At 40.6% G+C, this 144,179-nt stretch overlaps 5 protein-coding genes across 5 annotated transcripts in view; 4 read left to right on the forward strand and 1 right to left on the reverse strand.

Moving 5' to 3' along the window:
• Window positions 1-13,956: 13,956 nt before the first annotated feature.
• On the forward strand, window positions 13,957-103,018 carry LOC311035982 (uncharacterized protein; the record flags this gene model as incomplete). Its single annotated transcript, XM_084044510.1, has 5 exons — window positions 13,957-14,092; window positions 98,153-98,239; window positions 98,388-98,431; window positions 99,321-99,488; window positions 103,010-103,018. The coding sequence occupies 5 exons, from the start codon at window positions 13,957-13,959 to the stop codon at window positions 103,016-103,018; spliced, it is 444 nt and encodes a 147-aa protein (XP_083900636.1).
• Window positions 27,049-30,081, forward strand: LOC311035578 (uncharacterized protein). Its single transcript, XM_084043854.1, has 4 exons — window positions 27,049-27,056; window positions 27,252-27,285; window positions 28,138-28,252; window positions 29,286-30,081. Exons 2-4 carry the CDS (start codon window positions 27,253-27,255, stop codon window positions 29,456-29,458), a joined length of 321 nt encoding a protein of 106 aa, XP_083899980.1. The 5' UTR covers window positions 27,049-27,056; window position 27,252; the 3' UTR covers window positions 29,459-30,081.
• A 251-nt stretch (window positions 103,019-103,269) lies between the features above and the next one.
• Window positions 103,270-106,828, forward strand: LOC311035901 (uncharacterized protein). Its single transcript, XM_084044382.1, has 4 exons — window positions 103,270-103,454; window positions 103,656-103,865; window positions 105,489-105,532; window positions 106,301-106,828. Exons 1-4 carry the CDS (start codon window positions 103,415-103,417, stop codon window positions 106,640-106,642), a joined length of 636 nt encoding a protein of 211 aa, XP_083900508.1. The 5' UTR covers window positions 103,270-103,414; the 3' UTR covers window positions 106,643-106,828.
• A 13,209-nt stretch (window positions 106,829-120,037) lies between these two features.
• On the forward strand, window positions 120,038-124,334 carry LOC311036357 (NF-kappa-B inhibitor alpha-like). Its single transcript, XM_084045000.1, has 6 exons — window positions 120,038-120,462; window positions 121,789-121,894; window positions 122,328-122,538; window positions 122,932-123,020; window positions 123,148-123,411; window positions 123,707-124,334. Exons 1-6 carry the CDS (start codon window positions 120,125-120,127, stop codon window positions 123,740-123,742), a joined length of 1,044 nt encoding a protein of 347 aa, XP_083901126.1. The 5' UTR covers window positions 120,038-120,124; the 3' UTR covers window positions 123,743-124,334.
• Window positions 124,335-125,912: 1,578 nt separating this feature from the next.
• The window catches only part of LOC311036271 (proteasome subunit alpha type-6-like), a 20,025-nt gene continuing 1,758 nt past the window's right edge, over window positions 125,913-144,179 (reverse strand). Inside the window, exons 2-7 of the mRNA XM_084044864.1 lie at window positions 136,853-136,947; window positions 135,024-135,105; window positions 128,992-129,147; window positions 127,795-127,973; window positions 127,471-127,565; window positions 125,913-127,179 (exon numbers count right to left, since the gene is read on the reverse strand). Coding sequence (XP_083900990.1) covers window positions 127,122-127,179; window positions 127,471-127,565; window positions 127,795-127,973; window positions 128,992-129,147; window positions 135,024-135,105; window positions 136,853-136,947 — 665 coding nt within the window. The 3' untranslated portion in view covers window positions 125,913-127,121. The remainder of the gene's footprint in view (window positions 127,180-127,470; window positions 127,566-127,794; window positions 127,974-128,991; window positions 129,148-135,023; window positions 135,106-136,852; window positions 136,948-144,179) is intronic.

Genomic DNA, 144,179 nt, shown 5'->3' on the forward strand with positions numbered 1-144,179 from the left:
TCAATATCAGCTTATTTATGTAGCAAAGTTTGAGGTAACACTTTGATAAAGTTGTTGCATCTTAACAGAATGATGAAATGGAATTTCCATCAGAGGCACACTTCAAAACCACAGCCGGTCGTTGTGGTTTTGAAGTCACAAATAGACAGTTGGTACAAGTTCCATTTTGTAGAGCAAACTCAGACAAGTTACCAGCCTATGGTAGTACTTTGAAGTTATCTGAAGTTCATCATTAAATGTGTTCTGAACATAATAGGGTACAGTAATTAATCGATCGGTCGGTGAGGAGGACCATCATTGTATAGGCTTCACTCTATTCAAAACGGGAAACTTTGTATGGCTTCAAAATGTGTATTTCCTTTGTGTGTGTGTGTGTGTGTGTGCGTGCGTGCGTGCCTGCCTGCCTGCCTGCCTGCCTGCCTGCCTGCCTGCCTGCCTGCCTGCCTGCCTGCCTGCCTGCTTGCCTGCCTGCCTGCCTGCCTGCCTGCCTGTCTGCCTGCCTGCCTGTCTGTCTGTCTGTCTGCCTGCCTGCCTGCCTGTCTGTCTGTCTGTCTGTGTGCGGTAGAGATCAGAGGAAGTGGGTGGAGCAAATGTCTGGTTTTCGATTATCATAAAAATATCCAAACCTTTCGTCAAAGCCTGAGGAAGTCACACATCCTCTCTGACAAGTCATCTGCAGCTCATTGTCATCATGAGAAATGGTTACATTTATTGTTTGCTTTCTGGTGAGTGACCTCTGCTTGTTTTCATCTGATTCTCTGTGTGGTTCTCTGTCTCTGAGCATCTGTCTGCATGATGCTCTCAATGTCTCTGTCTCATCCTTTGTCTGTCCACTGTTGTGTAGAATAATCTAGACACTTTATGCAAAAATACACTCTTACACTCTTATACACATCATGTTCTGAATTAATAATGTGTGTGTTATACTGAAAAGCTGTTGTTTTTGATACCTGTTGTTCTATAGTGTTGAGTATTGTGGAGACAACACCTCTCACCATAACCGGCCATGTTGGGGATAGAGTGTCTTTCAACTGCTCAAACTGGGGTTGGACCTCCACTGAGTATGCAAAGTACTTCTGTAAAGATCCATGCAGCACAGATGAAGACATCATTGTCAAGGCAAATTATGGAGAAACTACAACACGAGAAAGAATAACTTTGAGAAACTCAGGAACATACTTATTTGTAATCATCAATAACCTCAATAAGTCAGATTCTGGAACATACTTTTGTGGACTGGATAGATATTTCAAGGATTCATTTATAAAAGTGCACCTTAATGTTAAAGATGGTAAGTCTGTAACTACCGTTCTTCAATTATAAACTGTACATCACTGCAAGATAAACTACTGCCTGTGTTCCATATGTATCCTTCTGAAAACAATAAGTGATGAAACCAAAAGTAAGCAGACAAAATTGAAAACTATAGAATTGATGCTGATAAATAGGTACTCTCTCCTGATTTGATTAAATTGGCAACACACCTGAAAATGTATTATTTATTATTTTCTGTTCATAAAATAACTGGAAAGATGGAGAGACTCCTGGTATTGAGCAAACACTCTATAGCAATGACTACTATAATAATATAGCGTTAACCTTTTAACAAAAAACAAAAGAAAGTTTAGTTTTAGCCAAAAAATATCACTTATATAAACCCTATAATATACTTTGTTGACAGGGGTCCCAAAGGGCTCTATACTTGGTCCGCTGGTAGTTCCCTCTACTCGCATCCCATCTACAAGCTCAGAACATGTCGTAACACGATGCAATTTGAGCTTGTAGATCTGCTATTTTCGCCAAATGTTTGCCCCAGAATAGGGACACTAGGGTTCATGTTAAACTTAATTTACTTGATATTCCTCTATTGTTCTCAAACATGCTTCTAGCTCCAATTGCAACAGCTAAGATGGCCACTCCTGTTACATCAGCTAAGATGACCACTCCTGTTATAACAACTAAGATGACCATTACCACATCTATGCTTCAACATCCTGATGTTTCTACAACCATCACCGTCGTATCCACAACAGCCATGCTTTCCTCCTCATCTTTAGGGACTGGTATGGTGTCTATTTACTCAAATACTATGTTTATAATTGTCTTTTTCTGTTTTGTTTGTGAAGCACTTTGTTGTTTAGCTTTCAGAGCTGCTGTATACAAATCAAATATAATATTTATATATTATGATGATGATCCTGATAGGGCGCTCGGGTGACACAGTGGTGTATAGCTGCCCACCCCAGAGGAGTCTGGTGGTTCGAATCCATCGGGGTGCATCCAGCTTTGTTGAGTGTACATAGTATATAGTCTATACGAACACAATTGCCCCGTGTTCGGTGTTATGTCCATGTTTTACAACTGTTAGACCTACTATAGTCTGTGAAGGACATGCAGTAAAGAGGAAACTGGGGTCACATGGTTGATGATGGTCTGAATATGACAATGATCCTGATATGTTTTATCAGATGGTTAATATTTGCATTACTTATTCTTAGTGTTGAATAATAATAATTTGTTGTGCCATGTTCACAAGACAAATGTAAATTATATTAGTCTATTGTGCAAAATATGATCAAATCTACATAAATATATTATAGTATATAGTGTATAAGGTACAGTATATAGTCAGATATACTGAAATGTGCCTGATGTTTATAGTCTTATTACTTGAGGCACACATTGATTCAAAGCTTTTCTAAGGAGGATGTACTGTATGTTGGTTTGTCTGTGCATGGTATGTTGTGTCATGCTGATGTGGATCAACTATACACACTTTTAGGTTTGCTTGTTGGTTTAGCTGTGATGTTAGCAGTGACACTGGTGGCTCTGCTGATGTTCTACGTAAAGAGAACCAAAAAAACACATGGTGAGTTTCACACACACACACACACACACACACACACACACACACACACACACACACACACACACACACACACACACACACACACACACACGACACGACACGACACGACACGACACGACACGACACGACACACGACACAGACCATGTTCTACATAAAGAGAACCAGAAAACCACATGGTGAGTTTCATCACTCACTCACACACACACACACACACACACACACACACACACACACACACACACACACACACACACACACACACACACACACACATATACATGCAGAGAGCGAGAGCGAGAGAGATGGTGGGGGGTGCCTGTAGCCCAAAAGCAAAATACCCTTTGGCTCAGTTAGATGAACACATCTTGCATATATTTTTCAGTGGCCGTGCTCAGTGCCAGGAACCCCACTGAAGATGATGGAGAAGTGAGTATTATGATTGTTTTCTTATGATTCTTCATTGTTCTTTGCTCTGGTGTAAATTGGGTGCTATTTTGTTGTTTTCACTCTACATACTGTAGTTTTTATATTGTTTTGTCTGAAATGTGTTTGTGTGCTGCTGATTTTTTGGGCCAAACCTCTCTTGAAATGGTTGACATTTAGCTCAACTCAAGGTCACTTCCTGATTAAATGAAGGTTAAATCAAACTGACTGGAACTAAACAGTTGGTTTCTGGTGGGTGTCCTGTCCTCAGACTTGCACTGCTGAAAGTGATGATATTGGTGATAATCATACAAGTTGTGCCCTATAACTGCATGGCTCTGCTCCTTTTATGGCCTGATTACTTGCCACATCCACGGGGTTGCGATGGTCAATTTGATGTCATCCACGTGTGCACTACACTGCATTGCACAACAACAAGAAGAGCTCCTGTGTTTAATGCATTTACTGTAGTTCAATAAGAAAGAAAAAGAAAACATAGGGTAGAAATGTATATGAGTGATCAATCAGTAGGAGAAGGACTAGGGAGTTCAAGCTCAAAGCAGAACATTTCTGGGAAATTATTGTAGCCTTTGTTTATCTCAGTCTTTCGTTTCAAATTTAATATATATATTTGTTTATACATATTCCCTCTTCCTCCTATTTTCTAGACTCCTACAAATGAAGAAACGAGAGGTGAAGACCAATCAACAGGTCTAACCATGTCTCCCGTCTACTCGACCATCAACCTGCCTGCTATTGACACAACCTTCAACATCTATGCTAATGATAATGATTACATCTACCAGGATCCTTCAGATACAGTTCATGATACTGTAGTCACCTCTGAAGAAAGAGTTACTGTTGATTTGCAACGAAACCAAGATACTAACATGTCTCAAATCTCTTCACTGGTGCCATCAGTCACTGTGTTTCCTGATGAGGATTTTTATTCAATGGCACAGTTACCTAAAGATCAGTAAATTCCAATTCCTCAGTAAAGCCACTACCACAGAACAAGTATTGCAAGTATTGTCAAGTAGTAATATTGCGTGCGGTGTACAACAGATTTGGCATTGAAAATCCACAGCTGGTTTGCAAGATTAGCCACAGACGCACACAGACAGACATACCTTCTTCTACAGCTGAACAGAGATGGCACAATCTCAATGCTCTGGCTGACCTAGTGGCCAATCGAATATCAATGTAAACATAATTGAAAGTATACCAAAGTAGGCAGTTCAAAATCAATTATTGTCCCAGGTTTGGAGGCAATTTGACAACAGGTCTAGTAGGAGAAGCATTCTGGACACACACACAAATGCTCACCAGAAGGGATCAGCAAAAGATAGGCTAAGGTTATTCAAACTTTGAATAATCCCGCAAGTTATGTCCCATTATGTCCCAAAAGGCCAGGCCTTTTCCCCCTCTAATGAAGGGCCGGCAATTACATCAGTTTTCCAGTCCAATAATGGCTCTAGTCTGTCATCTTCATTTTCTTTTTTTAAATCTAGCTGTGGGAGGGTTCTGGTTTGTGTTTTTTCATACATTGGATCAGATTGATGAGCTGGACATATGCAGCAAAGAAACCAGTGTAGCTGACGGTCCTTGCAGAATACCTTCCCTCAATTGTCTTCTCTCACAACAACTGTCCATCCCTGTCCTGTATCACATCCCATTGTCCTAGTAGTGTCTACCCCCTCTACTCTATCTATCCCCTCTTTATAGTGTGTACCCCCTCTACTCTGTCTATCCCTCTGTCTATCCCCTCTCTATAGTGTGTACCCCCTCTACTCTGTCTATCCCCTCTCTCTAGTCACTAGAGGTATTGTTTAACTTCAAATTGAAGTAGTATTACAAATTGAATTGTTTGATTTCAATGTAAATAATTAAAGAAGCTAATCTTCATAAAACATTTTTAAAGTGATATACTGTTATATGTCATAGCAGTGACTGAGATGTAGTGGAATAGAAGTAAAAGTACTGGAAATTGGAAATACTCTAGTAAAGTAAAAATACGTAAAATCTTTACTTAGGGTACAGTACTTGAGTAAATGTAATTAGTTACTTTACACCACTGTTCTATGTTCTATGAATCTAATTATTTAACCACCCACTTCAAATTGAATTATTCTACTTAAAATTGTTTATTATTATTATTATTATTATTATTACAAATTGCATTGTTTGTTTTTAATGTCAATAATTAAAGTAGCTATTCTTCTTAATACATTTATTAAAAATATATAAAAAAGTGATATGCATAGTTAGTAGCAGTGTCTGAGTGCGTGAGAGCGCGCATGTGCGCCCGCAAATGGTTCCGGCCCCCATCAAGTCACCATTTGACCAATCCGGCCCTCACCCCAAAATGAGTTTGCCACCCCTGCTCTAGTGTGTATACCCCCTCTACTAGTGTCCCCTCTCGTCATCCCTCAGCATCAGTCAGTCAGCCTGGTAAACATCCTTCAGCTCAGCCTATGTGGTGGCCATGCCCATGCTACACCTGTAGCTTTCTCTGCATTGGGTGTAAGAAAAAAAAAAGCACTGTTTTCTAGCAAAAGAGGAAGTGCAGCTTTTGTCCAGAGCACCACATGTGTAGTGTAGTGTAGTATTCTAGTGTACTAATGTCTATTAATGTCTATTAAATAGGGAACACCAACCATCACTCGTACACACTGAATAAGGCCAGATGGCCGAACAAGTTTTCTGGAATGAATAATTAAACAAAGCAAACAGTTTCTGACTGTGACTCTTTCTTTCTTTACCTGAATGTACATAGATGCACCAAGGTGCACCAAGGTCGGTGCAGTGGTATACCTACAAAAGTCATATGGTCAATATCAGCTTTCAAACTTATCAAGTTTGACTATTCTATTATACACCAGTGATATGTTTGATAATGTTGTTGCATCTTAACAATGAGGAAATGTCATTTCCAACAGAGGCACGCTTCAAAACCACAACCAGTTATTGTGGTTTTGAAGTGACAAATAGACAGTTGGTACAAGCTCCATTTTGCAGCACAAACTCAGACAGGTTACCAGCCTATATGTAGCACTTTGAAGTTATCTGAAGATTCAATGTGTTCTAAATTCAAGATCCAGTAATTAATAGATCTAAAGATACATACGCTACTATCAGTCAGTGAGGAGGACCATCATTGTCACTTTGTATTGGCCTCACTCTATTCTAATGAAAGTGAAACTTTGTACGGCTTCAAAATGTGTTTTTCTGGGAGTCTGGGTGTAAAGAGTCTGTGAATGACGTATAATACAAAAGAGATATAAATGAAACTAACGTGCGTGCGTGCGTGCGTGTGCACGGTAGAGATCAGAGGAAGAGGGTGGAGCAAATGTCTTGTTGATTATCATAAAAAACATCAAAACCTCTAATAAAAGCATGAGGAAGTCACACATCCTCTCTGGACAGAACTTGACAAGTCATCTGCAGCTCATTGTCATCATGAGAAATATCTACATTTATTGTTTGCTTTCTGGTGAGTGACCTCTTATTTTCATCTGTCTCTCTGTCTGTGTGGTTTTCTTTGTTTCTGAGCGTTTGTATGACTCTCTCAATCTCTGTGTCTCATCCATTGTCTGTCTGTGTAGAACATCTAGAAACCTTCAGCAAAAATACACTCCTCACATCATGTTCTGAATTAATACGTAATTTGTTACCTCTTGTACTGTAGTGTTGAGTATTGTGGAGACAAGACCTGTCCACAAAACCGGCCATGTGGGGGGTAAAGTGACCTTCACATGCTCATGGTCAAGGTCAAAGGATCTCTGGACTCTGAGCCCCATAGAGAGTTCTACAAAGTACCTCTGTAAAGATCCATGCAGCAGAGATGAAGACATCATTGTCAAGGCAAAACCTGGAAAAACTGAAAGACACGAAAGACTAACTTTACAAAACGCAGGAAAATCCTTATATGTATCCATCTCAGAACTCAAGAAGACAGATTCTCAAACATACATGTGTGGATTGGAAGGCTTCATATATGATTCATATATACAAGTGCACCTGACTGTCAAATATGGTAAGTCTGTAGGCCTACTGTGCTTCAATGAGGAAATGTACATCATGTTTACACTACTGCTTGTGTTCCATATTTTATTCTTTATATCTAGAAAGAACTACATTATTGATGTGTAAAAATAATATTAGAATGCTTAAATATAAACACTTGACTTGATAAAATATATTTCTCTGTTGTTCTCAAACATGTCTCCAGCTCCCATCACAACAACTATGATGACCACTCCCATTGCAACTGCTAAGAAGATCCTTACCACATCTACGCTTCAACATGCTGATGTTTCTACAATGATCTCCATTGTATCCACAACAACCATGCTTCATGAATCATCTTCCTCCTCATCGTTAGGGACTGGTATGTAATTTGTTAACGTAGATTATTTGTGTGCAGTCCTGCAAAAGCAATCGTCAAATTCTATTTTTCAGTTTGATTCAATTTATGTTTGCGAAGCACTTTGTTGCTTTGCTTTCAGAGCTGCTATACATAAATCGAGTTTGTATTATTATTAAGACAACAATATACTTAAAGGTACTGAATTTACTAGATTAAGTAGAATGATACGGCAAGCCGATTGTCAGAAGACCATCCACATCAACTCTCCAGCCCATAGTAGAGCATTCTGCTACCAGTCCCGGAGACACCATATGAAACGCAAGGAACTTTAGTTGGAAATTAATCCTGACAATAGATTACAAGTTAAGATTGCAAATTAAAATTCCACAACAGGTCCTATGTGTTATTGTATCCATGTTTTAAATATTTTAGAGAGAGGGTATTGTTTCAAGCTAGCAGTGGTGTAAAGTAACTAAGTACATGTACTCAAGTACAAGAGTTTTTTTTTACTCTACTGTATTTCCGATTTTCTGTACTTTTACTTCTACTCCACTACATCTCAGAGGCAAATATTGTACTTTTACTCCTAGAAATGGTGATAGTGTTCCGTGGAGAAATATTGTTAGTGGGAATGAAAACATAGGTGCACCTCTGGAAGTGGAGGGCTGAGGGCAGACCAAAACCCCGGTTTCCAGTGAGCATAGGTCTACTTACCTGGGAGGACCAGGAAGCCCTGTAGAGACTGGTGCACTCCGTAGAAGTATAAAGTATTGAAAAATGAAATATTCAAGTAAAGTAAAAGTACCTCAAAATTGTACTTAAGTACAGTGCATGAGTAAATGTACTTAGTTACTTTCTACCACGGGTGAATAGTGAATGAAAACAAGCAGAGAATAGGTTATGGTCTAAAGTGCAGCAGGTACAGACGTGCACTGTGCAGGAAGGCTCAGTCTCTGCTCAGCAGCCTGATGGCCTGGCTGTGGAAACTGTCCCTTAGTCTGTTTAGCAAATTGATACTGTGGTATCGCCTGTCTGATGTTCATATTCTTCCTATTACTTATGTACGGAGGAGGATGTCTGTTGTTGGTTTGTCTGTTTATAGTGCATGATTTCTAACTGCATGTCATGCTGTTTACACATTTTTCCACCAGAGAATGCTCATGTAACTTAATTATGCACACTTCTAGGTTTGCTTGTTGGTTTAGCTGTCATGTTAGCAGTGACAGTGGTGGCTCTGCTGATGTTTTACATAAAGAGAACCAGAAAACCACAAGGTGAGTCTTACACACACACATGTGTAGGCTACTGTACATGTATAGGCATGCATGCATTCTCACTCACGTACACACAAATAGCCCTGCCTGTAGCCCAGAAGCCTAATATCTCACTTGGCCAGGGGGACCGAGAACAAAATTAATTTATATTATCAGTTAGATGAACATGTTTTGCATATTTCCAGTGGCCGTTCTCAGTGCCAGGAACCCCACTGAAGATGATGGAGAGGTGAGTATTATGATTGTTTTCTTAGGATTCTTCATTGTTCTTTGCTCTGGTGTAACTTGTGCTATTGTGTTGTTTTCACTCTGCATTGTTTTCATGTTGTTTTGAATGGAATGTGTTTGATGGCCAAATCTCTCTTGATCACGGTGACTTTCTGGCTTTCTGGTTAAATGAAGGTAAACTGTTTGTTGTCCTTGTTGCACTTATTTTAAGAATTGCACTACTGTAAGAGTGATATTGACATCACACAAGTTGTCCTTTCACGGGGCTCATTTTAAGGCCCAATTATACTTGCCGCGCCTGCGTGGCCACGAGGGTCTACTATAAACCTTCTGTTTATACTACAATTTGTTTGTCAGCGGGCGTGTATGAATTAAACTATTGAATTCAATTAATTATAATGTGTTGAATTTCAACACATGCTCACTACACTACACCAGTGTTGATTTCGTCGACTAAAACTATGACGAAAAATGTTCGGCGACAACCTTTTTTCACTGACAAAAACTAAATAAAAACTAAGCTATGATGACTAAAACTAAGACTCAATATATTGACAATTTTGTCAACAAATAAAACCAAGACTAAAATGTTAGGGAGGGACTAGCGGAGAAGAGATCCAGTAGAACTAAAAGACAAGTTGTTTTATGTTTGGTTGCGCTCAGGTATTGTGCGTTGTGAGCTTGTAGGTCGGCAATTTAAGCACGCAACCAAGTGTAAAATCAGCCATTACGACACCATCAAGGCACCGCCAAAATACATTTTAGTCGACTAAATCAACTGTTGATTTAGTCGACAATAATCTTATGACTATAATATGACTAAAACTAAATTTTATTCACAAGACTATGACTAAAACTAAATAAAAATTTGCTGTCAAAATCAACACTGCACTACACCAGTACAGATCAAAAATACTTAGCTCCTTCTTTGTTTCTTATACTTATACTACTCAAAAAGAAATAAAAAGAAAATATAAAGGTAGGAAATGGTATGTGAGACCACTCAATGAGAGAAGGAACAGGGATGGGCACATCACTTGACCATACTGTTACCAGCAGCAGAACTTTTGTGGTGATGAGAGTCACTTGAATGAAGTACAATGAAGTACAGATCAATGCAAGGTCTGTTAAGAGGATTTTAAACCCAAGAAAGCACTATGGCTTGTTTCCATTGGGGTCCTTTGTCCTCAATTCATCGAAATATTTAATGACAGACAAATACACACTACTATGCAAAAACATCATATAAATGGGTAGAAGTAAAAACAAAATATATATATATGTACAGTAAACATCATATCAAAGATATCATATAACATCACATAAACATATAGGCATTACCAACATAATGAACATAATACCATAATGAACGACAACAAAAAGGTGCAAAAATAGATAGAATACTCAGCAGATGTTATGAAAACAGTTGTGAGAGTTAATTTGTTCGCCTTTTTCTCTCAGGTGAATTCAGCTTCATCACTTCACATTTGACTCACATGTCTGGGAAATCTTGTGTGTTTATCTCAGTCTTTGTTTCAAATTTTAAAAGTTGTATTTGTCTATTTTGTCTATGGGGAAAATGTTTCAGAACCCCTGGTCTATATGACAAACTCCTTCTTCCTCCTATTTTCTAATCTAGACTCATACAAATGAAGGAAGGAGAGGTGAAGACCAATCAACAGGTCTCACCATGTCTCCTGTCTACGCGACCATCAACATCATGCCCGCTGTTGACCCAACCTCCAACATCTATGCTAATGCTAATGATGACAATCACCAGGATCCTTCAGACTCAGTTGTCTACGATACTGTAGTCACCTCTGAAGTTACTTTTGATGTTGATTTGCATCCAAACCAAGATACTAAAATGTCTAAAAGCTCTTCACTGGTGCCATCAGTCAATGTGATTCCTGATGAGGATTTTTATTCAATGGCACAGCTGCCTAGTGGCCATAGCTGAATGTGTAGAGAGGCCGCCTGGGAAAGAAAGGTTCCAGGTTTGATTCCCGGACTGGGAAAGGGTTGGGTGAACAGGCTCATAGGAACTGGAGTTCTGGCCTAACATGTTTGTCCACAGTAATGTAGGTCATCATATTTGACCCTTTAGTGCAGAGTTAATCATATTCAGCTCAGCACCACCCTCTGGTGGGCAGATTAGCATTTTGTGTATATGTATAATATATTGTATATATATTTTACACCAAAAGCAAAATTGTATTTTACACAGCTCTGGTTTCACATTTCTTTATTCTAATAGGGCTATACATTTAATTCAATACATACTAGAAAAAAATCACCCTTTGGGCGTTTGGCCCCTTTCTATTTGAGAGGTTTTTAAAGCTGCACTATGTAACCTTCCTCTTCTACCCCGGATTTTAACCTGGTTTCCTGTGCAAGTGCTGAAACCTTTACCATTGAACTAATATATTAGAGCCTGCCTGCTGGCTCAGGGGATAAATGTAATCTTAACCTTGCTTTTTACATTGCTTGTCATTGCTGCTTTACTTATTATTGTTGTGTACTTCTAGGGTGGTTCAATTATATTAATGTCTATTAGGAAACACCAATTATCTCTCGGACACTGAAGGTTGGATCGCTGAAAATGTTTTGTGGCATGAATAATTAAATAAAGCAAACAGAGGTTTCTGATTGTGATCATTTCTTTCTTTACCAGAATGTACGGTATATAAACATCTAGGATAATGTACCAAGATCAGAGAGCAGTGGTATACCTACAAAAGTCATATGGTCAATATCAGCTTACATTTGTAGCAAAGTTTGAGGTAACACTTCCATTACACACAGTGATATGTTTGATAAAGTTTTTGCATCTTAACAGAATGTTGAAATGGAATTTCCATCTGAGGCACATTTCAAAACCACAGCCGGTTGTTGTGGTTTTGAAGTCACAAATAGACATGTTGGTTCAAGCTTCATTTTGCAGAACAAACTCAGACAAGTTACCAGCCTATTGTGGTAGCACTTTGAAGTTATCTGAAGTTCATCATTCAATGTGTTCTGAACATGATAGGATACAGTAATTAATCGATCTAAAGACACTTTGTATAGCTTCAAAATGAGTCTTTCCTAAGAGTCTGAGTGTAAAGTGTCTGTGAATCTTAGAGCTATGATACAAAAGAGACATAAGTGAAGCTAGTGTGTGGTGAAGCTAGTGTGTGTGTGTGTGTGTGTGTGTGTGTGTGTGTGTGTGTGTGTGTGTGTGTGTGTGTGTGTGTGTGTGTGTGTGTGTGTGTGTGTGTGGTTATGTGTGTGTGTGTGTGTGTGTGTGTGTGTGTGTGTGTGTGTGTGTGTGTGTGTGTGTGTGTGTGTGTGTGTGTGTGTGTGTGTGTGTGTGTGTGTGTGTGTGTGTGTGTGTGTGTCTGTGCGGTAGAGATCAGAGGAAGCGGGTGGAGCAATGTCAGGCTGATTATCATGAAGAGATCTAAACCTTTAGTCAAAGCCTGAGGAAGTCACAAATCCTCTCTGACAAGTCATCTGCAGCTCATTGTCATCATGAGAAATAAATGTACATTTATTGCTTGCTTTCTGGTGAGTGACCTCTGCTTGTTTTCATCTGGTTCTCTGTCTCTGAGCATCTGTCTGCATGATGCTCTCAATCTCTCTGTCACATCCTTTGTCTGTCCACTGTTGTGTAGAACATCTAGAAACTTTATGCAAAATATACACTCTTCACATCATGTTCTGAATGAATGATTTTGTGTGTTATACTGACAAGCTGTTATTTTGGTTATCTCTTTTACTGTAGTGTTGAGTATTGTGGAGACAACACCTCTCACTATAACCGGTCATGTTGGGGGTAGAACGTCTTTCAACTGCTCAAACTGGGATGTCTGGACCGCCACCAAGAGTAATACAAAGTACTTCTGTAAAAATCAATGCAGCACAGATGAAGACATCATTGTCAAGGCAAATCAAGGAGAGACTACAACACAAGACAGAGTAACTTTGCGAAACACAGGAAAATACTTATTTGTAATCATCAATAACCTCAAGAAGTCCGATTCTGGAACATACTTTTGTGGACTGTATAGATCTGTCAAGGATTCATATATAAAAGTGCACCTTGATGTTAAAGATGGTAAGTCTGTAACTATTGTTCTTCAATGATAAACTGTACATCATGTTTACACTGCAATATAAACTACTGCCTGTGCTCTGTATTTTATTCTCATTGATGTGTCAAACTAATATTAGATGCGCATAAACAAGAGCAAATTACTTTATAAAATGTATTACGGCTCTACGAAGGCTCTACGTCCTCCCGGTCCTCCCGGCTCCTCACTTTCATGTGAGTCAGTAGGATACAACAGTAGTGACAACGGACAAATGTGTGTGGGGAGGAATTAATTGGCAGGACTACTAAATTGGGGATAAAAAAAGAGTGGGGGGGGGGGGGGGGGGAGTTAAATGAATAAAAAAATATTTGTAGAAGGCCCAAAATATGTTATCTCTACATGTTCGAATATACAACAGATGAAATGTAAATGTTCTTCAGTCTATTGTGCAAAATGGGATGGATAGAATTGGCATCCTTGGTGAATCATAAATAAAAGTTAAAGATGGTAAGTCTGTAACTTATGTGCTGCAATGATTAACTGTACATCATGTTTACACTGTAAGTTAAACTACTGCATGTGTCCCATGTGTTATTCTTCATACTTTATTATTGATGTGTCAAACTATTGGAAATGCATAGACATGAATTGACTTGATCAAATATATCCCTCTGTTGTTCTCAAACATGATTCCAGCTTCCAATACAACAGCTAAGATGACCACTCCCATTACAACTACTGAGATGACCATAACCACGTCTACGCTTCACCATCCTGATGCTTCTACAATGATATCTGTCGTATCCACAACAACCATGCTTCATAAATCCTCTTCCTTTTCTGTAGGGACTGGTATGTAGTCTGTTTACTCAAATATTTTATGTCCTGCAATAGAAATACAGATTCATTTACTGTTTGCTAAGTACTTTGTTGCTTTGCTTTCGTAGCTGCTATACAGTACATAAAGTAGATTATTTTTATAAAAAGAATAATAATAATAATTATTATTATTAGTATTATTATGATCATCATCATCATCATAAAGAAAACCAGTCAATAGTCCAGTCAATACCAGAGCTACTGAATTAACTGGATTAAGTAGACTGATACTTACTTACTTAGGCCCATCGCTCCCAGTGGAGCATAGGCCATCTACGACTCTTCTCCATCCAACACGGCTTTGGGCTGTCCTTTCTGCCTCCCCCCAGCTGGTTCCTTGTCTCTTGAGCTCCGCCTCAGTGTCCCGCCTCCAGGTGTTCTTAGGCCGCCCTCTCATCCGCTTCTCCTGGGGATTCCAAGTCAGGGCCTGGCGTGTAGTGCTGGTTGTCGGTTTCCTCAAGGTGTGGCCTATCCACCCCCACTTTCGTCTCAGGATCTGCTTCTCTACTGGTTCCTGTCTTCCTCTCAGCCATAGTTCCTCATTCTTAATTTTGTTTGGCCACCTGATCCCAAAGATGCGTTTCAGCTGTTTATAAAAGTCTGTATCTTCTGCAATGTTCTTTTCGTCATTCTCCACGTCTCTGAACCGTAGAGAAGGACGGATTTTACATTTGAGTTGAAGAGCCGCACTTTGGTTGTCATGGCAATGTCCTTGGAGGACCAGATGTTCTTCAGAATGATGAAGGCTGCTCTGGCTTTGCCTACTCTGGCTGTGACGTCGCTGTCTGTGCCGCCCTGCCTATCTAAGATGCTGCCTAGGTAAGTGAATGAGTTGACTTCCTGTATGGATTCCTCGCCTACTGTGACTGTGTTGTTGGTAGAGGTGTTGATCATCATTAGGTTGGTTTTCTTCCTGTTTATTCTCAACCCGGTCTTAAGGGATGTATTTGCCAGCTTAGTTGTCTTGTCCTGCATCTGGTTGTAGTTGTGTGACAGGAGAGCCAGGTCATCAGCAAAGTCGAGGTCATCCAGTTGTGTCCACTGTATGCCGTTCTTCGTTCCTTTTGTGGTGGTCTTCATAATCCATTTTATGACTAGGAGGAAGAGGAAGGGTGATAAAAGGCATCCCTGACGCACACCAGTCTTGACCTCAAAACTCTCTGACAGTTGGCCTGCATGTAAAACTTTGCATGACGTTCCTTGATAGGTGTTTTGAATCAGCGTGATGATTTTCTCTGGGTTACCGTAATGCCTCAACAGTTTCCACAGAGTCTCTCTATCCACGCTGTCAAAGGCTTTTTCATAGTCTATGAATTTATATATAATGGGGAGTTACATTCGATGGATTGCTCGATGATGATGCGCAGGGTGGCGATCTGGTCGGGTGCAATACGTTAGTCCGACAGCGCATTCCTCCGACAGCGCAGTGCTCCGACATTAAACAGTAAACCCGAACCAAACCCGCACCCTAACCCTAACCGCACGCGGATGCCACATAGTCGGAGAAAAGGTCTGTCGGATTAACGCATGCCTCCCGATCTGGTCCGTACAAGATCTGTTGCTCCGGAAGCCTGCCTGCTGGTCTCGAAGCATGGGATCAACTGCTGCACTCATTCTGTCCAGTATAATTCTGTTGAGAACTTTTCCCGGTACTGATAGAAGCATTATTCCTCTGTAGTTGTTGCAGTTGGTGAGATCTCCCTTTTTTTGGTAGTTTGATAAGGATTCCATCTTTCCATTCTTCTGGAATCTTTTCTTCCTCCCAGATCTTGGTGAAGAGGCTATGAAGCATGTCCACCGCAGTCTTCAAGTCGGCCTTGATGGCTTCTGCTGGTATTTCATCTGGCCCTGCAGATTTTCCATCCTTTGTTGAGATGATAGCTTTTCTGATCTCCGCTTTGCTGGGTTTCTCACAGTTTATTGGAAGTGTTCTCTCCGCTGGTGTAATGTCCGCTGGTTCTGTCGGGGCTGGTTGGTTCAGTAGTTCTTTGAAATGTTCGGCCCATCTTCTCCGCTGCTCCTCTGTTGTGAGTGGGTTTCCCTGTTTGTCTTTTACCGGTTTGTCTGTCTGTTGGAACTTGCCTGCTAACTTCCTAGTGATCATATAGAGGTCTTTCAAGTTGCCTTGCCCTGCCGCTGTTTCTGCTTGTTTGGCTAGGTTGTCTATGTGATCTCTTTTATCCTGCTTAATGCTATTATGCACCTCTTTATTGGCTTGGGTGTATTCTTCCTGTGCCCTTGCTTTTGCTGATCTTGTTTTGCTTATGTTCAGTTTCTCTTTCCTCTCCTTCCTTTCCTTCAGTTTCTGGAGTGTTTCCATTGAGACCCATTCCTTGTGTTTTGTCTTCTTTTTTCCCAATATTTCTTTGCAGGTGTCCAGCCACAACGTTTTTGAGTGCTGCCATTGAGTCTCTATGTCCGCATCTGTGTCTTCATCCTGTTCCTGTAGTTGCTGGTATCTGTTGGAAAGGCTGATCTGGAATCTGCTCTGTATTTCTTTGTTCCTAAGAAGTCCGACGTCATATCTGGTCCTTGCGCTGGTGGTTGTGGCGTACTTCTTCAGACGTAGTTTTATGACAGTCAGCACGAGGTGATGGTCTGATGCCACGTCTGCCCCTCTCTTGACTCGCACATCTTGCCATGACCTCCTGAACTTCCTGTTGATGCAAATATGGTCTATTTGATTTTCCGTAACTTGATCTGGCGATCTCCATGTGGCCTTATGGATACGTTTGTGGGGAAAGATGCTGCCTCCTATTACCAGTTGGTTGAGGGAGCACAGGTCTGCAAACCTTTCTCCATTTTCGTTCATCTGCCCCAATCCATGTACGCCCATGATGTCTTCGTAGCCCGTGTTGTTGTCTCCTATCTTGGCGTTGAAATCACCCATGAGGATGGTGATGTCTTTTTCTGTCTGTCTGTCCAGTACAGCCTGCAGTTGTTCATAGAAATCGTCTTTCTTCTCGTCTTCGGTGTCGTTTGTCGGCGCGTAGCACTGAATGATGGATAGTTTGATGTTGTCCTTCTTAGTGGTGAACTTGGCGGTGATGATTCTTGAGTTCACTGGTTCCCAACCAATGAGAGAGCGCTGTGCCCCCGGAGCCAGCATCAGGGCCACCCCTTCCGTGTGTGAGGCACCTTCTTCTGTATGACCGGAGTAGAGCACCATCTCTCCAGATGTCAGTCTCAGTTGCCCTGCTTGTAGCCACCTTGTCTCACACAAGCCCAGGAGAGAGATGTTGTAGTTCCTCATCTCCTGTGCTACCTGGACTGTCTTCCCCGCTTCGTACATCGTCCTGATGTTCCATGTGGCAATTCTGGTGGTTTTCCTGGGGGTTAGGAGGGGGGTCGGCCTTACAGCTTCCTTTCGGCTTTCACTGCACGGCGCCATGAGCCTCCTGTGTGGGAGCCCTTCCTTTCCCAGGTCGAGTTGGTTTTGAATTTTCGTAGATGCTTTTGTAACTTACTTTTTTTTCCAGGTAGGGTTGTTGGCCCTATGCAAACCCATTTAACCTCTGGGTGAGGTTGGTCCAATTTGTCTCACCTCTACCCTTTGACCTGTCCAGCATGGGTGACCCTGCCCATGCACCCGCTGGCATAGCTCTCTGGGTCACTGAGGCACTCAAGCCACCACCCCACGACAAGGGATGGACCGTGTAGTGGAGATAGTGTTCATAGTGAAGATTATATTTCATATGCCACCACAGGTCATGTACGGTGTTGTATTCATATTTTCAAACATTTAGAGAGTGTTGGGTTTTGTTTAAAGAGTAATGTCAAGTGTTGCACTGCAGTGCAAAAGAGGAAACTGTGGAAAGAAAACAGATTATGGTGTACAGTTCAGCAAGTAGATATATGGTTGAAGAAGTACAGATGTGCAGCAGGGCTCAACACCTGTTCAGCAGCCTGATGGCCTGGCTGTGAAACATCTGTTTAAGATGGCATTTTATACTGCAATATCACTGATGTCTATATTCTTCCTATTACTTGAGTCACAAAGTGATTCAAAGCTTAATGTAAGAAGGATGTGTGTCTGTTTATAGAATGTACAGTATGTCATGCTGGTTGCACATTTGCCCACCAGAGGGTGTAACGCAATTATACACATGTCTAGGTTTGCTTGTTGGTGTAGTCATGTTAGCAGTGACAGTGGTGGCTCTGCTGATGTTCTGCATAAAGAGAACCAGAAAACCACATGGTGAGTCGCACGTATGCACGCACGCATGCACGCACGTACACACACACACACACACACACACACACACACACACACACACACACACACACACACACACACACACACGAAGCCCTGCCTGTAGCCTAGAAGCCTAATATCTCCTCAGCCAGGGGGATTCCCCTATGGTTCACATAAACAAAATAACATTTATATTATCAGTCAGATGAACAGAACATTTTTTGCATATATTTTCCAGTGGTCGTCCTCAGTGCCAGGAATCCCACTGAAGTTGATGGAGAGGTGAGTGTTATGATTGTTTTCTTATGATTCTTCATTGTTCTCTGGTGTGGTGTTGTGTTGTGTTGTGTTGTGTTGTGTTGTGTTGTGTTGTGTAGGGAATCCTCCATTCTGTTGAAGACCATACTGTTACCAGTAGAGCCCTGGTGGTAACAGAAAACAGTCACAGTGCTTTACATCTTAGAGTTATGCCTGGTGTTACGCCTAAAGTTTCATTACCAACATAATGTAAACAGTTGTGATAGTTGTCTATGACATACTCCTTCTTCCCTCTATTTTCTAGACTCATACAAATGAAGCAACAAGAGGTGAAGACCAATCAACAGGGACCTGTCTCACCATGTCTCCTGTCTACGAGACCATCAACCCAACCTCTGACATCTATGCTACTGTACAGTAGACCCCTCTGAAGAAAGCCATTCCAACATTGATTGATTGAATATTTTAGTGACATTTAGAAGTACAACATATGGTATATTTAATTAAATTAAACATTCAACACTCAAGCATATTGGACAGACAATCGTGCAAATACAAACATATACTAGAAAAAGTGCTCCTCGGAGCACAGGTCTGCGCTAGGTCACATAGGTTATTGTGGTCCAGCAATGTTCGGAATTCGGAATCAGGATGGAATATGAAAAATCGGACCAAACCGTCTTGATCACTTGACTATAGAGATAATGTGTACCGATTTGCATGATGTTTGGACAAAATTTGTAGGAGTTATATAAAAAATAAATGTTTTGCAAAAATCTGCCTCCTGGTGGCGCTATAATAGGGAAATGTTAAAAGGCTGGCATTTGTTCCTCAATGTAGTGCGAATGTGCGTAAAAAGTTTCACCACAATCGGACACTACGTTCATGATTTGCGGCATTTTGTTCAAAACGGGTCACTCCTGCAAACTTTAGCCAATCTTAGCCAATCAAGATTGAATGTGAAAAATCTAACAGATCCGTCTTGATCACATGACTAATAGAGATCTGAAATTTGGATAAAATCTGAAGGAGTGATATAAAAAAAAGTGTTTTACTTAAGTCGGCCTCCTGGTTTTTCCTTGGCCTCTAAGGGAGTGCGCATACAAAGTTTTACACAGATCGGTGCAGTTATAGGTAAAAACACAAATCGTCTGTTATAGTGCCACCATGAGGCTAATTTGAAAATGTTTAAGTGGTTCTTCCTCCGCCTAGTGGGAATGTGCGTGCAAAATTTATTGATTTGAGGCATTTTGTTCAAAACGGAGCACTCCTGCAAACTTTGGAAGCCAATGTCAGCCAATCAGGAATATGAAAAATCTGAATCAGTTTTGCTGCGATGGGGCCTACGATGAGGGAAATTAGCTGTTCACAGACAGAAGGACGGACACACTGACGGACGGACGGACGGACGGACAGGGTGCAAAACATAGTCTCGGCCATGCCAAGACAGTAATATATACATAGCAATGAACACACACACACACACACACACACACACACACACACACACAGTACAACTAATGAGTTCAGTTATAAATCATAACTCTATAATAACTGAAAAAAGTATTGTATACAGTAGTTGTAATGAGGTATATTTTTTTTAATTCACAAAAGGGAAATTCAAATTGTCACCAACAAAGAAACCACAGAGAAATAATAATAATCAACATAATCATCATCATAATGACAATAATATTAATTATGATTATTGTTATTATTATTAATAAACGCTGTGTGTTTAAAACATGTTTTATCATCGTCATTATACTCTTGGTTAAAAGAAAAGTTCGGAGTTAGGAGTCTTTCCTTGTTAATTCAGCCCAATTGCTGTGCGACATATTTCCAGCTCAGTTTTTTGGCAAAAGAGGAAGTGCAAGTGCTTTTGTCCAGAGCACCACATGTGTAGTGTAGTATTGTAGTGTCCTAATGTCTATTAATGTCCATTAAATAGGGAACACCAACCACACACTCGTACACACTGAAGAAGGCCAGATGGCTGACATTGTTTTGTGGCATGAATAATTAAACAAAAGCAAACAGAGTTTTCTGACTGTGACTCTTTCTTTCTTTATACTCAATGTATAATAGACATCTAGGATAATGCACCAAGGTCAGTGCAGTGGTATACCTACAAAAGTCATATGGTCAATATCAGCTTTCAAATTTAACAAGTTTGACAATTCTATTATACACCAGTGATATGCTTGATAATGTTGTTGCATCTTAACAATGAGGAAATGTCATTTCCAACAGAGGCACACTTCGAAACCACAACCAGTTATTGTGGTTTTGAAGTGACAAACAGTTGGTACAAGCTCCATTTTGCAGCACAAACTCGGACAGGTTACCAGCCTGTAGCACTTTGGAGTTATCTGAAGATTCAATGTGTTCTAAATGCAGGATCCAGTAATTAATAGATCTAAAGATACATACGCTACTATCAGTCAGAGAGGAGGACCATCATTGTCACAATATAAATGAAACTAACGTGTGTGCGTGTGCGTGTGTGTGTGTGTGTGTGTGTGCACGGTAGAGATCGGAGGAAGAGGGTGGAGCAAATGTCTCGTTGATTATCATAAAAAACATCAAAACCTCTGATCAAAGCCTGAGGAAGTCACACACCCTCTCTGACCAGAAGTCATCTGCAGCTCATTGTCATCATGAGAAATATCTACATTTATTGTTTTCTTTCTGGTGAGTAACCTCTGCTTATTTTCATCTGTCTGTCTGCCTGTGTGGTTAACTCTGTTTCTGAGCATTTGAATGATGCTCTCAATCTCTGTGTCTCATCCATTGTCTGTCTGTGTAGAACATCTAGAAACCTTTGGCAAAAATACACTCCTCACATCATTCTGAATTAATAATTTTTTACCTCTTGTACTGTAGTGTTGAGTATTGTGGAGACAAGACCTGTCCACAAAACCGGCCATGTGGGGGGTAAAGTGACCTTCACATGCTCATGGTCAGAAGATCTCTGGACTCCGAGCTCCATGGAGAGTTATACAAAGTACCTCTGTAAAGATCCATGCAGCAGAGATGAAGACATCATTGCCAAGGCAAAACCTAGAAAAACTGAAAGACACGAAAGAATGACTTTACAAAACGCTGGAAAATCCCTGTATGTATCCATCTCTGAACTCAAGAAGACAGATTCTAAAATATACGTATGTGGATTGGAAGGCATGTTGTGGGATTCATATATAGAAGTGCACCTTAATGTTAAAGATGGTAAGTCTGTACAGGTAACTACTGTGCTTCAATTATGAACTCTACATCGTGTGTACACTGTAAGTTAAACTACTGCCTGTGTTCTGTATTTTATTCTTCATCTTGAAAAGATGAATTAGAAAGAAAATAATATTAGAAGGCATCATATATGATGCATATATACAAGTGCACCTGACTGTCAAAGATGGTAAGTCTGTACTGTGCTTCAATGAGGGGAATGTACATCATGTTTACACTACTGCTTGTGTTCCGTATTTTATTCTTTATATCTAGAAAAAACTACATTATTGATGTGTCAAAATAATATTAGAAATGCATAAACATAAACACTTGACTTGATAAAACATATTCCTCTGTTGTTCTCAAACATGTCTCCAGCTCCCATTACAACAACTATGATGACCACTCCCATCACAACAACTATGATGACCACTCCCATTACAACAACTATGATGACCACTCCCATTACAACTGCTAAGAAGATCCTGACCACGTCTACGCTTCAACATGTTTCTACAATGATCTCCATCGTATCCACAACAACCATGCTTCATGAATCATCTTCCTCCTCATCTTTAGAGATTGGTATGTAATTTGTTTATGTAAATTATTTGTTTGCAGTACATATACTGTAAAAAGAAGGGACAGCGTTACACCCATAGACTTTACAGACCGTAAATGAAGCCTATTTTTCAGCAATTTCAAATCCGCCATCTTTCTATATCGCGTCATATTGCGTCATATCCTATGCAACCGGAAATTAATGCTATTGGTTGGGTAGCTTGTCAATCAAGAGCAGGGGCGGGGAATGAATGCTATCGGTTGTGTAGCTTGTCAATCAAATCATCCCACCCCTCCTAGAGCATACCCTACTTTATCATCAACACCATAATTTACCAAAACGCATATCATGGTGATTGAAAGAAGACTTTAAACTAGCGACTGGAAGCATATAGCATGACAATGTTTATTAAGGTAATAAAATCAAGTCTAAAGCCCAAGGCAAAAAACCACCCACTTGCATTGAGAGTTATTTCTTCTGACACCAGCAGGGGTAAAACAGCGAAACTTCAGGCCATTCATTTGAACTAAATAAGAAAAAGAGGTTGCGCATCAACAATGGGTTTTCTCAGTGGAGTGCTAGACCCAAAATCCAGTATACACATCAAAAGTAGGAATTTAAAAAATCCCAAAAAGGTAGCACATCTAAAATTTCAAATCAATGGAGGACTACTCACATTTCCACTTTTTGTATTGGCACACGCCGATAAACGAACGCTTATGCGTTTCGGCTATGAGCCTTCATCAGAGCTGATTACAGGCAATTACAGGCATATATCAGAAAGGCATTGTCACGGTTTGCAGAAAGACTGAACCCAAATGCAGAGCCACAAGCAGAATGGTTTCGAAATAGAGATTTATTAAAGCATAAGTTAAGCTTACAACCAAAAGCAGTAGTTGCACGCAATAAACAGCAAGTCTGAAAATGCTAACTTGTCTGAAGCACAAAACAACTAACCAGAACTCATGGCAGGGAGTTGCAGGCAGTAAACACCAAGTCTGAAAATGCTAACTTGTCTGAAGCACAAAACAACTAACCAGAAAACTCATGCAGGGAGTTGCGAGCAGTAATCAGGAAGTCCAAAGTTTCAAACTCTTCAGGAGCAGAAAAACGAGGAACAAGAAAACTCCACAGCAGATCACATGAACAACAAAATATGTACTGACAATGAGTGTGTGCAATGAGTCCAGTTTTATAGGGAGCAGGTTGATTGGAGAAGTGATCACAGGCTTGTAATGGGCCTGGCACTGCTGGGCTGATGAGGGAGTGGGGACAGGTGTGTAACCAGGACTGAGAGAAGGAATGGAAAGAGGGAGTGGCCGAAGAGGAGACACGGTCAGTGGGGGGGCAGACCGTGACAGGCATATATCATATATCATTCATATATCATAAAGTAACACATCTAATAAACAGTGCAGCATTTTATCGTCATTCGGAATGACGATTATAGCCTGTAATTGCCTGTAATCAGCGATTGTTCTTGCATACAAGTGATTAGACCTTGGTGATTGACTTGAAATTTCAGCTGTAGGTGAATTCTGACCTTTTGTATAAAGTGAGTTGAATCTATGTGATATGAATGCTCTGATGAAGGCTCATAGCCGAAACGCATAAGCGTTCGTTTCTTGGTGTGTGCCTTTTTTTTTAATGTTTTTAAGTGGAAATGTGAGTACTTTGTCCTCGATTGATTTGACATTTTGGATGTGCTATACCTTTTGGGGATTTTTTTCATTCATATTAACTGGCACTTCCTATATAGACTCAACTGCAAAGGCGGATGCAAAAGCAATCGTCAAATAATATATTTTTAAATTATTATATTTTTTTATTTTTCAGTTTGATTCATTTTATGTTTGAGAAGCACTTTGTTGCTTTGCTTTCAGAGCTGCTATACATAAATCTAGTTTGCATTATTATTAAGACAACAATATACTTAAAGCTACTGAACTGACTGGATTAAGTAGAATGATACGGCAAGCAGAAGAAAGTCAGAAGACCATCCACATCAACTCTCCAGACAATATGATGTAGTGTTCATAGCGAAGATTACGAATTAAAATTCCACGACAGGTCCTATATGTTATTGTATCCATGTTTTAAATATTTTAGAGAGAGAGATGGGTATTATTTAAAGAGTAATGTCTAGTGTTGCACTAACTGTGCTCAGGTGGTTGTTGATGATGTGAAGACGATGATACTGATATGTTTTTTAGAGCATTACTTAGCCTTAGTGTTGACTCGAATTTCTTTCATTTGTTGTGTCATGTTCACGAGTCAAATATAAAATGTTCCTCAGTCTATTGTGTAAAGTATCATCATATATACTGTATACGTATATGTCATAGTGTGCACTTCACTGAGAACTTCTCATGGACAATGCACCGCTGAGATAATTAAAAGCCTCAAAGGCAGCTACCACTAGATCATCCTGATGGGGCCATGGGCTTTATTATTTTGTTAAAATAAGTGTTAAATAGCTCTACATTCTGATAGTACTCATTGCTATAGACTGTTTGTTCAGTAAAAGGAGTCTCCCATGTCTCTTTAGCTCTTTATTAAACAGAAAATGCATTTTCAGTACTCTCTCCTGATTGGCTTAAATGTTGTCACCTACCTGAAAATGTATTATATTCTGTTGGAGAGCTGGAGAGACCCCTGTGACCGAACAAACGCTCTGTAGCAATGATTACTATCAGAATATAGTACTTTAACCTTTTTAACACAAATAAATAAATACCCAAAAATATCACTTACCCTACCTTTAATTATACACACTTCTAGGTTTGCTTGTCAGTTTAGCTGTCAAGTTTGCAGTGACAGTGGTGGCTCTGCTGATGTTCTGCATAAAGAGAACCAGAAAACCACAAGGTGAGTCTTACACACATGTGTAGGCTACTGTATATACGCACGCATGCATACTCACACACAAATAGCCCTGCCTGTAGCCCAGAAGCTTAATATCTCACTTGGCCAGGGGGACTGAGAACAAAATGAACTAGAAAAAGTGCTCCTCGGAGCACAACTCTCCGCCAGAAGACTTGTGTTGGTTCGAAGGTCGCGAAGGTCGCTATCCCTCTTGTATATGTAAGTGTCCTATCCATCCTGTCTGGGTAAGTGTCTATGGAGTTACATTTGTGTCTTTATAAACCAAACAAAAGAAAAACATTCGAGAGAGAAAAAATATAAACAGAGCAAAGAATAGTTTTGAATGAAAACAAAATAAAACAGCAAGCAAAAAATTATAATTAGTAAGCAAAGGAAATTATATAAACAGAACAAAAACATTTTTTTCATTAAAACAAATTAAAAACGCAATCAAAAAAAATATTTGCAAGCAAAAAAATATAAGATCGGAAAGAAAAGAAAAAATAATTGAGAGCAAAACTTCAAGATTAAAAAAATAAGGAAAAACTGTTTAAACTACATAAAACAAAATACTTAGTCAAATGTTTGGGTAATAAAATGTGTTGTGCTTTTCCTTGTTTGCCAATGAAAGTTTTTTTTTTCTGATTGCAAAACGTCTTCTCTCTCAAAACCTAAGTCTTTGGTCTCGATTTTTTTTTTCTCTCTCTCGGATTTTTTTGTGTGAGGGGTTGAAGTTCAGAAGGCGTGTCCTACGCTGAAAAGATGTAAGACACCTCTCCATTGGTCACTCGGAGTCTGAGTGACAGCTTGACAACTTCCTTAACCACCCCCCTCCCCCGGCCAACAACAACATTCTACTCCTGTCCAGTACATTTCTCCAGCTGTGGCAGATTTTTGTGGTGCGACACTTTGGCAGATAGTCAGTGCGTAAGTATTTTAACTTCCCTCCTTTTAACCTTTTCACATATTAGGCCTATGGCGACTTTATTTAATTGAATTATATAAGATAGTAATTTAAAATACATAATTGTGCTGCTAGTGGCCGTCACTCCGTGACTCGCGCGTCCAACGCCTATTGCCAGCCTGCAGCATGTCGTTGCATGTGTATTATGTAGCTACTCCAGTTACCAGGTCAATCATCCATAACGTTAGTTCATGCTCTTATTGTGATGTGCTGCAATTATTTTAGCGTTGTTTGATGCAACTATTATCATTGAGTAAATGAAAAGTGCAGCTTAGTGTGCTAGGCTCTCAACTACGACGCATCCAAATAGGTACATTCTGACGTTTGCGTAACTGTTTATATATTGACATAATTGTTGTTCTGGGAACCCAAATGAGTATGAAACTTAAGCCAGGGGTCTTCAACGCTTTTCAGGCCAAGGACCCCCTAGCTCAGAGAGAGATGAAGCAGGGCCCCAATACATAGTGTATAAAATGAAGATTAAACTTGTTCATATATTTCATAGATAGCTTCATAGACTTGTTTGACAGACACTGTCATGTTGGATTCATGTTAATGTGTATTTTCAGACATTTAACCACTTCAGCCCTCAAATACTAAGTATTTGAGGGCTGAACTACTTAGTAAAGACCTTTCACTCTGTACTTGGTCTGCTTTTTTCCCCCTCTACACCAAACATCTTTCCAAAAAATAGCAGATCTACAAGCTTGTAGTGCGAGGCGCTGTGAGCTTGTAGATCTGCTATTTTTGGCTAAAGTTCTCTTCAGTAGTAGGGAGGGATGCTAGGTTACGGTGACGGACCCCCTGTTGAAGACCCCTGACTTAAGCATTCTATTTTGTCTCACCACACGTGCTACTGTACACGGTACAGTAAAAGGGGAAACCACACCAATGTCCTAATTGACCGAAATGATAGTACCCAAGAAAAGTGTTTCTTAATCTAAATCAAAGCAGCCTAATCAAAAATATGAAAACAACACGGTACACATTCAGGCTCCTACAGCCTGTAGCCATGTATTATGGCCTCAATGACAATAACTTCTCCTTGTCTCCCTGGCAGAATGCAGAACCAACCATGCAGGCCAGAGGCCCAGGTAAGGATAATTTGTTCACATTCACATACATTTGGTCACCTTGTGGTCATTGCGGGACAACAGAGACAAAATATTAAGTTGTTTTCCAGTGTTGTCCTGCGTTTGTGTGACTTGAACAATAAGAACAAATCAATGTTAAATCCAATCGATAACTGCAGAGTGGCGACAGTCTCTTTGAATGAGTGCATCTGCCAATTGTAAAAAAGTAGCATTGTTCTTCATAAATAGCCAATATTATTTAATAAAGACGGAATGCACTTGCCCATCGGGCAACCTGAAGGCAAACAACATTTGCCTGAACGTTTTATTAACTTGCCACGGGCAGTCGGGCAACCGTTAGTGTCAACCCCTGCTTGTGTTTGCCTTACTTACTGTGAATCACTCTTAAGAGTGTCTGCTAAATGCCTAAATTGTAATTGTACATTTTAAAATGGCTGTCATAAAATTTGATGTCTGTTATTCTTTTCCTTTTGTAAGGGCTCTTGTCCTACACATGCGCACTAAACACATACCAATGCTGCAACAGCTTCATGAAGGCCTTGAGGTTTACGACCTCATCAAGAGATAGCCAATGGAGTGTTGCAGTAAACATCATGCAAATCGTTACACATTATCTCTATAGTCAAGTGATCAAGACGGCTCCATCCGATTTTTCATATTCCATCCTTATTGGCGCATTCCCAACATTGCTGGCCCACAATAACCTACCTTACCTGGTGGAGACCTGTGCTCCGAGGAGCGCTTTTTCTAGTCTTGTATTATTTTGAATGCCTTAACATTTCCTCAAGTGCCAAGTGGTATTTTCATTGTTGGATCAAACTGTTGGGCTGTAATACTCTTTTGTTTTCTTAGGTGGACGTGCATTACATTGTGTCACACCTGGTCCCAGAAATGTCTCCACAAGGCTCGGCAAATCATGTGGAGGAGTCGAAGATCTTGGATAACTTCCAATATCTTTTACTTGAGGGTAGGTAAAACCTTCCATAAGACATTTTGATATTGGCTTAGGTCCTAAGCTAAGTCCAAGAAGTTTGGGAACCACTGGTGTAGGATCTCCTATACCTTAGGAGATCCTACACCAGTGGTTCCTAAACTTCTTGGGCTCAGGTCACCCGTGTAAATAAACTTTTCATCCACGGCACCCCTGAATTACATTGTTACTTTACAGCACCTTACATTTATGTCACATTATGGTATGTATTATTTAAATCCTCCCCCCTAAATTACAGTTTGTCACAAGGAAAACTGAGAGAATATCTGTTTCCATTACAGGACACATTGCAAATAACATTATACTTGACGTTTAACCACTTGAACCCTAGCATTCCTATTCTGAGGGGAACATTCACCAAAAATAGCAGATCTACAAGCTCACAACGCGTTGTGAGCTTGTAGATTGCTAATTTTGGTGAAGAGATTACGCACCAAGTACGGTGCACCTCAACTCCGTTTTATTAAGTGTAGAGGTTCTAAGTGTTAAACTGAAGTGATATTGATACATTCCAAACATTATCAAAGTATTTTGCGGCACCCCTGGACTTGGACCTGGGCGTCACGGCACCCACTTTGAGAAACCCTGTCCTACACTCATACAGCACATCATATGCCCAGATTTTAACCAATTTTAGAATCAGAATAGTCTTCGTCACAATGATCTTTATTGTCACATCACAGGTTTACAGGTGTAAAACAATGGGTGAAATGTGTTTTTGTGCAAGCTCCGTAGTATTTTGTTTATTTTCATAAAGGAAAAAGAAGTGGAGCCACTAACTAACCGGGTACAGGGCAAGCAATGTTCTCAAGTGATCGTAGTGTATCTTGTCAGTAGCACAACACAATTTCATTATCTGGATATCGGACTGTCAGACAAATAATACAGTTTCCGATCATAATCATATTTGGTCCGTTGTGTATTTTATTGGTGATTCTTGTGAATGAGTTGTTTAAGCTTTGAAACTTGTTACTTCAGATGTTGATTCTGATCTCTTGTCCTTTCTAAGATGTACAACCAGAAGATGCGGCTGAAGAAGAGAGACCCTCTGTGCCCATGGTGATGCAATGGCTGACTGGGCAGGGACACAGGCATTTGCTGGTGTCGGAGAGAAAGAAAATCAAAATAGTTGACCACAACTGTCTAGTCCACAGGCCACACTGTTTTTTATCCAATTGTTAGTGCTTGTAACACTTCCAACAGCCCACCTTGAAGATTACGAGTCTTTTAAGACCAACTTGCTTTCTGACATTAATGGTGCAAGCTTTGACAGAGTGTAACTTGTAAATAACTGTACATTGTCACTTTTTTACTCCAGTCCATTGTCAATTTTTACTTGTGTTAAGGATACAAACTTAAAAGTGAACTTGGACGATTATGAACCTAAATTGCACTGTCCTGATGTGAGGACATCATATACTATGACATTTGGATGACATCACAGCAGGAGGGGGTACATTGTTTAAAAATGTCAGCTGTGGTGTAGAAATGAAATGCAAAGAACACCCTCTTCATTTTTATAGTGTTCCAGGTCCAATTGTGTCTGCTTATTTATTTGTGTCATCACTTCCAATTTCACTTCTGTATCTTGACTGAGGTTTCTATCTTGATTGGATAAAATTGGCATCCCAACCTGAGAATGCATTTTCTGTTAGAGAGCCGGAGAGACATGTTACTGAACCCTCTAAAGCAATGAGTACGATCAGAATCTAGAGCTAGAGCTATTTAACACTTAATTTAACGAAAGAAAATCACTTACCCTCCCTAACTTTTGAAATGTTTGCACCTTTCAAGGGCACTGGCAGTGTAACACTGACATTGTAACTGTTTAAAAAAATACATCTTTAAAATATTTTTCACTGAAAATGTAGTTGTATGAATACATGGTGAATTGCTATCTGTTAATTTGACCTTCAAATGCAGTTTATGCTAATTATAGGAAAGTCAATGTTGGATAAATACATTTCTGCTCAATTTAGGCCTTGTCTGTGTATACTGAAATGCTGGTTGAGAATGCAAAAACAAAAAGTGCTTCTGCATACTAAGTTAGAACTGCATTTGTTAGGATTTAAGGTATTGTTGGCAGGTTGAAAATATGCATGTAGCATTTAAAGCTACAGTCCCAAATAATCTGTACTATTACCTTTTTAATTCAATGGGGCAAATGAAATCCAACCCAAGTCTACCACCAGGTTTCCCTAGGGTATGAGTTTCAGTGAGTGAGTCAGTAGTCTCTTGATGGGTATGTGGGTCCCTCACCTCTGCTCTTGTGATGCTGCCAGCGTAATTCAATAGCCTCACAGAAAACTATACCTTACCTTAACCTGACACTAACTAACCTATCATAAAAAAGTGACCCGCAGTGGATTCGAACCCTCAGGCCTTGGATGATGGATCATAAAGTAAGCGCACAATCAGACTAAACGTTTCCAAAGCAGTCTATCTGGAATGGGCCTGGCCAGTAGGCCAGTCACTTCAGCCTTGCCTTAATTAGAATAATGAATATAACATGAAATAATGTATAGCTTTATTTTATAACTTCAAGGGTTCCCAAACGTTTCAGGCTGTGACTCCCTAAAATAATCATATTTGAACTGGGGACCCCCCAAAATAATCATACTTGAACTGGGGACCACCCACCCTGACAAGCACTTGAAATTGTAGGAATTACATTTAGTTTTACTCGGTTCCACAGATAAATAGTGAAAATAGCCAAACTACAAGCGCACTGCGCACAATGCCTTAAGAAGGTCTTAAAAGTCATTAAATTGTCACTTAAAAATATGTTACCCTGTATACACTTGGTATGTATAGGTTGGTTTGTTTACTGTTGAGAGAGAAAACTATGTTGCCCATAAAGCTAATCTGGGGACCGCCTCTGAGGGTCCCGGTCCCAAGTTTGGGAACCACTGGCCTACTATAACAATAACAACAATACAACAATTTTAAATACAGATCACAAACTGTAAGTAGAACAGAAACCTAGCATTAGGGAATCATCTGAATTGCTAATAGCCTAAAATGCTCAATAGTGTAGCGCCCAGAGTTGGGATGGAGCTCTGACCTCAGTCCCAGAGGACCACAATGGAAACAAGCCTTTGTGTGTTATCCTTATAACATCATTGTAAAAATCGTACCTCTGTATCCTACTGTTAATAAAGTATTCCATAAATCTGTTTACTCAAACTGTTTACTGTACATATATTTATGTTTTGTTTTTATGATGTTTTGCATAGTAGTGTATATACTGTCTGTCATAAATGTCTCTATGAATTCAGTAGGAAGGACCCTAATGGAAACAAGTCATAGGCTTTCTTGGGTTTAAATCCTCTTAGCTGACCTTGCATTAAACTGTACTTTCATGTTTGTTTGTTGTTTTTGGCAAACTGCTAATATTTCAATCAATCAAAAAACAGTGCTGGCCGTAACACACCTCCATCCCTGCATTCAACAAACTACATAAGGAAGGGAGGCGCTGTCACTCAGACTCCGAGTGACCAATGGAGAGGTGTCTTACATCTTTTCAGCGTAGGACACGCCTTCTGAACTTCAACCCCTCACACAAAAAAATCCGAGAGAGAGAAAAAAAGAATCGAGACCAAAGACTTAGGTTTTGAGAGAGAAGACGTTTTGCAATCAGAAAAAAAAAACTTTCATTGGCAAACAAGGAAAAAAAACATTAAAAACATGTTATTTAGCACAACACATTTTATTACCCAAACATTTTACTAAGTATTTTGTTTTATGTAGTTTAAACAGTTTTCCTTATTTTTTTACTCAAGTTTTGTTCTCAATTATTTTTTCTTTTCTTTCAAGTCTTATATTTTTTTGCTTGCAAATACTTTTTTTGATTGCGTTTTTAATTTGTTTTAATGAAAAAAATGTTTTTGTTCTTTTTATATAATTTCCTTTGCTTACTAATTATAATTCTTTGCTTGCTGTTTTATTTTGTTTTCATTCAAAACTATTCTTTGCTCTGTTTATATTTTTTCTCTCTCAAATATTTTTCTTTTGTTTGGTTAATAAAGACACAAATGTAACTCCATAAGTGTCCTCTTCCGTTCATTCTGTGTAAGTGTCCTATCCCTCCTGTCCTATCCGTCCTGTCTATGTAAGTGTCATATCCCTCCTGTCTATATAAGTGTCCTATCTGTCCTATCTGTCCAATAAGACAGATAGGAACAATTGGACTGCAACTACTTGACTACTTCCGGTTCGAAGGTCTGGGAGTGAGCTAGTGGCCGGATTTTCGGTATTGGAATCTGGCTTATCACAGTGACACATGTATTTATAGGTCGCTATCCCTCTTGTATATGTAAGTGTCCTATCCAACCTGTCTGGGTAAGTGTCCTCTTCCGTTCTGTCTGTGTGAGTGTCCTATCCCTCCTGTCTGTATAAGTGTCCTATGTCATATCCCTCCTGTCTATATAAATGTCCTATCTGTCCTATCTGCCAATTATGTATATCAGCCATGCAGCCATTTCATGGTTCCCGTCTTACCTCACTCTGACAGTGGCGGAGACACTGTCAGAGTGATGCCATGTATATATAGGCCCGGTGGCGTCACTAGCCAATCAGATCACAGTATTTCACGTGTCACGTGAGGCTTGACCAATCGGTGTGTCATGTTTAGAAAGTGAAAACGCAGTGATAACAATACTCTCCTGGCGGAGAGTAATAATAAATATTATCAGTTAGATGAACATGTTTTGCATATTTCCAGTGGCCGTCCTCAGTGCCAGGAACCTCACTGAAGATGATGGAGAGGTGAGTATTTTGATTGTTTTCTTATGATGCTTACTTTTTCTTTGCTCTGGTGTAACTTGTGTTGTGTTGTGTTGTGTTTTCATTTTACATAGTTTTTATGTTGTTTTGTCTGAAATGATTTTGTGCTTGAAGCTGCTCTTACGATTTGACCAAATCACTCTTTAAAATGTTCGATGTGGTTGATGACTTCCAGATTAATTGAAGGTTAAATCAAATTCAGGTCCTGCAGTCTGTTTCTCGTGGGTGTCCTCATTGTACTTCTGTTAAGAATTGCACCGCTTTAAGTGTGGTATTGATATGTCTGTCTGTCTGTCTGTCTGTCTGTCTGTCTGTCTGAATATGTTGGGGAGGGAATCCTCCACTCTCTTGAAGACCATACTGCTACCAGCAGTAGAGCTCTAGTGGTAACAGAATAGCGTGCCAGTCACAGTGCCCTATTTTACGTGTCAAAAGTACCGCCAGGTCTTATTCCTTAATTTAAGAATTAAATTATAACAATTGGTTTAGAATTGACCGAGTTGTGGTTTATTTAAATGTGAGTGCTGACATTAGCTTTTAGCTTGATATCGTTTGATGGAGAGACAATAAAATCATAATCCATACACCTAATGACATTTTTTATTCTAACAATCGGTTTAGAATTGACTGAGAACTGCTTAAACTGCCAGTGTCCTTACAACCTAACATTTCTTTTTGCACTTAAGATGTGGTCTGACCACGTCTTAGTGGTCTTTTTAAGTCAAGGTGCAAAATAGCATTGCGCCCTTAATTAACATATGAACACTCCCCCATGCGTAAAATATGCTGGTGAGTCTTATTCCTTAAGTGTTTGCGTTCAGCGCAACTTGCATAGACCAATTATTTGTTTACTAACATTGAGCCTGGACGCACAGGTGATTGTTTCACGCAATCAATTCCCAACCTGTTTCGGGGTGCACTGGTTTCAGCACACCCCAACCCCCTCTTGTGTGTGTTGGCTAGTGAGACGCGTCCTAACGAGACCTGATATAATGGGTTTCGTTGCGCGCATACTGGCTGCGTGCAGCCAGTGTGACGTCGTCTGTTAAGGGGTCTATTGGATTGCGCATAAGATGGTAGCGTTATCACTTAATTACCGCCTAAGACGTGGATTTAAGAGACCTTTTAGTAGGGGCCACAGTGATTTACATCTCAGAGTTACGCCTGGTTCATTACCAACATAATGTATAACATAATGAACAAAAACAGTTGTGAGAGTTGTCTATGACATACTCCTTCTTCCTTTTATTTTCTAGACTCATAAAAATGAAACAACAAGAGGTGAAGACCAATCAACAGGGACCCCCTGTCTCACCATGTCTCCCGTCTACGAGGCCATCAACCCAACCTCTGACATCTATGCTAATGTACAGTAGTCCCCTCTGAACAAAGTGTTACTTTCAATGTAGATTAGCATCCATTCTAAACCAAGATACTTCACTTTGAGATTGATTGATTGATTGATTGATTGATTGATTGATTGATTGAATATTTTATTGACATTTAGAAGTACAGTAGTACAACGGGTTAAAAACGACAAATGGAGGAGACTCAAAGAAGCCAAAGGCTTGTTTCCACTATGGTATATTAATCATTCAGCACTCAAGCATATTGGACAGACAATAGTGCAAATACAAAAATATATAATGTATACATAGCAATGCACACACACACACACACACACACACACACACACACACACACACACACACACACACACACACACACACACACACACACACACACACACACACAGTACACCTAATGAGTTCCGTTTTAAATCATAACTATAATAACTGAAAAAGGCATTGTATAGTTGTATTGAGGTATGATTTTTGATATTACTTTATTAATTCTCAAAAGGGAAATGCAAATTGTCACCAACAAAGAAACATCCACATGGAGAAATAATCATCATCATCATCATCATCATAATTTTATGTTTATTATTAGTGTGGTTGCCCGAATAGGGCAACCAGACTATAGTAATAGATAAACGTTATTGTCTCCGCCAGGCCGAAAGGCATGGCGAGAGAGTATGTTTTACCCCCTGTCCGTCCGTCCGTGTGTCCGTGTGTCCGTCCGTCATTCGATCTGTCTGTGTACAGCTAATCTCCGGCACCGTTGGCTTGCTCGCAGCCAAACTGTGCACACACAGTCCCTGGATACCAGAGCAGAACCTCTGCCCCAAATTTTTCACAGGGGCCTGTTATAGCGCCACCAGGAGGCCGATTTGTGCAAAACACATTTTTTGACAGTACTCCTACAGATTTTGTCCAAAAATCCCACAAATCGGTACACAGTATCTCTACAGTCATTAAACGAAACGGGTCTTTCAGATTTCTCATATTCCATCCTGATTGGCTAAAAATGTCTTCCAAAGTTTGCAGGAGTGCTCCGTTTTGAACAAAATGCCTCAAATCATGAACCCAGCATGCACTTTCCGAGAAATTTTGCAAGCACATTCCCATTAGGCCGAGGAAGAACTACCATTTGAACATTTTTAAATCAGCCTCATGGTGGCGCTATAACAGGCCGATTCGTGTTTTTACCTATAATTGCACCGATCTGTGTAAAACTTTGTATGCACACTCCCTATAGGTCAAGGAAAAACCTTTGCCCTGCATTTTTCACATCTGCCTTTTATAGCGCCACCAGGAGGCCGACTTGTGTAAAACACATTTTTTTATACTACTCCTTCCAATTGTATCCAAATTTCACGCAAATCGGTACACATGATCTCTATAGTCATGTGATCACGACGGATGTGTTTGATTTTTCATACTCCATACTGATTGGCTAAGATTGACATCTAAAGTTTGCATTATTGGCTTGTTTTGAACAAAATTCTGCAAATCATGAACGCACCGTCCAATTGCGCTCAAACTTTGCACGCACATTCACACTATGTTGAGGAACAAATGCCACCCTTTTAACATTGGCCTGTTATAGCGCCACCAACAGGTCTAATTCAGCAAAACACATGTTTTTGACAAAATGCCTCAAATCATGAATGCAGTCAGTGTCCGATTGTCGTGCAAGGCCTAAGAAGAAATGGCACCCTTTTCACGTTGGCCTATTATAGCGCCACCAGGAGGCCACAGTAGCCTACCTGACCTGGCGGAGACCTGTGCTCCGAGGAGCACTTTTTCTAGTTCTTTATTGTCTCCGAGAGTATGTTTTGCCCCCCGTCCGTCCGTCCGTCCGTCCGTGTGTCCGTGTGTCATTCTGTCTGTGTACAGCTAATCTCCGGCACCGTTGGCTTGCTCGCAGTGAAACTCTGCACACACACTCCCTGGATGCCACAGAAGAACCTCTGCCCAATTTTTTTCACATGGGTCTTTTATATCGCCACCAGGAGGCCAATTTGTGCAAAACATATTTTTTGACTACAGATTTTGTCCAAAAATCCCGCAACTCGGTACACAGTATCTCTATAGTCATCAAACGAAACGGGTCTTTCAGATTTTTCAAATTCCGTCCTGATTGGCTAAAAATGGCTTCCACAGTTTGCAGGAGTGCTCTGTTGTACCTACCAAAAAGTGACCTTTTCAAATGGCCCGGATTTACATAGGACTATGTCTAAAAATGCAAATCACACACACACACACACACACACACACACACTTCCAATAACAGTCACAAGAGAACCGACATGATAGTGTAGATCAGCCTTCAATTCCAGAGCCACAAACCAATAGTCACTGAACATGTTTCACTGCCACACCGGGCCCCAGCATGACAGCAACAGACCTACTGTACGTCTTGAGCAGTCAAGCATCAAACACGAACAGCATAAACAACAAAAACATCATACAACACAAACTGCAGCAGCAGCATCCAGCAAAGGAAAAGGAAAAATTAGGTATGTCACAAAAGAGGTTCCTACTTTGAGTCGTCTTCATCAGCCGTCTTCAGGGGAAACCCCCGAGAAGGACGAGGTCTTTGGCCGTTCGGACCAAGTCTTCGGAGGAATCCCCCATGCAGACAAACCCATGAATAGAGAGAGATCTCCAGATCTCCATCTCTAGGGCAGGGCATCCTCGGATGAGCCTTCCAGCGGGCGTCCCCCGTCATCTCCATCCTCCATACATCTGGTTAGCTTCACCAGTACTTTACATCTCCATCCGTACATCTGGTTGGCTTCACCAGTACTTTACATCTCTCTGGTTAACTTCACCAGTACTTTATTAGAGGTGGATGGTCTGGGAGGGTGTTACACTGTAGGTGAGAACCTCAGTCTGGCCATTTACGTATGTGTGGGGGTGTATGGATGGGTGGGTGGGTGTGTGTGTGGGGTGTGTTTGTGTGTGTGGGGTGTGTTTGTGTGTGTGTGTGTTTATAAAATAAAAAAATCACACCTGTGTGAAGGTAGCGGCGCCTTTGATATATTTTGTCATAGATATGTGTTTCTACTAGAGAAACAATATTAAATCTCTGTAAATTTATTTCAAGGCTTCCAGTGGCACTAAATAGTGCCATTGGAAGCGAATCACCAAATGCATTCCAAGGTAAGTGGCAAAAACTGATCTGTCATAGCTGATAGAGTGGGTACCTAAAAAATAAACTTTGTGTGTGCGTGTGTATAAATGTGGTACCAGAAAGATATGTATGTGTTATAAAATAATCTATACAATTTATAAGCCGTACCCAGAGTGTTTATGTTCCGGACTTTTACAGTTTATATAAACCATCTAATTTTGTATTCATGATATAATATTGATGTCATGAATAGTTCCCTATTCATGCCATCTATATTCATGACATCATAGTGATGTCATGAATAGTAACATAGTAACATGAATAGTGACCAATCAGAACGTTGACGGACCTGACCAATCAGAACGTTGACGGACCTGACCAATCAGAACGTTGACGGACCTGACCAATCAGAACCTTGGCGAGCCTGACCAATCAGAACGTTGACGCAAAAGCCAGGTATAGAGGGCTAATATCCGCTCTATACCTAAAGGTATAGAGCGGCTAGCGCCGCTAAAAAAGACTACATTAGAGAGTAATCTAGACCTCCTAGTTGTAGTAGTGAAGCCCAGTTCTTGCTCCCCTCCTCCACTGATGGCCTGTCTTCATAGTCCACGCTTATATTGAAGAGGAGGGGGGAGGGGGGCTGCAACACCTCTGCCAGCCTTGAGTATCTGAATGAAAGAAAGAAAGAAAGATTAATTCAAGTAACCGAGAGCCACATATATACTGTATCCTGTCACAACATACAGCCTAGTATAGAGCTTGTAGATCGGCTATTTTTACAATGTTTGCCTCTTTCTTACGGAATATTTGACCATTTGGCCAATTTAGTATTAAAAGTCATTAAATTGTAAACTTTATAAATGTGCAAATACCCTGTATACACTTATAGGGCATAGCAGTGGCGGCCATTTTGTGGTGTCACAGATTTAAAAAAAACATACATTTTTCCCATGGAGATTTAAGAAAATATTTATTAAGCCTGGAACCAAGCCATCCAGGATCCTTATGAATGTGCCCAGTGGTGCAGAAAGCACACAAAATCTTTACTTGAGTAAAAGTACCAATACAGCAATTTTGAAATACTCTATTACAAGTACAAGTCTGGTATTCAAACTTTACTTCAGTAAAAGTACGAAAGTATTGACATCAAAATATACGTAAAGTACCAAAAGTAAAAGTACTCATTATGCACAAAGCGTTACGATGTCACGCGTTGTGAGTTTGTAGATCGGCTATTTTCAAATAGCCTAAGTATATAGGCTATAGGGCTGAAGTGGTATGTTTTGTAATAATAATCCAAATCTACAAAGTAACTAGTAACCAAAGTTTTCAAATAATTGTAGTGGAGTAAAATATTTGTCTCTGGGATGTAGTGGAGTAGAAGTAAAACGTTTTTTAAATACTCCAGTAAAGTAAAAGCTCCTCAAAATTGTACAGTACTTGAGTACATGTACTTAGTTACTTTATACCACTGACTAGGCCTGCATAGCCTGTCTTAGAATCACAATCAAACACAGCTCAACAATACAACATGACATGTTCACTTCACATCACATCACACAACAATGCTTCATCCTGACTAGTTGTTGCTTTACCAAGTAAAATAAAAGTGAAATTAAACACACATTCCATCAATTCCTTTAACGCTAAGCCGCTAATTAGCTAAGCTAAGTCACCTGTAGAAACTCACCTCTGTTTAGTCAGATGGAGAAAATGTCTTGTCACAAGCGTGTTTATAGCAGCTTTCACCACTCTGTAAACACTGACAACTCTACTCAATGTTCATGTAGAGTAATGTTACATTAGGAGTTGTTTATTTTGATCTTTTACTTACAAACATAGCAGAGCTTGTAACAAACTGTGTGTGTCTGTTTGTCTGTGTGTGTGTGTGTGTGTGTGTGGGGGGGGGGGGGGGGGGGGGCGGGGCTGACAATTGGAGGACTTATAAAGCCCGCCCCTACCTCCCTGCTCACTAGGGAGTGTGGAGCAATAACTAATTACTTCCCAGGGCAGGGTTTCTCAAAGTGGGTGCCCCGTGGCCAGTGGTGTGAAGTAGCTAAGTACATTTACTCAAGTACTGTACTTGAGTATAATTTTGAGGTATTTTCACTTTACTGGAGTATTTACAAATTTCAATACTTTTACTTCTACTCCACTTCATCTCAGAGGAAAATATTTAAAACTTGAGTTACTAGTTACTTTGCACTTTTGCAGATATAAATTATGACATTATAAAACATACATTAACCACTTTAGCTACTATTTGAAAATAGCGGCTCTACAAACATTTTTGTACTTTTACTTTTGGTACTTTAAGTACCTTTTGATACCAATACTTTTGTACTTTCACTCAAGTAAATTTTGAATTACGGACTTTTACTTGTAACGGAGTACTTCTACAGTGCAGTATTGATACTTTTACTTAAGTAAAACATTTGAATACTTTTTCCACCACGGGCCGTGGCAAGTCCAGGGGTGCCAGAGCAGGATACTTTAATAATATTTGGAATTCATCAATATCACTTCAGTTTAACCACTTAGACTTAGTAAAATGGACCTCACTACGTTATTTTTTGGTCTACACCAAAAATCTTTGCCAAAAATGACAGCTCTACAAAGCTCACAACGTGTCGCCCTTGCGACCTATTTGTGAGCTTTCAGATCGGCTATGTTTGGCTAATGTTCCTCCCAGAATACGGATAGGGGGGTTGAAGTGGTTAAACGTATAGTATAACGTCAATCTGTCCTAACTCCTAAAGGAAACTGCTATTCTCTCAAGTTTTCCCTGTGACACGCTGTATCTTAGGGGGGAAAAAAATACATATTTGCGTAGCATAATTTGACATAAAGGTAAGGTGCTATAAAGTAACAATGTTATTCAGGGGTGCTGTGAATGAAAAGGTTATTTACAGGGATGACCTGAGACATATGAAGTGGTTAAAATGATAGCAATCTGGGAACCCAGAGCCAACTGAAAAGGAAAAACAGCGCCCTCTGCTGTTTGTTCTATCTCAGTCGGCTCTGGGACAATGACGACGTAGCATACGTGCGCAAGGAAACCAGGGTTTTGGTCTGCCTTCAGCGTTTCACTTCCGGTGGTGCGACTATGTTTTCATTCCCACCAACAATATTTCTACACGGAACACTAACACCACTTCTCCCAGAGAACATGGATTGTTTTGGTTATAAGCCCACTTGTTTCTATGATGAAAGAGCCAGTTAAAATATGAATATCTTTCCGTGGTTGTGTCTGCTCCGCGGACGCTATTGTTAAATTAGTTTCGGTTGGTTTCGAGCGGGGAAGGATCGGCGGACACGTAAATCCCGCCCACTACATTTGATTGGGTAAAGCGCGGCCTGCTTCCTGATCTGAAGGCACGCCCACTTGTAGGCCAGTGTGTACACGTTATGACGAACCTTCACGACAGATTCCAACGCAGAGCAGAATCTGCTCTTGAGAGATTAAAATGATAGTGACACTATATTAACGATGGACCTGCAATAATTTTGCTGGTGTGATGTCCCACTCTAGGCTACAGTGGGTGTGGTTCAGTTGATCTGCGTTCTATTATCAAATTATTCTTTTTTTGAAAATTCCACAAGGGGAACACAGCATTGGAATGATCGATCGTTACTCAGAGAAGAAGTAGTCGGATGTGACATAATTCCAAAAAAACAGACATCCATCCACCCTAACTATGGGATTTTTAGAAAAACACTCCTAACTCTTTTTTTTTCAATGCAAAAAACACCCGTTTTCAACGGGACATAGCCCCAAAATGGCTGCTCTAGCTTTTTTTTAAAATAGCTTTTTTTTGTACACAGTGTGGCTTCCACTGCGTTTCAACGATCGTCTATTTAATGTAATTACGCTAGCAAGGGGATAAAAAACGATGTTTAATATCAAGGCAGGTAATGTGTTGAGAGGGACTCAGAGACGACAGACCTGCCAGCATTCTCCCCTCAGTGCTCCATATTATTTTTCTTATAGGCTCGGCTTTCCATCCACAGACCTGCACTACACCATATTCCACACATCCATAGTATACGCATTCATACAACACTGATTTACTGACTCCACACCTCACAGTATCCTTATCTCATCTGTTCAGTTATGCCATCCATTTATATCGTAGTTGATTATGTTAGGTTAATTCTTTAATAAACATTTGTTATTGATTTTACACCTGATGTTCCTTCCCTTGTTTGTCATGGATTTGAGCCAGCCATGACACTGGGGACACCCTGCCCCCCTGGATTCGCTATTTTCTTTTGTCCAGAGCACCACATATGTGTAGTGTAGTATTGCAGTGTCCTAATGTCTATTAATGTACATTAAATAGGGAACACCAACCATCACTCGTACACACTGAAGAAGGCCAGATGGACGAAAATGTTTTGTGCCATGAATAATTAAACAAAGCAAACAGAGTTTTCTGACTGTGACTCTTTCTTTTTTTACCTGAATGTATATAGACATCTAGGATAATTGCACCAAGGTCAACATCAGCTTTCAAGTTTGAGGTAACAATTCTATACACTAGTGATATGTTTGATAAACTTGCATCTTAACAATGAGGAAATGTCATTTCCAACAGAGGCACACTTCGAAACCACAGGTGTAAATGGTTTGGTGAACAGGCTCATTGGAACTGGATTTCTGACCTAACATTTTCCACAGTACTTTAGTGAAGAATTAATTATACTTAACTCAGCACCACCCTCTAGTGGACAGAATTGCAGAAAACATCATCTCCAACCATACTGCAAAGACTGGAGGCAGAGATTGTGTTTTCACATAGAACTATTGTACATACAAATGACATCAGATACTTTTGATTACATTTTTGATATTGCAGCTTTGCTTTTTTTCTTATATTTTCAAATATTATATATCTTATGTATAAATGTTTTTGTACCTATACTTGATTGTACCTATACTTGATTGCAAAGTTGCAATGTTACACAGCTCTGGTTTCACATTTCTTTATTCTAATAGGGATATATTTAATTCAATTACACGTACCAGAAAAAAGTGCACTTTTCCTATATGTGAAAGTCCCCATACAGACACTCTTCCCTACTGTCCCCATCATCTTTGAATGTAATGTTGATCTTCTATGTTGTATTATTGTATAGATGTAGCAATGTAGTTTTCTTTCTGAAAAGCAGAAGTCATTAGTGAATGTGGTATGAATGCAGAATGTTATTTAATAATGAAAATAAATGGATGGAGTGAACGGAGATGGCTCATTCTATCTCTTTCAATGCTTTGGGTGACCCAGTGGCCAAAATATGGGGCAAAAATTGAATATTAATGTAAACACAACAATTCCTGACAAAACTTAAAGTACCAAAAGTAGGCAGTTCAAAGGCAAGACCCATTACCAATATTGGTAATGGTCAGTGGTGGACAAAGTACTCAACCCCAGTACTTGTGTAAAAGTACAGATGGTCAAATAACATGGACTGTTTTTAATGGGGTGTTCTTGTAGGTTTGTCAGGCTGATTCAGCTGCTGATCAGACTCGTTCTTCTCCTGCTGCCGCCATTACCGTGTTTTGTTTTGTTTTGAGTTGAAATAAGAACAAAAAAAAGTGGTGGCTATATGGATAGGTTTGCGCGCCTGGATGACGTATTTCTGCTTTTATGTATATTAGGGGTCTTCAACGTTTTTCGGGCCAAGGACCCCTTAGCTGATAGAAAGATGAAGAGGGACCCCATACTGTATATTCGTATTTTTTAGAATGCTTTCCATTCTGTCATACAGAAATGTTAATTGCGCGTGCATTGTGGCCTTGCATAGAACTTTGAAATTCTGTTCAGCTCACAACTCAGACATCGTCATTGAAATTGTCAGCCAGCTCTGTGCAGTTTTGCAGAAGTAAATACTTCCGACTAGACACATAACTTCAACATGCGTGACCTCAGAATGGTGAAGTATAGCAGTGTGTTCTTCACAGCTTCTTCACAGCTTTCATGACATCTGACAATTCAGCACAAATTTCTTTGGCAATGTTGCGAGTGACTCCCTAGTCCCTGTGTAGCATGCAGTTTAACCTGTGACCTGTGTAGCATGCAGTTTAACCTGTGACCTGTGTAGCATGCAGTGCCTCCATCAGGTGTACACATAGTAGCCAACCCGTGCTTGAGCACCTGCCTGTTTGCTGTCACAGGAGAAATTGCCCTTCTCTTATTTAAATATCGGTCTTGCTGAACCACAGTTGCTCTGCACCCTACTCTCGTTCAATGCAATGCAGGTTAGGTCACTTTGTATTCTCATTCTGAAAGCGTTTTAGTTGAGCATGGCAGTCTCCATTTTTCTTGTTAAAACCAGAGTATAAAAGGCACACAAATAGCTAATGAAGTTGTCAGCACTTGTTATGCAACACTTTTAAATACATGCAGCAGAAGAAGGAAATTACTCAGTCATATGTGGGTGTGAAGTTGTTGCTTATTTGTTGCCCTAAACTTGTTCACACTGATAAAGGTTGGGTGGCTGAAAACGTTTTTTGGCATGAATAATGAAATGAAGCAAACAGAGTTTTCTGACTGTGACCCTTTATTTAATTACCTGAATGTATAGACATGTAGGATAACGCTCCAGCGTCAGAGAGCAGTTCTACAAACTTCATGTCGTTGTCAACATCAGCTTACATACTGCATGTAGCAAGGTTTAACACTTATATTACTTCTATCAAGCATACACACCATAACCGGCTGTTGTGGTTTTGAAGTGATAAATATGTCTGAGTTTGCGGAACAAACTCAGACAGATTACCAGCCCATCGTGTAAGCCTTTGATGTTATCTGAAGTTCATCATTCAATGCATTTTAAACATAGCATCCAGTAACTAATATTAGTCAGTGAGGTCCAACAAAATGTATTCATTTTGTGCCAAAAGTCATATTGTAAATGTAGAATTCTCTCTATTCAAATAAAAGTAAAAGCTAAATTTGCAAGGCTTCAAAACGTGTGCATGTGCGATAGAGGTCAGAGGAAGAGGGTGGAGCATATTGTATTTCCGGTTGGTTAAAAACATCTATACCTCATTCAAAGCATGGGGAAGTTTCAAATCCTCTCTGGCCAGAACTTGACAAGTCATCTGCAGCTCATTGTCATCATGAGAAATATCTACATTTATTGTTTGCTTTCTGGTGAGTGACCTCTGCTTACTGCATACTGGTTCTTATCAGTGTGACGTCGTCTGTTAAGGGGTCTATATGTCCTGCAATAGAAATACAGATATCAAAGAAAGTTTGTTTATTATGGTATTTTTATGTTTGATTAATTTACTGTTTGCGAAGTACTTTCAGAGCTGCTATACATAAATTAGATTATTATAATCATTATGATTATTATGATTATTATTATTATTATTATTATTATTATTATTATTATTATTATTATTATTATCATCATCATCATCATCCTCATCATCATCAATATACCAGAGTTACTGAATTGACTGGATTAAGTAGAATGATAGGGCAATATCTGATTGTCAGAAGACCATCCACATCAACTCTCTAGTCTAGTCCATATACTGTAGTGTAGAGCATTCATACCAGTCCTGGAGACACCACATGAAACACAAGAGACTTCAGTTGGAATGCTGATAATGAATTATAATATTGTGTAGATAGGGTTCATAGTGAAAATTATATTTTGTATTCCACCACTGGTCCTACATATATCCATTTATATATTTTGATGGTGGGTTTTATTTAAAGAGTGATGTCAAGTGTTGCACTGCTTCAAATGTCACATACTATAGACTGTCTAAGTCAGACATGCAGTGAAGAGGAAACTTTGGTCCTGTCTGTGGTTGTTGAGGATGTGGTCTTGTGTGAAGACGAAGATGATCGTCTTTTCTTTCACTATTACTTTGTTGTCTTGACTCAGAATTTCTTTATGTATTGTGTTCAACTTCAGATGTAACTTTATTGTCACTCCACAAGTTTACATCAGTTATAGAGGAAACTGCGAAAATATTTTGTGCAAGCTTCCTGTAACTGCAGTTAAATTGTTAAATGATACATTTAAGAATAAGGAAGTGTGCTTACAGAAAAGGCCCAAGAGATTATGTGTACAACAGATCAAATGTAAATGTTTCTCAATCTATTTTGCAAAATCTTAAATATACATGATAAGATACTTTATAGTATATTGTACATATTATACCCTGTGGTTTATTATTCCTTATTTATTGTTACTTACTGTAGCACAGTCTGTGGGTGAAAATAGTGAATGGAAAAACAGAAGAGAGCAGATTATGGAGGTCTAAAGTGTAGCAGGTGGATATGTACCAGATAGTCTGCATTTGATAGTGATACGGTGGAGGCTGTTGGTTTGTTTGTGTATTATGTATGTCATGCTGTTTGTAGATTTGACCACCAGAGGGTGCTGATGTAACTAAATTATACACACTTCTAGGTTTGTTTATTGGTTCAGCTGTCATGTTAGCAGTGGTGGCTCTGCTGGTGTTCTGCATAAAGAGAACCAGAAAACCACAAGGTGAGTTTCTCACACACACACACACACACACACACACACACACACACACACACACACACACACACACACACACACACACACACACACACACACACACACACACACACACACACACACACACAAATGGGTAGCTCTGCCTGTAGCATAGAAACCTGATATCTCTTTTTCTCTTTTTCAGTGGCCGTCCTCAGTGCCAGAAACCCCACTGAAGATGACGGAGAGGTGAGTAGGCTATTATGACAGTTTTCTTATGATTCTTCATTGTTCTTTGCTCTGGTGTAACTTGTGCTATATTGTTTTCACTCTACATTGTTTTTATGCTGTTTTGTCTGAAATGTATTTCTGCTTGATGCTGCTCTTTCTTAGCAAAATCTCTCTTTTAAATGGTTGACCTCAAGGTGACTTCCTGGTTAAATGAAGGTTATCAAACTCTGACTGGTCCCAAAACAGTCTGTTTCTGGTGGGTGTCCTCATTACACCGTTGCACTGCTGTAAGTGTGATATTGGTATCACAAGTTGGGCCCTCTAACTAGGCCTCTGTAAAGGCCAATGAGCTCTGTACTTGCCACAATGAGCTCTGTACTTGCCACATCCATGTGGTTGTGAGGGTCCGTGTAAAGCACATGCAAGCATATTATATGTAATTATGTATACTACAATCTGGTGTTGGCAGACATGCATGCATTCCACACATGTGCACTACACTACACTAGTACAAATCTAAATGGTGACCATTGCACAACAAGAAGAGCTCCTTGCTTTCCTACAAAGTTGCAGTATGTCAGGGGTAATCAACAGGCAGTCCATGACCGGACCGCGGGACAAATCTTTGCGGACCCTGGGCAAATTATAGTATTTTTTTTTAAAGAGATATATTTTTGGGGGATTCTTGGAGGGGGTGTGAAAAAGTATTTTAATTGTTGTTCTGTTGTTTTCATGTTTATTTTCATGTATGTTTTCATACTCTGCACAAGGCATGGAAATCCCGGGGGGTACGGGGGAGATTTGTCTCCCCTTAGCTTCAGATTGGATGCCCCCCAAGTAATTTAGAATAATAAAAATAATGTTCAAATAATTCAAAATACTTATTTAATAGAACCTGAACCCACTTATGCATCGTAAGTAATTAATAATGAAGAATTAACATAACACAGTGTCAAATTAGCTAGATTAGAGAAAAAGAAAAAAAAAACTTTGCGTGCGGGAACCCCCTCTAGCCTCAACCCAGATTTGCGCCGCTGCTCTGCACTCCAGTTTTATTAAGTTGGTTGGTTGGGAGGGGATCCGATTTGATAAGCTTGGCTCGATTGACCGACTTAAATAAACAGACATTTGCCTTATTCAAAAAATGATTCGTGGACCTTTTGTGGTTGAGTACCCCTGCAGTATGTGGTGGGGAAATAAATCAGAAATTTGATGCGTTGTGAGCTTGATGCTAGTCTACTATGCCAAATACTTGACTCATGTATTTGTTGTCTCTTAGATTTGTGTTTTGTTTTTATCAGCTCGCAGGGTTGATAATAGCCTCTATGCAGCCAAATAGGACAAAAAATTGGGCCTCTTCCTTCCTTCCTTCACAGGTGTTACCAATTATGCTAATGAAGGCTCTGTTCAATTTGGTGTATGTAGTTCTCAAACTTCTTAATATGAAGGACCCCCATAACTCTGAGAGTGTACAAATGGAACCAAATGGACCTGAAGGGTCCATTTGGTTCCATTTGTACACTCTCATAGTTACAGACCTGTAAGGGTCCGTTTCGTTCCATTTGTACACTCTCAGATTATAGACCTGCAAGGGTCCATTTGGTTCCATTTGTACAACTGCTACTTTTTTGACGGGCCTGTACATCTCCAACTTTGCGTTCTACTGCCTTATACTGTTGTGGTATTTGAAACCCACAGACTTCACTATGTTCTGGTAAAGGTTCTATTGCTTTTAGTTGCCAACAACGCCATATTGTAGTCAGTTTGATGTTCCAGAGATGTGTATGAATGGTTGGATAATGAATTAAGACATCACTCCAGCAGTGAGGTTACTTCTTCCGATTTATTGCATAAAATACAAACAGCTTCCCATGGACCCTAAGGTCCACCCATCGGCCCTTCGGCCCCTGACCAGCACACCCACTAGCTTACATTTGAGTCAATACTTATAGCAGTGGTCACATTTGAGATCTAAAGAAGGTAGGCAGATCTTGTGTGGGCACCTTGAAAGGTGGGACCCCACCCCCTGGCCCGCCACATTTGCAACTATAATGGGCCAGGAAGGGAAGGGTGTCAGGGTGATGACAAATGCATAGACGCTCTGTCTCCCAGGTAAAACAAAAGGCAATGATAATTGTACCCCCCACAGCCACCTCTCTGTCTGAATCCACTCTTCTGTCTGCAGCATACTTGGGAAGTGAAATCATCTTACATCTGTATGTATGTTATATGAAATATACAACAGACCCCCCACGGGAGACTCTAAACGTCTTCCGCAAAAAACGTATATTTCAAAAGAAACACAAAGAACCGCCCCCCATGGCAACTGACTGGAACACAACCAGGACAAAAATAAAACATTCCGGAAGACCAAACAGCAAGAACAACCAATACAGAACAACGCACATACAAGAACCAAGATTACATAGTACAGTGACAAGGTGATTTACAAATAGACGGAAAACTCATTCCCTAATTCCAATAAGCGTGCAGGATCCCCCTGTTAGTCCTTTAAACTCTAGGATAAAATATTACACAGCCAAGCTGACAGCACACAGTTGAATTATCACTCACCAACCGATAACACCCCCCTCCAGATCACTGTCCCCCCCGCCGAGCCACCAAAATATTCTCAAAGACAGCATAATACTTATCCCTAAGTTTACACTCCATTCAAGTACAAATGACAACTACCAACGGAAGTGCCCACAGTGAAAAGACAAGGCAGTGTACCCCCAATGAAATAACAAAACACAAAGTAAACTCACATTAAATACCAGAGACCAGAAAGTAAAAAAAACACTGAAGTCCTTCGGATCTCCCTCAACAGGGCGCAATCCCAGGCTGGACCCCTTTCCATCTGAGGTCTCTACCCAGGCTCCCCTGGACAAACATCTCAGTCTCCTGCTTACCGGTGCCTTCTTTTCAAAGACACCGATCACAGGAGCACCACTCGCCTACTTAGCTGTCCTTTCGCTTTCAGCTTATGATGGCCTGACTGTACATTGAGCCGGGCGCGGCGACCAATCATGGATTTAATGCCTATCTGCGACCCGACCGGCCGGTGACCCAGTCGATAGCGATCCCTTACTCAAAGTGTGATTGGCACTCTGAGCAGGAAACCGACGGTCTGATCCCTATCCCATTCTCGCTATGGGTATAGGAACTTTAACCGTTTTCACCAGCCTTGCCTGTAACCGGTGAGCCCCCGCACTCTCTTCCGGTTAGGTGTGGACTGTCATCCACGCACCATGTGCTGCCTTACAACTAGCGGCAGTCGGCACATCGACTAGACGAAACCACGGTAGAATGTAAACTCATTCTTCATTAGACACGGGGGCATTCAGTACTTCTCCCCAGCACTATAGTGAGTTTTTAACGTGTCCTCGGAACCTTGCGGTCCCACCGTCGCCTGTTAAGGGCAAGGGATTGGAGAGCCTACCTCCTAACCTCACCCTCACATCACTTCAACCATGGCCGCCAACGCTCCACAGTTTAAACCCCCATTATCACAAAAACATAACCTCAGGTCCCATATGTGCAGTTTCCCGCTCGATAATGCTGCTCTGTAGTCTCTCCCAATGTCATCTTCTCACCCCAGTCGTGCTGCCCAGGGCAGTTCCAGATTCTTCCAACATGCTGCATTTTACAACAGCGCGCTCTACTTGCGATCGCAGAAAATGTTTTAACACACTCCCCACGAAGAACCCCATCCATCACAGGTCCTGCGCTCTGCTGGCACCCGCTGTCCCCTGTCCATCCTCACAACATTACCCGCCACGAGGGAACCCCGTCCATCCACAGGTTCCCCGCTTTGCCGTCAGCACCGCAGCGCGCTCCTTCAGCGATCGCAGAAGATACGTTGTGCAGCCAGATGAGTCGTGCAGCCATCCTAGATCTGGTCATGAGGGCCTCTCCCCGTAGATTCTCTAAAAGTTGTCGTCAAGTCGTGCCGATGTCCATGGTGCACCTCTGCAGTGGTCCCCCCACGTCGCAGGAAGATAACTTGACCCTTCCATCCACCGCAAGGCAAAAACTTCCCCGACCGCGCATGTCCTTTCCACGCCTGGCTCAGCATTCCTGGAGATTGCCGTCCCGCTCCCCAAATAACCAAACCAATGCGACTGCCGACATAACGCCATATGTGGTATCCTGCCGACGACGCCATATGTGGTATCTGAAACCCACAGACTTCACTATGTTCTGGTAAAGGTTCTATTGCTTTTAGTTGCCAACAACGCCATATTGTAGTCAGTTTGATGTTCCAGAGATGTGTATGAATGGTTGGATAATGAATTGAGACGTCACTCCAGCAGTGAGGTTACTTCTTCCGATTTATTGCATAAAATACAAACAGCTTCCCAGGGACCCTAAGGTCCACCCATCGGCCCTTCGGCCCCTGACCAGCACACCCACTAACTTACATTTGAGTCAATACTTATAGCAGTGGTCACATTTGAGATCTAAAGAAGGTAGGCGGATCTTGTGTGGGCACCTTGAAAGGTGGGACCCCACCCCCTGGCCCGCCACATTTGCAACTATAATGGGCCAGGAAGGGAAGGGTGTCAGGGTGATGACAAATGCATAGACGCTCTGTCTCGCAATGCTAATTGTACCCCCCACAGCCACCTCTCTGTCTGAATCCACTCTTCTGTCTGCAGCATACTTGGGAAGTGAAATTATCTTACATCTGTATGTATGTTATATGAAATATACAACACTGTGTGTGAGGGTCCATTTGGTTCCATTTGTTTACTTTAACTCTGAGAGTGTACAAATGGAATGGAAATGATCATTGAAAACACCTGTGCTTGGTTCTGGTGACCGATAATGAGCATAATAAAATGGTTTGCTGATAATCCTTTATTTTCTTAGCTAATAAAGTTAATTTAATAAGAATTATTATGTTAATTCAAATGTTTTTTATTCTGTTACAGAAGCAGAGAGGAGCCGATGACACGTACACGGTAACACACACACACACACACACACACACACACACACACACACACACACACACACACACACACACACACACACACACACACACACACACCATGTGTGTGTGGGGCTACCATGTATCCTTCGGGGACTCCAGTCAACTACAGTATATAATACAGGTTGTTAAAGGAGCACTTCACCCATTTTCAACCTATCTTCATATTGTCTCCTCTAATAACTAGTGCTCATTATAAGATGGTCTACAAGGTCAGTGGACAGTTCAGAAACCTGCCTACCAGTGTTACTGTCTTATTGTATCCTGATGCTCAGCATAGAAGGCATTCTACTGCTGTGTTGATTTTGACAGCACATTTTGATTTAGTTTTAGTCATATTTCAGTCATCTGAAATGTTTACTGTTTGAAGTAACTTAACATCATCAGATTTTAGTCAACTAAATCTACAGTTAATTTAGTCAACCAAATCTACAGTTAATTTAGTCGACTAAATTTACAGTTAATTTAATTTAAAATAGCAGATCTACAAGCTAATGTTGTAAGCTTGTAGATCAGCTATTTTCAGAGTGTGACACCCACACACAACCAAGCATATAATGACTTGTTTTAGTTCTACTGGATCTCTTCTCCACTAGTCCCTCCCTGACATTTTAGTCTAGTTTGTATTTGTTGATTAAATTGTCAATATATTTTGTCAAAGTTTTAGTCATCATAGTTTAGTTTATTTAGTTTTCATCAGTGAAAAAGGGTAGTCGACAAAATGAACCCTTTTCTACTGTTTGTCATTGTAGGCTGCTACACAGCTGCTGCTACTGCTAGCATCCATTATGGCGAGGAAGAGCTATTTAACACTGTTACTGAACAAACACTCTATAACAGTGATTACTATAGAGCTATTTAACACTGTTACTGAACAAACACTCTATAGCCATTATTACTGTCACAATATAGAGCTATTTAATACTGTTACTGAACAAACACTCTATAGCCATTATTACTGTCACAATATAGAGCTATTTAACACTGTTACTGAACAAACACTCTATAGCCATTATTACTGTCACAATATAGAGCTATTTAACACTGTTACTGAACAAACACTCTATAGGCATTATTACTGTCACAATATAGAGCTATCTAACACTGTTACTGAACAAACACTCTATAGCCATTATTACTGTCACAATGTAGAGCTATTTAACACTGTTACTGAACAAACACTCTATAGCCATTATTACTGTCACAATATAGAGCTATTTAACACTGTTACCGAACAAACACTCTATAGCCATTATTACTGTCACTGTGTCACAATATAGAGCTATTTAACAGTGTTACTGAACAAACACTCTATAGCCATTATTACTGTCACAATATAGAGCTATTTAACACTGTTACTGAACAAACACTCTATAGCCATTATTACTGTCACAATATAGAGCTATTTAACACTGTTACTGAGCACACACTCTATAGCAATGATTACTATCACAAAGAGCTTTAACCTTTTAACATTTCTTTTTTGTTTTGACCCAAACATATCAACAGCACTGCTTTCACTTTTATATTTTGCCACTTTCCTGCTAATTAACAAATCTTTGCGGACTTAATTACTGTTTGTATAATTAATATACATATATAAATATATTAAGTATTGTATTCAATTCAGTGCATCTAGATTAAAACAAAGTATTTCTCTCCTTTCATTGTACCTGTATAATGGATGTGAAAACATCTCCTAAACCTCACTGAACAGGGTTCATTTTGTCGACTAAAACTATGACGAAAAATGTTGGTCGACTACCTTTTTTCACTGACGAAAACAAATTAAAAAGAAAATTTAAACTATGCTATGATGACTAAAACTATGACTAAATATATTGATAATTTCCTGATGAAGTATGGTTTTATACTCTCAGAGTTACAGGCCCGTAAGGGTCCATTTGGTTCCATTTGTACACTCTCAGAGTTACATTATAAATCTATTATAAATCTATGCTTTTATAAATCTATAATACTATGATTGATGATATGATCTTAGATAAATAGTTTGGTGTGAGCTCTTCTCTTCCGCAGAGTGGAAACTTCTAGAAAATAACCTGCACACACACACACGCACGCACGCACGCACGCACGCACACACACACACACACACACACACACACACACACACACACACAGTTGACCACATGTTCCTACATAAGAGCTGTGTGTGTGTGTGTGTGTGTGTGTGTGTGTGTGTGTGTGTGTGTGTGTGTGTGTGTGTGTGTGTGTGTGTGTGTGTGTGTGTGTGTGTGTGTGTGTGTGTGTGTGTGTGTGTGTCAACAATTCTGAGAATGCACACGCACACACACACACACAAAAATAGCCGATCTACAAGCTCACAATGCAACGTGTTGTGAGCTTGTATCTGCTATTTTTGGCGAAGAGATTTGGTGTAGATTGAAAAGAACACACCAAGTACAGTGCAACTCAGGTCTAAAGTCTAAAGGGTCCAAGAGGTTAAACTGAAGTGATATTGATCAAATCCAAATATCAAAGTATTCTGGCGGCACCCCTGGACACCCTAGGGTGTCACGGCACCCACTGTGATAAACCCTAGTGTAGAATATATGCACAGCTGCATAAGGTTGACCTTATTACACCACTGTTTTTTTAATCACATTGTACTGGTAGGTTTCTGAACTGTCCACAGCCCACCAATGAGACACAGAGTGAGTAGACAGAAATGATGATGTCACTGGTTGGCAGATTTCTGAACTGTCCAGATCTGCTATTTGGGGTAAATGTCAGCTTGTAGATTTGCTATTTGTGGCAAATGTTCCCCCCAGAGCAGGAATGCTAGTACCCAAAGTCGCTTTACATAGAGAAAAGGAAGGAACCAACTTATATAATTATGTGTTCTCAGGCCCTGAAGCCTCGTGAAGGTGAATACAGAGAGCTGCCTGTCAAGAAGGAGGTGAGTTTTTTATTCATTATTACACATTAATTAAACATTAAGCCTAAATATGAATAAAACATGTTTGTTTTTATCCACAGTGCCACCGGAAGACCGAGCAGGTTTACCAGGTGAGTTATGATATATTAATATGTTATCAACAATATATTCATATATTACAACAGGTTAGTTTTGATATTAATATGTTATCAACGATATATATATTCATATATATATGCCCACAAAAACGGAAACTTAACTTCGGTCGATTATTTCTCCCCTTTAATAATACCAATTGGTTTTGTATTTTATATCATTTTTATCATTGATTAGTCACCTTTACAACAAGGTATAACGTGTAAGGATCGTGCAATCGTGGAATGAGCAACACAGCTAAACGAGGTAGTGCCCCAAAACAATTTGCCAAAATCCCCCAATATGCTTCTGTTGGTAATCGCTCTCGTTTTGAGCGACCTGCCAGCACACACCTGCTGAGAGGTGTGTGCCAGGTGAGCATGGGTCCTGCAACTTTGTTGAGTTTGTGTATGCTCCAAGCAGCACACTGTCCCCATGGAAAGATGCCATGTTTGTCCCTTCAGGATAAGGCCTGTGCAATAGGGAAAGTGGAAGCTTGTGTTCTTGAGTGACAGCATTATTTGGTGTCAGCCCTGGTACCATTTCCAAACTTAGGACCAATGTTCCGTGAGACTGGTGAAGTCAAAGACAAACAGCGAAGTGGCCGTCCCAGGAAGACAACACCACAATAAGGTTCCTCACCCTTGCTTCATTGAGGAACCATAGGCTTTCTTCCACAGATTCTCAGGCAAGATTTGCACAACGGTACCTGTGAGATGGAGGATGACTGATTGAAGCTGTCACACCTGGCCTGAGTCAAACTATAACTGGACTCAGTGCTGGGCCTGGGTGTGCCTGCGCACCTGTTGTGCATCAAGGAAATCAAGGCACAACAGGATAAAAAATCAAGGCACAACAGGATAAATCAGTCATCTCCACAAACGTTCAGGGAGAGCCACTGTCCGAACAGAAGAGAAGCATCTGCTCTCCTGTGGAAAAGTTGTTTTTTTGTCCTTGTTGTGACTATGTACGACAGTATGCACCAAAAGCATATAATGCCTTTATAATAATAATAATAATAATAATAATAATAATAAGGGTAATAATAATAATAATAGCTCAGATTTATATAGCGCTTTTCTAAGTACCCAAAGTGGCTTTACATAAAAGGAAGGAACCAACTTATATAATATATAATAATGTGTTCTCAGGCCCTGAGCCTCGTGAAGGTGAATACAGAGAGCTGCCTGTCAAGAAGGAGGTGAGTTTTTCATTATAATTACACATTCATTATATTACACATTAATTAAACATTAAGCCTAAATATGAATAAAACATGTTTTTTTTTATCCACAGTGCCGCCAGAAGACCGAGCAGGTTTACCAGGTGAGTTATGATATTAATATGTTATCAACAATATATTCATATATTAGACCAGGTGAATTATGATATTAATGTGTTATCAACAATCGATTATTTCTCCCCTTTAATAATACCAATTGGTTTTGTATTATATATAATTTTTATCATTGATTAGTCACCTTTACAACAAGGTATAACGTGTAAGGATTGTCCAATCATGGAATGAGCAACACAGCTAAACGTGTAGGTAGCACCCCCTAACAATTTGCCAAAATCCCCCAATAGGCTTCTGTTGGTAACCGCTCTCGTTTTGAGCGAGCTGAGAGGTGTGTGCCAGTGTGACTTGCACCTGAGCATTGGTCCTGCAACTCTGTGCAATAGGGCAAGTGGAGGCTTGTGTTCTTGAGTGGCAGAATTATTTGGTGTCAGCACTGGTACCATTTCCAAACTTAGGACCAAGTTGCGTGAGACTGGTGAAGTCAAAGATAGACAGCGATGTGGCCGTCCCAGGAAGATAACACCCCAAGAAAACCGGTTCCTCACCCCTGCTTCACTGAGGAACCATAGGCTTTCTTACACAGATTTTCAGGCAAGATTTGCGCAACAGTACCTGTGAGATGGAGGATGACTGATTGAAGCTGTCACACCTGGCCTGAGTCAAACTATAACTGGACTCAGAGCTGGGTGTGGCTGCGCACCTGTTGTGTATCGAGGAAATCAAGGCACAACAGGATAAATCAGTCATCTCCGCAAACGTTCAGGGAGAGCCACTGTCCGAACAGAAGAGAAACCTCTACTCTCCCCTGTGAAGTTGAAGCTACAGGATCTGGGAGGACGAGCCATTGAGCTACATTTAGCCACTACAAGCTACATTTAGTTTTAGTCACGTAAATATCATAGGATTTTATTCAAGTAAAATGTATTTTGGCCTTGATGATGTCATAATGCCTTGATGGTGTCATGATGCCTTGATGGCTTCATAATTATATTTGATCATGTGTGTCTCTTGTAGGACCCGTCCTTGGTTACCAAGGATACCTACGACTCTCTGCAGATGAAACCTGTCTCTCCTCCTCGTTAAGCTTGTTAACAGGAAGACTCCAAATTTGGGTAATTTCATGTTTTTAAACCCCGATTCTAAAACCCCTTTCCTAAAAATGACATTATGACATTAATGTGATATATTTACACACACACACACACACACACACACACACACACACACACACACACACACACACACACCCCGTTGTGAGCTTATAGAGGCCCAATGTCTTTCCAATATGGCTTCTGTGCATAGAGTCTATTGAACAGACCCTGCAACTAGTCAACTCGTCTCTTTTTCCTCATTGGCTGGCCTTGGTAAAAGGCCAGCCAACTAAACTAACTAAACAACTACACAGCATGGGATCTTAACATGTCGATGCGATACTGTGTTCGGCCACTGTACTGTATATATCTCTATGGTAAATCTGTGGCGTGGTTCCTCACTCGGCCAGCCAATCAAAGGGCTAGCTTCGTTTTGCAGAAGCAGCCATCTTGTTTAGTGTTTAGTGCAGACCGGATCACAGACAAATATGGTTTTATTTAACAATAGAACGCAAAAGTACATCACTAAACACCTGCTTGACATAGTGTGTTTAGTCATAATGCTATGCTGGCCGTGTTCAATGAAGATAATTGTTATGGGACGTTTTTGGCTGCAAGGTTTTTTGCCCCGGAGCTGCGGGTGTCCCTTGTTTGTGTTCATGTATGTGTGAGTGGAAATTATCGGATCTAAACCCAGACTGAACTGTAAACAGAACCCGGACCAACTTGGGAACACTATGCACTCATGCTGAAAATGTTTGTGAACTCCTGGTCTATGACATACTCCCTCTTCCTCCTATTTCCTAGACTCATACAAATGAAGAAAGGAGAGGTGAAGACCAATCAACAGGTCTCACCATGTCTCCTGTCTACACGACCATCAACATCATGCCCACTGTTGACCCAACCTCCAACATCTATGCTATTGATAATGATGACATCCACCAGGATCCTTCAGAGTCAGTTGTCTACGATACTGTAGTCACCTCTGAAGTTCCTTTTGATGTTGATTTGCATCCAAACCAAGATACAAAAATGTCTGAAAGCTCTTCACTTGTGCGACCAGTCAATGCAATTCCTGATGAGGATTTGTATTCGATGGCACGGCTGCCTAGTGGCTAGTGGCTGAATAGAGCCTGGGACAGAGAAGACCCAGGTTTGATTCCCGGCCCTGGAATGGTTTGGATGAACAGGCTCACCCTTTAGTGCAGATTTAATCATATTCAGCTCAGCACCATCCTCTGGTGGGCAGATTTGCATTTGTGTTTATATGTTTTGTTTATATATATATTTTCCAACACCAAAAGCAAAATTGTCAGTTTGGATCTTTTCATTTTAAGTTTGTTTTTAGGTTCTGTACCTGCTACTATACTTAATTGCAATGTTACACAGCTCTGATTTCACATTTCTTTGTTCTAATAGGGATATATATATATATATATATATATATATATATATATATATATATATATATATATATATATATATATATATATATATATATATATAGTTCAATACATACTAGAAAAAAGTGTGACTTTCCTTCTTTACCCCGGATTTGAACCCGGTTTCCTGCACAAGTGCTGAAAATAGAGCCTGCCTGCTTGCTCAGGGGATAAATAGAATCTTGACCTTCAGGTCAAAATTCGGGTCAGATCCTGTGTCTGGGTGAGACATGACCTTTGACATGATCTAAATGTCTCTATAGAAGAGCAGGGAGACAAAATTACATTTTATTAATTGCGAACGCGGAAGGAGGCGCGCGGAAGGAGGCGCGCCTCCGCCCAAGTGGAGCTTACTATGAAAGTCTGCTCGGCTTGTGTGTGTGTCTGTCTGTCTGTGTGCAGTGCACTGCCTGGGTGCGGCCGACAGAGTGCGCCAGAGTGCAGCTACAGTCAAAACACACACACACACACACACACACACACACACACAGTCCGTAAATACACAATATTTTCCAGCTGCGTTCGCTTCCAGCGTTCACGCGTCTTACTTGTTTATAAAAAGTTACATAGTGCCGCTTTAATTCTACCTCCTTGTATTTAATGTGGGTTTCAAATTACTGTATTTGAGGTCGTTTTTTTGTGGAGTGTCAGATCAGATTGATGAGCTTTCAATAACTATCTCTTGTACACACTGATGCAGGCTGGGTGGCTGAAAATGTTTTGTGGCATGAATAATTAAATAAAGCAAACAGAGTTTTCTGACTGTGACGCTTTCTTTCTTTACCAGAATGAACAGTATATACACACATCTAGGATAATGTACCAAGATCAGAGGGCAGTGGTATACCTACGAAGGTCATATGGTCAATATCAGCTTACATATGTAGCAAAGTTTGAGGTTACCAGCCTATTGTGGTAGCACGTTGAAGTTATCTGAAGTTCGTCAAAAATGTAATTAAAGTTAAATGTGTTCTTAACATAATAGGGTACAGTAATTAATCGATCTAAAGAATCATTCGTTACTATCAGTCGGTGAGGAGGACCATCATTGTAACTTTGTATAGGCTTCACTCTATTGAAATGAACAGGAAACTTTGTACGGCTTCAAAATTTGTATTTCCTTTGAATCTTAGAGTTATGATACAAAAGAGACATAAGTGAAGCTAGTGTGTGTGTGTGTGTGTGTGTGTGTGTGTGTGTGTGTGTGTGTGTGTGTGTGTGTGTGTGTGTGTGTGTGTGCGTGCCTGCCTGCCTGCCTGCCTGCCTGCCTGCCTGCCTGCCTGCCTGCCTGCCTGCCTGCCTGCCTGCCTGCCTGCCTGCCTGCCTGCCTGTCTGCGTGCGGTACAGATCAGAGGAAGAGGGTGGAGCAAATGTCTGGTTTTCGATTATCATAAAAATATCTAAACCTTTAGTCAAAGCCTGAGGAAGTCACACATCCTCTCTGACAAGTCATCTGCAGCTCATTGTCATCATGAGAAATGTTTACATTTATTGCTTGTTTACATCTATTGTTGCTGGTGAGTGACCTCTGCTTGTTTTCATCTGATTCTCTGTGTGATGCTCTTAAATGTCTCTGTCTCATCCTTTGTCTGTCCACTGTTGTAGAATAATCTAGAAACTTTATGCAAAAATACACTCTTCACATCATGTTCTGAATTAATAATTTGCATGTTATACTGACAAGCTGTTGTTTTTGTTCCCTGTTGTTCTATAGTGTTGAGTATTGTGGAGACAACACCTCTCAACATAACCGGCCATGTTGGGGGTAGAGTGTCTTTCAACTGCTCAAACTGGGGTGTCTGGACCTCCACTGAGTATGCAAATTACCTCTGTACAGATCCATACAACACAGATGAAGACATCATTGTCAAGGCAAATTATGGAAAAACTGCAACACTAGAAACAAATATAGCTGCAAGCAGCGACAAACGGGGCCAGGAGAGAGAAAGAGAAATGATAATTCCTTTAACAGGTCAGTTCATGAAAGTCCTTGCGGTCTTGTTTCCAATGAGGGCCTGTGAGCAATTAGGGGTTAAGAGTCTTGCTTGTGTCGATGACAAATTTCATCGACACATTTGCTGACCTGGCCTGGAATCGTACCTGGGGCAACCAGAGCGACTCACTAACCATTCAGCTATGGCCGCCCCTGAGAGAGAGAGAGAGAGAGAGAGAGAGAGAGAGAGAGAGAGAGAGAGAGAGAGAGAGAGAGAGAGAGAGAGAGAGAGAGAGAGAGAGAGAGAGAGAGAGAGAGAGAGAGAGAGAGAGAGAGAGAGAGAGAGAGAGAGAGAGAGAGAGAGAGAGAGAGAGAGAGAGAGAGAGAGAGAGATGGAAACGGAATAGATTGAAGATAGAAACGGAATAGATTGAAGAGACAGAGAGAGAGACATGGAAACGGAATAGATTGAAGAGAAAGACATGGAAACGGAATAGATCGAAGAGAGAGCCATGGAAACGGAATAGATTGAGTCATGTTTTTTGCAATTCAACTTAAATGAGTGTGCATCAAGTGAGGCTTGAACCAGCAACCTTGCGGTCATAAGGCACTCTTAGGTAGCTGCAACACTACCTATAGTGCTATAGCTTTGTCCAGGCTGATGTTGTCTGTTGAGGATGACAAACGCTTGCCTTCTGTCATGACCCAAGCCCCTGTTTCACTAACACTAAGATCACTCGTTCACAAACCATTTACCAATGAAGAAATTGTACATCTCCTCAGAAGCAAAACTAGTGAAAGTAGCCGATCTACAAGCTCACAAACCATTAAAAGTTGTCAGATTGTACATCGGCTATTTTCACAATGAAGTATGTTATACATTGAAAAAACATACTCTCATTGCTATCTGAAAAGTTGTGAGATTGTAGATCAGCTGTATGTAAAAAACACTCAATTAAGTATTTCATGTTATCTTTAACAATTGCAGATGTATTCATTGATAGTCATGTTGTGTGAAATGCAACTTAGATGAAGTCTGCACCAAGTGAGGCTTGAACTGGTGACCTTCAGGTTGTGGGGCACACATTTAAGCGAGAAGCCACCAACAGACAAGAACCTGTGAAAGGAGATCACACAGATGATACAGTTTCACGCAAATAGCTGAAAAATCCTGGGTTTAAGTGTTTTTCAAACTGCTCAAGATTGCGGACAATCTAAGGGCGGTGCTTACTGGTCAACGTGATAGATGTGTTCCTCATTAGTCAAGGCACATGTGTAAGCAGGTCTAATGGCTGTCGGCCAAACGAGGCATGACTTTTGCCTGTTTAAAGTTTGCATTTTCAAAGAATTGCTATAGCGCCCCCGTTTGACCAATTGGAGTAAGATTGGTTTCAGTGATATTTGGAATGGCCCTTTACATTTCTGCAAAGTTTCAAAGAATGGTAAGTCTGCATGTATGTGTTAGGGGCAGATGAATAATTGTCATAAAACTGCAATATTCATTGGCTCATTAAAGCTTCATTTTTTCACTTATGGAAAATATTTTGCAAACGTTTTTTGGCATAGGTCCAAAGTTCATGTGTAAAAAGTTTCGTGCAGATTACTCAAAAATCCCAGGAGGAGATAGGTTTTAACTGTTTTTCATATAATTCAAAATAGTGGGAGATCTAAAGGTCAGAGGTCAAAAGTCAGAGTGTGAAAGTTGTTCAGCATGAGGAGACGCATGTGTGCATCGAAGTTTCATGGCTGTAGGTGAAACAGGGCATGAGTTGTACCTGTTCAAAGTTGGTATTTTTCAATTGAGTGCTATAGCGCCACCTTTTGACGAAAGATTGTGAGAATTATTTCTTGATCGTTTTTCATGAACATCTATCATATGGCCGAGTTTCATAAAAAGCGACTGCACGGTTCAGCCAGAACTGCCAAAAGTGGCAGAAGAAGAAACGGAAATATAGCTGCAAGCAGCGATAATATGGGGCCAGGAGAGAGAAAGAGAAATGATAATTCCTTTAACAGGTCAGTTCATGAAAGTCCTTGCGGTCTTGTTTCCAATGAGGGCCTGTGAGCAATTAGGGGTTAAGAGTCTTGCTCAGGGACAAATTTCATCAACCAGGTCAACCAGAGCCTCTGGCTCCCTAGCCACTCAGCTATGGCCGACCCTCAGAGAGAGAGAGAGAGAGAGAGAGAGAGAGAGAGAGAGAGAGAGAGAGAGAGAGAGAGAGAGAGAGAGACGGAATAGATTGAAGAGACAGAGACATGGAAACGGAATCGATTGAAGATAGAAACGGAACAGATTGAAGCGACAGAGAGAGACATGGAAACGGAATAGATTGAAGAGAAAGACATGGAAACGGAATAGATTGAAGAGAGAGAGAGAGAGCCATGGAAACGGAATAGATTGAGTCATGTTTTTTGCAATTCAACTTAAATGAGTCTGCATCAAGTGAGGCTTGAACCGGCAACCTTGCGGTCATGAGGCACTCTTAGGTAGCTGCAACACTACCTATATTGCTATAGCTTTGTCCAGGCTGATGTTGTCTGTTGAAGATCATAAACTCTTGCATTCTGTCATGAACCAAGCCAACACTAAGACCACTCGTTCACAAACCATTTACAAATAGAGAAATTGTATATATCCTCGCAACCGAAAACAGTGAAAGCAGCCGATCTACAAGCTCAGAAACACGTTGCTATCTGAAAAGTTTTGAGATTGTAGATCGGCTAATTTCAGAATGAATATGTCATACATTGAAAAAACGTACTCTCAAATGAGCATTTCAGGTTATCTTTAACATTTGCACATGTATTCATTGATACAGTCATGTTGTTTGCAATTCAACTTAAATGAAGTCTACATCAAGTGAGGCTTGAACTGGCGACCTTGAGATTGTGAGGCACTTATTTAAGGGAGACACCATTGGACCAACAGACAGGGAACTGTGAAAAAGGAGATCACACAGATGATACAGTTTCACGCAAATAGCTGAAAAATCCTGGCTTTAAGTGTTTTTCAAACTGTTCAAAATTGTACATCTCCTCAGAACCAAAACTAGTAAAAGTAGCCGATCTACAAGCTCACAAACCATTAAAAGTTGTCAGATTGTACATCGGCTATTTTCACAATGAAGTATGTTATACATTGAAAAAACATACTCTCATTGCTATCTGAAAAGTTGTGAGATTGTAGATCAGCTGTATGTAAAAAACACTCAATTAAGTATTTCATGTTATCTTTAACAATTGTAGATGTATTCATTGATAGTCATGTTGTGTGAAATACAACTTAGATGAAGTCTGCACCAAGTGAGGCTTGAACTGGTGACCTTCAGGTTGTGGGGCACACATTTAAGCGAGAAGCCACCAACAGACAAGAACCTGTGAAAGGAGATCACACAGATGATACAGTTTCACGCAAATAGCTGAAAAATCCTGGGTTTAAGTGTTTTTCAAACTGCTCAAGATTGCGGACAATCTAAGGGCGGTGCTTACTGGTCAACGTGATAGATGTGTTCCTCATTAGTCAAGGCACATGTGTAAGCAGGTCTAATGGCTGTCGGCCAAACGAGGCATGACTTTTGCCTGTTTAAAGTTTCAATTTTCAAAAAATTGCTATAGCGCCCCCGTTTGACCAATTGGAGTAAGATTGGTTTCAGTGATATTTGGAATGGCCCTTTACATTTCTGCAAAGTTTCAAAGAATGGTAAGTCTGCATGTATGAGTTAGGGGCAGATGAATAATTGTCATAAAACTGCAATATTCATTGGCTCATTAAAGCTTCATTTGAAGATTATGGAAGATATTTTGCAAACGTTTTTTGGTATAGGTCCAAAGTTCATGTGTAAAAAGTTTCGTGCAGATTACTCAAAAATCCCAGGAGGAGATAGGTTTTAACTGTTTTTCATATAATTCAAAATGGAGGGAGATCTAAAGGTCAGAGGTCAAAAGTCAGAGGGTGAAAGTTGTTCAGCATGAGGAGACGCATGTGTGCGTCGAAGTTTCATGGCTGTAGGTCAAATAGGGCATGAGTTGTACCTGTTCAAAGTTGGCATTTTTCAATTGAGTGCTATAGCGCCACCTTTTGACATAAAACATAAAAAGCGTATGCACGGTTCAGCCAGAACTGACAAAAACGGCAGAAGAAGAAGAAGAAGAAATGGAATAATGCGAATAACAATACGGGTCCATGCTGGAAGCCTGGCCCCGTAAATATAGCTGCAAGCAGCGATAATATGGGGCCAGGAGAGAGAAAGAGAAATGATAATTCCTTTAACAGGTCAGTTCATGAAAGTCCTTGCGGTCTTGTTTCCAATGAGGGCCTGTGAGCAATTAGGGGTTAAGAGTCTTGCTCAGGGACAAATTTGCTGATCTGGCCTGGAATCGTACCTGGGTCAACCAGAGCCTCTGGCTCCCTAGGCGGGCTCACTAACCACTAAGCTATGGCCGACCCTCAGAGAGAGAGAGAGAGAGAGAGAGAGAGAGAGAGAGAGAGAGAGAGAGAGAGAGAGAGAGAGAGAGAGAGAGAGAGAGAGAGAGAGAGAGAGAGAGAGAGAGAGAATAGATTGAAGAGACAGAAACATGGAAACGGAATCGATTGAAGATAGAAACGGAATAGATTGAAGAGACAGAGACATTGAAACGGAATAGATTGAAGATAGAAACGGAATAGATTGAAGAGAGAGAGAGAGCCATGGAAACGGAATAGATTGAAGATAGAAACGGAATAGATTGAAGAGAGAGAGAGAGCCATGGAAACGGAATAGATTGAGTCATGTTTTTTGCAATTCAACTTAAATGAGTCTGCATCAAGTGAGGCTTGAACCGGCAACCTTGCGATCATGAGGCACTCTTAGGTAGCTGCAACACTACCTATAGTGCTATAGCTTTGTCCAGGCTGATATCGTCTGTTGAGGATCACAAACTCTTGCCTTCTGTCATGACCCAAGCCCCTGTTTCACTAACACAAAGATCACTCGTTCACAAACCATTTACCAATGAAGAAATTGTACATCTCCTCAGAACCAAAACTAGTGAAAGTAGCCGATCTACAAGCTCACAAACCATTAAAAGTTGTCAGATTGTACATCGGCTATTTTCACAATGAAGTATGTTATACATTGAAAAAACATACTCTCATTGCTATCTGAAAAGTTGTGAGATTGTAGATCAGCTATTTTCACAATGAAGTATGTAAAAAACACTCAATTAAGTATTTCATGTTATCTTTAACAATTGCAAATGTATTCATTGATAGTCATGTTGTGTGAAATGCAACTTAGATGAAGTCTGCACCAAGTGAGGCTTGAACCTGTGACCTTGAGGTTGTGAGACATACACTTAAGCGGGACGCTATTGGACCAAGAGACAAACCTCTGAAAAAAGAGATCACACTGATCATACAGTTTCACGCAAATAGCTGAAAAATCCTGGGTTTAAGTGTTTTTCAAACTGCTCAAGATTGCGGACAACCTAAGGGCGGTGCTTACTGGTCAACGTGATAGATGTGTTCCTCATTAGTCAAGGCACATGTGTAAGCAGGTCTAATGTCTGTCGGCCAAACGAGGCATGACTTTTGCCTGTTTAAAGTTTCAATTTTCAAAAAATTGCTATAGCGCCCCCGTTTGACCAATTGGAGTAAGATTGGTTTCAGTGATATTTGGAATGGCCCTTTACATTTCTGCAAAGTTTCAAAGAATGGTAAGTCTGCATGTATGAGTTAGGGGCAGATGAATAGTTGTCATAAAACTGCAATATTCATTGGCTCATTAAAGCTTCATTTTTTCACTTATGGAAGATATTTTGCAAACGTTTTTTGGTATAGGTCCAAAGTTCATGTGTAAAAAGTTTCGTGCAGATTACTCAAAAATCCCAGGAGGAGATAGGTTTTAACTGTTTTTCATATAATTCAAAATGGTGGGAGATCTAAAGGTCAGAGGTCAAAAGTCAGAGTGTGAAAGTTGTTCAGCATGAGGAGACGCATGTGTGCATCGAAGTTTCATGGCTGTAGGTGAAACAGGGCATGAGTTGTACCTGATCAAAGTTGGCATTTTTCAATTGAGTGCTATAGCGCCACCTTTTGACGAAAGATTGTGAGAATTATTTCTTGATCGTTTTTCATGACCATCTATCATATGGCCAAGTTTCATAAAAAGCGACTGCACGGTTCAGCCAGAACTGCCAAAAGTGGCAGAAGAAGAAGAAACGGAATAATGCGAATAACAATATGGGTCCATGCTGGAAGCCTGGCCCCATAATAATCAGAATAACAATACGGGTCCATGCTGGAAGCCTGGCCCCGTAATAACTTTGAGAAACTCAGGAACTTACTTATTTGTAATCATCAATAAGCTCAAGAAGTCAGATTATGGAACATACTTTTGTGGACTGGATAGACCTGTCAAGGATTCAAGTGCACCTTAATGTTAAAGATGGTAAGTCTGTAACTACTTTTCTTCAATTATGAACTGTACATCATGTTTACACTGCAAGATAAACTACTGCCTGTGTTCCATATTTATCCTTCTGAAAACAAAAAAGTGATAAGTAAATAACACTATAGAATTGATGCTGATAAATGGGTACTCTCTCCTGATTTGATTAAATTGACAACACACCTGAAAATGTATTATTTATTATTTTCTGTTCATAAAATAACTGGAAAGATGGAGAGCCTCCTGGTATTGAGCAAACACTCTATAGCAATGACTACTATAATAATATAGCTAATAGCTTTAACCTTTTAACAAAACACAAAAAAAGTTTAGTTTTAACCAAAAAATATCACTTATATAAATCCTATAATGTACTTTGTTGACAGGGGTCCCGAAGGGCTCTATACTTGTCTGCTCGTAGATCCCTCTAAATCAAATTGCATCCCCAATAAATACCCCATCTACAAGCTGAGAACATGTCGCAACACGATGCAATTTGAGCTTGTAGATCTGCTATTTTTGCCAAATGTTTGCCCCAGAATAGGGACACTAGGGTTCATGTTAAACTTAATTTACTTGATATTCCTCTGTTGTTCTCAAACATGTCTCCAGCTCCCATCACAACAGCTATGATGACCACTCCCATTGCAACTGCTAAGAAGATCCTGACCACGTCTACGCTTCAACATGCTGATGTTTCTACAATGATCTCCATCGTATCCACAACAACCATGCTTCATGAATCATCTTCCTCCTCATCTTTAGAGATTGGTATGTAATTTGTTTATGTAAATTATTTGTGTGCAGTACATAGACTGTAAAAAGAAGGGACAGCGTTACACCCATGGACTTTACAGACCGTAAAGGAAGCCTATTTTTCAGCAATTTCAAATCGGCCACCTTTCTATATCACGTCATATTGCGTCATATCCTATGCAACCGGAAATTAATGCTATTGGTTCGGTAGCTTGTCAATCAAGAGCGGGGGCGGGCAAATCATCCCACCCCTCCTAGAGCATACCCTACTTTATCATCAATTTTTAAATAAATAATAATTTACCAAAGCGCATATCATGGTGATTGAAAGACAACGTTAAACTAGCGACTGGAAGCATATAGTATTTATGCAATGTTTATTAAGTTAATAAAATCAAGTCTAAAGTTCGGCAAAAACCCACCCACTTGCATTGAGAGTTATTTTTTCTGACACCAGCAGGGGTAAAACAGCAAAACAGTGGAGTGCTAGACCCAAAATCTAGTATACACATCAAAAGTAGGAATTTAAAAAATCCCAAAAAGGTAGCACATCCAAAATTTCAAATCAATGGAGAACAAAGTATACTCACATTTCCACTTATTTTATTGGCACACACCAATAAACGAACGCTTATGCGTTTCGGCTATGAGCCTTCATCAGAGCATTCATATGGATTCAACTCAATTTCAAAGGCGAATGCTGGGCCCTTGGTGCAGTCCTGCAAATGCAATCGTCAAATAATATTTTTTTTATTATTGTATTTTTCAGTTTGATTCATTTTATGTTTGAGAAGCACTTTGTTGCTTTGCTTTCAGAGCTGCTATACATAAATCTAGTTTGTATTATTATTAAGACAACAATATATTAAAGCTACTGAACTGACTGGATTAAGTAGAATGATACGGAAAGCCGATTGTCAGAAGACCATCCACATCAACTCTCCAGACAATATGATCTACATAGTGTTCATAGTGAAGATTACGAATTAAAATTCCACGACAAGTCCCATATGTTATTGTATCCATGTTTTAAATCTTTTAGAGAGAAAGATGGGTATTATTTAAAGAGTAATGTCTAGTGTTGCACGATTTCAAGCTAGGCTGTCCAGGACATGCAATAAAGAGGAAACTGTGGTCAGGTGGTTGTTGATGATGTGAAGACGATGATACTGATATGTTTTTAGAGCATTACTTGTCTTAGTGTTGACACTGAATTTCTTTCATTTGTTGTGTCATGTTCACAAGTCAAATATAAAATGTTCCTCAGTCTATTGTGTTATCATATATACTGTATACGTATATGTCATAGTGCACATCACTGAGAACTTCTCATGGACAATGCACCGACAATGCACCGCTGAGAAAATGAAAAGCCTCAAAGGCAGCTACCACTAGATCATCCTGATGGGGCTGGGGGCTTTATCATTTTGTTAAAATAAGTGTTAAATAGCTCTACATTCTGATAGTACTCATTGCTATAGAGTGTTTGTTCAGTAAAAGGAGTCCCCCATGTCTCTTTAGCTCTTTATTAAACAGAAAATGCATTTTCAATGCTCTCTCCTAATTGGCTTGAATGTTGTTACCTACCTGAAAATGTATTATATTCTGTTGGAGAGCTGGAGAGACCCCTGTGACCGAACAAACGCTCTGTAGTTCTTACTATCAGAATATATTAGTACTTTAACCTTTTAACAAAAATAAATAAATACCCAAAAATATCACTTACCCTACCTTTAATTATACACACTTCTAGGTTTGCTTGTCAGTTTAGCTGTCAAGTTTGCAGTGACAGTGGTGGCTGTGCTGATGTTCTGCATAAAGAGAACCAGAAAACCACAAGGTGAGTCTTGCACGCACGTGTAGGCTACTGTATTTACGCACGCATGCATACTCACACACAAATAGCCCTGCCTGTAGCCCAGAAGCTTAATATCTCACTTGGCCAGGGGGACTGAGAACAAAATGAATAAATATTATCAGTTAGATGAACATGTTTTGCATATTTCCAGTGGCCGTCCTCAGTGCCAGGAACCCCACTGAAGATGATGGAGAGGTGAGTATTTTGATTGTTTTCTTATGATGCTTACTTTTTCTTTGCTCTGGTGTAACTTGTGTTGTGTTGTGTTTTCATTTTACATAGTTTTTATGTTGTTTTGTCTGAAATGGTTTTGTGCTTGAAGCTGCTCTTACGATTTGACCAAATCTCTCTTTAAAATGTTCGATGTGGTTGATGACTTCCAGATTAATTGAAGGTTAAATCAAATTCAGGTCCTGCAGTCTGTTTCTCGTGGGTGTCCTCATTGTACTTCTGTTAAGAATTGCACCGATTTAAGTGTGGTATTGATATGTCTGTCTGTCTGTCTGTCTGTCTGTCTGTCTGTCTGTCTATGTTGGGGAGGGAATCCTCCACTCTCTTGAAGACCATACTGTTACCACCAGTAGAGCTCTAGTGGTAACAGAATAGTGTGCCAGTCACAGTGCCCTATTTTACGTGTCGCAAGTACCTCCAGGTCTTATTCCTTAATTTAAGAATTAAATTATAACAATCGGTTTAGACTTGATCGAGTTGTGGTTTATTTAAAATTGAGTGCTGACATTTGCTTTTAGCTTGATATCATTTGATGGAGACAATAAAATCATGATCCATACACCTAATGAAATTTTTTATTCCAACAATCGGTTTAGAATTGACTGAGAACTGCTTAGTTAAACTGCCAGTGTCCTTACAACCTAACATTTCTTTTTGCACTTAAGATATGGTCTGACCACGTCTTAGTGGTCTTTTTAAGTCAAGGTGCAAAATAGCATTGCGCCCTTAATTAACATATATGAACACTCCCCCATGCGTAAAATATGCTGGTGAGTCTTATTCCTTAAGTGTTTGCGTTCAGCGCAACTTGCATAGGATTGCGCATAAGATGGTGGCGTTATCACTTAATTAGCGCCTAAGACGTGGATTTAAGAGACCTTTTAGTAGGGGCCACAGTGCTTTACATTCAGAGTTACGCCTGGTGTTACGCCTAAAGTTTCATTACCAACATAATGTATAACATAATGAACAAAAACAGTTGTGAGAGTTTTCTATGACATACTCCTTCTTCCTTCTATTTTCTAGACTCACACAGATGAAGCAACAAGAGGTGAAGACCAATCAACAGGGACCTCCTGTCTCACCATGTCTCCCGTCTACGAGGCCATCAACCCAACCTCTGACATCTATGCTAATGTGCAGTAGTCCCCTCTGAACAAAGTGTTACTTTCAATGTAGATTAGCATCCATTCTAAACCAAGATACTTCACTTTGAGATTGATTGATTGATTGATTGATTGAATATTTTATTGACATTTAGAAGTACAGCAGTACAACGGGTTAAAAACGACAAATGGAGGAGACTCAAAGAAGCCAAAGGCTTGTTTCCACTATGGTATATTAATCATTCAGCACTCAAGCATATTGGACGGACAATAGTGCAAATACAAAAATATATAATTAATATATACACAATGAACACACACACACACACACACACACACACACAGACACAGACACAGACACAGAAACACACCCAGACACAGACACACACGCACACACACACACACACACACACACACACACACACACACACAGTACACCTAATGAGTTCAGTTTTAAACAAGTAAGACGCGCAAACGCTGGAAGCGAACGCAGCTCGAAATATGTTGCAGGTATGTGCATTTTAATCAGAGCATTGTCTACATTCGTGCAGGCATGTGTGTGTGTGTGTGTGTGTGTGTGTGTGTGTGTGTGTGTGTGTGTGTGTGTGTGTGTGTGTGTGTGTGTGTGTGTGTGTGTGTGTGTGTGTGTGAGAGAAACCCTGCTCGGCACTCTGGCGCACTCTGGAGGCTGCACACAGGCAGTGCACGCACACAGACAGACACACACACAAGCCGAGCAGGATTTCATAGTAAGCTCCACTTGGGCGGAGGCGCCTCCTTCCGCGTTCGCAATCACAAGTAAGACGCGCGAACGCTGGAAGCAAACACAGCTCAAAAATATTGTGTATTTACGGACGTGTGTGTGTGTGTGTCTGTGTCTGTGTGTGTGTGTGTGTGTGTGTGTGTGTGTGTGTGTGTGTGTGTGTGTGTTTTGACTGTAGCTGCACTCTGGCGCACTCTGTCGGTTGCACACAGGCAGTGCAGGCAGTCGCACACAGGCAGTGCACACACACAGAGCCACAAGCCGAGCCGAGTTTGATAGTAGGCTCCACTTGGGCGGAGGCGCGGCTTCGCCGCACCTCCTTCCGCGTTCGCAATAACTCTATAATAACTGAAAAGGGCATTGTATAGTTGTATTGAGGTATGATTATTGTCTCCGCCAGGCCGAAGGCATGGCGAGAGAGTATGTTTTGCACCCTGTCCGTCCGTCCGTCCGTCCGTCCGTCCGTCTGTGAACAGCTAATCTCCGGCACCGTTGGCCCGCTCGTTGCGAAACTGTGCACACACTCTCCCTGGATGCCAATTCAGAACCTCTGCCCCAAATTTTTCACTTGGGCCTGTTATAGCGCCACCAGGAGGCCGATTTGTGCATACAATTTTTTTTATATTACTCCTACAGATTTTAACCAAACATCACGCAAATCGGTACACAGTATCTGAGTAGTCATGTGATCAACACGGATCTGTCAGATTTTCCATATTCCATCCTGATTGGCTGAGATTGGCTTCCAAAGTTTGCAGCATTGGTTCGTTTTGAACAAAATGCCTCCGTGAAATTGTGCATGCACATTTCCAATAGGCCGAGGAAGAAATGCCACTTAAATATGTTCAAATCAGCCTCATGGTGGCGCTATAACAGGCCAATTCGCGTTTTTACCTATAACTGCACCGATCTGCGTGAAACTTTGCACGCACTCTCCCTAGAGGCCAAGGAAAAACCTTTGCCATGCATTTTTCACATTTGCCTTTTAGAGCGCCACCAGGAGGCTGACTTTTGTAAAAAAAACAAGAAATGACTAAAGTCATAATTTAGCCGCGAGCGGCAGGCTTTTTTTGCCCCAATCTGCCGTTGAGAAATTGAAATTTAAAAAAAAAATGAAAAAAACAAAAACTTTGAAAAAACATAAAAAAAAAAAAAAAAAACTTTAAAAAAAAAAAAATGTCCTTTTGAATATGATTTGACATTCATATTATTAGCAGCTGTATTGTGTGTGTGTCCCCCCCCCAACTACTCAAGTTAAAGTATCAATACTGCAATGTAGAAGAACTCTGGCAAAAAATGGCATACCTCAATATGACATAAAAATAAGTAACCGGTATAGGACTAGGCTACCTATTGTGGTACAAAACAAGTCCTTCTGCAGTGAATTACAACATTAGGATTGTGCAGAATTCAAGAAGCTTTATTTGTTACTGACTCATAAAGATACAAGCAGCGAAATGTTGTTGGAACTTGTACCACAGATGGTTCTACATATAATTGATATAATGAAGAAAAGAAAATATTAAGCAAGAAAATAAAATGGACAATAATAACTAAATAAAAATAGCCTACAGATATATACAGTTTTAGGAATACTCTGGGACTTGTCTTAGACAGGCATGTCATCAGTGGTGTAAAGTAACTACATGTACTCAAGTACTGTATTTAAGTACAATTTTGAGGTATTTTTCACTTTACTGTGGTATTTCCAGTTTTCAGTACTTGTACTTCTACTCCACTACATCTCAGAGGCAAATATTGTACTTTTGCTCCACTACAATTATTTGAAAACTTGAGTTACTAGTTACTTTGCAGATATAAATTATTACATTATAAAACATACATTAACCACTTTAGCCCTATTTTATACCAAGGCTATTTGAAAATAGCTGATCTACAAGCTCACAAAGTGTCGCATCGCGACACGTTGTGAGCTTGTAGATCTGCTATTTTCAAACATTTGTGTACTTTTACTTTTGGTACTTTAAATACATTTGGATACCAACACTTTTGTACTTTTACTCATGTAAATTTTGAATTGCGGACTTTTACTTGTAACAGAGTACTTCTACATTGCAGTATTAATACTTTTACTCAAGTAAATCATTTGAGTACACTGCTCCTCAGAGTTAAATCAACACTGAAGCCCTGCGGCTGTGTAAGTCACAGATGATTAGAAGATTCTCCGCTGGCCGACTTTTTATGACTTAATGACTTTATGACTCTCAGCCTCTCACTCTGTCCTCTCACTATTACGGTTAGCATAGCATGTTGCTAACACATCAACAAAGCAACCACAAACTTTTCGCTGGAGCTGGTGTGTGTGTGTGTGAGAGAGAGAGAGAGAGAGAGAGAGAGAGAGAGAGAGAGAGAGAGAGAGAGAGAGAGAGAGAGAGAGAGAGAAAGAGAGCGTGCGCGCGCGTGTGTGTGTGTGTGTGTGTGTGTGAGAGAGAGAGAGAGAGGGACTTGGGAGAGGGACAGATGGAGACGGAGGGGGGGGGGTGCTGCGAGGGGAGGCGGGTGCTGTGAATGACGGCCGTCCATTGGCCGTCCATGGGCTTTAAAGTAGTGTCTCCCCATTGGCTGTAAAGTAGTGAAGGACAGCCAGGACAGCCAATAGACAAATAGGTGTCCCGAAAACATGTCGAAAACATGTCGTGTCGCGAGTGACGATGTCTGAGGCTGTCTGTAGAGCCGCAGCGCTTTCAGCTCACGGCTAAAAATGTTATTACTCATTCAGATTCTCTCCAAAAATCATGCAAATTGGTACACAGTGTCTCTATAGCCATGTGATCAAGATGGAAGTGTCGATATTTCATATTCCATCCTAATTGGCTAACATTGGCTTCCAAAGTTTGCTGGATAGGTCCGTTTTAACAAAATGCCTCAAATCAATGCCACCAAAAAATGCCACCCTTTTCACATTGGCCTGTTATAGCGCCACCAGCAGGTCTAATTTAGCAAAACACACTTTTTTGAACAAAATGCCTCAAATCATGAATGCAGTGTCCGATTGCCTTGCAAGGCTTAAGAAGAAATGGCGGCCCTTTTCACATTGGCTTATTATAGCGCCACCAGGAGGCCACAATAACCTAGCTGACCTGGCGGAGACCTGTGCTCCGAGGAGCACTTTTTCTAGTTTATATTACTTTATTAATTCTCAAAAGGGAAATGCAAATTGTCACCAACAAAGAAACATCCACATGGAGAAATCATCATCATAATTTTACGTTTATTCTCTCCGCCAGGAGAGTTTGTTTTCACTTTCTGAAACTGGGACTAACATTGGTCAAGCCTCACGTGACACGTGACAATACGGTGAAATAGTGTGATCTGATTGGCTAGTGACGTATAGCGGCCTATAAATACATGTGTCACTTTGAAAGAGTCTGTGCCTCTTTCAAAGTGAGGTAAGACAGGAATAATCACGAAATGGCTGAGAAATGGCAGATACTGTAACAATTGGAAAGGACACTTACACAGACAGGACGGATAGGACACTTACATAGACAGGACGGATAGGACACTTATACAGACAGGACGGATAGGACACTTATACAGACAGGACGGATAGGACACTTATACAGACAGGACGGATAGGACAGTTATACAGACGGATAGGACACTTGTGTCATGTTACTATGACACAGTAACATGTTCTATTTTTTGTAAGAATTAGAACATAAGAATTACAACATTCCCAACATTCCCAACACAAGTCTGCTGGCGGAGACTTGTGCTCCGAGGAGCACTTTTTCTAGTTATTTATGTGGTTGCCCGAATAGGGTAACCAGACTATAGTAATAGATAAACTTTATTCTTTATTGTCTCCGCCAGGCCGAAAGGCATGGCGAGAGAGTATGTTTTGCCCCCCGTCCGTCCGTCCGTCATTCTGTCTGTGTACAGCTAATCTCCGGCACCATTGGCTTGCTCGCAGTGAAACTCTGCACACACACTCCCTGGATGCCACAGAAGAGCCTCTGCCCAATTTCTTTCACATGGGTCTTTTATAGCGCCACCAGGAGGCCGATTTGTGCAAAACATATTTTTTGACAGTACTCCTACAGATTTTGTCCAAAAATCCCGCAACTCGGTACACAGTATCTCTATAGTCATCAAACGAAACTGGTCTTTCAGATTTTTCATATTCCGTCCTGATTGGCTAAAAATGGCTTCCACAGTTTGCAGGAGTGCTCTGTTGTACCTACCAAAAAGTGACCTTTTCAAATGGCCCGGATTTACATAGGACTATGTCTTAAAAAAATGAAATGCAAATTCTCTATCACACACACACACACACTTCCAATAACAGTCACAACAGAACCGACATGATAGTGTAGATCAGCCTTCAATTCCAGAGCCACAAACCAATAGTCACTGAACATGTTTCACTGCCACACCGGGCCCCAGCATGACAGCAACAGACCTACTGTACATCTTGAGCAGTCAAGCATCAAACACGAACAGCATAAACCACAAAAACATCATACAACACAAACTGCTGCAGCAGCATCGAGCAAAGGAAAAGGAAAAATTAGGTAGGCCTATGTCACAATTATTACATAATCACCTGATCGCAAGTATTTCAGATAATCGCAATACTTTTTTGAATAATCATTTTCATGTTGAAAAATGCCCATATGTTTTCAAACATTTTCAAAAACAGTGGAAATAGCAGACTGCTATTTCCACAATTCATGTTATTTTTGTTTGTTATTGAATTATGCAAGTTATTTGTCATATCTGACCCGTGCACCTTTTGTTTATGAAGACAGACACATTTTTATTAATAATGTAACAATGTTCAGTGTACGACGCAATAATTAATTCGGCCTAGTTAATCTCAATTATTTGAGCGAAAATTAATCGTCAAGTAAAATAATCGTGACAGCCCTAAAGAGGTTCCTACTTTGAGTCGTCTTCATCAGCCGTCTTCAGGGGAAACCCCCGAGAAGGACGAGGTCTTCGGCCGTTCGACCGTGCGGACGTCTTCGGAGGAATCCACCATGCAGACAAACCCATGGATAGAGAGAGATCTCCAGATCTCCATCTCTAGGGCAGGGCATCCTCGGATGAGCCTTCCAGCGGGCGTCTCCCGTCATCTCCATCCTCCATACATCTGGTTAGCTTCACCAGTACTTTACATCTCCATCCTCCGTACATCTGGTTGGCTTCACCAGTACTTTACATCTCTCTGGTTAACTTCACCAGTACTTTATTAGAGGTGGATGGTCTGGGAGGGTGTTACACTGTAGGTGAGAACCTCAGTCTGGGCATTTACGTTATGTGTGGGGGTGTATGGATGGGTGGGTGTGTGTGTGGGGTGTGTTTGTGTGTGTGTGTTTATAAAATAAAAAAAGACTACATTAGGGAGTCATCTAGACCTCCTAGTTGTAGTAGTGAAGCCCAGTTCTTGCTCCCCTCCTCCACTGATGGCCTGTCTTCATAGTCCACGCTTATAATGCCAGCCTTGAGTATCTGAATGAAAGAAAGAAAGATTAATTCAAGTAACCGAGAGCCACATATATACTGTATCCTGTCACAACATACACAGCCTAGTATACATATACTGTATCCTGTCACAACATACAGCCTAGTATACGTAGAGCTTGTAGATCGGCTATTTTTACAATGTTTGCCTCTTTCTTACGTAATATTTGACCATTTGGCCAATTTAGTATTAAAAGTCATTACATTGTAAACTTTATAAATGTCCTGTAAGGTATTGGCTCGTGTTGCTACACGGACATGTTTGTATGTTGCACACTTACGGTACTTCCTGCCTAACCTTCTAGTAAACAGTCAACGTAAACACACGCTCTCCGTCTCTTATTATATGTGAACTAAAGAGTACAAGGTTTACACAACATGGTGTCAGAAGCTCGGATAACTTAGTAAGAAGACGAACTTAAAGAAAAAAAAAGAGACGACAAGAAAGACGACAGAATGGGAGACGAAGCAGCCCCGCTGCCGTCGCTGCCACAGCTGGCTCCGCCAGGCAGGTTCGACTTCAATAACATTAATGACTGGCCGAGATGGATGAAGCGATTTGAACGCTATAGAATAGCGTCGGGTTTGGATAAACAGTCAGAAGAATTCCAAGTAAATGCCTTCATGTATGCGGCGGGAGACGACGCCGAAGACATATTAAGTGTTTTGCCGCTCACAGAGGAACAGAAAAAGAAATACAAGGACGTCACGGAGGCTTTCAACGCACATTGTGTCAGCAAGAGGAACGTCATATTTGAAAGAGCATGTTTCAACAGACGGAACCAAGAACCGGGTGAGAATGTTGAATCCTTTATCACTGCTGTACACACACTTGCTGAACATTGTCAGTTTGGAACCCTAAGAGAAGACTTGATAAGGGACAGAATTGTAGTAGGTATAAGAGATGCCAAGCTATCAGAAAACCTGCAAATGGATGCAGATTTAACTTTGGAAAAGGCAATGACTAAAGTGAAGCAGAGTGCAGCAATAAAGAAACAACAGCCCGTCTTAAGAGGCACTGAGCAGCAGGCAGCTGCACATGTGGAGGCCATACAAAAAAATAAATGGCAGAAAGCACAACAATACAAAAATGACACACAGTCTCCTGGATGTGGCAGATGTGGGAATGTTAAAAAACATATGTGGAAGGAATGCCCTGCCCGTGAAGCTGAGTGTAGAGTGTGTCATAAAAAAGGACACTTTGCAAAGACATGCAGAACAGGAAAAGGGGTCCATGACATCACACTGGCGCACACAGAGACTTCTCAAGATGAAGAGGAGGACTTTGCGTTCCTGAACGTAGTGAACCTAGAGGAACCTGAAGATGAATGGCTGGAACTGTTAGAGCTGAATGGACAGGAGGCCATATTCAAGCTGGATACAGGTGCCCAGGTCACAGCGGTGCCTAGCAGCATGCACTCAGTTGAAAAACATGGAAGTCTACAGCCACCACATAAAGTACTGTATGGACCAGGAAAATACAAGTTAAATACAAAAGGCTGCTTCGGTGGTGAGCTGACCATTAGGAAGAGAACAACAGCACAAATAATCTATGTTGTTGAAGAACTAACCAGGCCCCTCCTAGGCCTTCCTGCAATAGAGGCGCTTGGACTCATAAAGCGGCTACACACAGTTGCAGCCCAGCAAGAGGAAGTCAAGGTTCAATACCCCAAAGTATTCTCAGGCTTAGGGAAGCTAAACGAGCCCTACAAAATTGAGTTAGAGCCCGATGCTGTCCCATACGCCCTGTCAACTCCACGTCGTGTGCCCTTGCCCCTGCGAGAGACAGTGAGAGCAGAACTGGAGCGCATGGAGAAGATGGAGGTGATTTCTAAAGTGACACGACCCACACCATGGTGCGCAGGCATAGTCGCGGTTCCCAAGCCGAAAGGGAAAATACGGCTGTGTGTAGATATGACACCTTTGAACAAATATGTCAGAAGAGAGAGACTCATCCTCCCAGCTGTGGATGAGACACTTGCCATGCTTGAAGGGGCGAAGATATTCACAAAGTTGGATGCTACTGCTGGCTTCTGGCAAATCCCGCTGTCAGAGGAAAGCAAGCTACTCACAACCTTCATCACCCCGTTCGGGCGGTATGCATTCAATCGCCTCCCGTTTGGGATTTCATCGGCCCCAGAGCATTTTCAACGCCGTATGTCACAGATGTTAGAAGGCTGTACAGGTGTCCAGTGTCATGCTGACGACATACTGGTGTATGGAAAGGACATACAGGAGCATAATGAGAGATTGCACAGGGTCCTAAGGACACTGCAGGCAGAAGGCCTGACACTGAACAGTGAAAAATGTGAGTTTGCAAAAAACAACATAATGTTCCTGGGTCACCGCATCACAGCAGACGGAGTGGCCCCGGATCCAGCCAAGGTCAGAGCAATCTTGGAAATGCCTGAGCCTACCGACGTCGAAGGAGTGAAAAGACTGATGGGGATGGCCCAATATATAGGCAAGTTCTTACCTCATCTGGCCTCGTACACTCGCCCAATCAAAGACCTGTTGTGCGGGAAGAATGAATGGGTCTGGGAAGCCCCACAAAAAGAAGCTTTTCAGAGACTGAAAGCAGAGTTAATTTCCCCGCGGGTGTTAGCCCCGTACTCACCTACAGCAGAGACGTGCGTATCGGCTGATGCCTCGTCCTACGGTATCGGAGGCGTTCTGACGCAGCAACAGACAGATGGATTATGGAAGCCGGTCGTGTTCATCTCTAGGAGCCTGTCAAGCCCAGAGAAGAATTATGCCCAAATAGAGAAGGAGGCGTTGGCAGCCACATGGGCATGTGAGCGGTTGTCATCCTACCTTCTGGGGGTCAGATTCAGGCTAGAAACTGATCATAAGCCACTAGTGCCATTGCTGAGTAACAAAGCACTAGATGAGCTCCCACCCAGAGTTCTGAGGTTTCGGCTGAGACTGATGAGATTCACATACGATATTGTACATGTGCCCGGTAAGCGCTTGATCACAGCAGACACATTGTCGAGAGCTCCTGTCAGTCACACATTCACACAAGAAGAAATGGACAGGGAAACAGAAGTCAAAGTGTTCGTGGATGCAGTTGTACAAAGCCTCCCAGCCACAGAAGCTAGGCTGAGGAGCATACAGGAGAAACAGAGTGTTGACCCTGTCTGTGCGAAGCTCATCAGATACTGCAAGACAGGTTGGCCTGAGAAGCATGACCTCCCACCGGAGTTGGGGGCATACTGGCCAGAAAGAGAGAACCTCACACTGGCTGGGGAACTACTGCTGCGTGGTCAAAGGATCGTGATTCCCCAATGCAGCAGACAGGAGGTGCTTAATGACCTGCACGCTGGACATCAAGGAGTTGTCAAGTGCAGAGCAAGAGCACACCAGTCAGTCTGGTGGCCCGGACTGTCGGTACACATCAACCAGCTGGTGGAAAAGTGTGACACATGTTCACAACACAGGGCAGAACGCAGAGAGCCCTTGGTCCCGACACCAGTGCAAGAAAGGCCCTGGCAGCGGGTCGCTACAGACTTGTTCTTCTGGGAGAAAAAGACTTATATTGTGATTGTGGACTTTTTCTCACGCTACATAGAGGTTGCCCATCTTAAAGTAGCTTCAGCTGAGACAGTCGTGGCTGCACTGAAGGACGTATTCAGCCGTAACGGGACCCCACAGACCCTGGTTTCGGACAATGGGCCCCAATACAGTGGGTTACCCTTCCAGAACTTTGCTATTGAGTATGGTTTCACCCATGTGACCAGCAGTCCACGGTATCCGCAGGCAAACGGAGAGGCTGAGCGGGCCGTGGCTACAGTGAAAGGACTGTGGAAAGGAGGAGGCGACAAGGCAAAGGCGCTGTTGGCGTACCGCGCCACGCCCCTGGAGAGCGGTTATTCCCCTGCACAACTCCTCATGGGGAGACAGATTCGCTCCAACATACCACAACTCCCAAAGACTCTACTCCCTCGCTGGCCAAACATCAGAGACTTCAGGAAGTCGGAGATGCAGGCAAAAGAGGATCAACAACGTCGCTACAATCTGCGTCACGGAGCCCGTCCCTTACCTACGCTGCAGTGTGGCCAAAATGTGTGGCTCCCCAAAGAAAACAGAGGAGGGACTGTCATACAGCAGGCGACAACGCCCAGGTCATACATCGTACAGACGGACGAAGGACAGTTGAGGAGAAATCGTGCTCACCTGCGCACTCTTCAGCAACCTGCTCCACAGACAACAACACCTGAGGTACCTGAGCCAACCGTGGAACAAGGTAACTCAGAGACACACACATACCAACAACCAGCTCAAAGTGCCAGTGACATTAGAAATGACAGACATTCTGATAACACCAAAGTGCCCTATGTGACCTCCTCTGGCAGAGTGTCACGTCCTCCAGTTAGACTGGATATGTGAGAGACTGGGGGGGGTGAATGACTGTTCATGGAAAAAAAAAAAAAAAGAAAAAAAAAAAAGAGAAAAGAAAGATGATGTGATTTGCATGTGTTCATAATTTCAGTAAGAAATGCAAGACAAGAGTTTGGTTGAGATTTATTGTTTGAAAATGTTATGCAAATACTGGATGCCTGTTGTGGTGTAATACTTGAAGAAAAATGATGTTTTGTTATTAAGGGACTGGGAGATGTTTCTTACTAAAAGGGGAAGATGTCCTGTAAGGTATTGGCTCGTGTTGCTACACGGACATGTTTGTATGTTGCACACTTACGGTACTTCCTGCCTAACCTTCTAGTAAACAGTCAACGTAAACACACGCTCTCCGTCTCTTATTATATGTGAACTAAAGAGTACAAGGTTTACACAACAATAAATGTACAAATACCCTGTATACACTTATAGGGCATAGCAGTGGTGGCCATTTTGTGGTGTCACAGATTAAAAAAAACATACATTTTTCCCATGGAGATTTAAGAAAATATTTATTAAGCCTGGAACCAAGCCATCCAGGATCCTGATGAATGTGCCCAGTGGTGCAGAAAGCACTCAAAATCTTTACTTGAGTAAAAGTACCAATACAGCTATTTTGAAATACTCTATTACAAGTACAAGTCTGGTATTCAAACCTTACTTCAGTAAAAGTACAAAAGTATTGGCATCAAAATATACGTAAAGTACCAAAAGTAAAAGTACTCATTATGCACAAAGCATTACGATGTGACCAGGGGTCGCGCTAGGATTTTAATCTGCCGGTCCCAATGTCCGGAAGGATTCAAATTTATCGGACATCTGACAAAAATAACGGTCATAATTATTTGTATGCATTAATGACAAGCAGGTGCGTAAATACAGCATAACAATTAGGCCTACAGCATTATATTTTGGATTGAGCTATTTGAACATGAACCATCATAATATACACATTTTATATAGCAGGGTCATCTTACACAACTACATTAATTACCTACATTACCATTTGCGCATGCTGCGTGCGTAATGGTTTCTCAATAATCAATTGCGTTTGTATGCATTTTCTAATCAAAGGGCACTGCACAAAATTGGGCATTTCAGATGAATCCTTCACAACGTGGCTCAGCTGACCTGTTAGGCAATACATTATAGACCACTACTCACTCACAGGAGGTTATACTGTATAATTAGACAGTGGATGCGGTCCGTGCGTCTAGTTGGGACAGCCGTGGGAAAGTTGATGAGTTGTGAGAATCTTGTCGTATCCTCATAAAGCTATTCAGTTCAAAGTGGTAACGTTTTAACGTGTCCACCTCATAGAATTAAAAATAGGTCCACGATTATGATTAACGTCATGTTTCACCTCGATGCCATAGTTGCAGTAGCCTATAGCTGTTGTGAAGAGTATTTACGCATCTGTGTTAGATTTCATCTTCAACCTGCACTGTTGTTAAACTGTAGGGCAACTTGCCAACTTTACTCACAAGTGCCCTTGTATTAGCCTAGTATCTGTGCAATATTCTAACTAGTAATGATACAACTTGTATGTGACTGGCTGTTAAATACACAACTTTATATAATGTAACTTGTAACCGGACCGCGGACTGCCGAGACCGCTGGCTACGCAGCAGCAGCAACAACTAGCTCTCTTCTTCTTCCTGTTGTACCTTCACAATAAAGTGTCAACCATTTACCGCCCAATGCAGCACGTTAACAGCATGTGACAAACTCTTTTCTTTCTACGTCTAGTAGGCCTACGTCTCTCTCTCTCTCTCTCTCTCTCTCTCTCTCTCTCTCTCTCTCTCTCTCTCTCTCTCTCTCTCTCTCTCTCTCTCTCTCTCTCTCTCTCTCTCCCAGAAACACACGCACGCTAGTATAGAGAGAGAGAGAAAGAAAGAGCGAGCGAGCGAGCGAGCGAGAGAGAGAGCGAGCTTGCAAAGCAGAGGATTTGAAATGTGCCTAATTTTGCGGTGATTGATTGATTGATTGATTGATTGATGTACTTTATTTAGTAAGACATGAGAACAGTACATGGCAGTACATAACAGTACATGGAAGTACAAATTCGCAATACAAGGTCTACTAAACTGGATAGCTCATTAAGCACGTAGCTTGTTTAAGATGAGATCCCCATGCACACAAATCATGTTGACATATAAGAGACAGACAGATATACACACTACTATACAGAATGTCATACAATCAGTTTACAGGTTACTGGTATGCAGTATGAAGGGTGAAAAATATGTACAAAAAAGAAAGAGAGGGGGCGGGGGGGGGTTGGTTAGGTTAGGACATGGGGTAGGTTAGGACTTGGACAGGGGCCATTTTTGAATTGCAGCCTCCTGAAGGTGTATCTTTAGGGCATTTTTGAAAGTGAGTAGGGTTTTACACTCCTTTACTCCTTTTGGTAGGGCATTCCAAATTTTAGATGAATAGCATGAGAAAGAGTTCATTCCCTTTGTTGTGCCAAATCTGGGTTGAACATGGTTTGTGGAGCTGCCTCTGGTGTTATGATCATGGACTTGATTAACATTTTGGAAGTATTTTGACAAATACAGGGGGATCCCAATGTTGTGGTGTATCTTGAAGACCAGGCCCATAGCAAGTTGCTGTACTCTGTCCTCAACCCTAAGCCATCCAAGCCTAGCAAAATGGGCATGGGTTAGATGGGTTTTGTGATTGAGGCCAAGAAGTAGCCTTACAAGTTTGTTTTGGGATGTTTGGAGCCTTGTTTTTAGGGCCTTGGAGGTGTTGTGATACCATGAAGTGCATGCATAATCATAATGACCTTGTATGAGGGCCCCTATAAGAATCTTCAGAGTATTCTTACTGACTTTACGAACAAGCCTCCACATCCTCCGTGTTATTTTGTGGACCTTTTTGATCGTCTTTTCAGCGTTTTTGTCACCTGAGAGGTTTGCCTCCAAGATGGAACCCAGGTAGGTAATTTCCTCCTTTCTTGTGATAACATTTTCACCCACTTTGATCGTGAAACTCTCAGCCTTTCTAAGGTTAGGGTTGGACCCAAAGAGGATGGATTCAGTTTTACCCAGGTGTAATGAGAGTTTGTTGTCGGAGAGCCAGATGCAGATCTTGTTGAGTTCAGTGCTGAGAGTTTTCTCAACCTGCAGCCTGTCCCTGTCCGAGACCAGCAGAGCCGAGTCATCTGCGAACAGGAACAGTTTGCAGTCGCAAGCTGAGGACATATCATTCACATATATCAGGAACAGTAGTGGTCCTAGTATGCTTCCTTGAGGAACACCACAAGTCACTGGGAGGGGAGGGGACTGGGTGCCGTTTACTTCCACCACTTGCTCCCTCCCTGGTGATAATTAATGAACAGCCGTGTCATTATCAACCGGTCAGGATGTCCGTTGAGATTTATTTTTTCCGGTCTTTGTCATAAAAAAACGGTCAAAACCGGCAATTATCGGACTAACGCGACCTCTGGATGTGACGTGTTGTGAGTTTGTAGATCGGCTATTTTCAAATAGCCTAACTATATAGGCTATAGGGCTGAAATCTACAAAGTAACTAGTAACCAAAGTTTTCAAATAATTGTAGTGGAGTAAAATATTTGTCTCTGGGATGTAGTGGAGTAGAAGTAAAAGTATTGAAAATGTAAAATACTCCAGTAAAGTAAAAGCTCCTCAAAATTGTACAGTACTTGAGTACATGCACTTAGTTACTTTATACCACTGACTAGGCCTGCATAGACCAATTATGTGTTTACAAACATTGAGACTGGACGCACAGGTGACCGTTTCATGTCATCAATTCCCAACAGATCCCCAAACCTGCTGTTTTAGGGTGAGCTTGTTTCAGTTCATTCAACCACCTCTGTGTGTAGGCTAGTGGGGTGCGTCCTAGCGACACATATATACTTAATCGTGCAACGGTATTGCGCACTAAGAACAGCTGACATACAAGCTCACAATCGCGTCGCGGATGCGACCGCTGTGAGCTTGGAGATCTGCTATTCTCGGCCGTTCTCTGCGCGCGACACCTTCGCGGGACGGAGCATAAATTAGTCTTGACGGGCTGCAGCTGCGCGAGCCAAGCAGGTTCTGGTGCCATGATCATAGAGCGCTCCCTCCGTTCTTATGACAGCCACTGGAGGTGGAGTTTTGAGGACAACTGCTTTGAATAGTTATTATTGTTTACACACAACAGAAACCAAGGATTATATATTTCAAAAGCGAGAGATCACAGTAAAAATCCTAAGCATTCTTCCTCCACACTGGGAGAAAAACAGCATCTGAAAGTTTGATGGGATGCATTTTTACACGTGAGACTGTGACCACTTTTACATTGCATCTTATGAGAGGTGGGGTTCTTTTGCTGCCGACCTGCGCGCGCATACTGTTTCATACCAGTGTGACGTCGTCTGTTAAGGCGTCTATAGCCTGTCTTAGAATCACAATCAAACACAGCTCAACAATACAACATGACATGTTCACTTCACATCATCACATCACACAACAATGCTTCATCCTGACTAGTTGTTGCTTTACCAAGTAAAATAAAAGTGATATTAAACACACATTCCATCAATTCCTTTAATGCTAAGCCGCTAATTAGCTAAGCGAAGTCACCTGCAGAAACTCACCTCTGTTTGGTCAGATGGAGAAAATGTCTTGTCACAAGCGTATTTATAGCAGCTTTAACCACTCTGTAAACACTGACAACTCTACTCAATGTTCATGTAGAGTAATGTTACATTATGAGTTGTTTATTTTGATCTTTTACTTCCAAACATTGCAGAGCTTGTAACAAACTGTGTGTGTCTGTCTGTCTGTGTGTGTATGTGTGTGGGGGGGGGGGCGGGGCTGACAATTGGAGGACCTATAAAGCCCGCCCCTACCTCCCTCCCTGCTCACTAGGGAGTGTGGAGCAATAACTAATTACTTCCCAGGGCAGGGTTTCTCAAAGTGGGTGGCCAGTGGTGTGAAGTAACTAAGCACATTTACTCAAGTACTGTACTTGAGTATCATTTTGAGGTATTTTCTCTTTACTGGAGTATTTACAAATTTCAATACTTTTACTTCTACTCCACTACATCTCAGAGGAAAATATTGAAAACTTTAGTTACTAGTTACTTTGCACTTTTGCAGATATACATTATTACATTATAAAACATACATTACCCACTTTAGCCCTATTTTATACATAGGCTATTTGAAAATAGCGGCTCTACAAACATTTTAGTACTTTTACTTTTGGTACTTTAAGTACCTTTTGATACCAATACTTTTGTACTTTTACTCAAGTCAATTTTGAATTACGGACTTTTACTTGTAACGGAGTACTTCTACATTGCAGTATTGATACTTTTACTTAATTAAAACATTTGAGTACTTTTTCCACCACGGGCCGTGGCACCCTAGGGTGCGGTAACACAAGTCCAGGGGTGCCAGAGCAGGATACTTTAATAGGGGTTCTCCTTCCATTCCGACATCTCGCCACTCCGACTAGTGGCTTCCGCGTGCGGTTAGGGTTAGGGTTAGGGTTAGGTATAGGGTTCGTCAACGTCGGAAAGGCAACATGTCGGAAAGGCGAAATGCACCCACTTTAATAATATTTGGAATTCATCAATATCACTTCAGTTTAACCACTTAGACTTAGTAAAACGGACCTCACTACGTTATTTTTTGGTCTACACCAAAAATCTTTGCCAAAAATGACAGATCTACAAAGCTCACAACGTGTTGACCTTGCGACCTGTTTGTGAGCTTTTAGATCGGCTATGTTTGGCTAATGTTCCATCCAGAATAGGGATAGGGGGGTTGAAGTGGTTAAACGTATAGTATAACGTCAATCTGTCCAACAGTAACTCCTAAAGGAAACTGATATTCTCTCAAGTTTTCCCTGTGACACGCTGTATCTTAGGGGGGAAAGATGTACATATTTGCGTAGCATAATTTGACATTAAGGTAAGGTGCTATAAAGTAACAATGTTATTCAGGGGTGCTGTGAATGAAAAGGTTATTTACAGGGATGACCTGAGACATATATATGAAGTGGTTAAAAGGATAGTGACACTATATTAACAGTAACCTGCAATAATTTAGCTGGTGTGATGTCCCACTCTAGGCTACAGTGGGTGTGGTTCAGTTGGGTTGCCTAACTCTGCAGATCTGCGTTCTATTATCAAATTATTATTTCTTTTTGAAAATTCCACAAGGGGAACACAGCTTTGGAATGATCGATCGTCACTCAGAGAAGAAGTAGTCGGATGTGATATCATAAAAAAAAAACAGACATCCATCCACCCTCTATGGGATTTTTAGAAAAACACTCCTAACTCAGTTTAATTTTTTTGAATTGAAACCAATGCAAAAAAACACCCATTTTCAACGGGACATAGCCCCAAAATGGCTGCTCTAGCTTTTTTTTTAAATAGCTTTTTTTGTATACAACGTGGCTTCCACTGCGTTTCAACGATCGTCTATTTACGGTAATTACGCTAGCAAGGGGATAAAAAACGATGTTTAATATCAAGGCAGGTAATTTGTTGAGAGGGACTCAGAGAGGACAGACCTGCCAGCATTCTCCCCTCAGTGCTCCATATTATTTTTCTTATAGGCTCGGCTTTCCATCCACACACCTGCACTACACCATATTCCACACATCCATAGTATACGCATTCATACAACACTGATTTACTGACTCCACACCTCACAGAATCCTTATCTCATCTGTTCAGTTATGCCATCCATTTATATCGTAGTTGATTATGTTAGGTTAATTCTTTAATAAACATTTGTTATTGATTTTACACCTGATGTTCCTTCCCTTGTTTGTCATGGATTTGAGCCAGCCATGACACTGGGGACACCCTGCCCCCCTGGATTCGCTATTTTCTTTTGTCCAGAGCACCACTTATGTGTAGTGTAGTATTGTAGTGTCCTAATGTCTATTAATGTACATTAAATAGGGAACACCAACCATCACTCGTACACACTGAAGAAGGCCAGATGGACGAAAATGTTTTGTGCCATGAATAATTAAACAAAGCAAACAGAGTTTTCTGACTGTGACTCTTTCTTTTTTTTACCTGAATGTATATAGACATCTAGGATAATTGCACCAAGGTCAACATCAGCTTTCAAGTTTGAGGTAACAATTCTATACACTAGTGATATGTTTGATAAACTTGCATCTTAACAATGAGGAAATGTCATTTCCAACAGAGGCACACTTCGAAACCACAACCAGTCATTGTGGTTTTGAAGTGAAAAATAGACAGTTGGTACAAGCTCCATTTTGCAGCACAAACTCAGACAGGTTACCAGACTATTGTGTAACACTTTGCAGTTATATGAAGATTCAATGAGTTCTAAATACAGGATCCAGTCATTCATAGATCTAAAAATACATACGCTACTATCAGTCACAGTCAGTGAGGAGGACCATCATTGTCACTTTGTATTGGCCTCACTTTATTAAAATGAACGTGAAACTTTGTACTGCTTCAAAATGTGTTTCTCCTAGAGTCTCAGTGTAAGAGTCTGTGAATGAGTTATAACATAAAAGAGATATAGATATAGATAAAGGCCATAGCTGAATGGTTAGTGAGCCCGCCTAGGGAGCCAGAGGCCCTGGTTGCCCCAGGTTCGATTCCAGGCCAGGTCAGCATATGCGTCGATGAAATATAATTTGTCCCTGAGCAAGACTCTTAACCCATAATTGCTCACAGGTTCTCATTGCAAACAAGACCGCAAGGACTTTCATGAACGACCTGTTAAAAGGAATTATCCTTACTAGACCATACCCGGTCGACGCATCCGTGGGGGGATATGCGCACATGATCTGGCAACCCGGGAGCCAGTTTGTCCCATAGCTGGGCAGCCCCGTAACCATGGCGACAGTGTTTTACACAAAAACGCTAATAAGAAGCTGAGATTTGATGAAATCGAAAAACGGGCTTCACAGTTAAGTTCAGATGGTAATGGTCAATGGCTGTGTGCGAAATCAGAGCAATTGCTCCAGCCAGTGTGGAGAACCGGGTAGCTTCACCTACTCACTCACTCACTCACCACTACAGACAGAGGTTACTAGAATTATAGTAGGATAGATAGATTAAATGAAGCGTGTGTGTGTGTGTGTGTGTGTGTGTGTGTGTGTGTGTGTGTGTGTGTGTGTGTGTGTGTGTGTGTGTGTGTGTGTGTGTGTGTGTGTGTGTGTGTGTGTGTGTGTGCCATCAGCTGGGTGAAGTTGAAAAATGAATTAACAAAAAAAAAAGATATATATATTCAATCAGTCCATTTCAATGTGAGCAGGTGTACTGGAGTGGGAAAAGGTGTAAATGGTTTGGTGAAGAGGCTCATTGGAACTGGATTTCTGACCTAACATTTTCCACAGTACTTTAGTGAAGACTTAATTATACTTAGCTCAGCACCATCCTCTAGTGGACAGAATTGCAGAAAACATCATCTCCAACCATACTGCCAAGACTCGAGGCAGAGATTGTGTTTTCACATAGAACTATTGTACATACAACTGACAGCAGATACTTTTGATTACATTTTTGATATTGCAGCTTTTCTTTTTTTTCTTATATTTTCAAATATTAAGTTATCTTATGTATAAATGTTTTTGTACCTATACTTGATTGTACCTATACTTGATTGCAAAGTTGCAATGTTACACAGCTCTGGTTTCACATTTCTTTATTCTAATAGGGATATATTTAATTCAATTACACATACCAGAAAAAAGTGCCCTTTTCCAATATGTGAAAGTCCCCATACAGACACTCTTCCCTACTGTCCCCATCATATTTGAATGTAATGTTGATCTTCTATGTTGTATTATTGTATAGATGTAGCAATGTAGTTTTCTTTCTGAAAAGCAGAAGTCATTAGTTTATGTGGTATGAATGCAGAATGTTATTTAATTATGAAAACAAATGGATGGAGTGAAAGGAGATGGCACAACTCTTTCTATCTCGTTCAATGCTTTGGGTGACCCAGTGGACAAAATATGGGGCAAAAATGTAATATTAATGTAAACGGAACAATTGCTGACAAAACTGAAAGTACCAAAAGTAGGCAGTTCAAAGGCCAGACCCATTACCAATATTGGTAATGGTCAGTGGTGGACGAAGTACTCAACCTTCAACATCTATGCTAATGATAATGATTAAATCCACCAGGATCCTTCAGATACAGTTCAAGATACTGTAGTTACCTTTGAAGAAAGTTAGAGTTACTGTTGATTTGCATCCAAACCAAGATACTAACATGTCTCAAATCTCACTGGTGCCATCAGTCACTGTGTTTCCTGATGAGGATTTTTATTCAATGGCACAGTTACCTAAAGATCAGTAAATTCCAATTCCTCAGTAAAGCCACTGCCACAGAACAAGTATTGCAAGTATTGTCAAGTAGTAGTATTGACTACTGTCAATTGGCATGATTACATTGGCACCAACACATCTAACTCACACACAGAACTTGCTGATAAAACTGAAAGTGCCAAAAGTAGGCAGTTCAAAGGCCAGACACATTACCAATTATTGTGCCAGGTTTGGAGGCAATTTCACAACTGGTCTGGTAGGAGAAGCATTATGGACACACAAATGCTCACCAGAAGGGATCAGCAAAAGATAGGCTAAGGTTACTCAAACTTGAATAATCCCGCAAGTTATGTCCCAATTCTACTCTAGCATAAAATCATACAGTGCACAATTGTAATAACATTTGAACAAAAATAAATGATAGTGTTAAAACTTAAGTCTGTAACTCACGGCCCCCAGAGCCAGGCCTTTTCCCCCTCTAATGAGGGGCTGGCAATTACAGTTTTCAGTTTTCTAGTCCAATAATGGCTCTAGTCTGTCATCTTCATTTCCTTTTCTTTTAATCTAGCTGTGGGAGGGTTCTGGTTTGTGTTTTTTCATACATAGGATCAGATTGATGAGCTGGACATTATGCAGCAAAGAAACCAGTGTAGCTGATGGTCCTTCACAGAATACCTTCCCTCAATTGTCTTCTCTCACCACAACTGTCCATCCTTGTCTGTATCTCATCCCATTGTCCTAGTAGTGTCTACCCCCTCTACTCTGTCTATCCCCTCTCTCCTCTAGTGTGTATACCCCCTCTACTAGTGTCTCGTCTTCCCTCAGCATCAGTCAGTCAGCCTGGTAAACAGTGAGTGACACCCCTCAGCTCAGCCTATGTGGTGGCCATGCCCATGCTACACCTGTAGCTTTCTCTGCATTGGGTGTAAAAAAAAGCACTGTTTTCTGGCGAAAGAGGAAGTGCAGCTTTTGTCCAGAGCACCACATGTGTAGTGTAGTATTGTAGTACTAATGATATTAGTGTCTATCAAATAGGGAACACCAACCATCACTCGTACACACTGAAGAAGGCCAGATGGCCGAAAATGTTTTGTGGCATGAATTATTAAAGAAAGCAAACAGAGTTTTCTGACTGTTTCTTTCTTTACCTGAATGTATATAGACATCTCGGATAATGCACCAAGGTCAGTGCAGTGGTATACCTACAAAAGTCATATGGTCAATATCAGCTTTCCAATTTTTCAAGTTTGAGGTAACAATTGTATTATATATTGCATAAGTGATATGTTTGATAAACTTGTTGCATGTTAACAATGAGGAAATGTCATTTCCAACAGAGGCACACTTCAAAGCCACAACCAGTCATTGTGGTTTTGCAGTGACAAATAGACAGTTGGTACAAGCTCCATTTTGCAGCACAAACTCAGACAGGTTACCAGGCTATTGTGTAGCACTTTGAAGTTATTACAGTAGTAATAAAGTACATACTATCAGTGAGGAGGACCATCATTGTCACTTTGTATTGGCCTCACTTTATTCAAATGAACATGAAACTTTGTACGCCTTCAAAATGTGTTTTTCCTGTGTGTGTGTGTGTGTGTGTGTGTGTGTGTGTGTGTGTGTGTGTGTGTGTGCGTGTGCGTGTGCGTGTGCGTGTGCGTGTGCGTGTGCGTGTGCGTAATGTGTTTTTCCTGTGTGTGTGTGTGTGTGTGTGTGTGTGTGTGTGTGTGTGTGTGTGTGTGTGTGTGTGTGTGTGTGTGTGTGTGTGTGCGTGTGCGTGTGCGTGTGCGCGCGTGCGTGTGTGTGTGTGTGTATGTGTCTGCGTGTGCGGTAGAGATCAGAGGAAGAGGGTGGAGCAAATGTCTGGTTGATTATCATAAAAAACTGAAAGTCACACATCCAGGATCCTCTCTGCCCAGAAGTCATCTGCAGCTCATTGTCATCATGAGAAATATCTACATTTATTGTTTGCTTTCTGGTGAGTGGCTTGTTTTCATCTCTTTTCGTCTCTCTGCCTGTGTGGTTGTCTCTGTTTCTGAGCGTTTGTAATCTCTGTGTCTCATCCATTGTCTGTGTAGAACATCTAAGAAACCTTTAGCAAATAATACACTCCTCACGTTCTGAATTAATAATTTGTATGTCCCTTCGTTACCTCTTGTAATGTAGTGTTGAGTATTGTGGACACAAGACCTGTCCAGACAACCGGCCATGTTGGGGGTAAAGTGACCTTCACATGCTCATGGTCAGAAGATATCTGGATTCTGGGCTCCATGGAGAGTTATACAAAGTACCTGTGTAAATATCCATGCAGCAGAGATAAAGACATCATTGCCAAGGCAAAACCTGGAACAGCTGAAACAAACGAAAGAATAACTTTACAAAATGCAGGAAAATACCTATATGTAACCATCTCTGAACTCAAGAAGACAGATTCTGGAACATACTTTTGTGGACTGGATAGATCTGGCAAGGATTCATATATAAAAGTGCAGCTTAATGTTAAAGATGGTAAGTCTGTATAGGTAACTACTGTGCTTCAATTATGAACTCTACATTGTGTGTACACTGTAAGTTAAACTACTGCCTGTGTTCTGTATTGTATTCTTCATACCTTGAAAAGACTACATTATTGATGTATCAAAATAATATTAGAAATGCTTAAACATAAACACATGACTTGAAGGCCAATACAAAGTGACACATGATATATTCCTCTGTTGTTCTCAAACATGCTTCCAGCTCCCATGATAACTACTAAGATGACCACTCCCACTACATCTACTAAGATGACCATTACCGCATCTACACTTCGACATCCTGGTGCTTCTACAATGATCACCATCGTATCCACAACGACCATGGGTCATGAATCATCTTCCTCCTCATCTTTAGGGACTGGTATGCAGTTTGTTTACTCAAATCCTTTGTGTGCCGTGTGTCACTGTGTCCTGCAATAGCAATATAGTAACATAGTCAAAGAAAGTCAGTTTATATTGTCTTTTTTGTTTGCGAATTACTTTGTTACTTTGCTTTCAGCGCTGCGACAGTTGTGGCAGTACAATATTATGTAAAGATAGTGTTCATAGGGAATATTACATTTCACATCCCACCACAGGTCCTACATTGTATCCATATTTTCAGTCTTTTAGAGAGAGATGGGTAGATAATGTTAATAGTGCTCTACCGACTGAGTTACCCAGACACAAATAGATATTTGATGGTCATTCACTGGCAGACTTATTTCTGGCTGTGTTGTCCCAGTGCCAGGATTTTGCGATTTTCTTACCTTTTGAAGTAGTCACAGAATATTTATCTCCAGTATGATCGATCCCCTGATGGTTGCTAATGACGGAAGGGTTCACTGTGCTTGTTATACCCAGTTGAAAATAGCAGTTTCGCTCAAAAATACATAGTAAAACACAGGATCAGAGATTCAGAATATGTCCCTAATATTTTAACAGGGAAGTCAATGGAGCAGTAAATCTTTGGATCGCGTTATCTCCTGGTTCTTTGTGAAAAACGGGGGGGGGGGGGGGGGGGGGGGGGAGGACAGGACATGTGATTCAAATTTGGGATTGACTGGACGTTTCGTTCGTGATTTTGGGCATTTTTTGTAAAACAGGCCCCTCCCACTAACTTTGGAAGCCAATTACGGACGAACGGTATGGACTATCAAAATGCAGTTTGGATATGTTTATCGCTTGGGTCCAGAGATCATGTTTACCTATTTTTGTGAAATTTAGATCATAGAATATGTGGGAGGAGAAGCTAAAAGTGTGTTTTGAAGAAAATTCAAAATGGCGTAAAATCTATCCAGACGCAAATGGGCATGGCCTATATATGGAGTTGCGTCCTGACCCAAGGAATCTGGGGAAAAGATTTTTTTATTCTACAACCTACGGTTCAAGAGTTAAAGGCCAAAATGTAAAGGGGGCTTTTATAGATGGATGCACACGATTCCCGGTGAAGCCGGTCAATTTGACATAATATGTCAAATTGTTTTTTTCCCACAGTTTTTTTCCCCCACAGTCGTGACATATTATGTCACGACTGTGGGGGGAAAAAACTGTGGGAGGAGTAGCGTGGCAAAATAAAAGTAAAAGTTTATCTATAAAGAAGAATAAAGTCGGAAGATTACTATAGTCTGGTTGCAACCACACTAAAAAATTAAACAAGTGAAGACAGATGTGTATCAGGGCTCAATGCCTGTGTAACTGTCCGTGACACTTGATCATTTTTAACTTCAATTATTTATTTATTTGAAGTTATTTGTTTTCGTTGTTTATTTGATTTACCTTTATTTTGACACTTCCTGTCACTTTATTTTGTAACATCCTGTTGCTGCCCCTGAGCCCTTATATCTTAGGCCTTCTAGCTTAACAGAGCAGCTCAGTCATACATTGAAAGCCAGAGTGAGAGGTGGAGAGACAGACAGCATGTGTTTATTTGAGGCGCAGCAAGGTATGAAATGTTTGTTTGTTGTATGCAACATTCACTCAACATTCACTCAACATAATGAAGTAATGTTAAAAGGTATTCAGTTTGAGTGAAATGGTTTGTTGTCCACAGTTCCTGCTGTCGCATGCTGTGCCTGTTTGTTTGGTAACCCAGTTCAAGTTTAAAGTTCCAAGGTGGCTTGCAACCTAGCACCCCCGGTTAGCGGAGTGAGGTACAGCATTGTTTATTTGTTTGAGTTTGTTTGATTTTGTGAGTTAATTAATTGTATTTGTTTAGTATTGTCTTTGGGTTATGATGCTTTTGCTTTGTTCTTTTGTTTGCTTTGGGTTTTGTTTGTTTGCAGTTTAAATTAAGTAACTATTGAATCACTGCATTATAATTGAATGTTTTATTGTTGAATTGAATAAGTTGAGCTGAATTTAATTGGAAAGTGATTGATTGAAATGCACAGATTTTATTGTTTGATGTGAAACTATGAAATGATGAATTGTAATTGTAGTAATATTTATTCTATTTATTCTCCATTTTGTAGTTTTCACGGTGTTCGACAATGCTTCTACTGTGCAAGAAGTGATAATAAAAACACCCGTTGAGACCATCCATCTTCGTCATCATTCATAAACCGAGGGCAGCTACAGTGAAAACTCATCGCAGAAGCCACTCAACGTCGGCACCACATCTCATCTACAGCCACCTTGTACTTCAACTAATCCAAGTCATCAGCCATCTCAAGTTTGCCACACCACAGTAACGTATGCACTCAGAGGACGTATGAAAGGTAGCCTCTATGTTTCATTGGACTGAAGGTTGCTTAATAAAGCACAAGACAATACATTTGAAAAAAGGAAAAATAAATTTATAAAAATGGAACTAAAAAATGGAAAGAAACATGAAAAGGCATTTACAGAAGCCTATACCACCTGGATGCAAACAGCTAGAAAGGTGCGAACAGCTTTAAAGACATTTTGTACAGAAGAAGACCTTCAAGTAATGAAACAAAGTATTCGGAACAAACATGATGCAATAAGTGAGAGTTATGTAGTCATTCAACGCAACTGCACTACTACTGAAAACATTGTTAAGAAAATGGATGCCTGTATAATCATTACCACAGAGATATGCGACCTGGTGGATAAATGCCTGGAGGACATGGCTGAGAAGAGAATCGAAAATGAGGATAAAGATAAGAGACCGGTGGGAGAAATGGAGAAGGAAGAATTGGCGAAAGAGTCCACTTCCAGAGATAACCCCGCTGGTCAGGAGATGGTGGGAGAAATTGAGAGGGTGGAAGAAATGGCGATAGAGTCCACTTCCACAGATAGCCCTACTGGTCAGAGAAACCAGAGGTCTGTGAATCCCATCACAGTAAGAGAAATGCCAACTCGATCGACCAATGTGCTGACAGCCTTCGAACCAGACTCCAGTGAAAAGAGGAAGGAAAACAAGGCCAAACATGTATCCCAAGACCCCTCTGTGCAGCTTTGCAGGGACAACAGGCAGAAAAGGGAACAAGAACCAAGTATGAAAAGGCAGGTAAAGTTAACAGACAGCTCGCAGGAATCTAGAGAGCAGGAGAGTGACTCGGGCACCTCTGAAGAGTTGAGCAAGAGCAGCAACTTTGTGAGTAAAGCTGCTCTCATAGTCAAACGTAAACTGGAGCAGAAGAGGAGAAGGAAGAAACCGGTTCAAAAGGAAACTCGATCGACCAAAGTAAAATTACATCTGAGACCAGGAACTATTGACAAGGGGAGCCATTCAACTCCTAGTCCTGCTCTCCCACCAGCTGAGATGAAGAACATGACCATAGTCCCCCCAGTTCCCTTTGAAGCCACAGGCCCCGGTCCTCCTCAATCCCAGGAAGAACCTAAACAGTCCATGAGAAACAAACCCTTGAGTCCAGTCTTTACTAAAGTTGTAAAGAAGCCAGATAACGCCAACCAAAAGGAGTGTTACTTTTGGAGGTATATTGTTCACGGCCTGAGAGATACCTGCCACTATAGCCACATCGAGGATAACCACAGCATAAACTTTGGCTTCTTGGCAAGAAGAAAACCACCCTGAAAGAAAGCTAAAAACAAGATCTTCCCCATACCCTTTTGACCTTGTAAAAAATGATATGCTTTGAATCATGTTACGTTTTAGTATGTATAACATGATTGGTGGGAGTGTAACTGTCCGTGACACTTGATCATTTTTAACTTCAATTATTTATTTATTTGAAGTTATTTGTTTTCGTTGTTTATTTGATTTACCTTTATTTTGACACTTCCTGTCACTTTATTTTGTAACATCCTGTTGCTGCCCCTGAGCCCTTATATCTTAGGCCTTCTAGCTTAACAGAGCAGCTCAGTCATACATTGAAAGCCAGAGTGAGTGGTGGAGAGACAGACAGCATGTGTTTATTTGAGGCGCAGCAAGGTATGAAATGTTTGTTTGTTGTATGCAACATTCACTCAACATTCACTCAACATAATGAAGTAATGTTAAAAGGTATTCAGTTTGAGTGAAATGGTTTGTTGTCCACAGTTCCTGCTGTCGCATGCTGTGCCTGTTTGTTTGGTAACCCAGTTCAAGTTTAAAGTTCCAAGGTGGCTTGCAACCTAGCACCCCCGGTTAGCGGAGTGAGGTACAGCATTGTTTATTTGTTTGAGTTTGTTTGATTTTGTGAGTTAATTAATTGTATTTGTTTAGTATTGTCTTTGGGTTATGATGCTTTTGCTTTGTTCTTTTGTTTGCTTTGGGTTTTGTTTGTTTGCAGTTTAAATTAAGTAACTATTGAATCACTGCATTATAATTGAATGTTTTATTGTTGAATTGAATAAGTTGAGCTGAATTTAATTGGAAAGTGATTGATTGAAATGCACAGATTTTATTGTTTGATGTGAAACTATGAAATGATGAATTGTAATTGTAGTAATATTTATTCTATTTATTCTCCATTTTGTAGTTTTCACGGTGTTCGACAATGCTTCTACTGTGCAAGAAGTGATAATAAAAACACCCGTTGAGACCATCCATCTTCGTCATCATTCATAAACCGAGGGCAGCTACAGCCTGGTCAGCAACCTGATGGCCTGTCTGTGGAAACTGTCCCTTAGTCTGTTTAGCATTTGATACTGCAGTATCACGTGTCTGATGTTCATATTCTTCCTATTACTTGAGTCACAAAGTGATTCAAAGCTTAATGTAAGGTGGATGTCTGTTGGTTTAATATGTAAGCCTCGCCTATGACATGCTGTTTACTAATTTGTCCACCAGAGGGTACTAATATAAGTCAATTATGCACATTTCTAGGTTTGCTTGTTGGTTTAGCTGTCATGTTAACAGTGACACTGGTGGCTCTGATGATATTCTACATAAAGAGAACCAGAAAACCACAAGGTGAGTCATACATACATGTGTGCTGTACATACGTACACACAAATCTCCAAATACCCAAATATCTCGCTTGGCCAGAGGGACTGACAGAAATATTAATAACATTTATATTATCTGTTAGATGAACACCTGTTTTGCATATATTTTCTAGTGGCTGTCCTGAGAGCCAGGAACCCCACTGAAGATGATGAAGAGGTGATTATTATTGTTTTCTTATGATTCTTCATGGTTCTTTGCTCTGGTGTAACTTGTGCTATTGTGCTGTTTTCACTCTGCATTGTTCTCATGTTGTTTTGTATGAAATTCATATAATATAAATATTCATATTGTACTTCTGTTAAGAATTGCACTGCTAAGTGTGATATTTACATCACGTAAGCTGTGCCCTCTTAAGGCCCGAAAATACTTGCCGCATCTTTGGATCTACTAGAAAGCTTCTGCTTATACTTTAATGTGGTGTCAGCAGGCGTGCATGAATTTTAACATTTACTCACTACACTAAACTAGTACAGATCAAAATACGTAGCTCCTTCTTTGTTTATTATACTTAACTTAACTCAAGAAAGAAAAAATATATATAACGGTAAATGGTACGTATGTGAGACCACTCAATGAGAGAAGGACCAGGGATGGGCACGTCACCTGACCATACTGTTTCCAGCATCATCATTGCTTCACATTTGACTCAAAGCAGAACATGTCTGGGAAATGATTGTGTTTATCTCAATCTTTTTTTAAACTTTTTTTAATGTATTTGTCTATGACAGTGTTTCTCAAACATAAGGTCGGGACCCATTTTGGGGAAATAAAAGAAATATAAAGAAAACAATGAAAACAAATTCTCAAAATGTTCTTTCTTTTGTTTTTCAAAATGTTTCCAAAATCATGTAAAAACATTTTCAGAAATCTGATGCATTGTGAGCTTGTAGATCGGCAATTTTTGCTATTTTTGAAATAGTTAATTCATAATGTATGTATCTTCGTTGGGTCCCAGGGAAGACACCAAATTTAATTTAATTTGAGCTGAAAATGTTTGTGATCTCCTGGTCTATGACATACTCCTTCTTCCTCCTATTTTCTCTAGACTACAAATGAAGAAAGGAGAGGTGAAGACCAATCAACAGGTCTCACTATGTCTCCTGTCTACGCGACCATCAACATCATGCCCACTGTTGACACAACCTCCAACATTTATGCTAATGCTAATGATGACATCCACCAGAACCCTTCAGACTCAGTTGTCTACAGCACTGTAGTCACCTCTGAAGTTACTATCGATGTTGATTTGCATCCAAACCAAGATACTAACATATATGAAAGCTCTTCACTGGTGCCATCAGTCAATGTGATTCCTGATGAGGATTTGTATTCAATGGCACAGCTGCCTAGTGGCCTTCGCTGAATGTGTAGAGAGAGGCAGCCTGAAAGAGAAGGGCCAGGTTCAGGGGTCATCAATGTGCCCATACATGGACAAATGTGTCCGTGACAAAATGAATTTAAAAAATGAATTACTAGAGCCAGTATACACATACAGTGGCTGACTTGCCAGTCTCCAGGTTTTCTTCAGAATTGATAGGACACGTATTTAATTAATGCAGAAATACCAGTGGCGTAAAGTAACAAAGTACAAGTACTTACAATACCTGTATACTTTATTTGAGTTTGTAACCTATTCATCACAACTTTCACTGTAACTTCAATACATTTAAAATATGAAAATTATTCTTTTACCTCTACTTCTACAACTCGTTACTCAAATCAATATAATTGCAAGTCTCTCATCATCCAGATATTGGATTATCCTCACTGTTCATATCCACAACAGGCACTCCCATCAAGACAAGATGCCTGCTGTCCATTGTTGTATGCTGGTGATGTATAAAATAGGTTTAAAGTGGTTACACAGATTTTTATGCTATTAAGCAGTTTTGCTGGGGACCCCCCGGAACCCCCTCACACACAGACCACACTTTGAGAACCACTGGCATAGAGTGCCAGTACACCCAGTAACGCCATTCCAAAAAAAGTTCTTCCATGCCAATGAATAAAAACAACAAAAAATATGTATATATTCAATCAGTCCATTTAAATGTGAGCAGGTGTACTGGAGTAGAAACAGGTGTAAATGGTTTGGTGAACAGGCTCATTGGAACTGGAGTTCTGACCTAACATTTTCCACAGTACTTTAGTGAAGAATTAATTATACTTAGCTCAGCACCACCCTCTAGTGGACAGAATTGCAGAAAAACATAGCCTCATATCTCTGCCATACTGCAAAGACTGGAGGCAGAGATTGTTTTTTCACATAGAACTATTGTACATACAAATGACAGCAGATACTTTTGACATTACATTTTTAATATTGCAGCTTTTCTCTTTTTCTTATATTTTCATATATTAAGTTATCTTATGTATAAATGTTTTTGTACCTATACTTGATTGCAAAGTTGCAATGTTACACAGCTCTGGTTTCACATTTATTTATTCTAGGGATATATTTAATTCAATTACACGTACCAGAAAAAAATGCCCTTTTCCTATAAGTGAAAGCCCCCATACAGACACTCCTCACTACTGTCCCCATCATCTTTGAATGTAATCTATGTTGATCTTCTATATTGTATTATTGTATTATTGTATAGATGTAGCAATGTAGTTTTCTTTCATTAGAGAATGTGGTATGAATGCAGAATGTTATTTAATTATGAAAACAAATGGATGGAGTGAACGGAGATGGCACAACTCTTTCTATCTCTTTCAATGCTCTGGCTGACCCAGTGCAACATATGGGGGAAAATTGAATATTAATGTAAACACAACAATTGCTGACAAAACTGATAGTACCAAAAGTAGGCAGTTTAAAGGCCAGACCCATTACCAATATTGGTAATGGTCAGTGGTGGACAAAGTACTCAGTGGTTACTCAAGTACCCAGTACTTGAGTAAAAGTAAAGATGCTAATGGTCAAATAACATGGACTGTTCTTAATGGGGTGTTCTTGTAGGTTTGTCAGGCTGATTCAGCTGCTGATCAGACTCGTTCTTCTCCTGCTGCCGCCATTAACGTGTTTTGTTTTGAGTTGAAACAAGAACAAAAAAAAGTGGTGGATATATGGATAGGTTTGCGCACCTGGATGACGTATTTCTGCTTTTATGTGTATCCGGGGTCTTCAACGTTTTTCAGGCCAAGTTTTTCAGGCCCCATAGCTGATAGAAAGATGAAGAGGGACCCCATACTGTATATTCTTATTTTTTAGAATGCTTTCCATTCTGTCATACAGAAATGTGAATTGTGCGTGCATTGTGGCCTTGCATAGAACTTTCTGTTCTTAGCTCACAACTCAGACATCGTCATTGAAATTGTCAGCCAGCTCTGTGCAGTTTTGGAGAAGTAAAAACTTCCGACTAGACACATAACTTCAACATGCGTGACCTCAGAATGGTGAAGTAGAGCAGTGTGTTCTTCACAGCTTTCATGACATCTGACAATTCAGCACAAATTTCTTTGGCAATGTTGCGAGTGACTCCCTAGTCCCTGTGTAGCATGCAGTTTAACCTGTGACCTGTGTAGCATGCAGTTTAACCTGTGACCTGTGTAGCATGCAGTGCCTCCATCAGGTGTACACATAGTAGCCAACCCGTGCTTGAGCACCTGCTTGTTTGCTGTCACAGGAGAAATTGCCCTTCTCTTATTTAAATATCGGTATTGCTGAACCACAGTTGCTTTGCACCCTACTCTCGTTCAATGCAATGCAGGTTAGGTCACTTTGTATTCTCATTCTGAAAGCGTTTTGGTTGAGCATGGCAGTCTCCATTTTTCTTGTTAAAACCAGAGTAGGCCTATAAAAGGCACACAAATAGCTAATGAAGTTGTCAGCACTTGCTATGCAACACTTTTAAAAACATGCAGCAGAAGAAGGAAATTACTCAGTCATATGTGGGTGTGAAGTTGTTGCTTATTTGTTGCCCTAAACCTGATAAAGGTTGGGTGGCTGAAAACGTTTTTTGGCATGAATAATGAAATGAAGCAAACAGAGTTTTCTGACTGTGACCCTTTATTTAATTACCTGAATTTATAGACATGTAGGATGATGCTCCAGCGTCAGAGAGCAGTTCTACAAACTTCATGTCGTTGTCAACATCAGCTTACATACTGTGTGTAGCAAGGTTTAACACTTATATTACTTCTATCAAGCATACACACCATAACCGGCTGTTGTGGTTTTGAAGTGATAAATATGTCTGAGTTTGCGGAACAAACTCAGACAGGTTACCAGCCCATCGTGTAAGCCTTTGATGTTATCTGAAGTTCATCATTCAATCCATTTTAAACATAGGATCCAGTAATTAATATTAGTCAGTGAGGTCCAACAAAATGTATTCATTTTGTGCCAAAAGTCATATTGTAAATGTAGAATTCTCTCTATTCAAATAAAAGTAAAAGCTAAATTTGCAAGGCTTCAAAACGTGTGCATGTGCGATAGAGGTCAGAGAAAGAGGGTGGAGCATATTGTATTTCTGGTTGGTTAAAAACATCTATACCTCATTCAAAGCATGAGGAAGTTTCAAATCCTCTCTGGCCAGAACTTGACAAGTCATCTGCAGCTCATTGTCATCATGAGAAATGTCTACATTTATTGTTTGCTTTCTGGTGAGTGACCTCTGCTTGTTTTCATCTGTCTCTCTGCCTGTGTGGTTCTCTGTCTCTGAGCATCTGTCTTTATGATGCTCTCAATGCCTCTGTCTCATCCTTTATCTGTCCACTGTTGTGTAGAACATCTAGAAACTTTATACAAAAATACAGTCCCCCCTCCCGCCATGTTCTGAATTAATCATTTGTGTGTTATACTGACAAGCTGTTTTCTTGGTTACCTGTTGTACTGTAGTGTTGAGTATTGTGGAGACAACACCTCTCAGCATAACTGGCCACGTTGGAGGCAAAGTGTCTTTCAACTGCTCAAGCTGGGATGTCACCTCCACTGAGGATAAAACAAAGTACCTCTGTAATAGTCCATGCAGCACAGATGAAGACATCATTGTCAGGGCAGAATCTGGACAAACTAAAACAAGGGGAACAATAACTTTGACAAACTCAGGAAAATACTTACTTGTATCCATCAATGAACTCAAGAAGTCAGATTCTGGAACATATGTATGTGGACTGGATATCAAATATGCCATGGACAAATATATTCAAGTGCACCTTAATGTTAAAGATGGTAAGTCTGTGACTACTGTTGCAATGATTAACTGTACAGCATGTTTACACTGTAAGTTAAACCACTGCATGTGTCCCATGTTTTATCCTTCATATTTTGAAAGGGCTTCATTATTGATGTGTCATACTATTAGAAATGCATAAACATGAACACATGACTTGATCAAATATATCCCTCTGTTGTTCTCAAACATGATTCCAGCTCCCAATACAACAGCTAAGATGACCACTCCAACTCCAACTACCAAGATGACCACTCCCACTACAACTACTGAGATGACCACTCCCATTACAACAACTAAGATGACCATTACCAACTCTATGATTCACCATCCTGATGCTTCTACAATGATCTCTGTCGTATCCACAGCAGCCATGCTTCATAAATCCTCTTCCTCTTCTGTAGGGGCTGGTATGTAGTCTGTTTATACTCAAATATTTTGTGTGCAATAGACCAATTATTTGTTTACTAACATTGAGACTGGACGCACAGGTGATTGTTTCACGCAATCAATTCTCAACCTGTTGTTTCGGGGTGCGCCCCAACCCCCTCTTGTGTGTTGGCTAGTGAGGCGCGTCATAGAGAGACCTGAGAGAATGGGTTTCATAGCGCGCATACTGGTTGCACGCATACTGGTTCTTATCAGTGTGACGTCATCTGTTAAGGGGTCTATATGTCCTGCAACAGAAATACAGATATCAAAGAAAGTTTGTTTATTATGGTATTTTTATGTTTGATTAATTTACTGTTTGCAAAGTACGTTCAGAGCTGCTATACATAAAGTAGATTATTATAATCATTGTGATTATTATTATTATTATTATTATTATTATTATTATTATTATTATTACCCTTATTATTATCATCATCATCATCACCATCAATATACCAGAGCTACTGAATTGACTGGATTAAGTAGAATGATAGGGCAATATCTGATGTGTAGATAGGGTTCATAGTGAAATTATATTTTGTATTCCACCACTGGTCCTACATATATCCATTTATATATTTTGACGGTTGGTTATATTTAAAGAGTGATGTCAAGTGTTGCACTGCTTCAAATGTCACATACTATAGACTGTCTAAGTCAGACATGCAGTGAAGAGGAAACTGTTGTCCTGTCTGTGGCTGATGATGTGGTCTTGTGTGAAGATGAAGATGATTGTCTTTTCTTTCAGTATTACCTTGTTGTCTTGACTCAGAATTTCTTTATGTATTGTGTTCAACTTCAGCTGTAACTTTATTGTCACTCCACAAGTTTACATCAGTTATAGAGGAAACTGCGAATATATTTTGTGCAAGCTTCCTGCACCTGCAGTTAAATTGTTAAATGATGAATTTAAGAATAAGAAAGTATGCTTACAGAAAAGGCCCAAGAGATTATGTGTACAGATCAAATGTAAATATTCCTCAGTCTATTTAGCTAAATCTTAAATATACATGATAAGATACTTTATAGTATATTGTAAATATTATACCCTGTGGTTTATTATTCCTTTTTTATCGTTACTTACTGTAGCACAGTCTGTGGGTGAAAAATAGTGAATGGAAAAACAGAAGAGAGCTGATTATGGTGGTCTAAAGTGTAGCAGGTGGTCTGCATTTGATAGTGATACAGGGGAGGATGTCTGTTGGTTTGTTTGTGTATTATGTATGTCATGCTGTTTGCAAATTTGACCACCAGAGGGTAATGATGTAACTCAATTATACACACTTCTAGGTTTGCTTGTTGGTTTAGCTGGCATATTAGCAGTGACAGTGGTGGCTCTGCTGGTGTTCTGCATGAAGAGAACCAGAAAACCACAAGGTGAGTCTGTGTCTCTCTCTCTCTCTCTCTCTCTCTCTCTCTCTCTCTCTCTCTCTCTCTCTCTCTCTCTCTCTCTCTCTCTCTCTCTCTCTCTCTCTCTCACACACACACACACACACACACACACACACACACACACACACACACACACACACACACACACACACAAATGGGTAGCTCTGCCTGTAGCCTAGAAACCTGATATATCTTTTTCTCTTTTTCAGTGGCCGCCCTCAGTGCCAGAAACCCCACTGAAGATGATGGAGAGGTGAGTATTATGACAGTTTTCTTATGATTCTTCATTGTTCTTTGCTCTAGTGTAACTTGTGCTATATGTGTTGTTTTCACTCTACATTGTTTTTTATGCTGTTTGTCTGAAATGTATTTGTGCTTGATGCTGCTCTTTCTTAACAAAATCTCTCTTTTAATGCTTGACATGGTTGATCTCAAGGTGACTTCCAGATTAAATCAAAGTCTGACTGGTCTTAAACCAGTCTGTTTCTGGTGGGTGTCCTCATCCTGTTCCACTGCTGTAAGTGTGATATTGGTATCACATAAGCTGTGGGCCCAATTACACTTGCCACATCCACGTGGTTGCGAGGGTTTGTGGAAAGCGCATGCAGCTCTTTGACATTTTTGAATTAGTGGGATGAGTAAATATCCCATTTTTAACTTGTCCTACAAATAAAGAAAGAAAATAAATCACATTATCAAAAGATTCCCCAAAACTTTTCTAAAATGTGTATTTAAAAAAATCTGAAATGGCATGTGTTGTGAGCTTCATGCTAGTCTACTATGCAGACAATCTTGGTCACTCCTGTATCTTAGATTTGTTTTTGTTTTTTTCAACCACTACTGCCTAAAGTGTAAATTGTAGATCTGCAATCTTCTATAGCTGAAATAGTTCTTAATGGTCAATTCATAAAGTTTTTTTTGTAAATTTGGTTCCTGGGAAGACAACAAAGTTCTCTTTTGGGTCTCGTGCTGAATGTTTGTGAACTCCTGGTCTATATTACCTCTTCATCCTATTTCATAGACTCATGCAAATGAAGGAACGAGAGGTGAAGACCAATCAACAGGTCTCACCATGTCTCCTGTCTACACGACCATCAACATCATGCCCACTGTTGACACAACCTCCAACATCTATGCTAATGCTAATGATGACATCCACCAGGATCCTTCAGATTCAGTCGTCTATGATACTGTAGTCACCTCTGAAGAAAGAGTTGCTTTCAACGTTGATTTGCATCCAAACCAAGATATTAAAATGCCTCAAATCTCTTCACTGGTGCCTTCAGTCAATGCGATTCCTGATGAGGATCTTTATTCACTGGCACAGCTGCCTAAAGATCAGGCAATTCCAATCCCTCAGTGAAGCCACTGCCACAGCAAATATTGTCAATAGTATTGACTATTATCAATTGGCATGATCACATTAGCACCACTAAATCTAATACATCTTGGAATGCATGTGCTTCATGACTGCTTGGCTTTGAAATAAAATCAGAGTAGAGGATGCAGGCCTTCGGTATGACTGCGCTTAACGCTTAAGTTATTATTATTACACAGTTATAGGTTCAGTATAGATGACGTCATTATATATTGGCCAGCTGTAGCCCCTTTGACTTCCATTATAAAATGTATTGAAGTTAAATATTTCAAAAAAGTCTTGTAGCAGTTGTGCTAATTTTGAGCTAATCAATCCAGCAGTTTGCAAGATTAGCTTTGAACAGACAGACAGACAGACAGACAGACAGACAGACTATGGGTTCCATGTGGATCTCAGACATTGTGAATTATCCAATAATAAAGTAACTTCACCTCACACAAATTGCAACAAAAGTGAAAGGCATGCTTTCCTTGCCCAAATGAGTAATGTGGGGTGTAAGGACAGGGCAGTGGGTGTTGTTTGGTTTCCTTTGTTAATCTCTTATTATTGCTTCTTTTGGTCAAAGGGCCTTTCCATAATTTAGATGTTGAAAGTATATTGTTGACCCTCAATGTTTTTGCTCTGTCCTTATTTTCTTCAGTTTCATCATGTAAAGCACTCTGTAATCTGTGATCTGTGATCTGTAATCAAAAGATTGGGGATGCTAAACGGAAAGAGAAGGAGAAGTTTGAGGCATACTGCTCCTCTTCCAATTCCAAAAAAATGTGGGAATCTATGAAAGCCATGACCAACATGGCTCCAGCAAAGAAGGGCCTTAGTGTTTCGAATGAAAAGGAAAAGGCCAATGAACTAAACAACTTTTATGCAAGATTTGAAACAGCTGATTTCCTGCAGGAGAAAATAGCTGCCCTTGAGTCTGTACCCACACACAGTGATCTGGGAATTACTGTGGATCTACATGAAGTCCAGAAGATGTTTGCACGCACATGTCCCCGAAAGGCCTCAGGTCCAGATGGAATATGTGGCCGGCTGCTGCACTCATGCAGTCAGGAACTTGCAGAGGCTTGGTGTCCCATCTACCAAAAGTCACTGGACTCATGTACTGTTCCGTCCACCTGGAAAGACTCTATTATAATCCCTGTTCCCAAAAAACCATGCTGCAAGGAAAATAATGACTATCGCCCAGTCGCTTTGACCTCAGTGATTATGAAATGTTTTGAGAAAATCATTATCAGTTTACTGAAGGCAGCGGTTGATTGTTCATTGGACACCTTTCAGTTTGCTTACAGGAGTAACAGAGGCATAGAGGATGCAGTTCTGGCCTTAGATTATTTCCTTTTGAAACACTTAGAAAATAACTTAGGAAAGAACACTGCTTATGCACGCCTTCTTCTGGTGGATTTCAGTTCAGCTTTTAATACAATACAGCCACATATCTTAATTACGAGGTTGAGGGACCTTAATGTCCACCCCCTTATTATCAGGTGGTATTATTCTTTTTTAACTGAACGTACACAAAGGGTCAGTGTGAACGGTACCATGTCAGAGCCCAGAACCTTGAGTACTGGAGCACCGCAGGGCTGCGTTAGCTCACCCGTCCTATCACCTTATACACAAATGAGTGCAGAAGCGGTAACCCGAATAATTACATTATTAAATTCTCGGACGACACTGCCATCCTATCCCTACTGGGTAAAGATAGAGATTTAGCTACCTATTTTTCAGAGGTTCAGAGGTTTGTAGCATGGTGCGATGACAACCACCTTGTTCTCAATGTGAGGAAGACACAGGAGATGGTGTTTGACCCTAGGAGTATAGGTGACCACAGGCCTGTGGTCATCCATGACTCGACCATCTCACAGGTCTCCTCATAAAAATACTTGGGCATTAGCATTGACAACACGCTAACGTGGAATACACATGTGGACAGTCTCTGTAGTAAAGTTCAGCAAAGACTGCATTTCCTCCGCCGTCTCAGGGTTCATGGTGTTGACCAAAAGTTTATGTTAGTGTTCTACCGAGCGGTCTTGGAAAGTCTGGTCAGATTTGGCATCACAGTTTGGTTTGGCAACCTCTCAGTGCAACTGAGGTCCAAATTGCTCCGATTGGTGCAGACTGCAGGGAAAATCATAGGAGTAAGACAACTCCCCTCTCTGCAGTCTATTTACGAGCAGGCCACGCTAAGACAAGCTCAGAAAATAGTCAGTGATGCTACCCATGTTTTACATGGACAGTTTGTAATGCTGCCCTCTGGGAGAAGGTATAGCGAACCTAGATGGAATTATGTACGATTCAAAAAATCGTTTGTTCCTGTGGCAACTAAAATGCTAAATGAGGCCCTGCAGTGACCATTAAGAGTAGACCGATCACTATCTGTGCACTTGTGTAATGTTGAACTTGTCCCCCTCCCCCCCCTGTTATGTATTTTGTATTTTGTATTGTCATTGTTTTACGTGTGGCTGCAGCTGGGGTTAAAGCCCAAAACAAATTTCCTTCGGGACAATAAAAGTTTACCTTACCTTACCTTACCTTAACTTTGTTAACATAAATGCTCTATATAATAACGTTTTTTATTGTAATTTTGCATCATTACTGATTATTTTCAGGCGCATTCTGTAATGCAATAATTGTACAAAAAAAAATTGTGCAAATGTCTTTTCAAATGACATGAACAACATGACTACAAAATGTACATTTTAACAAACCTAGTACATGCCTTTAAAATAAGATTTTAAAAGGTTGTTTTAATTTGTCATCTTGCCAACCACATTTTGTAACTGACCCAAAGACAAATTTGGATGAGCGGAGTTGTCATTAGTGTGATTGGCACAAGAGATAGGTGACAGATTGGTATCAATGGTATGAGAGGTGAAAAGTTGCCATCTGGCTTGAGTGTAGATGTGGTGCCTGGTTGCCATCAGTCTTGGTCTTGCTTCTGAATTTCAGTTGTATCAACACTGAAGTTGATGGAGGTAATAGAGACATTCAACAAGTAAATCAACGGTGAATATTATTGCAGGTCAGGAGAAAGGGAATTAAGCAAAATATTAATATAAGAAAAAGCATGTAAACTAAATAAGGTTAAAAAAAACTAAGACAAGATACCTTTAGCAGTTCTCAGCCCTGCAATTCCTCTATCTATGACACTTTTTGTGGGGCCATATGACTGTATTGTGCGGCAGTAGGCTATTCCTTCATTCACCCAGAAACCTGGATGTCGTGGATCCCAGGTCAGTAACATGGTACCCTTCCGCCACCTCGTGGATCATCTGTGGAAGTGATTAATCTACACAGCATGGGAAAGCTTCAACTTATGGAGTTGGTACAACTGAGGTTCAGGAGGTTGACCAAGGAGAAGACAACCAATCACTTCTCTGCCCATGCCAACCAGTGCCAGCCACTCACCTATCTCCAACCAAGCAGACAACCACTCCCCTGCCAACTACCGGGGTATTTAAACCCAGCTTTCAAAAATGGCGGCGTGCTAGTTTCTTGTAACCCTCCCTCCCTCCCTCTGTTTTTTCTACCTCTATCCTATTCTACAGGTTCCAGGCGGGGTCCCTAATCTACCTCTGCACGGCTAACGCCTCGGACCCCTAAGCCAAAGTATCTGGGTCCACGACCCCCCGGAACCTCCTCCCAATCACGCCTGCCTTCCCATGACCAATGCTCTTGACCATCTAAGCCGCACACTACACGCTTGCGTGTAGTGATGACCTTAGATGATCACGCCAGCACCCTAATGCCATTCTCGGGCCCTTGACCATCTAAGCCGCACACTCCACGCTTGCGTGTTGTGATGACCTTAGATGACCACGTGCTCCAGAATGTCATATCCCCGCCCGTGGCCATCTAAGCCGCACACTCCACGCTTGCGTGTAGTGATGACCTTAGATGACCACGCTGGCCCCCCATGCTGTTCGTGCTCTTGGCCACCTAAGCCGCACACTCCACGCTTGCGTGGAGTGATGACCTTAGATGACCATTTCGCACTCAGCTTATTGGCCGTTTATGCCGCACATCCCATACTGCCCGTGCGACGCTCACATAAACAACAATACCACAACAGCGTAAGATGTTGTTCGTGCCCGTGGCCATCTAAGCCGCACACTCCACGCTTGCGTGTAGTGATGACCTTAGATGACCATTCCGCACTCTGCATCCATGACCGTTTATGCCGCACGTCCCATGCAACGCATGCGACGCGCCCATAAACGATCATACTCCTGGGTTTTCAATAAACAACCTAAACCTATTTTTGTCTTATGTTTGGTTTTTCCTAGTGAATCAGCACTTAAAACAGCTGTGGCAGGCAGTGAAATGATTGAGCTTACTCCTCAACAGTGTGACAACAACACACCTAAGAAAAATAGCAAAATAGCAAAAGCAAAAAGACATGCACACATATGTTGCAATTGCAATATAATAATAGCTATATGTAAAAGATGAAATCACATATCCACTTAACCATACATTGTGAGCCTGTAGTCCTGTGCAATCGATGACAATCAATTTCTGGCTGAAAGACAAGCATATCTCTCTCACCCAGTCCCCCCATGTCAGTATCAGCCTTCTATTCTATCAGTTTAGTGTATTATTTGTTTTAAGAATTAGTAGAAATATACAGTTACACTAAGAATGTGTGAAGGGGAGGGTGAAGAAACCCATGTTTATAGGAATAGCACTATTAAAAAATGATATCCTAATAGTTCTAAAGAATGCAAAAGGAGATTGTCAGATGAGGTTGAATGCTACCTCGTAGCATGGCTACATGTCTACACAGTATATGGTAATTTGCTATAATAATAATATCTCAAATTCTCAAATAGCCTATAAACAGAGCTTGCTGGAAGCAGAGTCAGCCTATAGACTTAAAGGACGACGTCACCCATTTTCAACCTATTTTCATATAATTGGTCCTCTCTAATGCTCATGATAAAATGGCACAATTTTTTTCTACTCTGTCTGTGTCTCATAGGAGGACTGTGGACAGTCCAGAAACCTGTCTACCAGTGACATCATCGTTAGGCAGGATTTTTTTCCAAGAAGATTTCATTTTTTTATTTAGATTTTTATTAACGCGAGAACAAAGCCTGCAGTTTCTATTAGCTTGGATTCCCCATCGATGATGTCACTGGTAGACGGGTTTCTCAACTGTCCACAGCCCTCTTCTGAGACACAGACTGAGTAGAAAGCAGAAAAAGATGAGCATTAGTGAGGACCAATTATATGAAGATAGGTTGAAAATGGGTGAAGTCGTCCTTTAAAACAAATAAAATACTGTCTGAAAGAGGTTAATCCTCATATGGTGAGAATTTGGAGACAGGTGAAGGGCTAGTCGGTTATCAGAGATACGTTTATGTCTTTCTATTCTATTCTACTACTACTCTCCTCACCTGTCATGTCCTTCACCTGTTATTTCACTTTAATTCCGTACACCACATTTTTACATTCACCTAGTCATGTGTTCAGAATGTAATTTGATGAGTAATTGTTTACTTTAACCCCACCCCAAAGTCACTGGACTTTACAGTGAATGTTGGGCTCACTGACTCAGCAATTTGGGGGATGAGTCACTCTGTACTGTACATGCCTGCTCAAATCTGTGGAAAGAAAAGGGATTCCCAATCCCATATAACACTCACATGACTTAGCATGGGTTGTCATACAGTACTTCATTTATTACCCCTTCACCCCACTTGAACCCAGGACAATGGACTGATAAGTCTGAGTTTCCCCTGAAACTACTTTTCACATAAAGATATGTTGAAATAACATGCAGCATCTACAGTGGTGGACAAAGTACTCAACCCCAGTACTTGAGTCAAAGTATATACTCCTGGTAAAATATTACTCAACTACAAGTAAAAGTTGGTCTGTCAAATTTGTACTTCAGTTAAAGCATACTACTAGTTTTTTTTTTAATGCTTCAGTATTTAAAAGTACAAAGTACAAAGTGCAATTTGTCTTGAATATTAATACATACTGTATTTACATTTTGACATTTTCCAAAAGATGTTCCAGAAATGATCCAAAGATATATAACTAATAGTGAAAATAGCTATTAGTTCACCACACGTAGCTCACCACACGTTGCATCGCTATGCGTTGTGAGCTTGTTGATCTGCTATTTTGACTGTATTTGAAATAGGGCTTAAGTGGTTAATTTATAATGTACTTTTTTCCCTGCCTAGAAATGTAATGGAGTAAAACGTACAATATATTTTTTTGAAGTATCCAAAAATACAAATACTCAAGTAAAGTACTGATAAGTGGAGAAATGACGTGTTATGGACATAATAATAAGACATGTCAATGATGTCATTGTTCCAAACAGCTTTATGTCTTTGTCAGGGACAACAAGCTTTGTGATCTCTCAAAGCAGAGATGAAAGCAGAGATGATGTGAGGATGTGCCATTTAGCGGCTGGAAATCAGTACAGAGCCAGGTACTAGGTTGCAACCAGAAGGTGTATTTATTCACCAGAAATACATACAGGAACATGGACATCACATAGAAGCGCTCCACCCTCAACAGACCTCTCTCAATAGTGGCAAGTGACTGCCTTTTATGCTCAGCTGAGCTAATGAGCCAGCCTGGACTATACCATTATAAGGGGTGTTTTAACTCAGAGCATAACATACAATACATAAATAAACACACCATAAATACTTAAATACCCTTAACCCCCACAAGTATATTCAAACTGACTGAACTACAAAATACTCTTTCCCCTACTACAACCATAAGCAACTCTAAAACACATCACAACCCCCCTCTGCCATTCTGACTTGGTCCAGCCCAATTACACTGGACAGAACAGCTCCACTTGAACAGTAACTGTTAAGATTCCAATCATCACTCACATTACCTATCTTACACCATACATATTGCACTCAAGTCTCTATTGCCCTCATTCTATTCTACACATTGCATTGCCCCTCCTGATTACCACTAAACATTTGTCTCCAGATGGAACTACATAGCTGAGTGGCCAGCCCAACAAACAGGAAACACAATTCAAATGTTCAGTTACAAATGTATTCAATCAACAATAAAATCAGGACTGTGCAAAATACAACTGTGCAAATAATTAAAGTGCCAATATCTAAAGTGCCCATATGCTGTGCAAATATTGTTCAATTAATAAGGGTTCAAGTACATGTTTAACATAGTAACAGAGGTCCTCTCTGTTACATTTCCCACCACCTCTCCAAGCTCCTCAATCTTCATGGATGCTTTGGATGGCTATTGGCAGACTCAGACAGTCACACATTTACCCTCTCCTTTCCAAGTTCCTCAATCCTCTGGCACTTGGAACAGGACACTCGCACCCTTTCCCCTCTCAGGCCATGGGAGGAGGAATGCATATAAATATGCATATATTTCCCCTCTCCTCAAGGCTATGGGGACATCTTCATTCACAGTCACTTTGTTGTAGTTTCGTTCGGTTTGTTGTAGTTCATTGTCAATTTAAAATGTACCTGTGAGCAGGGAAACAAGGTCAACAGGCCACACGTCTGTGCTGCCAACCTATATGTTCATCTAGGCTCATTGATGGTTCACTGTCCTTGTGTGGAGAGAAGAGTAGCTTGGGTTCCCTGTGGAGAGGAGGCTCCTTGTGGGCTCTGGCACCACTCCCCAAACTGGCTCCCTCGTCAACATCTTCCTTCTCCTCCTCATCTCTTTCTGGATCTGCTGGAGCTGGTGCTGCATGCTCCTCAGTCTCTGCTCTCGACAAGAGGACCCTCTCTCCCTGTGCTGGTCTTCAGCTGCCTGCGTCCGGCCAAGAAACTTCCCCTCCAGCCTTCTCCCTCGAGTCGCCATTGCCATGGGCCCCAGGTCAGCTGATGAGCCTACTCTGCCTTCTGGCACCTCCGGCTCGGCCGCTTGTCTTCCTCCTTTGCACCTCTTGGTCTGGCCTCTGTACTGTAGTGTGGGATCCCACTTCTGACACCAATTGTGAGGATGTGCCATTTAGCGGCTGGAAATCAGTACAGAGCCAGGTACTAGGTTGCAACCAGAAGGTGTATTTATTCACCAGAAATACATACAGGAACATGGACATCACATAGAAGCGCTCCACCCTCAACAGACCTCTCTCAATAGTGGCAAGTGACTGCCTTTTATGCTCAGCTGAGCTAATGAGCCAGCCTGGACTATACCATTATAAGGGGTGTTTTAACTCAGAGCATAACATACAATACATAAATAAACACACCATAAATACTTAAATACCCTTAACCCCCACAAGTATATTCAAACTGACTGGACGACAAAATACTCTTTCCCCTACTACAACCATAAGCAACTCTAAAACACATCACAACCCCCCTCTGCCATTCTGACTTGGTCCAGCCCAATTACACTGGACAGAACAGCTCCACTTGAACAGTAACTGTTAAGATTCCAATCATCACTCACATTACCTATCTTACACCATACATATTGCACTCAAGTCTCTATTGCCCTCATTCTATTCTACACATTGCATTGCCCCTCCTGATTACCACTAAACATTTGTCTCCAGATGGAACTACATAGCTGAGTGGCCAGCCCAACAAACAGGAAACACAATTCAAATGTTCAGTTACAAATGTATTCAATCAACAATAAAATCAGGACTGTGCAAAATACAACTGTGCAAATAATTAAAGTGCCAATATCTAAAGTGCCCATATGCTGTGCAAATATTGTTCAATTAATAAGGGTTCAAGTACATGTTTAACATAGTAACAGAGGTCCTCTCTGTTACAGATGAATATAAGAAATGTTTAAGGACAGCAGTGACCTTTAGTGTTAAGGCCAATTGAAGTCAGAGCCAGGTTCACTTGATGATCTTTGTCCTCATGCCCATCACAATGTAAAACTTATCTTGGATCTAAGAATGCACGCTGCACGATGACTCAAGCTCTCGTCAGGCTGGTGATATTCAATGGGTTAGTGACATGGTACAAATGGCCATTCTATCAGAAACATTGTGAATGTAGGGGTGTCTGGAATCACATCAACGGGAATAAACACAGGAAACGTAGTGTCTACATTCATGCTATTCTTATATCTAATCTTCAGGAAGAGATCGTGACACATGTGATGATTCCAGCCTTACTGTCTTCCGAGTCTTCCAGTTGAAATACCATTTAGATGCAGTAGGTAATTCTGGGGACTCCTGATGACTAAGGCTGATGCAGACAGGAACAGAACATCAACTTCTTTGAACATGGGAGCTACACATTTCTGGCCTTTCCCAAGACAGGAAATGCAACGTGGGGTTTGAGGTCCCTCCTTATGGCAACCATGACAAATCAGATTTGACATGGGGTCAATTCCCAGCTCTTTCAGTGCCAATGCGAGCCTTTCTACTAACTTTCCTGTCTCTGTTCTGGCCTAGTCCACTGTTAAAATACTTCTCACCGGATCGCCCTCTGAACGAGTACGTTCAATGTTCTCAGTCGATTATTGGCCTTCGAAATTGATATGCATGGGGATGGGTGGGGAGAATCAGGATGTAATGATGTAGGACATGTACATCCTCACATTTGTTTAGCCTGAGTTGTATTGGTTAAAATCCACTGCTCTCGACTCAAAACCACTTGAATGTCACCCAATGCCATCATATTTGCATCATGTGTGTTCTAGTGTACTGGAACTGTGCAGCCACCACTGCCTAATACCTTTAATACATACATGTATTACAGTCTGTGAGTCCTTGTGAATAAGAAGGCTAGGCCTGCTGTTTGCAGCCCAGCCTATATTATAGGTTTAAATCTGGCCTTTCTCTTGCTCCTATCCTTCTTTCCTGTAATTCTCCAATGTGTGCTTTCCAATAAAAGAAGGAGGAACATTTGAGTAAGAAATATATTCTGGCAAAAAAAGTATATATATTTTGACCATGCACCCTATGTAGGCTACTGTATATTTGTATTTATATACCTCTGACATTATGCCATCTTGTTATCTGACTTTGTTTCCCTTGTTTCTTTCTTCTTCTTTTTTTTTTTTACACCTTATGACTGGTTTCTTGAAACTACTTGAAACCACCTGTAAACTTGATTTGACAATACTGTTGAAAGTTGAAGTTAAATTAAAAGTATGTCATCAAAGCAATGTATGAGAGTCAAAACATTTGTCTGAGAAGTTTTTAATGTACAAAGTACCGTATAAATATAACCTGTCATAAGCCTGTAGAAAGTATCGTGAATTTCACAAGGAGTCACGAGAAACAACCCATAGAGCAGGATGCATTAGCATTTCCCAGTCAAGGAAAGGACAAGGAAACCCAGTTCCCTACTAGGAACTGTGTGTGTGTGTGTGTGTGTGTGTGTGTGTGTGTGTGTGTGTGTGTGTGTGTGTGTGTGTGTGTGTGCGTGTGCGTGTGCGTGTGCGTGCGTGCATGTGTTAGTTTGCGACAATGGCTCTTTTATCTTTTCCTTCAACTTCAGTGAACTCTACCTTTCCCCTTTCCGTGTGATTGTTCAAGCACAGGTATTGTTTACACTGTGACTTGAGGTTGGCTATATTGGTCCATGTGTTAAGATCTATAAGTTGCACCCCGTGTAGTTGGCATGTTGTGGTGTTTTAGAAATGCTTTGTCATCCTATGCTATCTTTCCTGCCCTTATTCACTGTCACTATTTATTTTTGTATTCTTTTTGCAACAGATGTAGTTATTTATATAGGCCTACTTATTGCAATGTCATTTGTGACATTAAACTACCTAACCTGAATCTCCACAGCAAAGATGCAACACTCTCTACAAGATTTACAAATTATTCAATTCAATGTCAATATCCATAAGCTCTTCTCCACCCCTCCCCTGGCTCTGTGTGTTTTCCTGAACCATAAACTTAATAGATCAACATTGGCCGAAAAAGAAATGACAGAGAAAATGCACTCAGACAGAACACTGGGCTTCCCTGTCTAACTGGTCCCACCGACTGAACAATAGAGAGTAAAACAAGCTTGGAGTTTCCCCCGGGCCTCCATAACATTACATTCAAGTTTGTTTTTAAAGGCATAGGTCACAATTTTAAGACGCCTATCCAGTGCATTGTGTACTTGCAGTTCTCCGAAATGCAGCCGTGCCAACGGTTTTGTTATCCAAGAGTTGTGAGCTTTGAATCGAAATGCTTCAGTGCACATTGATCATTATGAAAGCCAATTCTGTGAGTCACACAGTACTGACAACGTGTTAACAATGTTGTAAGACAGTAAGCAAGGTATGTAGAAGGTGCTTTTTTTATATTTAGTCATCTTGACTTGAGGTGTGACACACATCTTGACAGGTATGGCTGATTACATTTCATTGTCTAAGCACTCTGACTGTGTGTACAGTGACAATAAATGTTAATCTATTCTAAATGTCATACTAGGCTGTGTGCTTTTTCAATGGAATGGCTCACAGCTCCTGATGAATAGTGAATGAAATTATACCAAAAATCAAATACATACATTTCACTTTGGTCTACTATGGCGTGTTGTGTTGGGATGCAACACGTTGTGAGCCTGTAGATTTGTTATTTTCGAATACCGGAAAATAAAACAGGGCTTAAATAAGTGTTTAAACTGTTCCTCATTTTGCTGGGGACCCCCTGGAAAGCCTGAGTCAGTAGGACCCCTGGGGGTCCCTAGACCCCACTTTGAGAACCAGTGAACTAATAGAACGCCTAATGGCATTCGCCTGGGGGGTCCACATCCCCATTCTGTTGTAATAGAAACTGGCAGCACTCTGTATTGAGAAACACTGTCTTCATCAAGTTGATTAATTACATTATGATTAAAAACGAAAATGAAAGATTCATTCTTCTTCATTGGAACAAACATTAACTTAGATAGTGTTATCTCTGTTGTGCATGCTTTATTGTTATCAGTTTATTGCGTTTGAGGAACTAAAGTTTGTTGAGCAACTGTGATGATAAGCCAATCGGATTCAAAGGACAAAAATGTTCTCAATCTCTCTTGCTGCAAACTTTTGAGGGAAATCTTACCATAGATTGTCTCTCCAGTCTCTACCCACTACAGCTGTGAAGCAACATTGGCATGTTTCCTATTATCCAATGTATTACAAAATAATACAAACATGTGGCTTGGCATGTGGCCATAGGAACTGTGCTGCATTTTGTTATTTTGTTTTTTAACTTTAGTAGGCTACATAAGTATAAATACCCTATTGAAGATTAATATTGTAAATAACCTCCAGATTAAAGGCCCAATCAGTGATACAGACACAAACTAATGGGTATAGCCCCACCACAAAAATAAATCAATAAATAAAATAGCAGGAATGTCTAAGTTCTTGAACCAATTCTCAGAGAAGAGCAAACAAAGTGCAAGCACTTTATATATATATATATATATATATATATATATATATATATATATATATATATATATATATATATATATATATATATATATATATATATATATTTATCACTTTAATAAATGTACCCGCTGCAGAGTGACTTTCCACAGGCAGTGCATGCATGCATGTAGCCTTTTCAGTGTGTATTTATAAAGTGTCTGAATAGAAATCCCCTGTTGGAGCCAGCAATCTGTGTGTATGTACGGACGGTGTGTTATTATAAGTGACAGTTTGGCTGGAATTCCCCCACCTAGATTTTCTCTCTCTCTCTCTATCTCTCTCTCTCTCTCTCTCTCTCTCTCTCTCTCCTAGGCTCCGCCCCGACGCCCCGCCCCCACCACCAGAGCCATTCTATAAACTCCAGTGGCATAAAGTAACAAAGTACATTTACTCAAGTACTTAAGTACAATTTTGAGGTATTTTTTTACTTTACTGTAGTATTTCCAATTTGCATTATTTTTACTTCTATTCCACTAAATCTCAGAGACAAATATTATACTGTTACTCCACAACAATGATTTGAAAACTTTAGTAACTAGTTAGTTTGTGCATTTTTGATTATTATAACGAAACATACATTAACCACTTCAGCCCATTTTGGCCATTTGAAAATAGCCGATCTACAAGCTCACATGTGACGCATTGTGAGCTTGTAGATCTGCTATTTTTGTGACGCATTGTGAGCTTGTAGATCGGCTATTTTCAAAATATTTTATACATTTGTGAAATGAGATATTCTGCATAATTAGTACTTTCTACTTTTGGTAATTTAAGCACATTTTGATACCAATACTTTTGTACTTTTACTCAAGTAAATTTTGAATTTCGGACTTTGACTTTAAACAGAGTATTTCTACATTGCAGTATTGATACTTTTACTCAAGTAAACCAATTAGAGTACTTTTTCCACCACTAATAATCTCAATGGGGGCTCGGCCCGCCCCTCCCTCTCTGTGGCTCCGCCCCGAATCCCTCACAGGCACAGGCCAGGGAGGACATTTACAGTCAAACTGCCTCACAACTAGACCAAAACCCCACGTCGAACGATCGATCGCGTCTTTAAACGTACAACACGGACCCCCGATTACAACAATAACAACAATAATGGACCTCCATCGGACCAGTTTACTGAACCAAATGGATTACGGCGGAGGAGAGGACGCTAACGGAGGAATAACAAAGCCGGGCCAGGCGACCTCCTCCTCCACCGCCGATCAGGAGCGGCTAGACAGCGGCCTGGACTCGCTGAAGGAGGAGGAATACCAGGCGGTGGCGGCCGAGCTGACGAGGCTCCGTGTGGGGGGGCCGGGGACCGGGACCGGGACGGGGGACTGCTGTCCCCCCCTGCAGCACCACCACCAGCACCGACAGCACGCCGATCACCGCGATCAGCACGATCACCACCATGACTGGAAGACGCACATCACCGAGGACGGAGACACGTAAGTGTTTTGGTGTTTTTGGACGAGGGACTGGATTCATTACATGCATTAAAAACTCCGATCGTAGATGCATTTTGTATTTATCGATTTTGACACTTGCATATCTATGATCGTAAAAGTCAGACTCGATCAAAAATACATCTATTATCGTCTTGAGGCCTAAAAGCAAATGGAACGAAATGGACCCTTTCAGGGTCCATTTGGTTCCATTTGTTTTTAGGCCTCAAGAGTTTTTTTTTCTTCTCTCCAGGCCCTGCTGTGTTTTAAGGTTTTAGTTTATGCAATTTTAAATGTGTTTTTATTTAGTTGTACAGTTTTTCTTTTTGCTAAATGCACGTCGTAGTTGTGGTCTGTCTGGCGCGGAGTTTTTTTTTTGTTGGACGTAAACAAAAGGCTATTATCAGGATCTATGGCCGCGGGTCAAACACTCAGCTGCCTGGGAAAGTCCCAGGCGCGCCGCCGAGCGAGGACCGACGCGCGTGCCCGCGAGTCTAGGGGGAGAGAGATAGAGAGAAAAAATAGTAGTATGGTAGTTAAAAACAAAACAATTAAGTTATGCATTCTGTTCTTCCCCCTGTGGTCTGTGTTTTGTTCCACTTTATGTACTCCTTTTATAAATATATATCTATATCAATATATATCTATATTAAAAAAATATATATATATGTATTTATTTATTAGGGAAAACTTTAAGTACATAGTTAGTTACAGAAGTACAGGTGTACAGTTACATTACCTTTTTGTGCCTTTCCCCCTTTATCTCTATACATACACTGTACACTATATGTACTAACCCCAAAAAAGATACAAAAAAATAACGCTGAGATAAATTAATGTAAAAAAAGCATCAGTAGCAAAGTATTTAACAGTATCTGTGTGCACTTCATGTACTCCTATTAAGTATTCTCTGTTATCCTAAGATACCAGTACTTATTTCCTTTGCTTCCTAACATTCTCCTTAGTGCTGCAATTGTTACATATCGGTATGATCAAGTATTACATCAGTACTGGGCCTAAGTACTTGATTGTTGTGAAACTAAAGGCCATAGATACCCAGCACAGTGTGAAATCATGTTTATCAATGTCAGGGAGGGAGTTCATGTTTAGACTGTGACAGTTCCTTTTGTTGAATTAGCAATTTTGCCACATTTTGTTGCAAGTCTGAACTGGCAGTGGGGAAATACTCGCTTGGCAAGTGGAATGAGTAGGCCTAGCACTTAATATCTGCTGGGGTTTGGCGGGTGGGTCGTGCTAATCTGAAGGCCTGGTCCTGTGTGTGTGTGTGTATAGTCTCCCTAATGTTTTTCTTTTCTCTTATGTCTGCAGACTTCTTCACCTGGCCATCATCCATGAAGCTAAGGACTGCATCAGAAACATGATCGACCTGTCTAGAAACACACACTTCCTCAACACACAGAACGACCAGAGACAGGTGTGTGTGTGTGTGTGTGTGTGTGTGTGTGTGTGTGTGTGTGTGTGTGTGTGTGTGTGTGTGTGAGTGTGAGAGAGAGAGAGAGACAAAGAGAGATTGAGTATCAGAAACCCTTAAGATATACCCAATGCCTCCCCCACATCTCTATAAGCTCCTGCACATAGTAAGCAATATAGACAGTGATTTCTCAGTCTTTTTAATTTTAAGCACCCCCGGTTTGATATGCAATAGGCCACAGACCCACAGAGATACTTTTCGTATCTGGGATCCCAATCTAACTATCATTTACCTGGGGGAATCCCTTCAAGGACCCCGTTGAGAAGAACCAGTGATTTAGTATGTGTGTGTGATCAAAGTGATCAAAGACACTGCAATAACATGACAAAATAGCATCAACTTAACAGGCCACTGTCTCCCTCTTCTTTTCCTCTAGACTCCTCTACACCTAGCGGTGATAACAGAGCAGCCCGAGGTGTGTGAGCGCCTCCTGGTGTCCGGCTGTGACGCGGCGCTGGTGGACGACGGCGGCGACACGCCGCTGCACATCGCGTGCCGCCGCGGCAACCTGCACTGCTTCAGCGTCCTCACACAGAACTGTCCGTCAGAGCAGCTCCAAGGCGTCATGGCGGCCTGCAACTACCAAGGTGAGATGGCGGAACTGCTGCTCGGCTGCTTGCTGTTTTCAAATGTTAAGACCTTTCCTTGTTTGTGTTTTTCGTTCTAAATGCTACGGGCAAGAAAGGGAAAATACTGAAAAATGCCCACTATAAGGTTGGAAGGATATTTCGCCATGTGATGACTTATTCTGCCCTTTGAGATTGACATTTTATAAATGACAAGATAAAGTTTTCCGTGTGGACATATTTAGTGTGCCAGTAATCTACTAGCCTTATGGTTATTTTACCCAGCCTGTCTTCTAAGAAATGCAGTGGTAGCAAGCTTTATGCTTTATGTATACATTTTTTTATGTTATTCCAGTTGAAACAGTTGAATCTGCCAGTTGTTGACCTGTTCCTCTGGTGTTTTGTTTTCTGCAGGTCAGAACTGCCTCCACCTGGCCTCAATTAACGGTTTCCTCCACCTGGTGGAGAGCCTAGTCGCACTGGGAGCTGACATAGACGCACAGGTACGCAACACACACCCAGCGACCATGCATCGTCAAGGGTAGCGTGCAACAATCACATTGAAATGGCATTCTGAGGTTTTCCCTCCCCTTTACTAAAACAGTCCCATCTTCACCTCCCGTCCTCTAGGAGCAGTGTAATGGTCGCACCGCGCTACATCTGGCCGTGGACCAGCAGAACGCCTCTCTGGTACATCTGCTGCTGAGGTCCGGTGCCGACCCGAACCACCTGACGTACGGGGGCCACTCTCCCTTTCACCTCACCTACGGTCGCAGTGACGACAACATCAGGAAAGAACTGTACCCGCTGACAAGTCCCGAGCTTAGGGAGCTGCCCGACAGCGAATCAGAGGACACTGACGAGGAGGATGATGAGGGCCAGTCAGACGAAGAGGTGTGTTTGTTTAAATGTCCAAAAATAAACACACATAAGTATAGTCTTTACAGTTCCATAGCATTTTGTGATTGGCTTAAAAAGAGAATCATACATGCACTTTGGTAAAGTGGGGCAGAGTCAATAGTGGAATCTTTTTACAAAGTAACTTGTAAACCCATTTAGTCTTTTTAGAAAGCATTCATGCCTTTGAATTCAGCTCACATATGATGTATCTGCAAATATTTTTTATGAGCTATTGTCAAAAGTGTAGTTCCTCATGTAACCATCATCTTCTCTCTCCCCGTCTCTTCAGGTGGGTTACGATGACATTCAGTGGAACGGACACTAGGGACTGACGGGAAATTACAGTGACGGGAAGCTGACATGGCACCAAGGTGACATGGCATCCTGTCCAGTTCCTCCTGCATCGACACCACAGGAGCTCAGTCATGTGGATGACACAGCATGGGTGTGTCCCCTGGTGGAAAGGGACAGTCAGACAGACGGACAGACAAGGTCTGGGTGATGGACAGCTAAATGGGTCAATGAAACTAGCCCAAGAGCGACTTGACAGCTCAATGAAACCAACGAGACAGCTCCGGACTTGCGCAGGAGGCACGAATACATGATTGGAACTTTTGGAAGCCAAAAAAACGTGACAAAATTATAAACCGGGAATGGGGAGGGTCTCATATTGCTGTATAGTGGTTTGCTTGTATCCAAGGGACGACGTGAAAAAAATCATTTTCTCAACAAAACATCCATGCACATAGGTGTGTTGACAACATGACAGTTGTATGATATTGTAAATGGCTGTGTATACAAAAGATGTATTTTTTATGGAAGCTGTGAATGTGTACAGTTGAGCGGCTTGTAAATGTCCAGACAGCAAAACAGTCCAACACACTCCAGTTAAATTAAAACACTTCTATTTAACTCCACGTCTACTTCTCCTGTGTGCTTTATCTGCTGAGGTTTTCCACGAGCCAGAGCTTGGAATTTGACTTTGGTTTGTGGGAACGGCACCATAAGTTATTTGTGTGTGTATGTTCTTTTCACACAGGTACATTACATTCAAACATTAAGTTAAGCTCTAGCCACAATCTGTTTTTACAAATGATTTAGCTTTTTCCGCAAGGAGGAAAAGACTGATTTGATATACTATACTTGGGCATGAGAGCAGATGTGTGCCACAAAGGATTAGGTCACCGGCATGAATTCAGCCTGTGAAAGTAAGAGCTTCGCCCCCGACTAGAGGCCTTTATTCACATGTAATGCATGTCATGCAGCCTTCAGAATTACAACACATCGCCACTGTTTGAAGAACTGCTGATCTGCCCAAGACAGCACAGTTATTTATGCAGTGTGATTCTGGTGCATAGACACTGTAAAATCCTTTACCCGTCCCACACTTCTCAGCAGGAAGAAAAAAAGAATGCGGAATTTTGTGTGCATGTGTTTGATGACAACAATCATTCAACCAGCTAAATAAGGAAGTGTTCTGGAAGGCGGGGCTACGGAGCGACAGGAAATTCCCAGAACGGAACACTCAGCTGTTCCCGACATTCCTGCTTCTCATCCGCCAGCTAGGGGAATCTCCGCACAATGGCTTGATCCCGTGGTTCCTCTGAAAACGGAATGGGGGAAATCTGCTTCCAATTCCATGAACTTCAAGAACCAATAAAACAATAGTATTAATTTCTTGAAAGTTGAAACAGTATTCTTTGCTCTAAATGTATAGTGCCATATATATCCATGTATTATGGTTACCATAAGACTTCTTTAAATTAATGATTGGTGTAAATTCAACTAGTGATTGTTTTAAAATGTGTGCATTGGCATCAAAGTGCAGTTAACTCTTTCAGTAGAACTACTGTATGCGCTGCATGCGCCATGTATTTTGAGTGCAAATAGGAGGGGGCCAGAGATGGAGGGTTGGCTATCTCCTTTCAATCCAATCCCTAAACAGGTACAGACACTACATTAATCATTTCCCCCATTAGATAGCCATGACCCAGGGCAATTGCAGATTAGATTTGCTGTTGCGACCTACATACTGTAACTACCAAGAAACCTTTTACTAGATTATGCTGGGCTGAAAAGAACTGTAGCACAAATGATAGTTACAATTCTTCCAGATATACAGGAAAAAAAGGGGATTTTAACCTCATTTGAGCTAGATTTAGTCTTTAAATGGTATATTTAGCCACGAAGGGTAAACATTTATATTTTGTTTCTCTACAAATCAAGCCTGGAGCCAACCAACTTCCACCACAAATGTGGTCGATTCACTTACCCTTTCTGCAACTTACGTGACTTGCTATTGAGAATATTCACTCAGCAATTTCCTAAAATGTTGTACGACATTACAGTGCAAAAAGGCTTTTATTAAGTATTTTAAATTTAATGATTTTAACAATTTACTTCACGATTGAATTTCAACATCAAACTACCGTAAGTAGACAATTTCACATCCAAGTGATACAGACAGACTCTCAAAGGACAAGACAACATGGACGTTTTGGCCTTTGTCAAAAACATTGTTTTATTAATAGAACTGCAGTTATATACAGCGGGACACAGTGGGAGGACACAGTCGACCAGTACGAGGGCTAAATAATCAAGTCAGTGGATGTTGACGTGAACAGGCTCAAAGTACAGGGGAGGTGGGGTGGTCATGATGATGAATGGTACAGTGGGGAATTCCACTGAATTACCCTGGGTTATCATAAACATCGCACTGTAGCAGCTACAGTGTAGCACAAACAGCATCTTAGTCCAGAGGTTCGTAACTCTCCAGCCCTCCCACCCCGGAGGAAGAGGTTCCACAAAGCCTTTGCAGAACACAAAACAAACGGGAGTGAACATTGGTGACGCAGAACTCGAGACAAAGAGTGAGTAGCCTTGATATTTTTAGCAGTTAAAGCAGCCCTGAGGTAAACCAGTTGGGAGGCACTGTTTGAAATCTGTCAGCTCACTATGACGCAATGATCTTAGATGCTGCTGGAATGCAAACGCTGGCCCCGGGTATATAAAATGCACCAACAAGTTACTGTTCCCCCATCTTTGAATCTACTGACATGTCTTGTCCATTCCTTGACTATTATTTCAATTTTTCAGCTCAATATTGTTTATTTACATCCTTTTTTCGGATTCGCTGTCAAATCAATCAATGCTGCCAAATATTCATTGTCCAATCAATGAACACTTGGCAGCATTCCTGGTAGTTTACATTTCTAGCATCCAGGCAGTGTCATTGACCTGGCAGCAGGATGTCAAAGTCATAGGTCATGTCGTAGAACTGACTCTTGTATCAAACACTTATCCAGACTGTGAGATCTTGCAGCTCACTTGCAAATGAAGAGCACTGAGAGTGCGACCAGAATGAAAAAACGAGAGGGGTCAATATGAATAGAATCAGATATAAGTCAGGGCAGGGTTCAGAGCCCCATACCCAGGTGGTGTCCAAAAAGATGATCAATTTTGGGGTAGTGATTATTCCATTTAAAGTCATAGGTGAGGCCCATAATATCAAATAGTGACCCAAGTCGTGGGAATAGTTAGATGGCAATTTGGGGTGGCATCTTCAACCTATTTGGAACTAATAAAAAAAATAATGACTCCTGCTTAATCTTCCTCCTAGATGCGGCCTTTGTATCTGGGTTGATAATTCGTCATCCATATATCCTGGGTCATGGCGACGGCAGAAAAATGGCCGCCACGTGTCCTCAATCCCTCTCAGATAGAGCCATGAGGTGAACATCGATCTCAGACTCTGACAGAACCCTGGAGCGCACAGAAACAATGATACATTCATTTATACACATTCTACATGACCTTAATACACACATGGAAAATGTACAACAAAGTTAAACCCCCTTTTCTTTTGCATTGCATTTTTTATCATTAATTTAGTAAGTGAGTAGTGCTCTACCCAGATTTACATGTTATAGCAACAGAATGTAAAAAATATAATAAAGATCTCAATCAGCCAAGCACTGCATGCAATTGGCTTTACGCCTATTTCTTTACAATGTAATCAGTCCACTGTGTTGACAGACAAAAACAAACACTCACTTAAATGTAGGTTCTTTCGTAGTGATGAGTCCAACCTCCAGATCTGAGGGCTTGAAGTCGATGGACACAACCGAAGACAGACAGGAGATGGCCGTCTGTAAGCGGGGGTAAAAGAGAAGATCAATGAGCAACGGAGAGGGTCTGCATGTGCTACGAAGCTCACAAGACTATTATAACATGCATTTAGTTCAACTTGACACAAGTGTGCTCTGTGAAGATGCCTGTGCATCTACTCTAGTAATGCATGCACCTGACATTTCCGAGTTGACTGTGACTTGTTGCATGTATATAAACATGTTGCATATGGGTCTGTCTTTCTCTCACCTCTATGGTCTGCTCGTAGGTCCAGTCCAGTTTCTTCTTGACCTTCTTCTCCAGGAAGCTGGTGGCTTCAGTTTGTTTGACTCCGGCTGCTGTGGCCTTGAAACCACAGTAGTAGCCGGCCGGATCGCACTTATACAGCTGAGGACCCAGCTCCTCGTCCATGCCTATCAGTATCATACCTGCGGGGAGGAAGCAGGTATGATAGTGGGAGGAAACAAGAGAAGTGTTATTAATGGTGCTGAAACCTTAAAGAAGTGCTAGGCGATATATGGAGTTTTCCAATATAATGGATGTGACAATTTCAATATTGAGCTACAGATATTATTTTCATTATATCAGTCAAGGGTGTAAAGGAAACAAATCAGCGTGAATCATGACTCAGAATGGGCCTTTGTGAGGTGACTATGCATGACACTAAACATAATCCATCTGCGGTGCGACTATGCACAATAGTAAAGGCAAAGAATCCAGGTTTATTTGTCACTACTCATACAGTTAAAAGCAGCAAACCTTTAGTGTGACAATAATCTGCAAAACTGTGCTAGCAACAACACAAAAACAATAATACTGGATATGATGATATGAAAAGGAAATGAGTCTCTATGTTACCTTACAGTATGACAGAAATCTATGAATTTTCCTGTTATTTCTGACCATTTGATACATTTGAGAAGTAATTGGCTACACTCCTTGTGATTGATTCGTTGATAGGCAAATAGCAGCTCGTCTTACTTGGGCCCCAAGAATACATATTTTATTCTCAGTTCCTATAATTGTGGTGCTGGTGATTTTCCTTTGGGGTTGGCTGAGACTTCTTTGGAGGTGCCAAAAAAATCCTCTTAGCAGGAAAAACCCTGCTTACAAAACATATAGTGTACATTTTCAAGAAGTTTAGGGAAGATGTATATTACGTAATATTGGGACATATCATGGATCAATGTTTGGCCCATGAATATTATGAAACGCCTAGTCTAGCCAAAATGAATTCATAGCAAAAAGGTGCATTTCTCAGGACAAAAATACAGTCTGTTATCCATTTGCTGCGGTCAAACGAACACGTTTTGTGGAAAGGCAAAACGTTATCTGCATTAAGCTGATCAAACATCCTTCCATCCAACGGTGGCTCTGAGGACCAACACACACACACACACACACACACACACACACACACACACACACACACACACACACACTTACAGCATCCTAGCGGCCTCATTTCAGCGTTCTGTGTGTAGACTTGGGAGATGTCAGCCATACGTTTGCAAAGCATGTCCACGGGAATGTCATAGCCATACTTGTACTTCCAGTTGGCTGCCTCGTACCGTGCTCTCTGGACCTGGGACCTGCTGTCAGCTGGACGAGAGAAAGGGGAAATGGACACTTATACACTTTACGTCTACCTCCAGTCTGCACTGTGTGGACTCGCCGTCAGACGAAAGGAAAGAGCAAAGAGGAAGAGGGAATGACAGAAAGAGACAGCAGCTTGTACACTAACTAACACATGTGAATAGAATTCCATTCAAGCAACCAAGACAAATCCCTCTCGAGTTATTCCAGCACAGGAGTATTATACCAACATCACAACTGAGCTGTTGTACAGGGGCTATTTGCGAGAGTCCTGGACTACCCCTGGAGGACCTCTTTAATGTAGCACCATGTGACATGACAATGAGCCAATGCATTCACGTGGCTCCAAATTAATTGCCAACTGTAGCATCCTAGGGTCTTGCACACTAATCAACCACTTAAACCATATACTTAGTTGACTGGAGTCCCCCAGGGGTCTATACAGGGCCCCTTTCTTTTGTCCCTCTACACTAAATACCTTTGCTGAAAATAGACAATCTAGTAGCTCGGATCACCTAGCAATGTGTTGAGAGCTTGCAGATCTGCTATTTTCTGTGAATGTTTGAACCAAGATAGGGCCACTAGGCTTCAACATGCAGCATCATAACTTGTAGATCTTCGATTTTCTAAAGAATTTTACATTTTGGGGGAAATCTTTGTCTTTGATTACTTGTTGTGGCCACTACACAATATCTCCATTAGCCATCATTGAAATTCTGGCATGAAAATTAGTCTCTGAAGTGGCTGGAAAACTATGATTCATGGCGCAGTGTTTCACTTTGCTCTATCCATCCCACGATGACCGTCACTTCCCAGTCATAACACGGGTAGCATGTTTCATGATGCTTTGAAATCAGATAGCCACGCAGCCTATCTGACTGTATCAAGTCCTGTAACGGGATATGTGTGTGCTGAAAGGAGTCTATGTGCTAGACTAATATTACTGACTCAATTTTATCTTGGACTGCGAAAGGAAAGCCAGCTATTTATAAATAGGACGGAATTCCAGCTCCTAATTTAAGGCCATGACAAACAAACCACACGGTGAGGTAATGCAAATGGACAGCAGGGGTTTCACGGCTACTGACTTTTACTGGTTGCCAAGTTTTTAATAATATTTGTAAACTAGTCGTATTTTACCCATTATATAATCAACATGCAGAGAGAGTTCTAGGTAGCGAACAAAGGTAATGAACTTTGTATTTTGTAGACTGTCTACAGCAGGGGTAACCAACCAGTCGATTACGATCTACTGGTAGATCATCAAAGCCTTGTAAGTCGATCGCGGGGTGGTCCCGGTGGCAAACGGGCCATCGACAATTCACAGAATTTGTGTAGTGTAGACTAGGCTAGTGCGTCTAAGGCAGTGTTGCCAAGTCTGCTTATTATAAGCTACTTTGGGCTTGTTTTTCTGTAAAGTCGCATGAATATATTGGGGGTCCTTCAAGGACCCCCAATATATTCGTCCTTGACATGAAAATGTTTGTGAACCACTGCTCTAAAACAACATTCAACAATAAAGTTGGACTGGACTGCCCTAGTCGCTTATTTTGGACTTCTTTTCATAGACCTGGTTGCTTGTTTCTCTCACGCAATCTGGCAACGCTGGTTCAATGGAAGCCATGCGTCGTTCCGCTGACACTCTAATTCAACTCGCGGGTCGCACTCAAGAAATAACGAGCGCAGTCGTGTGACATGCAAGCCATTTACAGTGGTGGAGAACGCTGGATTTAAATCTTCAAACTGTGTTCTACAACCAGTGGTGGCTTATCCAACGGGCTTTAGGTGCTGAAGCACAGGGCACCAACAGGTTGTTTTTGTTTTTGTTCTCGCCGTTAACGGCGAGAACAAAAAAAAAACAGACGGAAAACTCAGCGCATACAAAGTGCCATCGCACTGATCACATTTGAGCACAAGTGGTGGAAGAAGTACTCAGATATTTTACTTAAGTAAAAGTAGCAATACCACAATATAGAAATACTTTTTAGGCCTGTGTTCAAAATGTTACTTGAGTAAAAGTACAACATTATTGGCATCAAAATATACTTAAAGTACCAAAAGTAAAAGTACAAATATGTTTGAAAATAGCAGATCTACAAGCTCACAACACGTAGCAATGCATGTTGTGAGCTTGTAGATCAGCTATTTTCAGATAGTTATAAAATAGGGCTAAAGTGGTTAATGTATGATTTATAATATTTAAATGTATATCTGCAAAGTAACTAGTAACTAAAGTTTTGAAATAATCGTAGTGGAGTAAAAATATTGAATATTGGATATACTCCAGTAAAATAAAAATACCTCAAAAGTCTACAGTACTTGAGTAAATGTACTTAGTTACTTTACACCACTGAGCACAAGTGTGTTGCCTGTGATGTATGAGAAATTAAGGCAAGAGTTACTAAAGGGCTGAGCCATGTAGAATTGATGGACTGCCTTAACTAGAGTGCAGATCTCCGCCAGGCCGGGTTGTCTACGCAAGGCCTGCAAACTTTGGAAGTCAGTCATAGCCACTTGGAATGGGAAAAAAATCCTTTCCTCAGTATTGACACTGAACAGCTGTCAGTTAAAATGCAGGATGTGTTTGCATTAACTACAGGTGTTGAAATGGAGATTTTTGAACTACTAACTGACTACCAACTGGAGGGCAGAGCTAGAAACCTGGACTTTTGGTCAATTGTGAAGTATCCCCTGATTGTGTCTTGTGCACTTAAGCTGCATGCCTACTTGAAAATAATAAAATCCAAGTTTAGAACTCGTATGACTGACTCACATCTTAATGACTGCCTCAGACTGGCATTCAGTATCAACCAGATTTCAAATGTTATTCTTGCAGATAATGTGCAGTAATAGAAGTCTCATTAAAGGTGGGCTGATCCTGAGAGTATTGTATCTGTCAGTCACCATATCTGTGCAAATATATGGTCATGGATGCATTTTTGTCATTTGAACAGAATATCTGTAAATGTGAAAATTCTGAGAAATTGAGAACTGAGAAACTAAATATTGTGCATTGAAGAGAAGAAATCTGTAAAAGCAATTTATTTCATGTCCTTTGTGTTTTGTTTTATTTAAAAAACAAAGAAGTTTACTTGTATTTCTGTCCTAAAATGTATATTTCTAATACGTTTTTCTTAATATTTAGGAATTGATTATATAACTATCATCTTTATTCTTATTTAAATTACTAGTCTTTGTGTGGATGTATGCACATGCATTGAGCCTGTCAGAAATTGCAATCATGCAAGTGTTTTTTTAAAAACATATTTTAGTGGTAGATCACGGCTTACAATTGGAAATAAAATGTGCTCTTGGGCTTGAAAAGGTTGGTTACCACTGATGTTAAACCATTATAAGACCTGATTCTAAGGCAGATTCTACAAATGCCTTCTAAACCAGTAGTTCTTTCAAGATAGCAGATATACAAGCACAGAGCTGAGCTTGTATATCTGCTATTTTTGAAAAATCTTGAACGGGTGACAAGATATTTTCAAGTATTAGATTACTGTCACCATTGTACATTTTTCCTTTTTAAAATACAAATATTACAAACGGAACATACACCTCTTGATGACGACTGTTTATTGTGTTTATACTGGAGTGTCACATGCCATAGTAGAGTGCTTGAACTTCATGCTGTAGACCAGTGGTAACCAACCTTTTCAAGCCCAAGAGCACATTTTATTTCCAATTGTAAGCCGTGATCTACCACTAAAATATGTTTTTAAAAAAACACTTGCATGATTGCAATTTCTGACAGGCTCAATGCATGTGCATACATCCACACAAAGACTAGTAATTTAAATAAGAATAAAGATGATAGTTATATAATCAATTCCTAAATATTAAGAAAAACATATTAGAAATATACATTTTAGGACAGAAATACAAGTAAACTTCTTTGTTTTTTAAATAAAACAAAACACAAAGGACATGAAATAAATTGCTTTTACAGATTTCTTCTCTTCAATGCACAATATTTAGTTTCTCAGTTCTCAATTTCTCAGAATTTTCACATTTACAGATATTCTGTTCAAATGACAAAAATGCATCCATGACCATATATTTGCACAGATATGGTGACTGACAGATACAATACTCTCAGGATCAGCCCACCTTTAATGAGACTTCTATTACTGCACATTATCTGCAAGAATAACATTTGAAATCTGGTTGATACTGAATGCCAGTCTGAGGCAGTCATTAAGATGTGAGTCAGTCATACGAGTTCTAAACTTGGATTTTATTATTTTCAAGTAGGCATGCAGCTTAAGTGCACAAGACACAATCAGGGGATACTTCACAATTGACCAAAAGTCCAGGTTTCTAGCTCTGCCCTCCAGTTGGTAGTCAGTTAGTAGTTCAAAAATCTCCATTTCAACACCTGTAGTTAATGCAAACACATCCTGCATTTTAACTGACAGCTGTTCAGTGTCAATACTGAGGAAAGGATTTTTTTCCCATTCCAAGTGGCTATGACTGACTTCCAAAGTTTGCAGGCCTTGCGTAGACAACCCGGCCTGGCGGAGATCTGCACTCTAGTTAAGGCAGTCCATCAATTCTACATGGCTCAGCCCTTTAGTAACTCTTGCCTTAATTTCTCATACATCACAGGCAACACACTTGTGCTCAGTGGTGTAAAGTAACTAAGTACATTTACTCAAGTACTGTAGACTTTTGAGGTATTTTTATTTTACTGGAGTATATCCAATATTCAATATTTTTACTCCACTACGATTATTTCAAAACTTTAGTTACTAGTTACTTTGCAGATATACATTTAAATATTATAAATCATACATTAACCACTTTAGCCCTATTTTATAACTATCTGAAAATAGCTGATCTACAAGCTCACAACATGCATTGCTACGTGTTGTGAGCTTGTAGATCTGCTATTTTCAAACATATTTGTACTTTTACTTTTGGTACTTTAAGTATATTTTGATGCCAATAATGTTGTACTTTTACTCAAGTAACATTTTGAACACAGGCCTAAAAAGTATTTCTATATTGTGGTATTGCTACTTTTACTTAAGTAAAATATCTGAGTACTTCTTCCACCACTTGTGCTCAAATGTGATCAGTGCGATGGCACTTTGTATGCGCTGAGTTTTCCGTCTGTTTTTTTTTTGTTCTCGCCGTTAACGGCGAGAACAAAAACAAAAACAACCTGTTGGTGCCCTGTGCTTCAGCACCTAAAGCCCGTTGGATAAGCCACCACTGGTTGTAGAACACAGTTTGAAGATTTAAATCCAGCGTTCTCCACCACTGTAAATGGCTTGCATGTCACACGACTGCGCTCGTTATTTCTTGAGTGCGACCCGCGAGTTGAATTAGAGTGTCAGCGGAACGACGCATGGCTTCCATTGAACCAGCGTTGCCAGATTGCGTGAGAGAAACAAGCAACCAGGTCTATGAAAAGAAGTCCAAAATAAGCGACTAGGGCAGTCCAGTCCAACTTTATTGTTGAATGTTGTTTTAGAGCAGTGGTTCACAAACATTTTCATGTCAAGGACGAATATATTGGGGGTCCTTGAAGGACCCCCAATATATTCATGCGACTTTACAGAAAAACAAGCCCAAAGTAGCTTATAATAAGCAGACTTGGCAACACTGCCTTAGACGCACTAGCCTAGTCTACACTACACAAATTCTGTGAATTGTCGATGGCCCGTTTGCCACCGGGACCACCCCGCGATCGACTTACAAGGCTTTGATGATCTACCAGTAGATCGTAATCGACTGGTTGGTTACCCCTGGTTTAACTGTTCCGCCCCAAAAACCAACCCCTCTTTCCTCATCCACAGTGCTTTGCCCTGACCACATGACCTCACACACCTCAGCCCTCTTCAGCCTCAGCTGAAGAGGGCAGTACTCACCAGTCATCCCAGACATGACACAGCCGATGTTCTCTGTGATTCTGAACAGGTGTGTGACCGTGGCGGCGTCCAGCAGCTTGTCCTGACAGATGACACGAGACATACAGTAAACATCGCTAACAGGTCATGAACACACACCTCTCCAGTGTCAAGGGGCCAGGACTAGGGCTGTCACGATTATGACACTTTACTTAACGTGACAATATCACCCTAATTTTAGCTGCACTTCATTGGCTCCCAGTCAAGTTTAAAATACATTTTAAAGGTGCTTTTATTCGTTTATAAATCTCTACACGGGCTGGCCCCCTCATATCTATCTGAGCTGTTGCACGATTATACACCAGCCAGAGCATTGAGGTCTGCCGACAAGCTGCTCTTGATTGTTCCCATAACTAGGCTAAAATGCAGGGGAGATCGTGCCTTCGCTGCTGCAGCCCCTAGGCTCTGGAATAGCCTGCACTTTACAATTAGACATGCCCAGTCTATTGAGGCTTTTAAATCTCAGACTCTTCTTTTCAATGGCTTTTAATCACACCTTTCATTTTAATTGCGTTTTTGTGGGTGCACATGCTTAATGTTTTTGTTGACGCTTTGATTTTACAGCAGCTGGGTACAGCACTTGGTCAATCTCGATTGTTTTAAATGTGCTCTATAAATAAAGCTTGATTTGATTAATTGTTACTCAAATAATTGCGATTAACGATTTAATTGTGTCTGTTGTTGAACATCGGAATATTATGAATAAATATCAACACACACACAGTGTCAAGGGGCCATGACCGATCCAAAAGTTCAGCAGATATACAAATCATGTGAAACACATTTTTTTCCACTTATAAATGTGAATCCAATTTAGCTTTTGAGAATGACTGACTTTTATTTTAGAAAAGGGTGACAAATGGGTATTTATAGAGAAATAAAATTGGACACATGACACGGTATATTAGTAAAATTGCTATGTGTCGGAACTCGTCATCAGATTACTTTCTTGCTAAGAAGCCAACGGTCGATAATTCGCAACAACACGGCAAGCATGGCTTAGCAATACAAAATCATGACACCCAGAGACATCGGCAATATTCGATAAACATCTTTTCAGCTATTTGCTCTTTATTGTGTCATCATGATGACAGTCTACATTTTCAAGTTGCCTCTGTTTTTTTGTTTTGTTTGGCTGGCAATGAAATATTGGAACAAAAAACACTGTAGTTTCAACTTGCTTCAAAACGTTATCCAAAAAGGTTCACATGGGGCTATAATTACAATACAGGCAAAACCACGGTCAGGTTCAATTACAGTAAGTGCATTGTAACACCAAACCCTGGATACAGCTGACCTCTTAATAGTGATCCATGTTCCATTCTGTTCCGGCAGCAGGACTGGGAAACTAATGTTTGATTCATTTATGAAAGAATGACTCAACTTCCAATGGGAATGCGTTTATCATGCCAATGCCAAGTATAAACTAACAAAGGCCTTTTCAGTTCAACTTGATCTTTCTGTCAGTACAATTATCTTCATTTAAGCTATATGTGCAGAGTGAGCGAGAGCACAAGTGAAACAAATTTTGGTGAAATAATAGATTCATGGAGGCAACAGGTTAGAAAAGTGGATCTGACTAAAACAAATTAATACATTTAAAAATAATTATTATTATTAGAATTGAACAAGCCTAACTGAATCCCAAACCCCTCCAGTGGTGACAGGTGTGTCACCTGTGTTAATAAAATGTTTGAATTAACGTTCATTATTAAAGTGTGTGTGTGTGTGTGTGTGTGTGTGTGTGTGTGTGTGTGTGTGTGTGTGTGTGTGTGTGTGTGTGTACTGACCGGGACTTTCTTCTGTGTGACGACCACAGCACAGTCCTTCCCTCTGATAGCTACAGAGGTCATCCCTCCCTGGTTGATGGCTTTGAAAGCATACTCTGGACACACAAACAAAACAAAGTATCGCAAGGCAATCCATATACATTACTACGGCTCCATTAGGCCTCCACTTCTGGTAAATGGTAAATGGTAAATGGAGCATTTATATATGCAATGGGTGTTAAAACGAAGTTCAGTTAATCTAAGACAAGTAATCGATTTAATCAATTATAAAAAATGAAGAATTTGTTTTTCTCCAAAAAATAATTGATTTTGGGGGGAAAATTGGATATTTAGTTATTCGGAAAAATTTAAATAGTGAAAATAGCAGGTCTACAAGCTCACAATGCATTACATCATGACGCGTTGAGAGCTCAAAAACTGTCGATTTGTTGATAAAATATCATATATAAAAGATCAAAAAAAGAAATCTATGTTGGATTTACCTCCCTTTGTGTGGATTGTTCCCCTATGATACTACTCATATAATTTATTTTATCATTTATAAACGAGGACTCCTTTACCTTTGGGAATCTACCAAGTGGATTGTTACCTGTGACGTTTTTGCCTTATGCAAACTTCTACCTTCTTAAGTGGACCTGCCGGTGTGCTGCCTGGTACCCTTTGCACCTTATTTCTAACCTCATGTACGAGAGTCAATATCACCATAAGGTACATTTGGGACTTAGCTTTTTTTTTTTTTTAAACTGTGATTTTCCATTTAACTTTTTACTCATTGTATTAAGTGGATGTTGTACTGTTAGAAATGCATGTTGGTCAAGCTCCCACACTTTTTATGAATTAACTGCAAGCAGACAATATACATGCTTACAGTAAAATATGTCCACCCTGTCAGGGACAAATTCAAAGTAGACTAAGTACATTGTAATTACATCATGATTATAAAATGTACATTTTCAGAAAGCTATTGTGTCCCTTTCTCAATAATATATTTGAGTTAATAGGAAAAGCATTTAGATAATAATGAAATGATGTTAAACTATTGGTTTCTCTATAAATATGCGAGAGTGGCACTTTATTTTCTAAATAAAATCTAGAAAAACAAATATTTTGTCAAACTTTCAATCAATACTATTTAGCCTTCATTGGTTTATAAAGGAATCATACAAAAAGCAGAGCTAATTTGTGAAAATAATTATTTATTTTCAATATCAGACACAAATAACAGGGCTGACAACAAAATGACAGGGTGGATCGTACGCATGACGGGGTGGAACTTTAGAACTGTAAAACTAAAATAAAATATGAGAAATATATAAAATAATATAATAAATAATATAATATAAATAATAATACAATAAATAATAAAATAAATAATAAAATACAAAACAAAACAATATAAAACAATATAAAAACAATATAAAACAAAATCAAAACAATATAAAAACAATATCAAAATAATATAATTCTTCACAGCTAAAGGACAGAAACAAATCAATTAACAAATAAAAGAAGACCAAGAAAGGTCTGAAAGGCTCCCAAGCCTAAGTGGGATATATTATATAGGAATCCCCAGATAAAGCATTTCCCCCCCCCAGAAGGAACATTCAGTGCAGCGCTTGAAAAGTTTGAGGCAGTGTGTGTGTGTGTGTGTGTGTGTGTGTGTGTGTGTGTGTGTGTGTGTGTGTGTGTGTGTGTGTGTGTGTGTGTGTGTGTGTGTGTGTGTGTGTGTGTGTGTGTGTGTGTGTGTGTGCGCGTGGGGGGGAACCAAGTGGCAACAAACCCAACCCCATGTTAACTAGTTGCCTGCCAATAACGCATATATGCGTTTTTACAATCCATCACTTGCCTGCCAATAACGCATATATGCATTTTTTGAAAAAAGAAAAGAAAATTGACCCAAAGACCAACGACATATGATTTTTCGAAGATCTAGACTCCTATCCACTTCCTTGTTAACTTAAAACTTCGGTATCTCGGCTCCTGAGTACTTTTTTATTTTTTCAATGAAAAATCTCTGGCAGAAAACTGCAAAAAATCTGAAATAATTCCGGCAGTGGAACCTAACCCAACCCCATCTTTTTAGCCCTTTTTTCCCAATTTAGTTATGCCAATTGTTGTTGAACATATTCCCAAGCAGATGCTTCTACACAGACTGAACGCTTGTTCACAGCCTGTGGTTCTGCTATGAGACAAAGTACCTGCCAGTCATGGTACCAACATATGTCTTCACAGGGGCTTGGCCAGTAGAATTTGTTGATTCCATTCTTGTGCATGCACTTCACTTTTACACTCTGTGCTTCAACATCAATGATCACACCCGGGTAAGCCTGTTTGTCGTACTTGACAACGCACCACTCTCCAATGTGTTTCCCATCTATGACTTCTGGTCTCCAAGGGTTTTCTGCTTGGGACTCAGGAACCGAGGGACCAGGAACATGAACAAGAGTAACATTTTGAAGGTCAAAGCAGGGGCAGTCCAAAACACCTTCCCCTCTTTTACACAGACATGACACATCCCTGTACTTCATCTGGCCAGGTGTTCTGGTGATGCACTGGTGGATCTTCATGGTGCCTTTTATGGCTGCTATAGCAGGTACCTATAGTGAGTGGATGAAGAATATAGACTTGATTTAAGGAAGGACTATGGAAACAAACGCTCAGGGCCTTTTGTGTTATACTTTCAGCATCATTCTATAATGCACTTTTTGCAAGATGTTTATAAAGTATTAAATCAAAAACAATGTGGTGCATTGGATAACAGACTATAGCTTTTACCTGAGACTTTGTTTCAATGTCCTGCTCTGGGACGAAGAACAGCTCAACAGATGTGTCCAGCTGTTTCAGCTTCTCATACAAGGTCTGGGCATCAGGGATGTCCCCTCCATGGGCTACGATTCGGTCTGCCGACCTCTTGAGGGCCCCACCCACACCGTCTGGTGCCCCCTTCCCATGACTTGCCTCAAAGAAGTTCCATGTTATTTCTTTGAAGCCATACTTGTAGGGTTCCGTTGAGAGGTAGAAGAAATTTCCCTTCTGTCGATACTGCGTTGCAGGTCCGTCACTGAAAAAATGAAGTATACTGACTTGAGGGTGTCGTTCTCTCACTACCTTCAGAACTGGATCAAGGTGGGCCCAGATGGCCACAGGGTCGTGTCTTCTGGAGGGTGATATGGAACAGAAGGTATGCGATGCTTGTTCATGAGCGGTGTAGAGAACTCCAGTGTGCAAACTGGCCTGCTGGTGCGAGCCTCCAAAATGCACAGATTGTATTTCTTGGGAATACTTGCATGAGTAGTTTTCGCTGAAATCTATGTGCACAAGGCACTCACTGTTCTTCAGGCTCGTCCTGAGCTCCCTGTAGGCACCAAACTGCCATTTAATGTTGAAGACGTGGCGCCTAAAAAGGAGAAGTCTCTCCTGGAATTCTGTGTTAAGGTCCTGCTCTGTTTTTGTTATCTCCCTTTTCACTGTGATTATTGACACCTTCTCATCCTTCGTGATCTTCTCTGACATCCACTGAGATAAACCAATGATCTCTTCCCCAGGGGGTTTAAGCATCGGGTAACAAGTTAAGAGGCATTCACCGCACTCACCATAAGCACAGGACTTTGCTTTCGGGTCACACATGGTTGCTTCAGATATTTCTTCAATGTTTCTTGAGGACAGCAACCCTTGGCTCTGCAAGGCATTAGCCATGAACTGCAAGTTCTCATGTCTTTTGCAGAGACATGTGTCACGGTCAGAGGACGAGGGGGTTACCACCCAAAAGGGTCTGAGACGACAAAAGGTGGTGTATGACACGTCGCCAATGTGCTCAGAGAGAAACTTCCTATGTAAGTTCTTCATTGTGTCGGTAAGCAACCTCTTCTGCATCTTTTTTTTAAGTCGCGTGACAGTTTGTTTGCGGCCAGTCGTCATTCGACTGACATCATCACGAAGAAAGAATGATGTAGCTGTCTGTCTGCGACTTGTGCACCTCCTCCCATGGTAGACAAGATCCTCCGGATACTTATCCCTCTTCCTAGAGTAGCCAAAAGCTTCCTGGGCATGCTTTTGGAGCTTGTACTTCTTCAGAATGCTTCCACTGACGACTTTTGCTATCAACTGCCTCTCTCTGTTTGTTTTTGCATTTTTATATTTTGCTCTAATATTTGCAATCATGGATGTGTGGAAAAGAAGAGCTCTTTTGACAGGTGAATTCACTTTTTGACGTCCCAACAAAGCATTGACTTTTGCACGTGGTGATTTGGACGAACTTCCTTCCTTGGCTCTATAGTACCTCTTCTTATATTTTTCAGCTTTACTTTTAACTTTTCTGAGCTGCGACTCCAATGCTTCAATCCGTTGTGTCAGTTTCCTCTTTGAACTCCTTCGAATGCTTTCGCCATGACGCTGTTGCCTGAAACACAAAATATTTAGGAAGTTAGTTATTAATATGCCATGACATACATGTATGTATGTATGTATGTATGTATGTATGTATGTATGTATGTATGTATGTATGTATGTATGTATGTATGTATGTATGTATGTATGTATGTATGTATGTATTTATTTATTCATTCTATGTGGATACACTGAATACATAGGACCACAATTGTGTTGCACGTGCTGTTTACATTGATCTAACCTGGAGGGCCCTGGCTCAGGCTGATTTTCAGGAGAAGAGCTGGGTGGTGTCTCCGGTGGTGTCTCCGACTGACGCAAAGCACTGGCCTTGTTTCTGGCTCGGACTTGCTGCTTTGCCTCTCTCCACTTCTTTCTTTTTGCCCGTTTCTCTCTCTCGCTAAGCTCATCGATAAGCTTCTTCTTTCCAGTCTCCTTGTCTTTCTTCCATTTGTCCTTCTCTTGCTGAAGATATTGCTGTCTTCTGTCTGGGTCAGCATTTCGGCGTTCCCGATATCTTCGGGCTATCTCAGCTCCTTTTGAGCTCATTCCTGGAAAAATACAATAATTATTATGCATAACAACTTATAACAAGGTGTATTAAGTATTATAACTTAATAATTTCTGGTCATAATGCATTATAATCTCTCAGTGGAACAGCACATACCAGGTAACACTTTACCTAAAGGTTGGGTCTATAATGCATTGTGTAATCACATTTATAATTCATTGAAATGTATCATCATAATAATATTATTAAAATATGATATATTATACTTATTAATACTTATTGTAAAATAATATTAAAACATAACATGTTCCTTCACACACTTTAATTGGCAGTCCAGGTAAACTAAGCTTGCCTTGTCAAGCTATAGGCTTGCTCATAGGCTACTGATATGGCTAAAAAGTCCATATTGTATACTATACTTACTATGTATAGCATACTGTTATAAAATGTATGTATAGCTGTTGTAATATATTTAATATTATCAGCATATGGCATAAACTATGCACATGTCCACCCTGTCATGTGCCACATCCACCCTGTCTTTGGAAGCTTTAGGACAGGATGGACAATGACAGGATGGAACTTTTGGGACAGTTTTAGGATTTATTTGGCACATGCTGGACCTTCTGTTAGCAACTTAGCTCAGTTAGCAACGTGACTCTATACTTTTTAACAGATATATTTCAAATTTCAGAAAGGTTTTTATATTCATTGATATTTCAGTATGACAGTATGGACATGCTAAGCTTGACAACATACAACTACACACACAAATTATGAAAAATACAATATATATAAGTGTAAATACTCACTGGCAACTTGCCACAGCTTCAGCCTCCATTGAAATAAGACAGGAAGAAGGCAACAAGGGGGAGGGACTTAAGAAAGTTTCTTAAAGGGCCAGTTTACCCCCAAATAACAGGATGGACAGCAATGTCAGGGACACACAAAAAATGTTCAATATGATTATAAAAACAGACTATATCATATGATTTAAGATCAAAATGACTTGTTTTATCAAATAACTTGTTGTGGACAATCAAACTATGTAAAAAGAAAAAGAAAAATCTAAAAATTAACCACTTATTAGACACACTGTAGTTAGCAGAGTGGTGTGTGGGACATGCCAAAATCATATACATCCAATGTTAAAGATCTGTATAAAATGAAGGAAACACATTTCCAGAGACTCATCATTGTACTGATATGTGTGTAAATGTTTGGCCATTCATAATAAGACCTCAGAGTTTCATTATTTTGTTACATTTTCATGATATTTGAGTGATTGTGGTGAGGACACCCAAATGTACTTTATGGTGATATTGACTCACAACATACCTGCTGCTATGTGGACCTACCGGTGCATGTACTTGCTTATTTATGCTATGTATGTGTAGAAAGTGGCAACAGGCGCGTTTCAACCCAACAGGTCTTCCTCAGTGCTGAAGACCCATTAGATCGAAACGCGTCCGGAGCTCTGTCCGTGGAGAGGTAAATAAAACTATGTGAAAAGGACATTCATTGCGTGCTGGCTGTCTTCTCATTTCATGACATTGTTGAGCCGTGCACCTTGAGACTTATTTAATGTGGAGTGTTATGCTGCGGGCATTCTGCTTTGAGCTTTCTCTTTGCTATGTATGTGTAGCCTCTATATATCTCTGCTGTCCGGCAGGACCCAGCTAACTCCAAACTGTTCATTTTTCAGGAAATGGAAAAAAAAAAGAAAATGGAATTTGCTGTAGTTAGCTGGTTTAGCAGAAAGTTTGAGGATCCAATGGAGTTAGCTGCTTTTGTCAGAAGCACTTTTTAATACTTTTCATTGGTTAAATATTTTTTTTACCAACACACAGACGTAAAGGGTGTTCAATAGCACTGATTTATGGGGAAAAAATGCAAAAGCGGAAAAATGGAGTAGGCTGGTTCCTGCCGGACAGCAACGATATATAATTTATATATCTTTGATTTTTTCATCCTTGCTCACCCTCTTTGCCCCCCCCCCTCTCTTCCCTGGAAAACAATAAAATGATGGAGCTTGCACAAAAACTAATTTCACCCACTGATTTGCTTTTTGATTTCCACCTGTAAAACTGTGATATGATGAAACTGATTCTGATACAAGTGGGATCATCCTAGTCGTTATGGTATAACATGCAGAATGGACAGATGGACAGTCAAATGCTGCCCAAAGTCTTTCCTCTGTGGGAACATTTTCAAAACTTTTACTCAGAAACCTCAGTGTAACGAAGAGGTCCTCCGTTACTTATAATTGGCACTAATTTGCACACCACTTATTTTGCACATATGTATTGGAACAGTATTTATTGATTTATTTATATTTGCACAGCATTTTGTCCTTTACTCTTTTGCACAGTATATTTGCACACAAGGATATTGGAAGCCAGTGCAATACCTTAAGAGGGATGTGCAATA

Source organism: Gymnoscopelus microlampas, assembly GCF_963454915.1.
Source record: "Gymnoscopelus microlampas genome assembly, chromosome: 20".
Classification (NCBI taxonomy): Eukaryota; Metazoa; Chordata; class Actinopteri; order Myctophiformes; family Myctophidae; genus Gymnoscopelus; species Gymnoscopelus microlampas.

What these genes read in the sequence shown, in the direction of transcription:
- LOC311035578 (XM_084043854.1), top strand. Translation starts at nt 27,253, where the DNA reads ATGCAGAACCAACCATGCAGGCCAGAGGCCCAG. An exon ending in CATGCAGGCCAGAGGCCCAG is followed by an intron (nt 27,286 to 28,137) that starts GTAAGGATAATT and finishes TTGTTTTCTTAG; the next exon opens with GTGGACGTGCATTACATTGT. An exon ending in CCAATATCTTTTACTTGAGG is followed by an intron (nt 28,253 to 29,285) that starts GTAGGTAAAACC and finishes GTCCTTTCTAAG; the next exon opens with ATGTACAACCAGAAGATGCG.
- LOC311035901 (XM_084044382.1), top strand. Translation starts at nt 103,415, where the DNA reads ATGGACAAATATATTCAAGTGCACCTTAATGTTAAAGATG. An exon ending in TTCCTCTTCTGTAGGGGCTG is followed by an intron (nt 103,866 to 105,488) that starts GTATGTAGTCTG and finishes TCTCTTTTTCAG; the next exon opens with TGGCCGCCCTCAGTGCCAGA. An exon ending in CCACTGAAGATGATGGAGAG is followed by an intron (nt 105,533 to 106,300) that starts GTGAGTATTATG and finishes CCTATTTCATAG; the next exon opens with ACTCATGCAAATGAAGGAAC.
- LOC311036357 (XM_084045000.1), top strand. Translation starts at nt 120,125, where the DNA reads ATGGACCTCCATCGGACCAGTTTACTGAACCAAATGGATTACGGCGGA. An exon ending in ATCACCGAGGACGGAGACAC is followed by an intron (nt 120,463 to 121,788) that starts GTAAGTGTTTTG and finishes TTATGTCTGCAG; the next exon opens with ACTTCTTCACCTGGCCATCA. An exon ending in GAGCTGACATAGACGCACAG is followed by an intron (nt 123,021 to 123,147) that starts GTACGCAACACA and finishes CCCGTCCTCTAG; the next exon opens with GAGCAGTGTAATGGTCGCAC.